This window comes from Chroicocephalus ridibundus, chromosome 2, assembly GCF_963924245.1.
Source record: "Chroicocephalus ridibundus chromosome 2, bChrRid1.1, whole genome shotgun sequence".
Taxonomy (NCBI): domain Eukaryota; kingdom Metazoa; phylum Chordata; class Aves; order Charadriiformes; family Laridae; genus Chroicocephalus; species Chroicocephalus ridibundus.
The window spans coordinates 128,851,378-128,995,556 of record NC_086285.1 but is presented as its reverse complement, the minus strand read 5'-3'; the positions used below and the strand labels follow the sequence as shown (position 1 = coordinate 128,995,556).

General features: G+C 40.2%; 2 protein-coding genes across 2 annotated transcripts; one reads left to right on the top strand and one right to left on the bottom strand.

Annotated features, from left to right (window-relative positions):
- Positions 1-46,413: 46,413 nt before the first annotated feature.
- On the bottom strand, positions 46,414-52,604 carry LOC134510872 (collagen alpha-2(I) chain-like). The gene is made up of 4 exons (XM_063324087.1): positions 52,601-52,604; positions 52,005-52,537; positions 50,939-51,143; positions 46,414-46,531 (listed from the first exon to the last, which is right to left on the bottom strand). The coding sequence occupies exons 1-4, from the start codon at positions 52,602-52,604 to the stop codon at positions 46,515-46,517; spliced, it is 759 nt and encodes a 252-aa protein (XP_063180157.1). The 3' UTR covers positions 46,414-46,514.
- On the top strand, positions 52,296-105,732 carry CA8 (carbonic anhydrase 8). Its single transcript, XM_063326923.1, has 9 exons — positions 52,296-52,681; positions 53,008-53,199; positions 57,363-57,487; positions 78,683-78,778; positions 81,800-81,862; positions 83,234-83,282; positions 85,972-86,084; positions 92,104-92,276; positions 103,452-105,732. The coding sequence occupies exons 1-8, from the start codon at positions 52,603-52,605 to the stop codon at positions 92,236-92,238; spliced, it is 852 nt and encodes a 283-aa protein (XP_063182993.1). The 5' UTR covers positions 52,296-52,602; the 3' UTR covers positions 92,239-92,276; positions 103,452-105,732.
- Positions 105,733-144,179: the final 38,447 nt, after the last annotated feature.

Here is a 144,179-nt window from a genome sequence, read left to right as displayed (position 1 = left end):
CGCATTTTGGCTCTGTACTTTTCCTGGCATGTTAAGTGACGCTGGATCTTTAAAAGAGGAATTATTGAGAGTTTAAATTGCAAGAAACCTATCTGTGAACGTCAAGGGAAAAAAACCCAGCCTTGGCTTTGGATATACGAAACAGTGATGTCTGTCTCACAACTAACAGCCTGTTCTATTTTCAGTTCTATCTGTTTTCAGTTAAATAATTTAAAAAATTTTGTGTACGGAAGCGCACATATACTCTCACAGTTATACTGCCAGGAATTTGAATTAAAAGAGAAGAGAAATAGACGGTTTAGATTTATATAACTAACTCAGGGCTAAGCAGTGCAACTCCAACTCCCTTGAGGAAGCCTAAGTGTTTGAGATGATCGTATGTATGACTAATAGCTACATAAAATCTTTCCAGGCTTTGCTTCTGTAAATAGCAGCTATAGCAACCCCTGTAGTTTAGTCTTCAGTGGAGCTTATTCCTGCTTTGCTGTAATTATTTTATTACCAATGAAAGGGATCTGAATAACATGATTGGCTTTTAAAATCTAAATGCACTGCAGTTGTTTCCAACAGGCTACCGTTTCAGTCTTTGGATGCTCTTCCTAACTGCAGAAAGAAATTCTGAGATAACCGTTAAAACCCTCCACAATACTACTACAGTTAAATAACTATGGTGATCCCATACTTAAGAACATAGAGCTTTTTTCACCAAACCATGATTTACAGTTAACCATTGTATCCAACATTGTCAATACCTCAATACCTCAGATATTAAATCTTAAAACTGAAACTATTGATGTTTCATGTAAAAGAATATTGGCTTTTCTTTGTTTCCATGAGCCAACACTGACTGCTCACTACTGATTTTAAGGAGCTGTATGTTTGTGTCCTCCTCCCCAAACCCACAGAAATCAAGGTTATCTTGGTGCAGTTCCCCCAATAACTACAAAGATTGATATGCATTTCGGAACAACGACATTTAATCTTTGGTTCAGGTTAATTTAATTTAGTCATACATGTTGACAGTTATTCTGAAGTACACTGTTTTGACATTGCGTTTCTTCTAGGTATTTGGAGAGTCTGACTCATTTGGAAGAAACCTTGAGGAAGGTCAGCAGTCATGGCTGAAGCATCATTTTCTTGAGCGACTGTCAAAATAAACAATTTAGGCTAGCATAGGTTATTGAAGTCAGTGTTTCTTTTGCAATATTCTATGTTAATTGAGAGGCCTACATTACAAAATTTACTTTTATGATACACAAGTTTTAGGGTCACTTTTACCATCCCCCGCAGTCACATCTTCCTGGTTAAATAATGCAGAAACAGCAAAGAAGCTTATTGCTGCCAGCTTCTCTGGCTGCAAAACTTCACTTAAAAGTGGAAGTAGAATATTTTTAGGATGTAAACTTTAATTTTACTTAGACCATATCAAGGAAAAATGGCTTAAGAACTGGGACATCAGCTAGTGACTTGAGTTTATCGCTCTACCATAGATGCGCTATTGTCTTGGTGAAAATTCTGGTTATCACTTTCTTGCATTTCGCAAGTATTACCAGGATCAAGAAAGACTGAAGTGCTCAGATATCACAGTAATGGGGGCGATGCAAGCATATTAGATATGTAGCCAACTGGAACTAGATAACTCAGTAGAAAGTGTGCACTTCTGTAACCAGTAGTGTGTGCAGAAGGATAAAGCCACCATCATCTACTGTGATTCCCTAGCTGGAATGACCAAGTCTGTTTATAATTGGGCCAGGTTTGCAATGATGTTTTGACCATGCTTAGATCCCTCCAGATCATTTAGCTCTTCAGTAAGACGTCTTCCTGTACTGTTGTGGAATATTATCCCAGAGACAGATGGATGTTATGTTGCTTATATAGTTTATATAAAGATCCTCAGAGTTTGCGATTGTTTATATAAATATTCCCTAGATATGGGATACAGCTATATTAGCAACTTTTTTTCTGAATTTATTATCAAATGTAACCAGAAATTTTGTAACAGAACTGAATTCAGTCTTTCACTTAAAACAGTGATTAAGTTTATCCTCTCTGAAATTTTATCACTTTTGTACTAAGTAATGAATTCTGAACAACTTAGAAGTAATTCCTAAATATTTTGAGTTATTAAACTTATCTCCACCAAGAAATTTAGTGCACTGTGCCAGCCTTTTATCTAGAAATAACACCTGCGCAAAGTAATTCTTGAGCTGACCGATTGCAGAGGGTAATTTTAAAAGCCATTTTGATAGTATATATCCTTTCCCTCCCTTCCTTCCTTTAGTGTTTTTGTATGTATTGGTGCTTGAAAAAATTTCAAATATACTTCTGAAAGCAGATGAGGAAGTTTAACAACCTGCATCAATACTATGCCAATGAACCTTAAATCCCTTACAGGAGGATGGATTTCAGCTAATTTTAATCAAGCAAGGAGGTTTCTTTGAAGGCTCACCAGCTTCCAGCTGCATTCAATCTGCTTGTGATAGCCGCAACATTTTTCTTACACTCAGCACATAGTCTTCAGTGGTGATATGACAACAATAAGGCTATTCCACATTTTGGATACATATCTAACCTTGAAGTTATACATGATATTTCTATCCACTGTTACAAGCTTCATGTAGATTTGCTCAACCAAATAAGATTTTTGTGCCTACAGCATATATTTTGCTCAACTGTTAACCATTAACAGTAGGGTTTTTCTTGCTCTAAAAGTGAGTAGCAAGATTTACCTGCTGAACGGCCTGGGCTTGAGAGATCAGTTGTATACCAGTATGTTTTTCTCCAGTTTCTCAGAGCCTGAGTGTGGTATACTTTATCATTCTTTTTTGTTTTCCTTTATCATTTGGTATGTTAGGTAAGACATTAGTATGTCTTCTCTACAGGCGACCGGTCATCTTTCTTATTATATACATGCTAACTAGGGATCCAGTCTAAACTTTCAAAGGTGTTTGAACACTCTTCTTTGAGTATTTTGTAAGCTATTTTCCTGTACATCTCCAGTAAGTGGCTTACTGCTGATTCAAAGCAGCTATTCTGTGTTGGCTAATCCAAGACACAAATTCTTTCTTTTTCCAGATAGATTCCACCTATACATGCTGAGTGTCCACTGCAATTTCATATCTGTAAATTTACCAACAGTCTTGTCTTTTTAAAAATAACACCAATATAATTCTTTGAAATAATTAGGTTAGTATGTTTTATTTTCTCGAGTCACTGAGTAGTAGCATTCCTCCAAAATACTGCTGTTATTGAACTGCTGTTCAATAACCAGGTCTGCAAGTCCAACATGCCACATTAGGGACTTTCTCTGGGGAGACAGTTAATTTTCTTTCCTTTTCAGTCTGCCTAAATTATACGAATGTGATGATTTCCACAAGTGCCAACCTGATGAAGAACATATTCCACAGTCTTAGCAAGGCCAATTTTGATACCACACTAGTGAACTGCAGCCATAGTACTTACTATACTGTAGTGCACTATGTTTATAATTTCATGAATGTTGTAGCTATTGATCAAGTGCCCAGTCCAGTTGGGGACAATTAATGACTAACTCAGTGGCCTTTGTGCTTAATTAAAATAAGATTTCCCTCTGTACTTTCTAATATATTTATGTTCACCGACAGTCAAGCATACTGTTTCCTTACTCTCTAAACTTTCTAGGGCATATCCATAGGAAATCATCTGCCCATAGGCTCCAATGTCCCACAAAACCTCATCTTTTACTCTTGTCTTTCCAACTAAATTAGTAATTCTAATCTATTCACAGTATTTTAGGTGCCAGTGTTGTCTGCTTTGTGTCTGTTCACTTGTTATTCTTCTGCATGGCATTTTGGATACTACTCTGTAATCCTGTATCTCAGCCACGGGTCCCAAATACTACCTTTCGCAGAATTAACACTTCTTTTTTTTTAAATTATCCAGGATACCCCGGTCAAATCCCACTTTCATTATGATAAACCAAACTGGTTAAAGCTGACTTATCTGTCCATTTACAGGGAGTTATGATTTTAAACTGTTTTGTGTTAAGTGTTCTGGTTTTGGTTGCTGATGGTTAACAGATTTTCCACTGGCACATAGTTTCCTTTATGCTTTCTTGGAACAGTATGTCAATTTAGGTTTTCATTATATTGTTTCTGAATTTTTCCTTCTTTTTTTTCCCCTTGTTGAAGTTCATTTCCATTTTTCTAGCTCTTCATCTGTAAGTACTTTAATATTTGATTCTGTGAGAATGGATTTTTGCTGTAATTCCATGCCATTTCCCCCCAAATAATACTCAAAGACTTCTCTGAAATATTATTTCTTTAGCTGATGTACGAGTCCTCCTATCCCAATGCAAAAATCTTCTAACTATTCATTGGATTAAACTTGTGAATAACTAAATCTTTCCCAGGAACTTCTGCTACAGCAATCTGCATCAGGTAAGTGAGACTCTTAACAGTTCAGCTTCTCCTGCCAGGCCAGTTAAATGCCACCAGAGGCAGTTTTAAAACTAGAAATCTATTAACTTGAGGCATGTAAAAACCCTCATACCACAGTTTGCATGGGTACCTGTCTTGCCTGTCAATGTCCTGAAAAACAAACAAAACATGACCTCTACAATCCTGTGATTACTCCCTTTTACCTCCTTCTTTGAGTTCCAATCCCAAAAGAAAGAGAATGTTTATAAGTACAATTTGGCTTCCCCTTAAAAGTCCTGTGACTATCCCACTAGCTGCTTACAAGATAGAACTTCTAAAATATAGTTGAATATTGGTCTTTCAAAAAACCTTGTTCTGCACCAGTCAGCACTTCACACTGAGCCCACTGCCTTAGAAACATGTTCCAAAGCCACAGATCTAGAGGGACTTAACCCCAAAGGGCCACATTAAGGACTAATATCTTGCTGAAACTGTAGTTCAGACATTGAAAGTATAAATTAATTAGAAATTGGTCTCCAAATGGCATCCTCCTTTTCCTGCTTGCTGTAATTCCATGTACTATAAAGGCCACGTTTAAAAGGGAAGGACTGAATCAGGCTTTGTGCTAGTTTCTGGAAAGATACCCAAGATTGCCTGAGTTATGTGGGGCAAAGTGACAGCAACAGTGACATCTGCAGAGCTAGTACTGTCACTATCAGCAGCACAAATGTGTTCTTGCATCTTTTATGAGTTTAATTCAGCAGAGGATAGAATGGATCTTTTGACAAATTCTGTGCTACAATTACAAGTCTGTTGCTCAAAGAAAAGACTGTTTCTCAGCTGAGAAATCAGAGACTTTGGTCATCTGTAGGCTGAACTGCTACAGTAATTCAACACAGAAGCAAGGAACATATAATCCAATTATGGGGAGTAATATCTAAATCACTTCTATTCCTTTTTTAATGGTTTGCTTTGGAATCCATTAGGACAAAAGGATCTTTATGTATGTAAAATATTAATAAAGTGAAAAATTGAAGTGATCATACTTAGTTGTAAGTGAACAAAGTGCATTCATTGACGTTCCCTGTAAGTCCTGTCATTCTTGCCCAGAATATGTTGTCATGGTATCCAATATGGCCAACTCAAAAAAGTAGTAATAAAAAATGATGATGGTTAGGGATATGTGGCAGATTTTTTCTCCAGTTTGATATTTAATGTGGGGTTGAATGGGCAAAGACAAGGGTCTGTTTCAGATGCAGAGGTAACAATATTCTGAGGCTGAACTCTGGAAAAGTGAGACCTAACAATGCTGAAAATACATGAAGTAGAACAAATGTTAGATGGGATTTGGAGGTGGGTTTTTTTGAGAAACGTATAGGTCTTAATTTATTATTAAAAAAACCTTGGTTCTCAGCTCCTACAAACCAGTTTAACATCTTCGAATTAATAACAGTTATGTAGCCCAATCATACAAATCAAGATTTGGAGCTCTTCTCAATTAAGAAGTCTTTCAGATAAGACCTTGGTTGTATTTGAGGTCGAAAAAACCCTTTGCAGCCTATGGCCAGAAACAGACTGCTGTCCCAAGTTTTCCAACGTGCAAAAGTACACTGCTTTCATTTCAAATATTACATTAAATTCATTTAGTTAAGACTGATAAAGGAAATGTTTATCAGAGTCTCCCAGCCTTTTCCTGGCCTGGGACTCAAGACCAAATACTCTGGCCAATATTAAGGATGTAGAATTACTTTCATATGAATGACATGAATGGAGAGATTAGTTGTCTCGAAAGAATTATTTTTCTGTCCCAGACCTTTAGAAATGTTTTCTAGGGTGCTGGGAAATCAGTGACTAGTCCAAAAGAAGCACAAAGGAACAGTTATAAATATCCCTCTCCTTCCAAATCCTGCAGAAAAGATGGCAAGATTAACATACATGTGGCTGCATAATTTTTTGCTGCTGTCAGTCACCCTTAATCTCTTCCTATCTTAGGGAGGCAGGAAAACACAAGGATTTGAAGGGCCAATTCAAAGGGCAGGATGGCAATTCATTTTGCTTAACTGTAAGACTGCAACTGTGAACGGAAGGAACATTCAAAAAATCTGCATATCGCAATCTTAATGTCATGACAATAGCAACCACCTCCTTGCCCAGCTAAGCCTTCCATTGCTGCTTTCATAAGGAAGATGATCTCAGCCTTGCAAATAGAAATATTTAGCTGTTGTTGCCCCAATAACAAACTCAGAGCGTAACATAGTTACTTCCTTGAGGCTATCTTAATTTACATCAAAATTTTCCCCAAAACATCTAGGTTTAGCCAACAGCCCTTCCAAGTTCCCTCTCTAGTCAATGGAGAAAGACGGACACCTTCAGAAAGCAATTCGGGGAGCTCCTTCAGATAGTAGTTTGACCTGTCTGGCTCCATGAACCATATACAGAGTCATGATTTTTTCTTTTGGGAGGTATGGAATCAACTTCTTTGTGTTCTGGGCTTTATTTTAGCAGGTAACAAGCAAGTGATGAATCTGTGGTACTACCCAATAAAAGCTGAAAGTTTCAATTTTCTAAAACTTCTCTTGTAAATCTCCAGTCAGGGATCGTGGTACAGATGAGAGGATAAGGACAAGTCATATACACATAAATACAATACATGTCTCCCACAATATCCACAATCATAACTCAGAATATAATCCTTGCCAGCAACCAACGTCCGTCTGTGAAAGACATTTTAGAATTTCTGAAGTACTCAGTAAATGGTCAATTCATAAAAGAACAATGTGACAGATTTTGTGCATGTACTGTAGATAAAAAAGGAACAACAACTACTTAAGATGTTTTACATTTATCATCTTTAGGAAAAAAAAATTGGAATCACTGTCCAATCTCAAGGGATACTTATTCTGCGTCCAGTATGACCCTAATTATAATCATAATATAATGAAGAAATGTTCCCTCTCTTCCTGTAGCTGCACAGTAGCAATCTGCGGAAAATTGCCTTCAGCTGTAGATATATGAATATATGTTTTCTAGCAGTGAGCTGTGTTCTTGTAACAGCACAGGTTTTTTTAAGGGATCCTCTCATGAACTGTGATTAAGAAAGTACCAAGTAGCCCAAAGTCAAAACCAGATGCCAGCTTAATTTAACTGGGGGAAAAAAAAAAAAAGACAAACCCAAAAGGGCACCGGCATTGATAATAGCGTGAATTATAGATAGTTGGGACCTTATTCCAAAGTGAAGTACATAGCAAGCTTGCATACTCTGGTGCAATAGTTGCAAGTCTGACTAGCAGTGCTTAAATTTATCCTTTGTTAGAAATATTTCCATGTATTAATCACTTTTAGAAACTTCCATTTGCCTTAATTACATTTTCTGATTCACAAAGGTTTTTTTTTGCAAAATTTCACAGAAAATATAAAAAATATTTCTTCCTATAGAAATTTATTTTAAAATTTGTTGCAATCCTAGCACCAAAGCAGTAAGTGGTAAGCAAGATGAAATCTGGCAGGGTAAGAGCTCCCAAACTTCGTTTTGATTCCTTCAGTTTGCATTGCTGGCATACTGAAAATGTCAGGCAATACCATACGGGAATTTAAAAAACCCCCAGAGCTGTGCACTTGCATTAGTTCCTACTCTTGAAGCAGTGCCTTGTAGCTACATCCTTATAAATGACTGGCTTCTCAGTATCAAGAGATTACTCAGCAATGCTTGCGTGAACAAGTATAAAAATCAAGGCATACTCCTCGATTAAGGGTATTTTTTCAAATGTCTGAGGATATCTTTTTATCCTTCTGGTTATTTGCATTTTAGAAAGGAATATAAGGTCAGTTTTCATTCAGATAACAACCTAATTTCAGACAGACTACAAAAATTTAGGACTTAGCTGAATATATATGTATAGCACGTGAAATCCCTCCTTTGTGGACAGCAGGATGGAAGAATATTGCAGAGGTTTTCTAGCTCATTACCAGAAACCTTGTTGCCACAATCTCAGTGGAAGGAACCTGGCAAGCAGGGAATGTCATTACCCAGTCTATCTTTCTCCCTCTGAAGGACGGTAATATTTATTGATTTTCAGGAAGAAATAAAGGGAACTTATAAGCAGGAGTAGATCAGATGAGATCAGTAGACTACTGACACTGAAGTAGAAAAACTGAAAAGCCGTATGTTGGTAAAAGGCCAGTGTAGCTACAACTGAAGAGCAGAAGCCACGTTCCCAGGCAGGAGAACAGGGAAGAGGAGTTATGAATTTTGCCCTCCCGCTTCAACCAGATTGCTCATATGGTCTGATTTAGTTACCAAGTCCGGTCTTGTCATTGTGTTTGAGGTATCTGCACCCTGGTATTTGGCAGCCCTTATTAAGCAATATTCTTTGACGTCAACCATGCAAATGACTACTGGAACATGCCAAAGGCCAGGAGGCAGTCTTAGGGTACACACGCTGGCTGAGCGTGCAGTTGGGCACCCCCAGCTCCCTGAGCTGCCCTCTGCAATAAGAGGGGCCACCAAAATTATCCCTTGTGCATTGAAAACCAAGTGAAAGGTTTACAGTGAAGATTGCTGAGAAGGTGAGGACCTTAGCACAGTCATTTAGAGCCTGTTAACTCCACTCCTAGCCTTTGGCATACACTTGTATTACTTACAGGCTCCAGCTGGGGAGGTGATGGTGGGTTCTGCAATTTAACTCATTTCTTTCCAGTCAAGAGCTGCTGGGCTTTTAAAGCCTGCACTCTGATCTCCAGAGATGAGAAAGAATGATTTGCTCTTGGTGATGTATCATGAAGTAGAATCACAGTGAAAAATGGACTGAGGTTGCTGTGAATGTTCCGTGCTTATGGTGGCCAAAATTTGGTGGGATCTCAGGGATCTCAGTAACTTTAAAAAAAAAAAAAAGCAGCTGCACAACTCCACAAGCTACATAGCTCTGTATTTTAGTATTTCTCTAAGGAAGAGTAAATACAAAAAAATTCACATGTTAAGGTTTATGCCACAGTTGAAACTCAGGCACTGTAAAAGGCAGTATTATGTGTATGTCCCATGATCACAAGGAAACTCTCCTGTCTTTTCTTGCTTTGTGTCATACCCTGCAGGATACTGTGTTTAGGTTGCCTAATCTAGCATTAAGGACTCTTTTGTGCTGGATTAAGTACTATTGTCCTGCCTGGAATGATAATGCAGTGTTTTTGATGGCTATGTGTTATTAGCATACAGGAAAAGATTTCAGTTAAGTCTCTTTCCTCCACTGCTGCTTGTTTGCGATTTGTTCAGATAAGACTTAGCCTCCTGCTGTCTCAGTTTCCCCTTGTGTGCAGCAGGGACATCTGCCTGCTGCCGCTGTGCAAGCAGCGTAGCGTGCACGTGGGATGGTGCGCTGGCTGAGAGCTAGGTTACCCAAGGAAGTCTACCTGCATCTGCAAGACTTGGTGCTGTGGCAGAGTCAGCTGGTACAGTAAGAAAGATTAAACTGGAACTTCATCAGCTCGAGGGAATACGATCTCCAATACTGGCAAATTGAGTTCTGGTAAGTGCACTGAACGAGTCGAGGCACCTTTCTGATGCTCATGTTATATGAGATCAAGTTTATAATGTTGATCTGTATCAAGTCAGGACGTGTGACCTCTTTTGTCTGATGTGGGCTCTCTACTACAATCTATACCTTCATTATCTCAAGTGCAGGAAAACTGTAACCCGCTCTTGCTGTCAAGTCGCAACTAAAAACTACTCTGAACTGAAGGTGACTTGAAATGCAGCCATGCAATTATTAAGTAATGTGTCATGCAAGGAGCACAGTGCATTACACCAATTGCTTTGGGAGTGCACTCATCGGCAGCAAGAAGGGAGGTGAAATTCATGTCCTCTGTTTTGACCTTTGTCTCCTGAAGCGGCTCTGGACCAATCTACGTGAAGGGACATTTATTTCTCTGTGCTGTGTGCTACAGTTGTGATTACAGGTGCTGGAGCTGGGGGCCACCTTAAGTTTTGATAGGTATGAGATGTGAACTGTGTATTTTGTCTGAGCACTTCTTGCCTTTGTATTTTTTTTTCCAAGAGGCTGTTCTTCATAAGCATAGGGAGGAATATTATCATGATTCATACTTTTAAGCAGGGTGGATGATTATGTTCATCTGCTTTGACTTGCTGCATGGCAATGCTCCTCCTTTCCCCGGGATTCCTGCATGATGTACGTACATACCTACATACACAGTCAGACCAGAATGCATATTCTGGTCCCAGCCAGCGTCAAAATAAGAACTTCAAGGGATTTGGAATTTACTGTGTCCCATGATTTACTGTGTCCCATAAGTTGTTCAAATTGCTCCTTTTTACTCTGGCACCTGTATGAGTTTTTTCGTTGATGCTATATGAGCAGGTATGTTGCCTTCACTAAAATTTTCTTTAAAATATGATTGTCATTAATATTTGTAAAGCATATAGGATTTTCTAAAAATAGAATTTTGCTCAACTACCAAAACCTAGATGAATAAAATATCTGTTTTGTTCAAATGATTTTGTGGATACAGTTTGATTGTTGTGACTGGGTTTTATTTTATAGTTCTCTTGGCCGTTATGTTTTCCGAAGCTATTATAAATGTTTCAGTCACTGCGCGAAATGAATTTTAATGTTGGAAAAACTTATTGTATAGCTTAAGTATTTATAAAATATTATATAAAGAAACTGTTGCTATTGCTCCTTAAATGAATCAGAAATAAAAATGATGACTCGCAAGGAATCGTGATCCTTTGGAGCATTAAAAATTACTCCACTAGGTGGAGAACTTGCATCAAGTATGCAACTAAAAATGTTCCCACTAACTAAAATCATAGCTGCTGCTGCAAAAATTAAACTCCTAATAACTGAATAGTTTTTGTATCATACTCTTCTTTTATCATTTCTGGTGAAGAGCACTTTTAAATTTGTAGCATAGAAATTCTATGAGATTGTAAAGCACTATATTAATTTATGTTTAAAAATTAATGAAAGGATTAGCATATATTTTTTGATATATTAGCTGAAGTTGATTTCAGTAGTTATCAACTTTTCTGTGAAATGTATTAATGTAAAACATTTTTCTTTACTATCCAGCTCATTCTAATGAGGTGCTGACAATGCAGACTCTCTAGGGGAAGAAACAGTGAAAAATCTTTGCCAAAAAGAGATATTTATTTTTTAAAAATCCTATTTAACTGAATCCTAGTTAATAATAAACTAAGGAAGTGTCATATTTTGTTATTTTCCCTGGTTCTCTCAGCCTGGCCAATGTTAAGTTATCGAGTTCCTCAGAACTAGGAAAAGGGCAAGTGCTGACAAAAGGGAATATTTCAGTGTGTCTTTTTATGTGGGATATAGGTCCCAACCATTAAGTAGAATCAGTACTGGGTTTAGCTTTGGAGTTTCTGCATATTTAGGAGCCATGTGCGTTGCAGTATTCTGTAGGTCCCATATAGATGGGAGGAGAATAAAGACTAATGGGGCCAGTTTTTCTTAATCTGGGAATTTGCAATCTGCACATTTGCCTGCTGGAAATAAATAAAAAGTTGTATAAGGTTTGTGTAAGAGTCAGAGTGTAAAGCTTCTAGGACCCACATGTCCAGAAGGAGACAATTCAGAAAGGGCCATTGCTTATTTAGGTGTGCTAGCTAATGTTAAGCTTCAAGGTACATTTTCAGTTGGGGTTTTGGAGAATAAAAGAGAATTGGATTTTTTTGGTTTTCTCATGGGAGTGAAGAATCAGGAAGACAGCAGAAAGGGGTAAATGCTGTATGTTCTTCTTTGCTATTTACATATGTTTAATTAATGCAAGTGTTAGAGCTGGGGTTTCGGAATTCAAGTCTTCAAGATATTCATGTCTTTATTCTGGTGGCCTGACAGAGTTAGGAAGAGGGCAGGTGATGACAGTGTAGAAGGCTGGATTGTACTCTTTTATTATGCTCTTGACCCTGCAAATAATTAAGGTCAGACATAGGGTTTGGAACTGGATTTTCAAGACTCCAGTTTATAATCTATTCTCTGTGGCTTGCCGAGTTCAGAAGACAAAGTAATAGGTGCTAGTAAAGACAAACGCTGTGTGTTTTATTGTTTGGATGCATACTGAGTTATAACTAAGGTTAGGGCTAGTGGTGGGCTATGTGTTTGGTTATGGCTCTAACTTGCTTTAAATTTAGGACTGAGGTTAGGTTTCAGGTAAGAGGCATTCTCTTTTGTTGACACATTCCTTCCTAAGAGCCCAGATCATTGCTGTGTCTTATTACTAAAGAGTTGGAAGCGGGCAGGTTTTGGAAGAGATCAACTCTCTATGTTATCTTGTAGAAGCTAGATTATACATCTGTACTCACTAGGGTTAGTGTTAGGAACTGGGAATCTAAAGTTTATTGTTCCCAGTTTACGGGTGGATTCTCCAGGGACTAGGGGAATACAAAGATGATGTGTTTCTCTACGGGAATATGCTTTTCATTCGCTTTCATTGCTGTGCTCACTGCTGATGTTGATATTAATGTTAGGATTGGAGTTACAGTTAAAATTTTGGCCTTAATGCTTAGAGGAACTGCTTTATTTTTTGCATTCTAGAGGATCTAGATAACTACAAATAGAGAAAACAGTTGGATGGGTCAGTGCTTTATGTTCTCATTTACTTCTGGTCTTCCTTCAATTCATTCATATAATTAAATTTTACATTAGGATTTGCACTTTGTATGGTTTACAAAGACAAAACAAAATTTATTAATATTTATTTATAGTAATAATTACTATAAAATAATAGCTTTCAAAAAGCATTAAATAATATAGGAGAGAACACTAAAAGGGACTCCTGCTAATAATTAAGTTTAGGTTCAGGGTTGGGAATAAATTTAGAGCTTAGAAATCTAAAGCTTCAATGCTACAGTATATTCTCCTCTTATGTAAGGTCTACCCATGTGTGGAAAGGGCAATTTCTTAAAGATATTACTGGAATTAGAGGCCATATCTAATTAAACATAATTAAGATTGAATTTATGAGTTATCATTTGGAAAACCAATATTTGAAGAGTCAAGTTTGTTACGACATTTTGTGGGGCCCTCCAGGGTATAAAGGGGAATTGAACATTAGGGGTAACGCATTATTTTCTTTTCACTGATGAGGGGGAGCCCCTGCCAGGAATTAAATTCACAGTCAGGGTGAGGGTTTGACAGCCTTAAGACCCCTGTTTATTTCTGGTCTTTATATTGCCCTGAGCACTAGAAGAAGCATTGAAGCTCTGTTATTGTAAGTGGCAGTTTCATTGGTATAATTATGATTAGCGGTAGGGGTATGGCTGGGGTTAGGGTCTGGGAACTGAAACCCTCCAGAGCTCAAGTTATGGCTGATTTTCTCTAATGTTTTGAATTTAGGAAGGGCACCAGTGTCAGCAGTGGCCGATTGTGTTTTTCATTTCCCAAATTTGTCAGCCACCCAGCATTAAAGGTAGGACTTGTTTTCAGGCTGGGGTGTGGGCATCGAAGCTTGCCTGTCTCTGGTGATTGCTGAGGGCTGCAGGGCCACCGCGTAGTCAAAGAGGTGCTGGTGAGCACTAAAGACAAAAACACTTTGTCTTTATTCATAGTACCTGTGTTCACTTTTACAGTAAGAATTTATTCCCTGGCCACAGACGAATGCAGGGTTGAGGTTGAAGTAAGGGTTATATGAAGCTAAATCTTAGATTTGGAATCTCCTTTCCATCCCTGCCTGAAGGCACTGCCAGCACTGTCTGTCCCTGCTCACATTGCCCAGGGCCCAGGATGCCATGTCAGCCCCCTGGGGCCACCAGCCCCTGCCCCAGCAATGCTGAAGCAGGGCTGGTCTCCAGCTCCCCACGGCCCTGCCCTGCCCAGCCCAGCCATGGGCCCTGACAAGCTGGGCCCACCCACAGGCTCATGTCCCGGCCTGGACTTGGCCTGTCCCCAGGGAGGTGGCCACTGCCCAGGGCTGGGGCTGCCCCGCTGCCCCCCGGCTGCTCCTGGATGGGGCGAGATGGGATGAGACGGTCTGCCAGGCCCTGTCCCGCTGCCCCAGGATTTTGTCTTCCTGTAGGAGTGCCGTAAGAACTGATGTGAGGCAGAAGACATGTGACAGTGGTAATTAAGACTTAGGTTTTCTTGTAGTGTATGAATTTGCCTCGTGGGCACGATGAAGGCCTGCATTAGGGCTGGGGAATGTGAAGGTATTCTCACACTGTCTGTCTCCCTTATTCCTTCTTTCCATTTCTGGGCCTCATTTTCCTTGATGAGTCATCATGCCTGCCTCCCTTCGGAAGACGGCAGTTATTTCACCCAACGTAAACCCAGGCCCAGTTGATAATTTGCTTTAGAGTAACTCCCAGACAGTTTAGCAGAGGGCTGCACCATCTGACTTTGTCTGCCAGGACACGTATCCAACATCTGCTCGTGTCCCAAAATCCCATCATATTGCTCTCTAGGACACACTGCATAGCACTAGCATTACACTGGTGGGGAGTGAGTACACTTCAAACTGAAAAAAACCCAAATACAGGAGCCTAGAGAAAAGGAGGCTGAGGAGAGTCCTTACAGCTCTCTACAACTACCTGAGAGGAGGTTGTAGCGAGGTGGGGGTCCGTCTCTTCTCCCAGGTAACAAGCGATAGGACAAGAGGAAATGACCTCAAGTTATGCCAGGGGAGGTTTAGACTGGATATCAGGAAAAATTTCTTCACCAAAAGGTTCATCAAGCATTGGAAGAGGCTGCCGAGGGAAGTGGCTGAGTCCCTGTTGCTGGAGGTATTTAAAAGATGTGTAGATGTGGTGCTTAGGGACATGGTGTAGTGGTGGACTTGGCAGTGCTATGTTAACGATTGGACTCAATGATCTTCAAGGTCCCTTCCAACCGAAGCGGTTCTGTGATTCTATGAATTATGCTCGTGTGTTGAGTAACAGCACACTTGGTCCAAAGGAGATGCAGGCCAAACAGTGCTAAAGAGTAATGAACATAAGGAAAGGTGAAGAAAAAGTCCATCTGCTCCAATTGTGCTGGTGGTCAAAGCTCTCCCGCTGGTGGATCGACAGTCATGGTGCACACACAGCAAAGGCTGCTGACCAAAGGCTTCTCTGTAGAAACCAACAAAACCGTAGATCAACAGGATGGGTGCAAGCATAGACCTTAATGCATATACTGTACAATGGTATGACAGCCTTTTCTTCACTTGACTTGAAATGCTCACAGCATAAAAGATACTGTAAAAACTGGGGAAGGCAGACACCTCTGTCCTTTGGCAGACAAATGAATGGATATCTCCGGACATTTAATACTCTTAGCTTATAACAGCCTTTAGTGATTTTTTTTTTTTAGTCTTTAATCTTATTTCCAGAAATTCTTTTCTGTCATTTTCTTCTACAAGTTGAAAAGTATTGAGAGCAATGGACCATTATGGACAGAATCTGTCTGGTTTGTTTGTTCTCAGCTTGTGCATTGCAAAAAAGGTAAAAGAGTGACCAAGTCAGAGAGGCTTCCTGAAGAAGGAGGAAGACGGTTCCTTCCATGGGAATACCTGGGCATAGCTGGAGAGATGTTCCAGTGACTGAAGCCAGTGGGAGAAGAGCAGAGAGAGGTTTGCAGCATGAGCTGGGAGCTGCTGCTCAGGCTGAGAGCCTTCCAAGGTGGGCAGGGAGCATCAGTGGGTAAGAAAAGAGAAATTTCTTGGGATTCACAGGAGACACTGCAGTTTTCTTTGGTCCAGAAGGCCACTAAGCTGGCTGTCACAAAGCCTGGACACAAGAAGGCCCCTCTTCTTGTGTCCAGAAAGAAAGAAGGTAAACAGAGAGTTGTTTATAACCTTTTAAAAATTTCTATTTTGCCTGATTAAATCACTTTGAGTTTCCTGTGTATAAAAAACAAATGATTAAGTTTTCTAAGGAAAAATGACTTCTTTGATTTAAAAGTCTTTTTGGTCTTTTTTGGGGGGAGGGAGTGGTGGGGTGGTGGGTGGTTCATCACTGCAAGGAAAAGGTCTAGTTCAACCCATCCCAAGATCTGGTAAATGCAGACTGCTTCTCAGAAATCTAGATCACAGAAACTTTTCTGACTTATGCATTGTACCAGTTTTGCACCTTCTGGTTTGGTGATAATGAAACACAGTCTTTCAGTTTTTCCTTCTTGCTTTCTGAGAAAACATATCCTGTTTGTTTTCATAAGTGCTTAAAAGTGTTCATAAGTGTTTAAATGAGGCACATGTCAGTGTACCAAATTGACAAGGTAGGCATAAGGAGTGCTATCGTATTTATATCTTACAAATCACCTCCACCTCATTATCTGATTTTTGAAGGAACGGTCTTTAAAAAGGATTAATTGATCAGGAAAGCAAAGGTCCTCTAATTTCAATATGGTTAAGGAGGGTTTATTAATGTCTTTGCTATGTTGAGAATTTTTGGTCCATCTTCTAGCACTATGTTCCACGTGTGAGAGTATTCTTGACTATTCTTCACCGTAAGTTTTGCTCTGCTAGCTCTGGTAACCGTTGTAACAGTCTGTGTGTGCCAGTACAGGTAACACTATAGGAGGTTGATGTACTCTCAAATACCATGTGATGGACGGAGAACAGAAAATTATTTATCTCAGTTGTGCTTCAAAGCAACAGAAGTGAGAGCCAGACTGAGGAAAAAACATCCTCTTTTCAGATCTCTGTATGGAAACATTCCAGATAGCTGGACAGTCTGAGTAATTGTTTTCCATTTAATTAAGGTAGCAACAAGAGATCAAGAGCCAAGATGTCCACAGTCAGAGATAAAATCGTGGGACACAAAGTCTAGGTGTAACGATGGAGATTTTTGTTTTAAAGTGCAACATCTATAGAACAGGTGACAACTCACAAGGAGGAAGGTTGTGAACTCCTTCCTTTTGCCACACAGCAGCTGTGTAAAAGTGACCTCAACAATACCATTGCACAGCACAATGAAATGTATAAGAAAAATAACTATCTGCTGGAAAAAGAAAGCCTTTGTGTTCAGAAGACAGTAGATGCAAGCATCGTTTACCTTAATCTGTCAGTTCAAACATGTTTTCAAGCTGACATTTTTGGCTTATTTTGCAACCGGTTAAGAGAGTCTGCATGACTTATTCTGTGTAAGGGAAATATTGATTTTCAGTCCAGAAGTACTTCATCAACTCCATGTTTTCATGAATACAAGAACATTTATGCAAGTCCCAGAAGTATTACTTCCCCAGGAAAATATTTTAACAGTCCAGTTTCACACTGGCGTTATTCTATCCCATTTGATCAGTAAGATTAGTAATTTAGACCTAAAGAGTGACAGGAAGAAATTATGTTTTCTTTTATTCTCTGTGCCTGTATCCTCCATCAGTTAAAAAATTTTCAGGGATCATCTTTTCCATGTGGAGAAATCAACAATTAAGCAATCATACTATATATATGGAGAGTTAGGTGTGCACGAGTGGGGTCTATGGCAGTCACTGTGCAACAATAACAAGAAATCCCACGTGAGCATAAGCCTCACTCCAGAAAAAGCTAAGGCTCTCCATCTTCAGTAACTCTCCTGAAGTTAGGTGCCCTTTCTCAGAAATCCCCAAAGCAGGCAAAAGGCAGATCCAACACACTTTATTCACTGCTGTGAAACATTCACTGCTGTATTCAAACTTGGTTTTCTGCCTTTGGAGGTGGCAGCGCAGGGAGAGTTGAGCGTGGGTTCTGTAGCTTCTTCTGATGCGACTTTTGCATACTGTATGAAGTAGTTGAATGGACTTAGACTGTTCAGACCTTTTCGACCTTTGAACTCCTCTCCAATTGCTATGTACAAAGTGGAGACAGTTTAAGAGGACTAATTGAGAGAATTTCACTCTGGTTTATTTGAGACATGGTGATATTTCCTTGGAAAGTGGGGGATGTTGTTCAAGTCATCCCGAGATTTAACTTTGAGTGTCATAAATCCTGGATAAATGATTTGACCTCTAAAATTTTAATAAATGATGAGGACATCAAAAGGTAAGGACAAAAGATGCAGTACTTTTTTTCTTAATTTTGTAGAAGAAACAGCTTTTTTTTTTTGGGTCTAAGAACACCGTCACATATGGCCTCACAAGGGAGAAAGGCAATGGTATTTCTATAATTTGGGAATTCTCTTTGAGGACATAAGCAATTCTGGGTGTGCCCCAGACATTTTACTGGCAACATTTAGGTATTTGGAAACTTCAGGCCTTTCTGGAGCAAGGAGCTGCTGAGTGAAGGCTTCGGGTAGGTGAGGTTTAGATTCAGTATGTAAATCCTGCACCTTCATCTTTTTATGAATCTAGCTTTATATTCCCATTCTCGCTCTCATGCTTCTGATTGCTAAATGAAAAAAGCCCTAAAGAGTGAGAACACCCCCTTTCTGTAATTGCAGGGTGAAATCCCAAACAAATGGCAAGGCACCCATTGACTTCAGTCGTGCCAGGAATTCACATGTGGTTAAAAGATAACTGGTTTTGTTTTTATTGTACGTCTTTCCCCTTTGTTCATGAGCATTGGCAGTGAACGTAACATAATGAGACTTACAGAGCTTCCCTGGACAATATTATTAAAAAAAGAAAAAGGAAGCTGTCTAATGTATCTAATAATAACTGAATGATAGCAAACTACTCACATGGTTGTCTTTGTCAGAAGGGAATGTATTTAGTGACTAAAGGGCGGGGACTTCCAATCTTATATTCCTATGAAATATGCACAGCACTGAGCAAGGAAGGATGGCAGGCAATATGCATAGGCATGTCAAACAATATAAGTAACCTTTCATTAGAAAAAATCTGAAATAGTTAACTACAATTCCAAGTTAATACTTAATAAGCAATTAATGAGTTAGCATACAGACTTTTTTCCAGCCATTACCAATCAGTCTGTTTTTATACACAAATGACATTTTATGACAAAAAAGGTAAATCAGATGCTTTTATGACCTAAGAATATTGTGTTGAATCCAACTTAGTCTAAACTCAGTCTAAATATTTTTTATCCGTAAAAAGATTTGTGTTGCTTGGTCAGAAAAAAATCTTTATGTCAATATTCAGTTTTGTTTTCACTCCCCCAAATATTTAAAAATAAAGTGTTGTGGCTACTATGACGAATACTTTATGTTTCTATTTGTTCTTTTTTAGACTGCAGTGCCATAATTTGTTGTTCTTATGTGCCATTATGTCATTTACACTACCTCCTTTTTTGTTACTAATTAAAATGTAATTGTTATGACTAAATTGTTCCTGCCAGTTAGAACACAGAGCGTACAGCAAAAATTCTAGCACCTACATGTCGCATGGGATATTTTAAACTATCATTTTACTTCAAATTAACTGATTATAAATTGACTCAATATAGTTTTGTGAAATTGTTCTACATATGGCCTGCATGTGTGTTTGGCTACAGACACTTCTCTGCTATTAAACCCAAATTGGTTGTTGTTTTGGGCAAATGTTTGTGTAATGTCCAAAGTGTTCTTCACAACAGTGTTAACCAGTAAGTAATTGATTTACAAATTACCCTAAAATCTGTCTACTTTGGATAGTTCTCTGAGTTTATATTGCAAAATAGCACAAATGTAGTCCTTTATTAGAGAATGCTTTGGCTATTGTGCTGGGCTCTGTGTTGTATTCTTTTTCTCCTGCTTCCTTATTCCCTCATTTAGTAACATGCTTTACAGGAGATACTTATGAAGGAAGCATTTGAGTCTATGCCATCACAATGATCACGAATTTGATGCTGGATTTGGTTACATGCACTGGTTTATTCCAATCCCCATCCTCATGAGAAACTACATGTGCTTAGAAAACTTGGCTAAAAATTTTTTTGCTCTTTGTTATTTGTCTTTTTATGTTTCAGTGAACACAGCATCTGCTTATGTCTTCAACAACATTAATAAATATCTATCTTTCTGATTGCATCCCTCCACTGTTTTTAGTTGAGTGTTCACCCAGGTCTAGTTTTGCTGTGTTTTGCTTTATCATCATTGATTAACACTCACTCCCATGCTACTTGAAATATAACATTTCCTTTTTCTCTGTAATTTCATATATTTTAAATGGATGTGTTAAAATGCCCATCTATTGCAAAGCACTCCATTTTATCTATGTGCCAGTATCTCTTGGAGGCACTACTTTTGGGATCCCATGCATTGGACTCCACCAATGTCACTTCTCTCCCTTCAGCGACAAGAAGGGCTTTCCTGAGGTCAGGGGAGGAAAAGGGTGTGCCTTTAAAGACCCTTTCTGCCTTCCTGAGAAGGTCACCTCCTGTGAGGTGATAAGAGCTTCTGGCTGTTGCTATTGTTATACAGGACAACTCTGCTTCTGAGCAGAAAAGTGTCTCGGCAAGATGTAGGATGCAATGGCCTTTGTGCTGTATTCCCGCCGAGGCACTGCGCGCCAAAGTCTGCTCTCAGCACAGACTGGAATCTTTTGCACGGATCCAATTATATGTAAATGTGTGGGATTCAGTTTCATAAATGGGATGCCAAACTGCTGCTAAAACCTCGCATGTGGAAATGTTAATATTTCATAATTAAGTATATTACACGGAAATTATGTTGTTATGTTATATGTAATTTTTCCCATTCATCAAATTTTAGATTTTATTTTGCACTGTTGTTTGGACTCATTTAAGCATTTTTCATCCAACTTTCTTGAATAATTATTTATCTGTCATCTGTTAACGTCTGCCTGATAGCTAAACAGCCAAGTCCTGGCATCATAGCTAGGGATATTTGCTAGTTTACTGCTGTTGCTTTCATATTCATTGTTTGTTCTGTAATGGCCCTTAAACATTTCCCATGCATATTTGGGCTAGAATGATTCTTCACATAATGCCTTAGAGGAAAACAAGGTTCTTCTAATAGCAATTAAAATTAGCAATGATATTAGGCTAAGAATTTAAAATCACATCTCACTCCTGTGCAAATTCCCTTTCATCATTTAAAAAAAAATAAATTTTCAACAATGCTGTATACCTCATGCATAATACACAGCTTCAGTGATTTACTTCTTGTTTTGGCACGGGCACAGTTGAATGATATAAGAGCTAATTTTGTTTTTCTGCTTTAATAGCTTGTATTGTCTGCATAATGAACCCTGTCTGAGCTTCATCAGGAGAGTTACACTGTTCATACACTTCTGTTAGTAAAAAATTTCCCGTTTGTTCTCTGAGAAGTTTATCTTATCTGCAGTCTGAAAGAAGACAGCCATTCACACAAGTATCTAGAAGAGACATATCTATAGAGGTGGGTTTTCTTGTTCAGGTGGTTGTTACCAAGTGGATACAGGAAACAGAAGTATGGAACAAAGTTGTGGGATTGCTAATGGTATTGAAAGAGGTTCCCAGCCGTGATATACATTTTGATAAATAGTACTGTGATGTTTCCGTTGGATCAGATGAGGAATTATGCCGTACTTGGAGAGACCCTCAAGGAGGAAGCTTTTTGCAGCAAGTAGTAGATTTTTTTTTAATTATTATTATTATTTTTTGAGAGAGAAGAATGGCAAAGAAATAGCAGTGAGGATGACCAGATGGATCAAGAATTTGAGATATCTGGACTTTTGGGATGTTTGACCATTTGGAAGTATTCCTAGAAACTGAGCTCCTTTCCATTTCCTCTATAAAGAAACAGTTCAAATTAAGAAATGAAAGGGAAAGCTGGGAGAAGCTTGTGTAACCTCCACTCTCAACGTTCACCATAAATTAAATAAGGCAAATGAAGGTAAAGCAAGAGTTATGAATATAGCTAAAGGAATACCCAAGATTCTATAAGAAAGAATGAAAAGAACGAATGCAGTTAAGAGTACGTTACAGCTGAAAGGTAATGGAGCCACTGGAAGGCAGCAGAGGTAGGGAAAAGATCCTGTTGAGGAAGAGGCCCTAGGCAGTGAGGGATGATGGAACTGCTTGTATTTAATGCAGGCCAACGTACGTTGCTGATTTATTTTTATGCTGCTGAGAGGGAGACCAGTATGTTTTTGTTTGCCAGTTATCTTAAACTATGTAAGACTTATCAAAAAATGTATATGATAAATCATTATATGTTAAAGGGATAAAATTTAGCTTAAAAATAAATATATATTTTCATAGAAAGTTTGTAAGATTGGTAAGCAGATCAAGGTGTAAGAGAATTATTTTTGTAGTAATAAAAAATGTTTAAGTACTTGCCTCTGCCTGGATTCAAACTGAGTGTTTAGGTCCTAAATTTACATGTGAAACATAGTCACAGAAAATAAACAAAGTCAACGTTGAACACGCTTTGTCTCGTGCATTTGTGCTTTCATAAACCACAGAGGTTTGTCAGCTGGGTTATGTAGGTAGAAAAACAAGTTACTCTCAGTGTAGTCAGTTTACTCTTATAGATGGGATTCCTAGAAGCTAAATTGCAGTGAATACCAGCTGGAAATCAGAGGATGAAAGAAGAGAAAGTGCTCTCTGGGGACTCATGTATGACACAGACATTCAAACAGGGCTTGCAAAAGCTGAAGGCCATCCTCAGTGCTGAGGTAAAGCTAAGCTTCTACCCTTTTATGAGTAACGTCGAGAGAATTGATATAGATTAAGTGATGCCATACAGTGTTTAGACATTTCAGTATATTTGTAACAACTGTATCTGACTAAGCAGATTCCAGCTATGAGATTTGGGAAAATAAAACAACATAAAGAGAAAGGAAAATTAGCTGATGATATTCTTGTTGTTCATACGCTTCTGGTTAGAGTCATTCATGTGTCTTCATCACAAGCACTCTGTGAGAATAAACACCGATCAGATGTGCTTTAGAGAATTTTTGTAGGCACTGAGAGTGATGATATTGCTTTCCGCAGAGACATCTCGATGAGGCCTCTGTCAGAGGGTAGATGAAATACACTGGGGCTAAGTTCCAGCGTGACAAATCCAATACTCTAAGCTTGTGTCCTTTTTACTATCAGTAGGTATTTTTTTTCTGTTTATAATAGCACTGTTTGTCATACAGGTTCTGAAGGTATGTAGCAAAGATGGAGCAGTTCAAGATAAGAGGAGAAAGATTTGTTCCTTTACTTTTATTCAAGCAAAACCTGGATGAGCCAGAGGGATTTTGCTTGCATGGATACTATCTGAAAAGTACTTTTTGCATAAAGCTGAAGTTAAAAAAAACCAAACAGCAATAGGGTACAAATAAATAATGCAAGTAAGTAATATTAAGGCTGTAATACCTTTTCCTTTACAGTTTGCATATTTCTTAGCTTGGTGAGGAATAGAAATATCAGAGAACCCCAATTATTCAGATGACTTGTACAATCAAAACAAACACCACTCCTAAAGAAACATTTGACCTGAAGAAATAAGCATTTTTTGCTTACTCAACACTCAGAGCACTGTACCTCAGTGCCTATCTGTGGAAGAACTGAAATTGCAGCTATACGTATGCAAATTCTGAGAGTGGAGGAAAAGGGTTTTACGAGTGCCCTCCTCAACTTTAGAAATTGCTCCTCACCTTAGTCCTGGATTGTTTTCTTACTCAGGGCATGATGGAAAGCCGCTCTTCTCCTTTACTCCTTTTCAGGAGTTGAAGGAAGGAATGGAAAGAAGGAATGAAGCATAAGTTGGTCTTAATGGGATGATTACTGGGCATGGGATGAAGGGAATGTTAAGGAATATGTTGCTTTGGATATCTGAAGTCATAGACTGGGTTCATATTAATTTCTATAAATAAGAACAAAGTATTCTGAAAATCTGAAAAGAGAACTGAAGCAAACATTTGAAAGGAAAATACACTACTTACTTTGAGGATCTTTCCTTGACTAGTGTTTTCAGTGAAGTTATGGCCAATGCTACTGCCTCACCCTGAATTGCAGTGTGGAAATGTTTTCAGTGTAGAAACCCAACAGCAAAAGGAATCTCTTTACCCAGATCATTCCAGCATTAAACAGAAACCATACATTTTTCTCTGCTTTAGCAAAATAGAGCTTGTCTGTTACATTGTCTGAACCTTTGATTTATGTTAGCTAGAAACAGCGCAACAACCAAACCATGAGTCATGGCAGCCTGTGGTAATAAAGTCATGTTATCTCTGGATGATGTGGAAGAGAAGTGCTGCAACTGGCACTCAGGGCTTCAGTTTACTACTTACTACATCTTAGTTGGCATGCCAAGGCAGTAGGCCATAAAGCAAGCTGCCACTCTTTGATAGAAAGAGAATTAAATTCTAATATTATAGAGTTACTTGTCTGTCCAGGTTTGCAAAAAACAAGCATTCAGCATTGCTGAATATATATTTTGGATGTGTTCCATTCCTCTTCATAATAGCGTCACTGTCATGCCTCTCGATATGACTTAAGAAAGAAGTATGCTTGTAATGTACAATTCGCTAGTATGATGGTTTGGTAAACAGTCTCAGAAAACTTTCCTGTAAATATTTCTGTTCATTTAGTGAAGACATAAATGAACCATATGAACAACCAAGAAAAAAAAAAGTCAAGTATTGTATTAGATATTGTGTATATAATTGAAAGCTCAATGTAAGAAATTGCAATAAATCTAGGACCACCTTCAAACAGCTTAATTTCCAGTTAAATTTTTGAGCAATAGTGCTCTCTATTAACAAGGTGTCTCTGAAGTTTTAGGGTTGGCCAATAGGAGACAACAGGCCCAGGGATTTAGGTAAAATTTAGGTTAAATGAATACATCTATAAAGCACATTTCAGAAAACGTTCTAAAAAGTAAATCCAATTGTAGCACAAGCTACAGCTCAGCAAATTACACACCCTATGCCTCACTATGAGAAAGTCATCTGAAGAGCAAACATTTTTGTTCAGAGGAGAAACTAAATGAATGGGAAATATATATATGTTCTAAGGCTCTTGGGAAGCCCATTTTGGATACCTTTTTTTTTTTTTTTTAAAGATCAAAATGCCGTTTTAAGATTTTGGGCTAAGACTTTTTGATTAACTTATTAAAATAAAAATATAATAATTAAAAGTGGTGATTAAAAACATGATATCAAATGTTTTGTTTAAAAGCTATCATAACAAAATATTTAATGCTTTCAAAATAAGGAATTTCATTAAAAAGGAAAATATAAAACTAAAACATCGTGACCTTTTTGTTCTCCCCAGTCAGCCCCTGTTTCTGGCTGAACTTATTAGCTGATTTTATCCGAAGTTCCATAGTTCCAGTCCCTCAGAGTTCATTTACTTTACACAAAAGCTTATTTGCCCAGCTCTGAAGCCAGCCTTAAATCTCACCTCTTTTGTAACTACTCCTTGGAAACAGACCAAATTTCTAAAGCTTGCAAGATTCAGAGAAGGTAGTTTGGTAAAAGACTGTATTCTCAAGACCTGTACTTTTCTTTTTTTTCAGAGAACAAATGTTAATGCTGTGATGCCTACTCAGAAGTGTACAGCTGGTGATAGTTGGTGGGTACAGTTAATATGTTGTAATAATGTAATATTTCATATCCTGACCTTTGCAAATAGTAATTGCAACTGTTTCACAAAGGTTGGAGGAGTTCCTGAAACATTTTGTTCAATACCAATGTGTGTTTTGCACCAGCAAAACGAAGAGAGAGATTTTATGGAAAAGGATGAGGTTTTCCAGAGAAACTAATTATTTTTTGGCTTTGGTAGTCAAAATACGATGTATGAAAGGGACCTACTTTTTTTTTCCATTTCAGATAGTGAGAAGCATATCTCCTCAAAGTGTTTTCAACTTGAGGCTCAAAAAACCAAGCCAGATTTTACACCAAGATTTTACAGACCGTAGTAAGCCTGGATGTGTTTTTTCCTACAGTCTTACAGAATTTTGATTTAGTCGAATGCACAGCATTTGTGATTATTATACTGATCATCCCTTTATTTGTATGGCGTCAGGCCTGTACATTGTGCTTTACATATGCAGCACAGACGCGGCCTATTACCTATAACCGAGTCTGGAGTGGTTCAGTATAGAAACCAGAGTCTGCTCCCAGGTTAGGGAGGTCTTGGCTCCGTTTCCCTGTACGTACCTGGACATTTCCATGCAGCTGACACATGCAGGTGAAAGCATGGGATCTTACTGACATTCTTTCATCAGGATTCCTGAAAACAGAGAGGAGGCAAAACAAAGCAGTGCTATAGAAATAAGTTTTCAGGGATATGTTCAATCAGTGCATCCCTAACGTGCCTTTGAATCTTCCCCTCCTCTCTGCTTTTGATCAGTGCAGCTGGATTATGAGAGTTATTTTGGCTGTATGTGCAGAACTACAGAATGTATTATATTTGATTATTAAAAAAGTCTTCTACCGTCTTTTTCAGACTGATGAATATAACATTTGATTCTAAACTAAGTCAGTTAGTGGCAGAGGTATTACACTGATATGTCACTGCAGCAATCCTCACAGAAAAGTAATAATTAAATGCCTTTCAAACACCAGGATCCAAGTCCGAAAGCTACATCATTTGAAAGCTGTACTTCAGAAGCCCACTATGAGGTACTTATAACATAGGCAATGGCAATTGTCTAGGCAATGGTAGTCAGACTAAGCACTGACAGTAAAGTAAATTAAAATAATTGAAGGAAGCAGTACAGTGTACCGTACAGTACAATTTATAGATAGTCAGGATGAAAAGAGGTGGGGATTCAACGTATACACTAAATTACATATATTAGTGACTATTTAACATCTTGTGTCTGTCATGTATTTTTTTGATTTGCTGTGAAAGCTAGAGAGGAAAATGATCATAAAATATTTAACAGTCACTGTAAATGGAAAAAATGTTTTCCCAAGATAATGGACTCCTCCAGCTATTAGGCAATGAAGCAAAGCAGGAACATTTATTTTCCAGACAGAAGGCATTGCTTCTGAGATAAATTCCTACGATAATGAACATAAAGCAGGCATACAATATAATTAATCCAAAGGTATCTGCTTTTATACAGTGAACATTGAATGAACAGCGATGGTTGTTCCTTGTGGCCTGATTCTCCACAGCCTGGCTGTCCTGCTCAAGCCCTGTTTCTCACGCAGGGCCTGCTGGTGCTCGGTGTGCTCCACAGAGGTAGCCATCTCCAGCGGCGTATTGGCTCCATGCTGGCTGAAAATGTACGTTTTGTTTTTAACAGAAGTGATGTTTGTTGCATGGGGTGTAGGAGGCAGGCTTTGACAGACTGCTTTTTACTGCGCGTATGTCCTTTATTTGTTTCCTATGAATTAAAGCCTTTGCAATGGAAGAAACTTCTAACCTTCTTTTTCTGGTGATTTTTATAGGTGTCATTGCTTTTCCCACGGATACTTTTTATACAATAGCTGCCCACCTGCCTGTTTCCCTCAGAGCGACGCTTCCCCCAAACCTTCCAAACACAACTGTGGGCAGGATTTTAAATCCTTTCCTCATGCACCTCTTGTGCTTCACTCTGGGCACAATTAGCACTTTGTTTTCCTGCTGATTTCTCACAACTTGGGTCTCAACGTCTTGTAGTCTGAGATTTAATGTATTATTGATGGTGCAGACCACTTGATAATCTCCCTGACTTCCCTACCTTTCTCAGAGATTCCTCTTCCTTTAGTATTTGTTCAACATTTTAAGGTTCCTTTTACAAAGTATCATATTTAAATGTCATCTCTGGAAAGTTTTGTTTTGTTTTGTTTTTTTAAAAAACATCTGAATGTGTATTTCTTTATCAATTTCAGAAATATTTACTTTTGCCTTGGTAGTAATTCATTTCCATTCTTTCAGGAAACAGCCAGTAAACTAAAAATGTAACAACTCGGTAAATGCATTTTTAATTGCTGTATAAAACACTTCATTGGGATATTAGCACTATAAAGTATTCAAAGTCAAATAAATAAGTAAATACAATCTTGTGATACTTGTAAAATATGCAGGATAAACTTCTGGAACTCAGAATTAAATAAAAATCTCTGCCACCCCAAGCACTAGCTCCTTCGCTTGGGGAGATCAGGCTGAACTTGTCACAACTTCCCCGTATGATTTGAAGTACATGTACTTGATGCTTAGACTATTTGATCTTAAAATGTCACTGAGGCTATTTGTGCTGGGTCATATCACTTCAAACAAAGTATTTTAAACTCTTCTCCCTCCTTTCTTCTTATCTGATTGGTGGATGCCTCTGCTGTTGCTTAATGTAAAACCAGCAAACACCACTTTTTCTTTTATCTTAAATCACTGCTTTCCTGAATTGGTCCTATTGTCTACTTCGAAAAATTGATATTCTGGATATATGCATAATTATAGCAGTAATAAACACTGCTAGATTGCCCCAAAGTGCCTTTAACACTTAACATTTTCATTACAGTTGCTCTGTCTTATGGCCACAGTTAGTAAATACAGAAATAGCTGAGGACTCTCGCTACATCTCTGTTCCACATTTCATAGCCGTCACTCAAATTATGTCAAAACATTTCATGACAATAATAGGACTCTGACCATAGCTTATGGAACTTTCGGAGTCAACTTTTCAGTATTTTGTAGCCAGATTTGTTTAACAGATTCAATCTTACTGGCAATGTGAAGATTTATAAGAGTATTCATATGGCAGATGCAGATACCTGACCTGGCTCTGCTTGCCCTAGGGCCAGAGCTGGAGGTTCTGGGATGCTGTGGAAATGCTGGGGTAGCTGCATGCAAGCCAGGTCAAGACCTGAAGAAGTGTGTAGTAATTTTGGTGAGGCTGATCTATACTGTTTACAGGTACTGGATGAGAACTTCTCAGGTCTCCATGAATTTGTGGAGACAGGGCTGTTAGGTGAATCAAAATATTCAGGGGCATAAAACCAAGACAAAAATATCCCCACCTAGCTGAAGGCAATAAAACTGGTTTGGGAAGAGATAAACATTCCAGGAATCTAACGGAGTCTGATAGAAGTCATTTTGCAACGGTAAAGTGCATGCTATGCTTTCCTTAAAAAATCAGGTATTTATATATGATTGTCCAATTTGGACTTTTTATTTAAATTTGAACCTACTTTTGGAGTACTGTCCCCTCCCATCATGCAAGACTCATCCCTTTTAAACACAGCAAGATATCATCTCAGCCCTAGGAGAAACAAACTTTTTCAAGTATAATTAGTGATTTGGCTGAAAATCAGAGGTGTAAGTAAACAAATATTTGTTAAGTTTATGGTTACTGTCTGTAAAACTGACAACTAGGTGAACTGTAAGGGGAAAGAAAAGCTCTCCATATGCATTTTGTCTTCATTTAAGGAAATGAAATCTAAACTGCACTTGAGGCCAGTGGAGATGAACCTTGGAAATCTGAATTCATTTAAAAGAAGCTCAGGAAAACAATTGTGGACTGTAGTAATTGCTTTTACCTGTTGTTTCAGATTTCCCCCCTATTTAGATAGAAAATATGGAAAAATTCACATCAATTCATCTCTTGCAGGCATATTATTTTAACGGCACTCACTGACTATTTTTCAAGAGCTGTGCAGGCTGGTAATATCTACACAAAGGAGAACAAAAGTTTAAAACAGTAATTGTAGTTCCAGGATAAAGCTCCCTTTCCCGAAGGGCACATAGAATGGCCAGCAACACCCCCCTCCATCACCACCAGATAACAGAGAAACACTGCTCTGCAGTTCCTCATGATTTCAAGTCTTTTCTTTCGTATTAGTGTGGTTATGATTATTATTTCCATGGTGCCCAGGAGGCCTAAGCAAGGATGAAAATCCTGTTCTGTACCTCCAAACAGATATTTGGAAAGACAACTCCAGTTCTAGAGAACTTGTTGAAAAGAAATTGTGTTTGAAAGACGAGCAAGGTTGTTTTCAATACTGGCGTGTGAGCGTACTCAAATATGCGCTCACAAATACACTATTCAACTCAAACAGGCAACTAAAGAAACATGTATATTCACATCAATATAGGGAGCCATGGTCTATCTCCTGCTTCTGAAAATTTGGCTCTATGTACATGGAAGTGGAAAACAACAGCTGTGAAGGAGGGAATTTGGAGCACGCATGAACACCAGACCCAGCTGCAGATTTGCATTCTTTGACATCTGGTGCTGAGTAGACACTGGGGAATTCTCTGACAACATGAGATTTTATGCATCTGTCAGCTAAATCTAGCATTTCTCTTTGGGACATTTGCATGGATGAGGTTGATCTCAGAGAGCTTTTTTTAAGCCAAAACAAAATAAAGGAAGAGGATTGTATCTGATTTGGACTCTCAATTTGTATGCAGAGCTGGCAGATTGCATGAAGCTTGCCCTGAATTGGGATTGCACATCTGTTCTGTGAGAATTTGCAAGATAGCTTCCACAAAACACTAATATGTTTGATTTCAGAAGTGCTGTGGCTTGGGCTTCCACTAAAGCGTTTTGATGCATAACGATAAACGTTAAGAGCATGTCTGCATGTGTATGCGTATGACACAGTTCCTTGAACTAAAGTAATTTTGCCCTTACCTTTCTAATTTTACCTTATTCCAGCACAGCTGATTTTTTTTGAGATGAGAATAAGTTTTGTGTCTTATGCCAAGACAGTTTGTACAACCATGGTTTACATGCAAACAAAGGAACAAGAGTTTGAGGACCAAAGACATTAATCATTATATGTTGCAAATCCTCATGTGCTCTCTTTAGGATTATCACTATACCTCGTTGGGCAGTACGCATTGTAAAACATCATTGCAAAACGAAACCAGATCACTCATTCATGGAGTTTTATTTTAATCTGTACTGCACAGCAACAATGTCATTCTGAAGAAGGGAGCTACTTCTTAATTTGATTTTAACCGGATTCTTCTTTACATGCCATCAGGATAAACACAGACTTCACACGAAAGCATTTAACCTCTCTTCCTGATAACCTGGATAATTAAGGGCGGGTGTAGACTGAAGCTGGACAGAGATGCTGTGAAGTCTGTGCCTGTGACCTTTCCACCTCAGACATCTGAGAGCACACGTTGTGCAGCAGACAGAGCTAACGAAGACTGACCTTTCCTGATGTAGTCAAGCTTCACAGTCCCTGCTAGGCTATATTGCATAATCTGGGATGATGTAAAAATGATTGGCAGTGCAGAAGATGAAATAAGTCTTCCTCCTTCCTTCCTCATCTTTCTCTCAGATAGGCTGCTTGAATTGCTTTTGTTTTGGGATGACCCTTTTTCCAAGTGATTCCTGCACCAAAAGGAATGCAAAGAGCTTTTTACAGCTGTTGGTCATAGGCCGTGTATGTGGACTCCTCAAACATCCATCAACAGGACCATTTTCATGGTGTTGCCTAGTCCCCAGAGCAGCATTCCCCCAAGCACACGCTAATCAAGTTTGAGCCATTTTCTGATACCGTGATTTAACAAGGTCTTGTGTTAGGGGTTTTTTTTGTGGTTTTGTTTTGGTTTTTTTTTAATGAGAAGTGCTATCATGCCTTTGCCATGTATATGTGAAGAAATAGCCCGAACTGTTTTGGATGCCAGTTGTCCCTTTGCAAAGTAATCTTTGTGCTACGCATGTGGAGCCAAATGTTTCTGTAATACAACCTCTGACTCCTTTAATTACGCCTTATTACCCTATGAAGGATAAAAAGCAACTAAAGCTCTTAAATATACCCTATTAATGACAGCTATAAATGTACGTATTACTTTAGCAGTGCTGTAATGGAGTCTGGTATGCTAAATAAAGGCCCACAATTTTCTAAAAATACACTCCTGTGACTTTGAAAGTGACACAGGTGGAAGTTTACCAGGAGAAAATAGACTTGGTTGACAACTTGTGGCTGACAAGTGGTAAAACCCAATTTCTGAGAAATTCTCTGTTGGTTATAAATCAGGCATGAGAGAAACCTTGCTGCTTCAAGATGACTGCCAAGCTTTTTGCCCTGGATACAGATGCAGCTTCTTAAAGACAGAATGTATTACAGCCTATAAGATACCTGCTATTTTTAATAATGCCTCTCAACAAGCAAATAATAGAAATTTTTTATTTATATTAGAAAGTGGTGGTATGTCTATGTGTTGTGTGTGTGTGTCCATGCACGCGGATATAGCCCTTGCACATAATGCACAACTTGCATGTGGCCGTGATAGGTGGTATTCTAGTCATGTAATTAGTTAAGTCCAGGCTCACCCTAACACACAAGCTCCAGGGTGTGCACCCATCGGCCTTTCTAAAACTGGAGCGCTCGATTACAACACTGACACGCCTAAGCAAGGGCCTGACATTAACCTCATGCTTAGATGTAAATCATTCCAGGCAGTCTGTTTTGAATTTCCAAATGTGCCGGACTGTTCTAATGAGTTAATTCATTTGGTATCCATTTCCTCCTGTCAGCTGCTTTCGGAAAATAAATCGTGCATTGTTACCGTAGCCTGGTCCATCCTATTAATGGTTTAGGAAATGCAGCTGAAGATTATCAGGAGTTTTCTATGGCAGAGGTTGACCTGCGGCAATGGGACAACGATCAATCACATCTTGAAGGACTCACAAACTGCAAAATGCTTATTCATTTTATTTTCTGTCTGCAGCATAATATTTTAAAAATGTTTTCCACCATTCATGCAGAGGGGTAAAAAAAAAAGTGTAATCTCAAGAATTTTATAAAAAAAGGCCATTCCAGTGCATGAATGTCATCCACCCAATGAGGATGGATACACCAATATACTACAAATTCCACATTTACCAGCAGCACATTGGAAGTCTTCTCTATTCCTTTCTTGTTCGGGTGTAGCAATTAAATTGACAATACCATGACAGTTTGCACGTGCTTTCATAGTCCTGATGTTAGGCTGGGGGTGGTGTGGGGGCGGATGTAGTGCTTCCACCCCACAGCGCCTGCCAGTGCTGGACTCAAAAAGGTACGTTGTCCGGAAGGAGCCTTGGGTTATCCCAAATGCTGCTCTTGCTCAGCTCCATGGCGCAGCCTTCGCCTGTGATTTGTCAAAACCTGTCCCTTGTTTCCCAATAAGATGTTAGAAACGGCAGTACGCATATCCTCTAATTCACTGCAGTGAAAGTCATTACTGTTAACTGGTCCTGACTGAGTTTATAAAACAAAGCTAGCTGGGGTGCCTCTGATTCCTGCTTAAGAGACGGAAAAACTCCCACGAGAGGCAGCTCCTGTCTACTAATCTATTAATTGGCAACAGTAGCCTTTCTTACGCTTTCCAATCCCTCCACCACTTCCAGAAACTACCATTATTTTGCCTTACACGTCTTCCTCGGTTTCCTATCAAGCATTTCATATCTGGTATCTGATGATTATTTGAGCAACTAATTTTTAGAAATGCCTAGACATCTTTGATCCCTGTCGTTCTGGCTGTGTTGTGCGTATCATCTTTTTGCACCGTGCTGTGTGCTAACCCCGCTGCGGCGCACAATATAGAGTTACTCATGCCCATGCTCTCCCTTCTCTCCAACCACAACTAGATCATCTCAAAATATCTGTACGGCTCAGAGGCTCTAAATCTCACGTGAGGGTTCATAGATTAATTTAGCACAACTAGTTTACCTTGGGATTTAAATAAGCTACTAATTTAACAGCCCTGAATCTTTCTGGCTGCCCCTGTGCTGAAGTCCTGTGTTTCCCATAGGATCTGCGGGAATAAAGCGTATAAAAAAAGAAAGAGAAGCATGAAATTCTTAGCCTTTCAGCCCTTTATTTCCCTGTGACTTTCAGACAGTTCTGACTCGCACACTGGAGAGACTCAGAGGTATTTTTTTTTTATGAGAAACAGATTGAATGCACAGGTTTTCATTGATCTCAGTGCAAGTGAAGTTCACCTCTCTGAAGAAATCCCTGAAGAGTCTAACGCACGGTGCCAGGCATAGTCAGGACCTTGTACTTGAGTCTGTTCTCTCCTGCGCTTCCGTTTTCCTCAGCAGGTGGTGGAAAGACCTCTTTATTTTCCCTTATTATGTTTTTAAGTGTTGCAAATTGTTTTGACCATTCTAGCTCTACTTCAACTTAAGCCACTGAAGCAGAGCCCTGAGATGCCCTTTAATCCTGAACTGAGAGCTGAGTGGGAGCAGAAGCTGCTTACACGATACTGGGGAAATCCGTTCTCCGAGAAGGCATTCTCTACAGCCGTGCATGGCGTTGCCTGAACACAGTCCCCACCAGCACTGAAGTAATGCACAAATCTGAACTGGGCGGAACAACTTGCACCCTGTGCACTACAAATTTCCATTTTCCCAGAGTGTTTCACAGAGAGTGTAGAAAACGCCTTCCTTGGAGATGCCACTGACTCTTGGATGGCCTCGCGTGCCTTGGGTGGGCGGCTTTGCTGGTGTCCATGGGTAGCTCATATTTTCCTTGGTGCTGAAGAGCTGCAGCTGCACATCTGCAAGATACTCCAGGGAGAAATGGACCACAGTATGATTTTCATAAATAGCCTCTCAAATCCAAGATTTGTGAAAGAAATCTTAACTTCATTCAAGGCCAGGCTTGGTGAGTCTCTGAGCAATCTGATCTAGTTAAAGATGTCCCTGCATACTGCTGGGGGGTTGGACTAGATGACCTTTAAAGGTCCCTTCCAATCCAACACATTCTATGGTTCTATGAAATGCTGTCAATGCTTCCACTTAAATTCTATCCTTATTTTTATAACTTCAATTTTAACAAAAAAAAAAAACAAATGTCCTGTATTCTCTGTAACATAAATTGGTGCAGTTCCACTGAAGTGTGTGAAATTGCATCAAATATTATAGCAGAGAATTTGGCCCATGAAGGGAAGAGGAGCCTCAATAATGCTATGCACTCCACATGAACATTAATTTTCCTTATTGCCTGTACCAAGAGATCATTTTCTCTAGTCAGAACTCCAACTGCAATTTTTACCATCAAGAATATTGCTTTTAAATAGAAAAATAAAAAGTAAACTATGATAATTTTCAATACTATACTACTATAGCCTTAATTTTCAAGGAAAAACATTACCAAACTCAATTTCGGATAACGTTCTATTATGTGCAAACCACTGTTGATATAATAACCTCTATTTTAGGTTGCTAGTAAAGAGAAGAACAATGTGACCCATTTAAAAACTGGCTCACAGAAAAATATTAGCAAGCCATTTATCATTTCTATTTAATTTTGTTGATAAGAACCATTTGACAGAAACATTCCTTTGTTACAAAACTAACAGTAGCACAGGACGTATTTGAACATAACACATGCACTTTGCAATAGTACTGAGAAATGGACTTCCTGTTTGTTGACAAATGTTTGAAAAAGAAATAAAAAAAGGAAAACACTCACCTTTGAATTCTTCAGTAGGCAGAGCTTAGATTTTTAGAAATCTCTGAATTAATGGGCAAATCACACTCAACGCAACTGGGGTGCTGCAATGGCAGGATACAGGATCTTTGGGAAGGGTAGGATGGGATAGTGAGGAGGGACAGTTGCCCTGTATTTGGGAGAGAAGCAGGGATGCATGCAGCCCTGCCATGAGCCAGCTGAGAGCTGATGGGTCTGGGCGGGCTGGCAGACCAATGTGGGTGACATTGGCATGGGTGTCTGCTAGAGACAGCCTGATCAGGTAGAAGCAGGAGATCAGGCCTCCTTCAGATAACCAGAGGAAATCTCACGTTCACTGGCCCTGGTCCTCCCAGAACAGCCCTGATATCTGTTGGAGGAGCAATGCGGCAAGGCAAAATCAATCCAGGATATTTCTGGAGTGTATTGATGACAACTTCCTGACACAGGTGGTTGAGAAGATGAAGAGGGGGAATGCCATGCAGGACAAGATTTTTGCAAACAAAGAACTGGTTAGGAATGCGGAGGTCAGGGGCAGCCCTGGCCACCTTGACTATGGGATGGTGGAGCTCAGGATCCCAAGAGAAGACAAATATCAGGTTAAAACTCCTGCACATCAGGAGAGCAAACATTGGCCTGGTCAGGGACTTGCTTGGAAGAATCCTATGTGAAACCGTCTTGAAGAAGAGAGGAAGAATCCAGGAGAGCTGGCTGATTTTCAAGGATCCCCTTCTCCAGACTCAAGAGCGGTCCATCCCATATGCAGGAAGTCAAGCAAAGGTGGCAGAAGGCCTGCATGGATGAGCAAGAAGCTCCTGGCAAAATTCAAAGATAAAAAAGAAACATTCAAGAGGTGGAAGTAGGGTTAACTGATAGGAGAAATATAGGGACACTGCCCAAGCGTGCAAAGATCCAGTTAGGAAAGTTAAAGCCTGCCTGGAGCTTAATCTGGGATTCAGCTGAGGGATGTGAACGGCAACAAGACAGGTTTCTATGGGTACATCAGCAGCAAAAGGGAGACTAGGGAAAATGCGTACCCACTGCTGAATGAGGCAGGGGATCTGGTGACAGGACACAGAAAAGGCCAATATAATCAATGCCCTTTTCTCATTGGTCTTTACTGGTAAGATTGAACTTCAGGAATCCTTAGCCCCTGAGACCCATTGGAACATCTGGACCAAGGCAGAATTACCATTGTTAGAAGAGGACCAGGTTAGAGAACACTTAACTTGGACCCGTACAAGTCCATGGGACCTGATGGGATGCAACCACAGTTGCTGAAGGAGATTGATGATGCCACTTCAAGGCCACTCTTGATAATCATTGAAAGGTCATTGCAATCAAGGGAGGTTCCTGAGGACTGGAAGAAAGAAAATGTCACTCCTTTCTTCAAGAAGGAACTACAGGCCAGTCAGCCTCACTGGGGAAGGGAGGGAGCAAATAATCCTGGATACCACCTGCAAACAGATGAAGTACAAGAGGTGATTAGGCGTAGTCAGCATGAGTCTAGGAAGGGAAAATCATTCTTGACCAATCTGGTAGCCTTCTACGACAAAATGACTAGTCTGGTGCATGAGGGGAGTGCAGTGGATGTTGTTTATCTTGAGTTTAGCAAGGTTTCTGACACTGTATGCCTTAACATTCTCTGGCAAACTGATGAAGTACAGACTAGGTAAGAAGACAGTGAGCTGGACTGAAAATTGGCTGAACTGCTGTACTGCAAGTATTGCGATCAGCAACAAAAAGTCCATCTGGAAGCCACTCACCAAAGGTGTACACTGGAGGTGTACACTGGGGACAACACTGTTTAACATCTTCCTAAGTTACCTGGATGGTGGGACAGAGTACACCCTTAGCAGGGAGGAGTGGGTGCTTCAGCAAATGTTTGTGCTGCCATCCACAGGAACCTTGACAGGCTGGAGAAATGGGCTGACAGGAACCTCATGAAGTCCAACAAAGGCAAATGCCATGTCGTGCCCCTGGAGAGGAACAAGCCCAGGTAGCAGTACAAGCTGTGGGGTCAAGCAGCTGGAAAATGGCTTTAACAAAAAGTACCTGGGAGTCCTGGCGGACACCAAGTTGAACATGAGCCAGAAATGCACCCATGCAACAAAGAAGACCAAGAGCCTCCTGGGCTTCACTAAGAAGAGTGTTGTCAGCAGGTCGAGGGACACAATCCTGCTCCTCTACTCAGCACTGGTGAGGCCACACCTGGTATACTGTGTCTAGTTCCAGACTCCCCAGTACAAGAGAGATGTAGAGCTACTGGAGAGAGTCCGGCACAGGGCCAAGAGATGATTAAGGGACTGGAGCATCTCTCATGAGGAAAGGCTGTGAGAGCTGAGGCTGCTCAGCCTGGAGAAGAGAAGGCTCAGGAAGGAGCTCATCAAAGTGAATAAATACCCGATAGAGGTGAGTAAAGAGGATGGAAACAGTGATAGGACAAGAAGCAACAGGGCAACAGAAATACATGAAATTCCACTTAAACATAAGAAAAAACCCTTTTTTTTTTCTGTGGGAGTGTTAAACATTGGCACAGGTTGCCCAGAGGGGTGGTGGAATCTCCATCTTTGGAGATACTCAAGACCCTGGAACATGGCCTTGAGCAATCTGCCTTAGCTGACCCTGCTTTGAGCAGGGGCTTTAGAGTAGATGATTCTAGAGGTGCTTTCCAGCCTCAGCTGTTCCGTGAAATCATTGCTTATGTGATTAAAAAATGCTATCTCGATATGAAGCATTATAGGCATGCATGCAATCATGCTTTTCCGCTGTTAGTAAGTTCTATTAGAAAGAACTCCTGTGTAAATCCACAGGGTGTAGGTGCATGCGGAATACTGACATCCAAACAGAGAGACAGCAGGGACCTTTTGGCACCTGATTCTGGGGTAGATGGGGGATGCTTTGCCCCTCTCACCAGCTGCAGTCCTTAGAGGCTGGTCTGTCCCATCCCCAGGTAAGGAACTCAGTGCGCATCACGACCTTGGTCCGGCAGTGTGCTGGAGAGGAGGAGCAAGCTGCTGGTGGGGGACAGCTGGCTGTGCTGGTGCTGTGGCAGCCGGGGAGCCCTTCTCTCAAGGAGAACCCGCACCTGATTTTTCCAGCCTACTTTCTAGACCTTTTGTGCTGATCCCACAAAGCACAAAGGGAATAGAGCAGGGCTGGGAATATGTGAGAAAAAATATCTCCCCCAGCCTTTTAGGTACTGAACAGAAGGAATATGTAACAGCATGACTTTTGCACCAATTCCACAGAGATAAAACCGCTTCTGAAAGCAATTTTTTTGGTTGCTCAGGAAAACTCATTTTCTTCCCAGGTTTGAATTAGACAAGGTCATTTTATTTTTTTTTTCAGCTTCCTATTATTGTTATGATTATTATCATCAAGGAATTATTTTGAACGTCAAGCACATGGAGCAAACTAGACTTTCTTTTTTTTTTACATCATCCTTTTAATAGTAAGTTTTGTCTGCATTTTAACAAATGGGGGACCACCACTTACACTGTTTAGGATTAATGCATTCATGGGTCTTATTTTCAGTGGCTATGAGGGAAAGACAATATTTTAAAGCAAATCGAGGTAGTTGATATCTTCTCTAATGCATTTTTAATGTATGAGACATGGTAAGGACCAGAAAAGCATTCTGTGCTCTGCAATACAATTTGACAGCAAAAAAATTAAAAACCAAAGAGATAAAAACAAGCTAACAGAACGTATGGAAGAGGGAAAGATACAGCCATGCTATTAGCCTCCAGTTAGATAATTTTATTGGGATTTCCAGCAGATGATGAATGAACATAACTGGGAGGGGGATGAGGATGTTGTGATATTAATAAGAATGTAATTCCATGTGAAACTGTCCTCTGATTTCTAGCTAATAATATTACTGAAATGAGGCTAATGAAGGCAATCAATCCTATATAATCTTTTTTTTGTAAATCTGATTCTCAAAGCATTTCTGATAGAAAAAGGGTAGATTTGTCTTCTCCTCCCAGTAATCCCTGCTGACAGCAAAGTCCCACTGAAATCAATTGACAAGCAGTCTGGGGAGTAAATAAACTCTGTGGATGCACTTCTGTTGTGCCTTGCTTCTGTAGTCCCTCTCTCATGACAATGTCCTTAAAGCCACATTTTCTTTGAGTAAGAAAACTGCTACAGTGCATCTGGAGCACAGTTGCAGATCTTACTGGTGAACTAAGAAACTCTAGCTGTTATGAAAGTTACCTTTGATCTTGCTGACTCGGGTACTGATCACAAAGGCGCTTGCTGTGCTATACCGATCATGCCCGACCTTTGGGTATTTCTGTAATTAGCCAGTCTGCACGGCACCCCACACTGCTTGGTTTCGTTGGTATTAGTGCTGGACTAAACTAAAGTAAGGCGAGCTTCATTGTATTTACCCAGGCTGTAGGAACATCACAGACCGCAGTGTATCTCCACTTCTTACCGTCATCTTTTCCCACTCCAGCCTGCCTTCATCTAAGTAACTGAAAGCCATCTTCAGTGAGATTTGGCAGATCCCTGAGAACTTACAGACGGGCACTTTTCCCCCTCTTTGTTCTCCTTGCCCGATTCCAATACAGTTTCATCACCCATTTTCCTGGGAAGGGAGATTTAGAATATGTATCTTTATAGCATTTGGAAGAATACCTATTTCTTCAGAGAAATGTCATGGGATATATTTAAGAACACAGACATTTAAGAAATAGTGGAAGTAATTTTACTCTGCTTTGCTTCGCTTCGCTTCAAGTACAGAACTCATAGTTCTCCTTATGAGGGAATGTCTACAATGAAATTACTAATCTTGTGAATAATTTTCTAGATGCTAATGTGTGACCACCATTCTTGTCAGAGTGCGAAGAGAAGCTCCCATGCATAATTTGTCTCCTCAAGCCCAACACCTCCCTCTCCGAGGTTCTGGAAATGGGCCGTGTAGCAGAGGTTGCTGTCTCTGTCACCATGCTCATTTAGGTCAATGGCAATAACCTTTTTGAAGTCAGTGAGGCAGGATAAGATCTTGTGTAAACAGCCAGCGCTCACATCTTTCCCCATCTCAAGAACCTTGCCGAAATCTGACTTAACAACTTATATGTCCACATCACCCAAATACATGAGTAGGCACAGATATGTGGCAGCAAGGAGGTACGATGGTGAAGAAAAGGAAGTGAATATAAATTTGAAATAAAAATATGTTGTTATGGACAAGATAATAGCACATGTTTTTCTGGGCCAGGCTTTTTTCTGGATGCCAGTTCCAAGCAGCTGCTGAGGCTAGTGGCATGAAGCACAGGAGATTACGGGCAAAACTATATTTGAAATATCAGATGCTCAGAACAGCTGATGTCTTATCTGAGCTTGGTGAGAACAGGCTGAGATATGACACAGACTGGAGAAACACCAGTGGCACAGCAAACAAGGGAATGGCTACTGGTTTCAAAAGAAAAACAGTTGATTATGTTTTGTCAGAAAACAAAAGATTTTAGTTAGAGTCCTGACTGGTTATTTGTGTTTGAGGTTACTTATGAAAACCACTTACCACAGAGGAGATTAGATCCTAGCACTGTTGTGCTGTCATCGCTGTAAATTCATTAATGCTTCACTGAACTGTTCTAATGCCATTAGACTGCCCCGTGTCACATGTGTGATGTCTATGAATGCTCTCTTTGTCTCCCTGCTTAGCATGGAAGGTGAAAGGCACTGGAATTGAACTGATTTTTCAAGCCAAGAATCTGTGCAATCATAAATAAAATAAGTCCCTTCAGCTCAACATTCATTGCCTCCTTTCTCATGTAGAAACAGATGTCAGCACAAGGAGAAAGCAGGTGCAGAGTGCCTCTTTCAGCTGCTTTTGGAGGAAAGCAGGAAGTGAATAAATCACTGGGAGATGTGTTGTACGTATCTTTAGAAAAGCATTTATAACTTCTAGATACGTTTCTGCTAATGAGGGTGCGAGATGCCAGCTCTTTGGAAGTTACAGCATGCACTGTTGCACTCTCATCAACTCTGATGGATGTGGTTGGTATGGGAATATAATTTAAACACGAGGATATGAGGAATGATTTATTAAATTACCAGAGAAAGTACTTAAGAAAAAAGGCCTAATAGTAGAAAAAATGTCTGCCTTAGTTGAATGCTTTTAGAACTACAAAATTTCTTATAAACTGGAACGCCCCAAACGGATGCTCTCCATACATTGCAGCACTGTCTGAATCTGCATATAAATACCCTGAAGTAGTAGTTGTAAAATATTATCATTTATCACAAACAGTGTCTTAACTCCTGAACCCAATGAAGGCCACAATCTTATGTTGAAGTGAACAGCAACGTAATCTGAGAGCGTGTTATGTTTGGGTGTGTGGTGAGAATTTGAATACTGCCATTTTCCACCGAGGCAATCCAACTCTCACACGTAACGTTGTAATTTTTCAGTGTGGGCAGGATTAGACCCAATATGATCCATAGTCTCTCTGAGATGCCAGACGGAGGTAAGTAGAAAGGAATATAGAGTGCTGTAGCCTCTATTCTCTCTTTTTCCACATCTATCAGCAGAGCTGGTTTGGCGTGGGTGGAAATACACTATTCTTTGTTAAGAGCTGGCACAACTTGCCCTCATTAGCGGAGCATACCCACTTTTATTTGCCACTCTTGCAGTACCTCATTTTAAACACCACGCCACAGGGATTTTGTAGAGTCTCTGGGATTTTAACTATGAGAAGAAGTTTTTTCTTCTAAACTCCTGCAGCTTCCTGGACTCGATGCACTGCATTGCCTGGCATGGATTTAACTTTCCCCGTGACACTGAGAAAGCATTGGCCCTTCTGTCACACAACAACTTGCTTCAATGCCCTATGCTAGCAAAGAAGCTCTGTGATAAACAAGCTTTTAATTTTGTATTTCCACACTTTTAGTTTGTAATTTGCAACTTGACAAAGCTGTGTGTCAGTGACTGTGCCAAAAGCTCAGCCCCAAACACAGACACTAAAAGAAGTGTGAGGGAAGGGGAGAAAGATCTCACGGGAAGCTCACAGAAATATCGTACTTTTAGAAGCTTTGTAGATGCTTTAATTTAGTGCCATCAGTCTTATTGCTGTGGGCCTTCTACTTATTGCTAATGTAGGCAGTCCAGGAAAAGTCCCAAGAAACTATAAATGATGCCTTTCAACCTGAAAAGTATCTTCTGCTTCCCTGAATTCCAAGGAGTGATCTGCCAAAGCCAAAAAGGCGCTAGGACTCATAAGGAGCCTGCCCTTTCATATGCTAAGGTCTCTCTGGAACGAACTGTTGTTTAATCAAAGTGTATAGCTAGCCAAATCTCATGGAACATCAGATTATCAGCAAAAAGCCCCGATGGCTCCTTCAATACGATGCCAGCCCAGGCGTGTCAGGTAGAACTGCTGGAGATGGTCCATCTTCTGTGTGAAGAGAATACTTGACACTTGAATGTATGTTAGCATACCCAAGAAAGAGCTTTTCAGTGCCCAAACGAGATTTTTAAGTGCTAAGCAGGAATAATAGTAGAATTTAGGAGAATTCCAGTTTGCTATGTGAAACACTGACCCACAGCTGGAAGCCAAAAATAAGCTATTTCAGAGAAAGTGGTTACACATAGTTGAGCAGTTTGGGGAGCAGCACAGGCACATAAATAGCAGAGGACCTTTTCTGCTTACCTGACAGGCTTCTTCCCTGACACCTTCACAATAATCCTTAAATGCTGCACTGTCTCCCAGTGCTCTTCCTCTGCCCCTTTTCCAGATGAAGAGAGGCTGAGCTTATCGGCTCTGCTGAATGCAACAAAGCACACTCTGCTACGAACTCACTCCCTTCCTGTGGAACAAACATTAGGAAGCAGCTGAAGAGATATTTAAGACTCACATGTTTCAGTGTAAACCAGAAAATGCCTGTTTTCAGATTCTTAAACAGGAGGGTGGAGACTGTGAAATACAGAATCTTATAGGAAAAAATAAAAAGGCTCATATCAAACTCTGCTTTTTAGTGAAGAAGTCCCCCCTGAGGCCTTTCCAGCCCCCTTTTTTATATAAAAATGCTGCATATGGATGTGTTGCAGGGCATTGATAAAACATTAGAGCCACTGGCTCACTTACTGCATGGAAATGTGGGGTGTTTTGGACAAAGATTTCATATTCAGTGTATGAAAGGGTTTTTATTTTTAATGGCATGTGTTTGCAGTTGTTTAGTGGCTTGGAAAGTTAGCAATCCCTTTGCACTTCTGAAGATGAACATTTCTGTGTCAGTCTAAGATCTCAGTTTTTTGAGGCTGGGAATACAAAGATAAATCCCTTTAGTGATTCTTTTTACAACACATCTAATCTAAGGCTGGTATTACTACATTATTTTTGATGATATTATCACCCTGGAAGAATACAAGATTCAAGAAATCAGCATTCAGTGTTCCTGCTCCAAACGGTTAAATTAGAACAAAATCAGCTGCTTCCTCCTGGTTATCTACATTGAAACATGATTAATGAACAGTAAAATCTAAATCTGAATTGAAACATCTCCTGTTTCTAGGTTCCAGTTGAACCATTTTGAATTGCCAAACTGAGGAAGTGAACTAAAAGTCTTTGTAGCAGCATTACAGTGTTATCTCACACTCTCCTCTGTCATTTACTGCCTGTCTCCCTTTAAATACTTTCTCCTTCATAATTATTATCTGCAGTTGACCATTGGACTTTGAAACTGCAAACTGTTTTCCATATCTTTTGCTTCCTGCTGTATATACTTTGAAATCATATGGTTTGTTTTCTATTGCTAAGATTACAAATGACATGACTCGAGAGGAAATCAGGAGAAAAAAACTGAATGAAAATAGGGAGCTCTTTAATTGCTATAAAATGTGACAAAGTGTTAAAACTGGAAAAAAAAAAAAAGCCACTGTACTCAGGATCCGGTGCTGACTCACCAGCGGTAGATAGAAAAAATAATTAAAAATAAAAACTGTAATAAGTGGTAAAAGGACCAAAAAAATATTGATATGAAGTAGAAATTGTGGACTACAAGGATATTGATGAACACTTCAGGGAAAAATCCATAGCTAGGGTTCACACAAATAAGTAAGCCTTTTCTAACTACGTTAGTAAGAAACGAAACACAAAGTCAATTACTGGCTGAGACTGTGGATTGTTAATGATGACAGAGAAATAAAATATTCATAAATATTTTGGGAGTTCCATGTTTGGAGAGGAGTCTGATCTTCTTACACCATTAACAGCTAAGTGGTATAATACAATATCATAAAACTTAGATTTTTAAAATCTGATTTAAATTTATGTACTCACACCCTACAGGTCTACAAGAATTGGCTGAACAGATCTTCAGTCTTTTCCATCAATTTTTAACAAATCTAGGAAAATGTTACAAGACTTAAAGCATTTTAACATTATGTAAATATTAAAGAAAAAAGAGAGGAATGAGATAACCTCGGTAATTGCTGCCTGGTTAGCCTGGCGACAGTTCCAAGAAAAATATGAAAAGCGCTGATACGGCATTGCAGGAATATAATTAATGCTAGTGACAAGAATTTTACAGAAAGTATGTCTCATCAAACAAACATATATAGTGAGATTACAGATTTTTTATGAGGCATATAATTTACTAGGGTACAAGATTTTGATTAAAAATGAACACTAGGGCTCATTCAGATGAATGGCATTTTAGGTCAACTAAATGTAAAATGATAGTGCAGGCTGTGCCCACATTCTGTAGACTGGCTCCTGGATACCCTGACTCAGAAAGAGGATTTAATATTTATACTACACAGCAGCAGAACAGGAGCTCCAACGTCTGATTCATCAGAAAAAAAACCAGCGACAACCAAAAAAAAACCCAACCAAACAAAACTAATGTGAATGGTCAAGTTTTTCACGTAAAAAAAAGAAATAAATGAGAACACAGAGGTGAAAACAAGAGCTACACAGGAGAATTCTGATGTCTGTATTTTTAATGTGGAACATGGGAAAATGTGCAGAAAAAAACTAAACCCAAGATATCCTGGTTTTAACCCTCTAATAAGTGTTAATGAGCTCCTCTTGTTTGGACCACAGAAAGGTGACCAGACTAAAGTGGGTGAGTACATTAGAGAGAAAACAAGAAGCAATAAAGGCTCTTCAGTTGAGACAAACAAGCATAATATGAACCAGTGGCTGGAAGTTAAAGCCAGATAAATGCAAATTACAATTGGGTACCCATTAGTTAACACTGAAAGGGATCAACTGCTGGAACAAACTGTCAAAGTAATGAATTCTTCCTTTCCTGAAGTCTTCAAGTCATGCATTTCTGGAAAATATACTGTAGCAAAACGCAGGTTATTATTTATTGATAGCCAAATAATTAACTTAATACATGAGTAACTGTGTGAAATGTAATAACTTGTGATATAGGAAGCCAGATCACACTCTGAATGTATGATTTCATAGCTTTACCAGAACGGGGCACATCAGCACTTTGTCGTCTATGGATGTCTACATACTGGTAAGCAAAACTTGGTAGAATGAATGAAGAACTGACTCTTGTTTTGCCATCATTTTACAGAATCAAATGTGTTGTTATCCCCCTGTTTTCCCTTTCTCACAAGCTTCCCAGATGAAAAGCCAGCATCTTTAACCCAACACTTACTTGTGCTCTTCTAGCGAAAAACTGCTCCGGCTCATTATTTAGCTCATTCGCTCATTTTATTTTAAACAGTAGAAGATATTATGTCTTTCTCTGATTTGGTGATTCTTTTTTAAACATTTAATTTGCAGGTAGTGGAATTAACATCAATCAGTTTCACTGACGAAAAGCCACTTCATTTCAATAGGAATTAGATGAAACTCATAATCCTTCAGGATTCTCGCTGAATGTTAAAGATCTGAAATTATTACAGTTAGGTAAATAAATATTTATCATCTCCTTATTGCAGATTTTTCCTCTGAGCTTCCCATCTTCTTCCTTGAATTTGTGTCTGGGTTTATCTTTAGTTCTGCTTCCTTCCTAAAGAAATAAAGAATTATTTACATAGGAGTTTTGCCATCTCAGGGTCCTTGATTATTATTTGCATTCTGTGTTTCAGAGAGATTGTATTTCATCCTTTATCTGTCTTTTCCTTTTAGCCTACTAGGGGAAAAAAACCCACCTCACTTCCCTTCTACCCTGCTATTGTCTGTAGGATTTCACTTTACTCTTGTGCTTATTTTACTTCATCAGCAATTCCTGTTGTCTTCGCCACTTTTTATAATTCTTTACAGATTTTTTCCTGGGCTAGGTCGTGTTAGAGAAAAGAAAAGCTCCAGGAGACCACACCAGATTACTCTCTAATTTTTTTAGTGTGCTCTTAATTACACTGTATTTTTTATTATTTCTTCTTCCCTTCTGACTGTTGTATTTTTAGTCCTTAGAAATGGCTTCCTATTCCTTGCGTCTACTATCCTGCTGCAGTTTTAGTGTCCTCTAGATGTATGTGTGAATTCTCATGGGCAGCCATAATAGTCTTGTTTTACACATTTGAACACGGGGTGAATATATGCCAATTATGCCCAGCGGTTTAGAAATATTAGTCTGTTCCCATTTTCCCTTTATCTCTTGTGCACTTGTACAGATGCAATTTTGCATGTAAGAGTTTTATACCTGTACTGTAGAAAAAGTTGGGTATGCGCTTTCAGATCAATGACTTGATCTTTTAATTCCCCCCCAAACATTTATTTTTAAAGTGAAACGCATGAAGTGTGTGCAGGAGCTGCCTGCAATCCTATTAGCTGGCAAAGTCAAGAAGCACAAATTTACACTTACAGACCGTAAAACACACGAGGCCACTGAAACCACCTTTTGGTGTGGATGTAAGGGGAAATCGGGATCCAGCTGACATATTTTGCAATGTTTGCAAGATGGCATTTGCCAAGGTAAACCTGATTTGCAAACATTCGGAGTCTTTCACTGTAAATGGTTTCTCATTGCGATAAATGCTCCCTTTATTGAAAATGGTCTCTCTTTACCTTCTCATTTTGGACTATTTATACTATCCGACCATCCTTTTCCTTTTTGCAACACATTACTTCAGCTGCAGAAAAAAATGATAGCCAAATAGTATTATTCCAAGAATACTGGAATACTATTCCTTGTAATGAACTAGTTCCTTTCGAAACGTGCAGAGAGATTTTCAGTTTTGTTACATATAAGCTTGTGCTTTAACGGTCAAATGCAGAAACTTTCTGCTTACACTTCTAAGTCTGGAAAAGAATCAAACTTATTTGGGAGACTAAGCTGGCAAGAAATAAAGATAGAAACAAGACTGCATGAGAGGTGCTTGCTGGCCAACCTCATAGTCCAACACAGGAAGCAAAATAGGAAGCCCTATTCACTGAAAAAGCTAGATGTTCCTGGTCCCTTCAGTTGCCTGTGTTGCTGTGTGGACATTGCCTTTTCTTTCAGGACACCTTGGCAAGAACTGAGATCTGGCTTAGAGAAGCCTAAATGGACTAGAAATTGCCACAGATGGACTATAATATTGCACAGAACATTTCTCTCCTTATCATAATATTGAGTCCTGCCTGCCCTCAACTACTCTATGCTGGCAGCAAGGTAATAAAGAAAAAAGTGAATAATAAAGGAAATATGATCATCTCACAGTCTGAATGTCTCATCCCCCACATCAGAGAAATAACCATCAGTTCTGTGGCCCGCACAGAGTCCTGCAGATAGGACTGTACAGTTTAAAATAACTTGTATGTAATTCTGCTTTTCTTTTTCCTACGAATTTCTTGGTAACAGGTACAGTTCTCTACATTGGACTCTCCCTTTTGGAGTGGTGAATGTAATAAGCACAGTTGTTGAAACGTAACCTCTTAAAAAAACATTGCTAGTCATTAATGACAATTTATGCATACAAGTTTCAAAGTGTTTGGATGCAGAATTTTCAGGCCTGGTTTTTCCAGTATATGCATTTTAAAGTCTTTAGGGAAGCTATATTGTCTTCTGAAAAAAATCAGTGACTGTATAACAAATAAGTATATCTAGATAAACGAAATACAAGAATAGTTGTTTGCAATCTCACCAGGATTAACTATTATACCAAACATATTTCAAAATGCCATTTCTCGTTTGACAAACAGGAATGTCAGAGACTCTGTTGCTTCTCAACTGCTGTCCTCTGAGTTCAAAGAGGAACTGTTAAGCCCTGGCTCTGTGCCTGAGCTTTTTTTTTTTCCTGGTACCATCAAAGGGTGTGATCACTAAGCCCAGTTAAACAAGAAGTGAGCACGTTCCACAGAATCAAAGGCTGAACTGGGATTCAGGAGAGAGGCGCCCTGCTCCTGCTTCTGCTGGTGAGGTGCCATGTCACTTACAAAGGTCATGTTGTCTGGGCTTCTCCTACTTTTCGCCCATCAATTTGATAGGAGTTTGAGGGCCATAACTATGCCTCCCTACAGATTTTTCAGTATGCTCAGCCACTGTAGCAAACACCACAAACAATACTTTTTTTACAGAATAAAGAGTGTATTTATGTGTGTTATATATTTAACATGTTTTCATAGTAAAGTCAATTATTAGGAGCTTCTACGCAAACTTAAATTTTAGATTTCTAGTAATAATAAATTTTCTGAAGATTGATGTACGGTTAGTTTAAGAGCGAGATGGAACGCAGATGGCTGCTGTAAACCATGTGATCCCTGCAAAGAGCGCACTTAATTAAAGAGGAAAGAACTGTAAAGTGGAAGTGGATGTCTTCGGACAAGTATATCAGGTAACATAATGCTACAACGGTGAGTGTTTCTAGATGATTGCACAGTACATCAATATGTGGCAAAGGGCACCGCATAGGGCACCATCAGTAAACTACACACAGGAACAAAAATGGACTGAGAGAGCGCAACACTTTCAAGAGTGTCTACATCATTAAAGGAGACCAAATCCCACTGATCTCGAACAAGGCTTAGATCATGCCACTATCTCCACCAAAAGGACTGTCTCAATCCTTTTATTGAAGCTGGGTCCATAAATGAATGAGTTGGTTTGTGCAGAGATTGGTCAGGTCAATACCCGCATTTGTGGTTGGAGTTAAGTGTGAGGGCTCTGTCCCATGCTCCATTTCATTGTGGAGACATACCCTTGAACTCCTTTGTTACTTACACACTTCACCATTAAAGAAGTCGTAGGAATCTTCATCTAATTTCCTGATTAGATCAGGCTATGCCTGACAGATACTGTGGAAGAAATAGGATATTGGCGCAAAAAGCAACACAACAGACATATGGGAATAAAGAAATGCCAATTATTCAGTAAGGAGGCTTTACCTGTTATGCTTGATTTTGCAGAGAGATATGGAAAGAATGGAAAGGTTAAAAGCAAGGGCAACAAATATAAGTAGCTTAGTTCTTAAATTCAGTTATGAATGGAAGCCATGAAAACTATGTAAAGCCGTGAAAACTATTTATTGCAAAACAGGAACTTGCAGGTCTGATAATGTTGCCCCTCATAAGTGTGAAATTCTAGAACAGACGTCCCACAGGAAAGCTACTACAGGAAAGGACTTAATAGAGGGCATGAATGAAGTGCAGTGCTTCAAGGAGCAAGGGAATGAACCCAGACTCCTAGGACTGTTTTTTTCAAAATTTGAGACTCTGGAGGGGAAAATGAATTTCCAGTCAGACGGACCAGAATCAGTGATGATTTAGGGGAATGTTTTTTTTTTCCCCATGTGGTCGAGCAATGATTCAAAGGGACTGACATTAATAGAAAAACTTGTGTGTGTTTAAGAAGTGATTAGGGAATAAAACTTAACAACCAATAAAGCCAGTTTGGTATGGGAGACGGGTATCCATATACAACATGGTATCTTGTGACTAAAATTCATGTTAAAAAATCTGAGTTTTCTGTTTGTTCTGATGTCAGGTGCTCACTATATGAGGCAAAATTTGCCTTTTATCCTCAGTAAGCTGCACCATGGTTGTAGTTTTTTGGGTAGTATATATTCCTTTCAACCATCAATAGTAAGGATAGTAACTAATGATCCTGCAGAGGAAACTTATGTTTCTGTTCTGATCTTGAAAAAAATCCAACCCAATACATTTTACTTCTTTTGTCCTATTTTCTTTTCACCTTGCACACAGCTCATGAACCAGTACTCTCTTGTTCCATTAATGAAGTTCCAGCTTAGTCCTTCTTCCATCTCACTTTCACACTGATGATAATTTCTGCTCCCATGCCAGCCCTGCACAGGAATCACAGGTACCACTGATGAGTTGGGGAACACTGAAGCACAATGAGATCCACACCTAGATCAGACCTTGTGAATCAACGGCACAGGATCAGGATGCTATCCTCTTGAGACACCAGAATGCAGGGGAGGTGCGTTCACTGTATTTAAGTGGCCAAGGATGGTAAGCAAAGGGCACTTCCACTTACCATTATAGAAACTCAATTTGACTGCCTGTGTCACCTTTTCTGGTTGCTGCCAGGGATTGCAGACTCTCGGTGTTGGGTTCCCATTCCCCTTGCTGTCACTGATGCAAGTATTTGGGGCAAGTATTTGGGGGAGATCTCTATTACAGAGGTCCTTTCTGTCCTTTTTTCCCTTGACAGAATGAAGGTTCTCTAGGTCCACATATAGCTGTTGGCAAAGCAGAAAGAAGAGTCTTTTCATATCCTTGAATTGGGGAGAGACTTTCCTCAAACCCTACAACCTGTATACTCTGCAGGAGGAGTTGAAGCCACACTCCTGGATGTGGCTTAAATGAAGGGGTCACTGTAAAGAGTATGGAGGCCTCAACCCTTTTTCAGAACAGAAGGAACAGAGCTGGGCTCCCTTGCGTATTCAGTGGCTCCCATATCCTCACTGAGGGCCTCTGTCCCTCCACGAGAGGGGCACAGTGCTGTGGGGTGAGGAGGAAACACAACATCGTGGAATGGCTGAGATTGGAAGGGGCTGCTGGAGATTACGTTCTCCAAATCCCCTGCCCAAGCAGGGCCACCCAGAGCAAGTTCCCCAGAACCGTGTTCAGATGACTGTCTCCCAGATATGGAGATTCCACAACCTCCCTGGGCAACCTGTGCCAGGGCTTTGTCACTTTCAAAGTAAAAAAGTTTCCTGATGTTCAGGAGGAACCTCCCGTTGTTTCAGTTTGTGCCCATTGCCTCTGGTCTTGTCACTGGGCACCTCTGAAAAGAGCCTGGCTCTGTCCTCTTTGCATCTTCCCTTCAGGTATTTGTACGCATTGATGAGATCCCCTGAGCCTCAACAGTCCCAGCTCTCTCAGCCTTTCTCACAGAAGAGATGCTCCAGTCCCTTAACCACCTTCATGCCCCTTCACTGGCCTTTCTTCGATATGACGATGTCTCTCTTGTACTGGGGAGCCCGGAACTGGACCCAGCACCCCAGGTGTGGCCTCACCAGCACTGAGGAGAGGGGCAGGATCACCTCCCTCCACCCACCGGCATCGCTTTGCCTAACGCAGCCCAAGGCATCGTTCACCTTCTTTGCGGCAAGGGCACACGTCCAACCTGGTGCCCACCAGGACCTCCAGCTCCTTCCCTGCCGAGCTGCTTTCCAGCCGGCTGGCCCCCAGCTTCTGCCGGAGCCGGGGCTGTTCCTCCCCTGGGGCAGGGCTTTGCCCTTCCCCGCCCCGTTGAAGTTGCTGTCCCCGGGCGTCCCCGGGCGCACGCACCGCCTGTGCCCAGCCCAGCGGGGCAGCGGCAGCTGCGGGGACACCCCCACACCCCCCCAGGCGCGGGGAGCAGCCTGCGCAGGAGGGCGAGGAAGACGCAGGGAGGACAGGGGAGCAGCGGCCCAGAGGGGACGCCAGCTTGGACGTCCCCTGCTCCCCTTCTCCCCGCTCCGCCGGCCGCCACTTTCCCGCCCCCTTCGCCCGCCCCGCCGCGACACCGGGACGGCCACCGGCTGCCGGGCCCGCTCGCCGGCCGCGCCCCCTGCCCCTGCCCCGCCGGGGGACGACACCCGCCGGCGGGGGCGGGCCGAGGCGGGGTGCGCAGCGGCCGCCAGCCCGCCTCAACCGCCTCGCACGCACCTCCCGGCCGAGGGGAGCCGGGGCCGGTGGCAGGGGCGCGCGCCCATGGCTGACAGGAACCTGATCGAGGGCGCCGAGCCCTCCCCGCCCCGGGAGGAGGCTCCGGAGTGGGGCTACGAGGAAGGTGAGGAAACTTCGGCCGTCGCCGGGGTCGGGCGGGGAGGGTTTCAGCGGCGGAGCGGAGGGAAAATCGTCCCCCGGCCGCCGCCGGGAGCGGGGAGCGGGGAAGCGGCGGCCCGCAGCGGGAGAGCAGCGCGGGGCGGCGGCGGCTGCGGAGCCGCCCGTCAGCGGCGTCCGGGGCCGGGGTGCCGGGGAGCAGCTTCCCCCCGTCCTCCCCTTCCCGCGGCGGTGGCGGTGGGTGATGGCGGGGAGGGTCTGTCCGGCCCGGGAAGCCGCCGTGCAGCGCTCGGTGCCGGCTCTGCCCGTAACGGCTTCTCCCTTGTGCCTCAGGAGTGGAGTGGGGGCTGATTTTCCCCGATGCTAACGGGGAGTACCAGTCGCCCATTAACTTGAACTCCAGAGAAGCCAAATACGACCCCTCGCTCCTAGAAGTGCGTCTGTCGCCAAACTACGTCGTGTGTCGTGACTGCGAAGTGATCAACGACGGGCATTCCATTCAGATTGCCCTGAAGTCCAAGTCAGGTATGCTGAAAACGTGGCCTTTGCTGTCCCCGCTGAAGTTTGTCTTTACCTTAATTCCGGCTGTGGGTGAATCCTGGAGCATGGGAAGGGTAGCTGCGCCCAGCAGCGAGCGGTTGTCCTCCTTCGGCGTGGACGGCGGCCGGTCAGAGCATTGCCGTTGGCTCCAATAGGAAAAGGAGCTTTGCAATGAGAGCTGCAGGTTGCGATGCCAAACTGGACCATCAGTCAGGTCGCCTCAGAGCGCGTTGAGAGTTTCCTCATGTGGCAGTGTCATCTAATTTGGTGGCATTTGCAGTTATCTGCATTCAACAGCAGTCTAGGCTATCGCTAACACAGTGTGATGCCAAACTGTTTTGTACAGCTGGCAAAATTTGCCCTTGGTCCAAAGACTGTGTAAGTTAAATGAGCTTTTTCCATTAGCTTGAGTGGGCTGTGAATACCAACTACAGACTCGAGCAGCTTAAGGTAGATACTCCAGTTATGCATGTGTACAATATTGATGCAGAGCAGGTAGCAAAGCAGTCCTTATTTCTTAAAGTTTTTTTTTTTTTTTGGTGTTGTTCATCGAATAAGAATTAGAAGCAAGTAATGAAAGAAACAATTCCAACTTAAGTGAAATAGCAGTTTTTCATTCAGACCTTTCACCTGGATAAACTATTCTGTATGAAGGAGACAACTGTCAAGAAAGTAGGAAGAAAAAAAGTTGTTTGTGCTTTCCACCACTGTGGTAGTCCTTACCATGTGTTTGGAAGAGCATCCAAGTTATTCTAACCAGTCTTAGCTAGTTACAGCCTTTTGGGGGTATTTAAACGGCTGAACATTGTCAAAACATGAGACATTCCAACTTTTGTTTCCTTCTGAGATCCCAGTAGTTCTGGGAGCTACAGCTGTGCTGGGAGTGAGGGAGTCAGTTCAGTTTTACACTGATTTTTTTTAAAAAGGAAGGGTTTGTTATTTTAATAACGATGCTTTCCTTTATAATTTCTTTTCCATGATAAATTCCATGTATTATTGCGACACAGAACATTTCTTTCCACAGAATTTTGCAGATTTCCAATAGAATATAAATTTTGTGCTTCCAGTCGGTTTTACTGCCTTCATCGTCAGCAGAGCTCTTTTCCCAAGAAGTAAGGTTCTCTCTGCAGGATCAGGAAGGTTCTTGAATTCTCCTGTGGAGGAAGGGAGAGTGAGGGCAAACGACATCATGCCTTGCATGCCAAAATGCAACTCCTTCAACCCTACCTTTCCCAAGGGCAGTTTGTAACTTAGTAGCAATTATTAATAAGATGGGACCAACACACCTAAATACACGTGCAAGACCATTGGAGACTTAGGAGAAGGAAAGACTTATTTTTAAACTTCAATGCAGTCTGATGCCAGACTGATGAGTCTTGAAACGTGAGAAAATGTGAAATAGAATAAAAGTTTATGACTGAGGTATGGAATTATGAATTAGGAAATCTTGTTTCAGTGTCGGCTTTTCCTTAGATTTCATGTTACATAATTTCCCGTTCTCCATTTGTAAACTGAGGCTAATTTTTCCATTTTTGGGTGGCAGAAGACAACATTTGTTATCCCTACCAAGAGGAGAAAAGAGTTAATAAGCTGTGTTTGACCTAGTATTCTGGCCAGTTTTCAGGGATTGCGGAAACTCCTGCAGCTTCTTTTCCTCACAGGGGATCTCTGATGACAAATCCATTTAGCCAGATTATTTTAATGGGAACTGTTGAGCACTAAATGCTTTTGAAACTCTGTCCAATTAATGTGCAAGAGATCTCATCTACTGTAATGTTAACAGTCAAAGAAAAACTTCTTTGTGGAAAAAATGAAACTAATTAATACACTTATTAAAAATCAATTTGTCACTACTGGTGATTGATTTTATCCTTTAATTCAAGACATGCAGTCCATCTGGAATTCCCAAATCTTTCTTATTATTTAATTGCAAACATTTTCACAGGCTGGTTCCAGTTCGGTCATCGTACATGTGTTATGCATTAGGTGGAAGAAGCATGACCAACTGTGTAATGGAACTGTATATTGAAAAACGCTTTAGAGGATATCCTACTAACAGAGAAACTTCTCTTAAGCCAGAAGTGGATTGCACAGGGGATGATGGTTTCAGAATCATTTTCTAATGAGGATCAAAAATTGCTGAAAGGCAGAGCGAAGTTGCACGTGTTTCATGCATTGACAAGGATTAAGATTTGATCAGTGTTATAACTTAAGCTTTAGAAATATACTCTTTGAAGCTCCTGCAGATCCAGAACTACATCATATAGAGAACATTTGTTCTAGTTATGCTTTCTGTAGGAGCAATATTGTAAAACAGAGAAAATGCACCATTTTCCTAAGAAATAGCACTAATTAAGTATCATGTTTCTTTAATTTAAAAATTCTTTACTGTGAGGGTGGTGAGGCACTGGAACAGGTTGCCCAGGGAAGCTGTGGATGCCCCATCCCTGGAAGTGTTCAAGGCCAGGCTGGATGGGGCTTTGAGCAGCCTGGTCTAGTGACAGACATCCCTGCCCATAGCAGGGGGGTCAGAACTAGATGGTCTTTAAGGTCCCTTCCAACCCAAACCATTCTGTGATTCTGTGATTCTGTGATTTATATTTGTCCAGATTTCCCTAAATACTTTAATTGGTTGTTTCCCCAAATATTCACTAGATTTATAGATTTTCCCATTAGGATATAGGTATAGATAGAATATAGCTAAAGCAGGTTTAAGAAGCAAATCTGAATCTGTAACTACATTTAGGACATTTCATTTTAGAAACCCTAATTGCTCTTAGATTAGTTATGAAGAATTATTAAAGGAGGATTAATCAGAATATTTTACTTTTTTCTTCAAAAAAACGTGACTGATCAGTTTTCTTTGTTTTTTTTTATAGTTCTATACTTTTATTTTTGTGTTTATACAGTTGCAATATGATTCAATTGCTAAATTACATTTTAGTTTTACACTATGTCTTGTGCTCCAAGCTAAGGCCATTTAGTTTGTGTGTCAAAATAACTTTATATTATGGGACTTTAATTCTCTAAAGCTGGAGGTTATGCAATTAAATAATCCTTATCAATTATCAGAGACTGTAAAAGATTCATTCAAAGTCTATGAAATGTAAGTTAGAATTTAATGGATTCTGGGGAAGACTGTGAATGCCCTTAAGTAAAATCCATCCCTGCCTGGAAGCCAACATTCAATGATTTCAATGGGAAGTTACCTACAGCTTGTGGAGTAATACTTGATCTGAAGCAGGTTCATGAATACCTGGGCAAAATGTTTCCATTGATTACTTACACAATAGATTGAGCCTCACAAGGTACAGTTGCTTGCATTTACTATTTATGGTGGAAGTCTCTGTCAATGCAAAAGTTTCGAGATGTAATATAATATAATATAATATAATATAATATAATATAATATAATATAATATAATATAATATAATATTTTTTGTGTGTCTGTGTTGCAATTGTGGATAGATGCTTTTAAGAAATGCTGGGTGTTTAAAAAACTGAAGTAAAAAAAAGCCATGGCTGCCTAGAAACTGTTTTTAAGTAAATGAGGTGTGTTGTTTCTCCTCTGTGTAGGTTTTGATTATATTTGGATATGGAGACATTCTGTATCTCAGAAGCCTGGCAGGTGGTATATGGCTGAACACCTTTACCCAGCAAAATATTGGCAATCAAAAGTTTTCTATCAGTTTCTGTGACTCATAGCAAATATAGCTGATGGAGAGTAAGCATTTGGGCAAGCTGGAGGTAGTTACCGGTTCAATTCAGCCCCCCCCCGCCCCCGCCATCTGTTTAAAGCACACTGCTACTGTCTTGATAAGAGCAATAAACATATGAACTCTTGGGGCTGGTAAAGAAAGGTACAATGTTTTTATTTTGTGTTATGACCAGCTGTTCTGCCTCCTAAAACAAAGGGTGCAGCTCAACAGCAATTTCACTGTTGTTCCTAACTGCCTGAATTCGCCTTCTGTACCCGCACGACACTTCAAAAGTAAAGATGTCAAGTCTGTCAACTTTACTCTTCTCCTCTCTAGTACCACTGATAATAAAGAAGCTTGCAACAATCTCCCCATTGTATTTGGAGATTATATTCAGTGGCTTGTCTGCTTCGAAAGCCAAGTTCCTTACCATTTGTTTTCTTTCCCAGTGTTAATAGGGGGGCCATTACCTCGAGGACACGAGTTTGAACTACACGACGTTCGATTTCACTGGGGGAGAGAAAATCAGCGTGGTTCTGAACACACGGTTAATTTTAAGGCCTTTCCCATGGAGGTAAGAGTGACACTGCATTGCATAACACTCGCTAAATGCAAAAGACTTTATTTCATAGCCTGAATTCCTGGTAGTTCAAAAGAGAGTTTCTTTTAGCTCAGCATTTTATTGCTTTATATTTCAGCCACAAAGCTGTCTTACTGAGGTGTGCTTTAGTGCAGGTAAATTAGGATATGCATCTGGAACAGAATGCCTCCAGCACTCATCACATTCTGTGATTAATTGGTCATAAAGTTAGCTTGCAGAATTATTAACTTCTGTCTTAATAATATTAGTGTTCTAACAAGATCTGCCGTTTCAACACTTCCTATGTCACCTTGACTAATAGCTATAGATGGGGAGAACTAGCCACGGGAAATACTTCCATGGTGAATAATAACACCTTAGGTAAATTTGGAGTAAGGGTAGAGCAGTGTGTTTGTGAAATAGCTTTATATACCTGAAAATTGAAGATTATGTGATATTCTTGTGTATGTTCTGTAATATCTCAATGAATTACAAAATTTTGAAACACAAAGTGATAATGCAGTCTGAAAAAATGCAGCTGTTCCTGGGGTGTCAAGTCGGGGCTCCTAGGCAACCCAAAATGCTGGGGTCTATTTCTCCTGCCCTAGAGCAGCCGTTCATCGTATTAGTTCACTCCCCACTGTCCCGTTGCTTACACTTGTCAAGGAGTGGCTTGGAGTATCCCTTAGACTAGTTTTAACAGATGCCAGCCCTGATGTTTAGTGTCTTCAGCTTTGCGTCTTTTATTTTGTTTGTTGTGCACTATTGGTTTTAAAGAAACTCAATATTTTTTCAGAGTTCTTTGAGCTATTTTTGCCTTATTTATCTAACATAATCCCTCACAAGCCTGAAACTCTGCTTCTTTTTTCTCTGTGTTGTTCATTGCTAGGAAATTTTTTTTATTGTAGCATTATATTCATGAGTGCCAGACTACTGGAACAGAACCGCTTTACAGAAAAGGATATAATAAGTATTAGAGTACCTACTGCAGAACTAAGAACTTACACCGCCAGTCTAATTCTTAGCATTGTTCAGGTACTTTCTTTACTTTAAAAGTACTTTTTTTCACGTACTTTAAAAGCAGCACGGCAGCTGCACAAACAGAATTGTGGCGCAGTTGAAGAACATCACCTGGAGGTGAGCAAGCCAGTGTTATCCTGTCTCTTGCATCTAAGCAGCTTTCAGCTAGACTCCGATCTCCCAAGGAATAACTACTAATGCAAAAATTCTGTAGCAGAACAAAAATACTTATAATAACACTTTAAATGCAGCGTGAATGTTTAATTTTGCAAATGGATCCTTATGCAGATTAGTTCTTCTGGCAGAAAATGACAGCATAGCTCCAAGTCAGTTGCACACAGGTGTATTGGCTGAGCCAGTTCATCATCTTCTGCCCCATGTTGCAAGAAAGCAGAGCAATTTGTTCAACAGATGAGCTGCATTTCCTTCTGCTACGTGCACAAAGAGCTGCTATATTAAATCCATCTCAGATTGTCCAAATCAAAGATTATATTCGAGCAATAATAAAACAGGTGCTTGTGACCACTAAATATGTTTATGAAGTAGTACACCTGAGACTCCAGAATGAAAGATTTTCAGTTTCCATCCCAGGGATTGCCCCATCTTTTTTTTTTTTTTTTTGTGGAGAACAATGATTTTGATGAGGGGACCAGGAAATCTTATTTTCTTAACTTTTAACATTAGCATTGGTTTATACAGTCGTTGGAAATCACCATAATTCTGAATGCATATTGGGGTTGATTTTCACTGGGTTTGTTAGTTACTGAACACAAACAGTGGTGGGTGTCTATTTCAGCTATATACAAGCGGAAAGGTGTAGTTTATGCTTTTGTCCTGTACTAAATGTAAAATAAGCAGGCACAAATGCATGCCTAGAAGTAGGTTGCGCACCAAGTGCCTAAGTTTGTATCTTCTTCCAGTGAGCAAATCTAGTAGGACATTTTCTGAATAAACTAGAAATGATTTACAAAGCAAATGGTAAGGATTTTAAATTATCCTATCTTTGTGGGAGGAAGACAAGTCAAGGGGATAAGCAGTAGTATGAAAACATAAGTGCTTGGTTTAAATGGGTACATTAACAACACAACAAACTAGACTCAGATTATATTACACTATTATAAAACGTGAGCAGTTCTACAGAAATGAACTTTGAGTTTGAAGAGATCTATCTGAGATGAATATCTAAGACAATTTATTGACTGGAGCAGCAGTCTGTTTTTTTAGGACTAAAGACTGTAAGGCTTCATTTTATTACATTGGACCAAATGGTTGTGGAACAGCTTCAGATTATCAGTGTAATGATCTTTGTGAAGTATGACTTTAAAAAAGAGTGTTATTTTTCAAAGTTTGGGAGAGCACTCTTCAGTTAGTTCCTTAGTCTCTTCGCCTTTGATACCATAACTGCTTTTATAGAAATTAGGCAATATCCTGTATTAGCTGGGTAATATCCTGTGTCTCTTAGGTCAAAAATCTATTATTTCTTACTAGACAGCTGGGACCTTTGCGCATGGTTAGGATATATAGGTTCATGGTGAAACAGGCTAGACTACTAAGCTTATGTAACCTCTGGAACAGCTTCTTGAAATAATTCACACTGTTGAAAAACGATGTTCATGTGGCTTGGAGGCTGAGTTCATTGTTCTTTTTATTATTATATGAAGTTCATCAAAGATATGTTTTCCACCTTCCTTGACTGAAGAAACCAGAATGTTGACAGTAATACACCAGTGTTATACTTTTCACTGAAACATCTGTGTTTGCAATCACTCAGGAAAGCAGGACAAAACAACAAATAGTTGTCAAACGTAAACCGTAACTCGTCTTTTTAAACAAAGGAAAAGCAGAGGGCTGTACGTATCAGTACAATACTCCTCTCTCTGTTCCATGAAAACAAGAGCATGAGGGCAGTTCTTCCCTTTTGGCCAGAAACTGGAAGGAGGCTTTTATGCAACCTTCTCCAGAAATCTTTCTCACCGAGTACTTTTACTGCACATAAACAGTGTTACTTTGCCTTTTGGCCAAAGTTACTTTGGCCACTGCTTGTGTGAAATATTTAGTAATAGTCTTAACATTGAGAGTCTGTTTCTTGCCAGCAAATGGAACAAGGTGCCAAAGCTTAGATTGTGCTTTACAGTACGCATTTGCAGAGAGCAGTAAAATCCACACTTATACCCACATGTGAGTTACCTGAACCTGATTTAGGTGTAAGAAAGAGAGGAGCTATTTGACATCTGTATTCCTTTCCTTTATGCCAGAAGTATGAATTGGAGAAGGAAGAAGAACAAATGAAGATCTAATGAAACTCTGACTCTCTCCCTTACCTTTGATGCATAACGGAGATAGAAGGGGACAGGAACAGCAAATTACTGCTATTTATTTTTGTTGTTAGCAAAGTTAAAATAGGGGCAGCTAAAAATGGAGACCCATTGTACCCAATTGCTGTATAAGCACATATAGTGCCAGGCCAAACCAGCTTACAGTCAAAAAAGACAGGAAAGACAGCAGAAGAAAGTGAACCATATGATGCCATCAATGCTGTTTTATGGAAAAAAAATAATAAAATGTTTTCACTGCTTCTGAAGTGAAGGGAAACAGGGAAAATTATGCCTTAAAGGTACCTCTTACTTACTCAAGTGGTGGTGTGACCAAAGGCACAGTCTGACCATAAGGGAACAGTTGTTTCCAGGCCGCTGTTCTGAAATAAAATGATCTGAGAAAATAAAAAGGTTCCTTTCACCACTTGTAATATGACCAGGAGGATAATTCTCTGTAATCCATCCTCTTTAAAATGTAGGATTATATTAGCTGTGAACCATGTGAAAGCTCTCAGTAGAAGAGGATTGTCAGAAAATCATTTTAAAAAAGTTTCCAAGATGTGCACAAAGATTAAAAATTGTCTGTCCTACAGTTTTTGAGTAGAATAGAAAAAAATCCAGTTGTCTGAAGGACCAGAGTCAATTCTCTACAGGAAAAAAGATATTCCTTTCTGTTGTGTAATGAAGAACAGACTAATTCATTCTGTAGACTCTTTCAGAGTTACTGAAATACCTGCTGCAATGAAGTTAAATATAATGCAAAAAACATTCCTACAAACCATCTGATTTAAACCATTAAGTTTTCCTTTGTTCACGTGAAATGATGCCTGCCTAAGGATCATCAAACAGAGTTACAGCTTTAGGGCTTCAGGTTAGGCTGTATCTCCCAAACACTTTACAGTCTTTGGTGTGGGGATTTCCCTGTGCCTGGCTCTGAAATCAGATACCTGCACACTGTGCATCCCCTTCCTGGCATTTCTTGAGAGGAGATGTCATGCTTTCAACACGGAAATTTATTCTTTGCCAACTTTTAATATTCTTTGTGAGCATTATTTAATCTTGCTCTCTGTTTTAATCAGTTTCTTATTAGCTTGTTAGCAAATTATTTGGGTTAAAAAAATAAAACAGAATATTTGTAATTATAATAGAAGGCCTGGGAGATAGTGTGCATGCAAGCATGACTCTTCCTCTTTATGCAGAGACTTACAAACTGCAGTGGGACTGGGTAGATATGGATTTAATCCATAATGACAGTAGTTTCTAATATGTAAACCCAGTTCTGATATCTGTGGATTTTTGCCAGTAGCTTTAATGGGACTGTGATCCCAGTCATAAGCCCTAAAAGAAAAGGTTTTAAATCAAGGAGTAAATCCTGTTGCCTTAGCTGATTGATTGCATTGATTACCTGCTTGTGAAAAAAATATAATTCATTCTGCTTGCTTTGGCAGCACACAAGCTATGAATGAAGAATATTTTGCTTAGGCAGTCATGAATTTAACAGGAGGCAAAAAGAACAGATTCCAGAAGGGTTTACTTAGCTTCATGCTGAGGTCTGGAACTCTGCTCAGAAATTGTCCAAGTTTTCTGGTGGACAATTAACTTGTTACTCAAAGGCTTGGCTGGTTTTCTAAATTCATTGCAGATGAATACTGTGAGCTGTGGTTAAAACAGTGCATCTTAGAAGAAAATGATGACATTCATGTAATAGCTCTATCCTTGACAAGTTATGAATAACAAATTAATAATAGTTTAAAGTAGATATGCCCATTGGACATTATCTAATTTTTGAGGACAGAAATGTGGAAAAACAGAGGAAAATGAGGCCAATGTCTAAGCAGATGTTTTCAGTTTTGTTTTCCAAATCTGCGCTGATTTATACAGAAACAGAATCTTTTACACATTATGTAAATGACATTTACGAACATAACAATAATACTTAGTTTTTCACAGCACTCCATGGGCAAAAATGGTCCTAGCACCAATTTTAGGGCAGTCGTTGAATTGTATTATGTGGGATCCTAGCCCCATATGTGCAGGTGTTTAAGTATTTTTCTCCATTTTTCTACATACCGTACACTCAGCGGTCCCTAAGTGATGTGACTTCTGTTTGGTTTTTTTGGTAGTGGTACAAAGCTGGGAGTTCTCCGTCCCCTCACAGTATACTGTGAAACAGAAAACCAACAACAAGATAAAAATAAAATTACCATCGTTGTAAAAGCACACATGAGCAGCTTACGGCTCTTGAGATTGTTAGTTGCTAAGCTCATTCAGTATTATATTTTTATTGTGGGTGAAGGTTAATTTGACCTAAACAGGTGTATGCAGTCTCTGAAGTACTTTGTTTCTAGGTAATTTGTCAATATGAGCTTGGGTTGGCCCTTGTTTTTCTCAGTCACATATAGCTTGAATTTTTCAGGAAATACATCTATGTGCTTTGTATTGTGGATTCATGAAAAAAACAGGTGCAAAAATGGGCTGATGTGCTAGCACAAACATAATTTTAGCTTGGCTAGTGCCTGAGAAATGCTCAGTTAAGCTCTGTGGAAGAACTGTGCACGTCTACAGAGGTAGCAAATGTGATTTTCCTTCTGTGCAAAATCTGCAATTTATTTGTTGGATTGTGGAAGACGTACAAGCTGCCAGACAGCAGGTCAAGGAATAGTGGCATTAAAAGTCTATACTGAAGCTTCTTTATCCTTTTGTCTCTCTTTTAAGAGTTCCCCTATTTACAGCCAGTCATATGTAGAGAAGTGTCGTGGCTCATATGCACCTAAAACTCTTTTGAGGTGCCAGCTGCAATAGCCTGTGATTTGTAACTTCTACCACGATGGAGTATTTTAAGAAATAAATGGTCCAAACTACAAATGACTGAGCAGAATAGGAAAAACTCATCTAAGGAGAAATGTCGCTGGGGGGAGAGAAGTCGGGTGAAGAAAATGAGAAGAAAATGAGGAGTGATTCAAGAAGGAAGCCCTCCTAGGGCTCCCCATTCCATCTTACCTCAGCTTATTGGTTTATTTCTACCAGAAGTTGAGGACAGTCTTTGCGCTTCGCCTGCAATAGACATTTTGCGCCAAATTTTCTTGCAGCCGTGCTGGGGTAAAATGCAACGTTCAGTCGCAGCCTGTACTAACAGGTGTCTCTGCGTCCTCGCAGAGTAAGTAACCTTGAACAAAATAGCTCTTAGCTCTTTCACCCTGTCTACAGTGGAAACAATATAACCTCTGATGCTTTCTAAAAAGATGTGAATCTTTTCCGCTCCTTGAGCAGAAATATGGCTTTGCTTTCTCCTTACTCTACTTTCTCACATAATTGCCTTGGTGGCAGTCTTTGTACTCATGAATGTTGAGGCTGATATCATGACATCCCTTATTGCAAACCCCATTCCCAGCTCTATCAAGGTGGCTACTGATGTTTTCATTCTGCTGTGAGAGAAGAGCTTATGTAGTCACTTAGAAGATGGGATGTCTGAAGAGGATTTTAGCCCAAGTTTGGCTGCTCAAGTCTCTTCCTTGCCATTTTTCTTTGCTGGGTGTCCTTGATGTGATTTGCTTCAGTTGTACATAATTTTCTAATTTCTGCCATGGTCGTTGCTGGCACTCTGCTTGCATCTTGCCTCAGTTTCCTGGTGCCTTGGTTTTCCTGTTTGGTTTGCCTTGGCACTTTGCCCTAACCACTAGGCCTAACTGTTTTTCTGTCACTTGTGGAAGAAGCTGGGAAAGGAGATTCCTTATTTCCTTCCATGCTGCATGCTTGTGTCAGGACCAGTTCCTAGGTTGGCCCCAGTGCATGAGTGAATACTTTAAGAGGGAGATAATAGTTTTCTGATGCTAACCCCAAAATTCTGCATTATTTGTACTAATGGTGCACACATGGCTTTCAAGAGGTAAAGGATAAAATTTATAGATCATCTAAGAGCTGAAAACCTTTGAAGGCTTCCACAAGTATTTGCTGTTGCTTCTGAGTGCTTCATAAGCACAAATAATGTAATCCTTAAGACATCAGTGTCAGGGAGACAAGTTCTGCTATTGCCAATGAACTGGCAGAAAACAAGTTCAAAGGGATTAAATTGTTTGGCCATGGTCACACCTGATGCCTTTTTGAGAACTGACAAAGAACTGACTCATGATTCCTAGATGCTTGAATTCCAGTAATACTTTCAGACAGTGGAGTACTGACATACCTAACTTAGGTTGTAAATTGGGTTCAGCAATTGGGCCACAGGGCTATCTGATGCCCTAGTCCATAGATCACACAGTTGCCGATGAGATGATAGTCTTACTGGTTATTCCTGCCTTCTTGCTGTACCAGCATTAAGCCACGTAGTGAACTGGACTGGGGAACAGTTGAAGTTTAAGAAAATTGGGGGAGTTTATGGAACTATGGGAGGGGAGAAAAGTGTAATACAATTAGGCAATCTGCAAACTTGCAATTCAAGAGAAGACTGTTGTAGATGCATAATGAAGTTTATTATTTCAATGGACGCTTAGCCAACATTACAGGAAAAAAAACCTGACTGAATTTCCTAGAGGAGTGTAGTATGGAAGAGCAACTGCTCACTGGAGAACAGTCAAGATTATGACTTAAGAAGATAATATGCAGCTGCAGATTCTCATGTCTTTAGAGAGAGACCCTTAGCTTTGAAACACAGAACTGTGGGATTCAAATCAGTTATTAATAAAACTTAGTAAATGAGCAGGGAAGGAGTGTTTTTTATTCTGCCTTCATTAAAGAATCTATTGTTGAAAATTAAATCAGTGATTTAAATCCCTCTACATATGAACAGTCTGGTTTTAAATCCAGGACAACAGATTGCAGCCAACACTTTGCGAAATTGGACATGCTTATATTAAATGCTTAGTCATATAAATAACACTTCCAGGATTAAATACTTAACCCATAGCACTTTGTGTTTTCTGTCTTCTTGATGGCATTGCTAGCCTGTAATATCATCAACTATTCATCAAGAGCCAGTCCTTTTTCCAGGCTTCGCTCTTTCTAACTGTATAATTTTATTACAGTTGGAAAAATGTTCATTTTTGATTAATTCCTGTTTTCTTTTATCTTCTGTGTGTGCCAGTAGAAATAAGCAGTGCTTGTGCTTTCAAATGGGAAGAAAAAATAAATACACACAAATTACAAATTACAGCATTCTCAGTTTCCCCTATACCCTTTGATGTTTTGCCAATGGTTTTCCTAAGAAGCAGACAGGCTACTGTCACATGTCAGCCACCTCTGTGAGCAAGTGGGGAGAAATTTTGATTTTTCTGTTCAAGGCCTGGACAAGAGAGGTCTACGTGGGGTTTGCAAAGCTTTCTGCAGATTGGTGTCCTTCACAAAAACTAAGATGCCATCACGGAAATGTGGTGGGATGACTGTCACGACTGGAATGCTGCGATGAATGGCTGTAAGCTCTTCAGAAGGGATAGGCAAGGAAGGAGAGGCGGGGATGTGGCTCTGTACATTAGGGAACGTTTTGATTGTATAGAGCTAGATTCCAGTGATGATAAAGTCGAGTGTTTATGGGCAAGGTTGAAGGGGAAGGAATATAAGGGAGATGTTGTGCTGGGAGTATGCTATAGACCACCCAACGAGGATGAGGAGACAGATGAAGTATTCTGTAAGCGGCCGGCTGAAGTCTCGCAATCGCCAGCCCTTGTTCTGATTGGGGACTTCAACCTGCTGGGTATCTGCTGGAAATATAATACAGCAGAGAGCAGGCAGGCTAGGAGGTTCCTCGAGTGCATGGAAGATAACTTCCTGACACAACTGGTAGAGGAGCCTACCAGGGGAAGTGCCTTGCTAGACCTACTGTTCACAAACAGAGAAGGAGTAGTGGGAGATGTGCTGGTCAGAGGTTGTCTTGGGTTTAGTGATCATGAAATGGTCAAGCTTTCAATTCGTAGTGATGTAAGGAGGGGGGGTAGCAAAACCTCCACCTTGGATTTCCGGAGGGCGGACTTTGGCTTGTTCAGGACACTGGTTGAGAGAGTCCCTTGGGAGATAGTCCTGAAGGGCAAAGGGGTCCAGGAAGGCTGGACGCTCTTCAAGAAGGAAATCTTAAAGGCCCAAGAGCAGGCTGTCCCCAAGTGTCGCAAGTCTAAAGGGTGGGGAAAATGGCCAGTCTGGATGAATAAGGAACTTCTGATGGGACTTAGGAATAAAAGGAGGGTTTACCACCTTTGGAAGAAGGGACAGACAACTCAGGAGGAGTACAGAGATCTCGTTAGGTTATACAGAGAGAAAATTAGAAAAGCAAAAGCCCAGCTGGAGCTCAACTTGGCCACTAACATTACAGACAACAAAAAAAGTTTTTACAAATACATCAACAAAAAGAGAGCCAGGGAGAATCTCCATCCCTTACTGGATGCAGGGAGGGAAAGTTGCAACCAGTGACGAGGAGAAGGCTGAGATACTTAATGCCTACTTTGCTTCAGTCTTCAATAGTCAGACAAGCTATCCCCAGGGTGCTCAGCCACCTGAGCTGGAAGATAAGGATGGAGAGCAGAACAGCGCACCCATAATCCAGGAGGAAGTAGTCAATGATCTGCTTCTGCACCTAGACGCACATAAGTCTATGGGGCCAGATGGGATTCACCCAAGAGGACTTGGGGAGCTGGCGGGAGAGCTCACCAAGCCTCTCTCCATCATTTATCAACAGTCTTGGTCAACGGGGCAGGTGCCAGATGACTGGAGGGTGGCTAATGTGACACCCATCTACAAGAAGGGTGGGAAGGAGGATCCGGGGAACTACAGGCCTGTCAGCCTGACCTTGGTACCACGAAAGATCATGGAGAGGATCATCCTGAGTGAGCTCTCACGGCAAGTGCAGGGCAGCCAAGGGATCAGGGCCAGCCAGCATGGGTTTAGGAAAGGGAGGTCCTCCTTAACCAACCTGATCTCTTTCTATGACCATGTGACCTGCCTTCTGGATGCGGGGAAGGCTGTGGATGTTGTCTATCTGGACTTTGGTAAGGCCTTTGACACCATCCCCCACAGCATTCTCCTGGAGAAGCTGGCGAATCATGGCATAGACAAGTGTACTCTTCGCTGGGTTAAAAACTGGCTGGATGGCCGTGCCCACAGAGTTGTGATTAATGGGGTGAACTCCTCTTGGCGGCCGGTCACCAGTGGTGTCCCTCAGGGCTCAGATTTGGGGCTGGTTTTTTTAAATATCTTTATCAATCTGGATCTATTTATCTGGATGAGGAGACTGAGTGCACCCTCAGTAAGTCTGCAGATGACACCAAACCAGGTGGGAGTGTTGATCTTCTTGAGGGTAGGAAGGCTTTACAGAGGGACCTGGACAGGCTGGATCGATGGGCCAAGGCCAATTGTATGAGGTCTAATGAGGCCAAGTGCCGGGTCCTGCATTTCGGTCACAACAACCCCAAGCAACGCTACAGGCTTGGGGCAGAGTGGCTGGAAAGCTGCCCATCAGAAAAGGACCTGGGGGTGCTGGTGGACGGCCAGCTTAACATGAGCCAGCAGTGTGCCCAGGTGGCCAAGAAGGCCAACAGCATTCTGGCTTGTATCAGGAATAGCGTGGCCAGCAGGAGCAGGGAAGTGATGGTGCCTCTGTACTCGGCACTGGTGAGGCCTCACCTCGAGTACTGTGTTCAGTTCTGGGCCCCTCCGTACAAGAGGGACATTGAAGTGCTGGAGCGTGTCCAGAGGAGAGCTACCAGGCTGGTGAGGGGTCTGGAGACCAGGTCATATGAGGAGAGGCTGAGGGAGCTGGGCATGTTTAGCTTGGAGAAGAGGAGGCTGAGGGGAGACCTCATTGCCCTCTACAACTACCTGAAAGGAGGTTGGAGAGAGGTGGGTGTTGGCCTCTTCTCCCAGGTGAATAATGACAGGACCAGAGGAAATGGTCTGAAGTTGTGGCAGGGGAGGTTTGGATTAGATATTAGGAAGAATTACTTTACTGAAAGAGTGGTCAGGCACTGGAACAGCCTGCCCAGGGAGGTGGTTGAGTCACCATCCCTAGAGGTATTTAAGAAACGTCTAGATTTAGCACTTCAGGGCATGCTCTAGTGGCAGAGATTGTAGGTTGTTTTTTTGTGGTGGTTTGTGGTTTTTTTTTTTTTTTGCGTGTGTGTGTCTGGTTGGACTTGATGATCTCAAAGGTCCTTTCCAACTGTGAAGATTCTATGATTCTATGATTCTAAGATGAGTACAGACATAGGCGTTGTGGTTGCATTAACCATAAGATAGTTTATGCCCATGTCTTGCTTCCCAGTGAGTGCTGAGAGAACTGTCGTGCTGTTTGGCTTTGTGTCAGCCCCCTTGTGACCCCTTCCTGTTTCCTAACCTCGTATACAGCGGAAAGGAAGCCCCTCTCTGAAGAGTTAGTCCATCTCTGGCTGGAGGAGGGACACAAGACCCATTTTTCCCTTTTTTTCTTAAGTTTATTTTCTTTTTTTATCCTTTTATCTTCTTTTGCCAGAAAAGAAAGAACATTCAATTGGATTTTTTACAGTTCCCGTTTACTTTTCTTTGTAGCTTACTGTTCGTAGCTGTAGTCTTTTGAATGTCTCCATATATATATGTACTTCCTGCTGTTAATTTAATTTCTTCAATGGACCAACAGTTTTTTGTTCAAAGGGAACACGGGTCCCTGATTAATACTAGATGCTGCAATGTTTTTATTATTCTTTTTCAGTATGTCTTACCAATGTTGATACTTTTTTGGCACAAGTTATTTGCCACAGCAACTGCGAGAGTGTTTCCTGAGATGCTGCAAATAATTCAGTAGTCCCACTATTTCTTAACTTCTCATATGCCACACAATCGCCTAGGCTATTTTTGCTGTCACTTGGCTGGCTTTTTGGAAAGAGAATAGATTTTGGAAGGTGTCTTTGCAGCCCTTCTTTTCATGCTTGAACTAAAATAATTTTATTTACAGCCACGTTACAGTTCAGCTCTCTTTCAAAGATGTTCACAGAGAGGAGAGCGCCTCTCAGCAAGGGTTCTGGACTACCCTGATGCCCCAGTCGAGCATTTGTTCTGCATGTTTTAGCTGTGAATGTAGCTTTTGACCTGAGACATATAGTATCTCACGCTGTGACTGCCAACTTGTTTAAACAATATCTCCAAGATACCTTGTACTCTGCTCCAATTTGATTTGTTTGCACCTAATTTCTCTGATTTTAGATTACAGGCTTCTTTGTTCAGGGCATGTCATCTTGTTCTGTACTTACTTGGAGCCTGACGGCTAACCCACAGACTAGACCTGCTAGATCTTTAACACTTTCAATAAATTCTAACAAGCAGAAGTTCAGCAGAAGCTGTGCTTTCCCATCTCCAACTTATATTAATCAGGAGGGTTTTAATGCGAACAGTGTTGTCATCTGTGTTTCTTGGCGCTGCTTTCAGCTTGTCCCTCTTGGCGCTGAAATTAGCATTGCTTTCAAAGATAGGCACACTGTTCCCTTTATGTAATTTTTTATGACCATGATCTATGTATGAAATTTTAAAGAAGATTTAATTTCTACTGAAATTCAGGGGCATTTTGGCACCTATCCACAATAGAAGCATTGAAAAATTCAAGTCTATAAGTATAAATCAAGTACACTGATTAATAACCTAACTCCCTTAGCTACTTCATTGTCCGCTTCTCGATTTTGCCCGGAGTTCATGATCTACTAATTTTCTTTTGTTTGCATTTGCATTTTCAAAGGAAGCATACTTACTTTGACTTCACTGTAATGTTTAACAGTGCAGGCTTTGTTACTTTATGGGGTTTTGTTTCTTTTTTCGTGGCATGGAGTATGTACACATACTCCTGCTTCTCCTAAGATATTTTCAAACAGCGCCTGTATCAATTCCATTAACTTTAATTTCCTAAACCTCTCCTTCAGGCTGTTAATAACTAACTTTCTATTTTTTTAATCACTTTTCTTGAAGCTGTGTGCCCACGTCATATCCTTGGTTTGGTCCCCTTGCGAGGATTTGGAACTTAATTACTGTATGTTATGGTCACTGCCAGCAACTTAGTCAATTGCTTCCTGAAACAATTCAGTGCCAAGTCAAGTATCAACTCATAAATTCTTGTGCACATGTATAATGGCAAGACACAATTTTTCCACATTTTGTCCTCCTGTGATGTTGTTTACGCCGTATTTGTGTTCGTGAAATTACACATCGTTATTGTACGACTAGGCTGTGTTGCCTTCCATCACTACTAGCTGAAATCCTCAACTTCATTTCATCCCTCTCAAACCAGGACAAAGACTTTATGCTGGCCCTAGTTAGTTTGCCAGAGTTTCCCATTAGTATTTTTCCCTCATGAGCTTTTATGGCATATTGTGAATGAAACAGGAATATACTGATCTCTAACAATCTTGGGCGAGTCCAGGAGAAAAGTTCTTAGCTCTACAGTCTTTAGCAGAGCAGCTCTAAAGCTGCTTTAATTTCCCTTAGGGATATAGATTCATTGCTGAGATGGCATGTATGTGGAATCAAAACAGAGGTTCAGCTCCACTCTTTTTCTCAGCACTGACAGAAATATGACAAAAAGCAATATGCTCAAAATTTCCAGGCTAACATGTTTTAGGTGCAGCTCTGGTTAAGATTTGGTGATGCAATATTCACCTAACTATTAATCTTTTGAGGTACAGCCTATATGAATTGAAATAGAAGCTGGGAAGATACAAGAGCAATAACATATCTCTCATCCTTAGATGCCTTCTTGTCCTGTAATATTACCAGACTAAGCAGACTTTTCTGGAGCTTGTAATTGCTAGTTGCACAGTTAACAAGAAACAGATGTATAACCTAGTTCTGACCAAGGAACAAAGCTTTCCAGAAGATTAATTTACACATGATGCAGCTTGGACTAAAGAAAGAAGCTTTTGTAATAATTAGCTCCTTAGTAAAGAGTAAGAGTGTAGAAAGTGGAAAAAGTACAATGGGTGACTGCAACAGCGGCATAGATTCAAGCAAGCCTAGTGACGATAATGTCAAAATCTGATGTTCTAATAGTTTAATGTGCAGATCTGAAGAGGAATTATTTAAAAATGATGGTGTTCTACTGCGTGTAGGGCACAAACAGGAGTCTGTTGAACAGAAAGTTCCCCCATGTCACAACCTCTTGCAATCTGGGCTATGGTTGCCAATTAGCTTGAGGCAGGACCTACACCCAAGCTGGGCAGATTTTTCATGTTGCCCCCTGCTGCCTCAGGTGCTGGTGGTTTTATCAGGCATAAGTCCCCTGTAGGGCCTGGTTCTGGTGCTAGGGAGGTCAGGAGGAGTTTTGCTGTTGACACCTTTCCCCTTGACTCCAATGGAGCTTGGTGCTTTTTTCCAAACGGCCTGGCTCAGCCAGTGGAAACACTGCACATTGAACAGTGTTTTATTAGGGATCCCAATAACAAATTAGGGTTTCAGTAGTTTAGCAATAAGTATTCATAAAGAAAGCAGTTATAGTACATGCACTCCTTTTTATGGTAGCAAGTCATTCCAGATTGTGCAGGTTTATAGCAAATTTGTAATATTAAGATCATATAAAAGTGCAGAAATGTTGCAGCAGAGTCCTCCTTCTCCCCTTACCATCAGTGAGATATGTCATAACAAAAGACGAGCTGTGATTTATTTCAGAGTGTATTTTCCTATAAGGAATGAGCCTGTCTCCTGTTTGGTGTGGCACTTGGGTGACAGAGGCACAGTGGCATGTCACAGTAAGGGATGGAACTAGTAGCAACTTCCCTGACATTGCAAAAGCCTATCAGATAAGTTTAGGTGAAAGTAAGCTTAGATGAAACATGGTCATTCACATAGGTGGATGACTGAGATAGTCTGAGAAAGAGACGTCATTCAGGCATCAGTCAAGAGGCATCACTCTTGGTGGTCACGGGCAATTCATGCCAGGGCTCCTGAACAGAGACTCCTGGGGACTATGAAAGGGCAAGGGACAGGGACACAGGTTACAAGAGAGACTCTGATTAGGTACAAGGAGAAAAAATTCTTCACTATGAAGGAGGTCAGACACAGAACAGGTTACCCAGAGAGGTTGTGGGATCTCCATCACTGGGGATATGCAAAACTTAGTTGGGCAAGGCCCTGAGCAACCTGATCTGACTTTGAATTAGTAGCTGACTTTGAAGTTGGTGCTGCTGGGAATGGGGGAGGCAGGTGGTTGAACTTCAGAGGCCACTTCCGGCATAAATTATCCTGTCGTTACATGTTTTTATGTGTGAGCTGGGAATAAAGTAAGGTCAGCGACAGAGTTTAAAAGATCACTTTTGTTCTCAGTGAACTTAGGATCCTGCAGATTTCCACGGAGCAGCCAGTGCTGCAGAATCTCAGGTCCTTACTCAGTTTTGAGAAAGTCTTGATTTGAGACAGGTCCCTTGTTAATATCAGTGTCCTAAACAAGGACATTAGGACTAGGATCAGTAGTCTTTCGGTTGAGTGGAGACTGGATGAAAATTGAGAAGATTCTCCGAATTTGTTCCACAGAGAATAATCTTTCTGCGGGGTTTGCTGTGCTGCCTGGAATACTTTCTTAATCTTTCCCATGAAGGAGAGTTTTTCCAGCTGTTCACAGAACAAATCAACTTTATCAGCACTTTAATATCATTTGCCTTCATGAGTTTTCAGTTTATCTGATTTTAAAGTAGTCACTGCTACAATTCTTTAATTTACAGCTGGAATGTTAAAAGGCTCCAAATGATTTTTTTTTTTATCTGAGAGAAAAATGTGTTTTTTGAGTGCTAAGGAGTTTCTCACAGCTTTCTGATTATTTTTTAAAAATACACTGTCTGTCATGCTGAGCCAGCCACCGATAATCGGTAACAGCATAGCTGGCTCATTTTGGTTGTATACAACCATCATAACTAACGAGTATCAAAACATTAGCTAACAAATTGAGCAGAGTCTCTCCTGCCATACTGACATGTGCAGCTTGTTTGTACTCTGAATGAAAACCACACAGTGGTAAACTGCCAATACACTGCAGCTGATTATTTACAAAAACCCACATGGTTGTCCTCATATTGGAGGCTGGCACCCCTTGTGAGTATGCACTTTTTATATAGCTGTCTCAAATCAACGCAAAGCTGAAGGTTACTGAAATACAGAGTGTTAATCTAATAGGCCTCTCTGGCTATCGCTACTTGTAACACGGAGATGCATGGATATGAAGTTGTCAATGTAGACGGGCATTATATTATATTGACAGTTTCAAGATTTGTAAAAGCACTGGGATCTTTCCTCTGTGCACATCTGATTCCCGTAAATATTAACAGGAGTTACAGGCCATGTTGTTTGTGGACTGTACTCTCTAGAGTTCAAATTTTGTAATGTTTGTAGACTTTTTGCCATCCTTTTTTTTTTAAACTGTTATCTGATGTTTTCATCTGATGTTGTATTACAAATGAAAAAAGAGCAAACAAAAGGCAGAACGGCTCCAGAGAACCACACGAACACACAGGATAAACCATGATTTGAAAGCAACACTTTGCTACAAATGCTCAGGCCTTATTACTTCCTTACGAATATTTCCATTTCTGAATCCCTATTTCGTTTATTTACCCAGCTCCCATCTGAGCTACATTTTTCCTGCTCTGTAGAAGAATTCATTTGATTTGACTTCCATTTATTTAAGTGCGTGTTGACATCCATTTATTTATTTAAATGTGCATGCATGGGCTTATCAGAGTTAGAGCAAAAGACATCGGGCCTGTTGTTAGAAAATATTATGGTATTAATTATTATTTTCCCTTAGGTTGCTTGTCTAATTTCAGTTTGTAAATCCCTAATGACAGAACCTTTTCTGTGAATAGCTATTCCGAATATCACCTTGATTCAGAACATGGGAAGATAATGAATATGGCCAGTGGTCCACCCAGTACTCTGTCTATAGCAATGTCATTAAGGGATGCTGCACAGGGAGAGCACACGAGCCTGACCACTTTTTCGTGTACTCCCCAGTCATATACAGTCGTAGGACTAGGCGTGCTCGAAGCTACATCTCTGCCGGCTCTCTTTAGTGTCCATTTTTGGACTTCTTGTCCATAATTTGTCTAATCCATTAATGAACCTGCTGATAATATTTTATCACCACAGTGCTTATGACAGCAAGTTTACAACCTGCTGTGCAAAAATTAGATTACTAATGTGCTGTAATTGTCGCCACCTCTAAGGAAGTAACACAGGAGCATCTTAAACACTGATCAGAAATCTGTTCTACCTTGGGCTTTAGAAACCCAGTAGAAAATGATGATTCTTGTTCCAAGGAGCCTACTGTGTATTTAAAGCATCCTTGAGCAGAACCTTAAAGTTGCAGAAACCTTTGGACCATAAAGTGCTGAGTGCCCATTTCAGTACCTTTAGTAATGTTGATTCCTGAACCTGAGCCTAGTCAAGGGGTGTCTACATTAGCCTGAAGTACATCCCTTTTTTCTCTTTGTGTTATGTTTTTTTTTTAGTAGGCCACCTTGACCTCTGTTGAGCTAGTGGAAAGGAAGGAGGCCTGGAGGAGATGCAGAGACCCAGAGATACTCTTAAAATGGGTAGCTAATACTTAACTTACTCTCCCCATGTCCATGAGAGATGAGGGAAGAGGTGCTGGCCAGTAGGTATGTTCCTTGGAAAACAGTTCCAGCTGCAGGGCATTTTTCACGGTGGTCCACCTTCCATGCAGCAGCTAAGGGTTTTGCAGCATGTCTTCCTGTCAGGCTGCTTATGCTGCTGCACAGACTAATTCTAGTCATTTTATAGTTTTATAATTACATTTTATAGTGTTACACAGAGGTTTTGGTGTAATTTTTTCTAGCTGATACACAGTCTTATCATCTGAAAGTCTGAAATGTACTGTAATTGTCGCCACCTCTAAGGAAGTAGCACAGGAGCATCTTAAACACTGATCAGAAGTCTGTTCTACCTTGGGCTTTAGAAACCCAGTAGAAAATGATGATTCTTGTTCCAAAATGAGCCTGCTGCTTAAGACAGGACAACAACCTGTTTCTGGTTAAACTGGGGTTGTTGCTGGTACAGTCTGAAGCACTTGCTCATTTTCCTCTTGCTGAAGCTCAGCATTTTCCTTTCAAATCTTCAGAAAAAAAACCACAGTATTGTCAGAATGCAGACAAATGTCAGATTACAGACTCCACCTCCAAAGGAGCATAACACGCTGCTGAATGCCACGGCAGCTTTAGCCAAGACCAACTTGTTGACACAGTCGAAGTCATGGTCTCTTTACATTTGGTGATTGCCCTCCGCGCTATTGTTCCAGCCACCAAAAGACAAGCTTGCTGTGACATTTCCAACCAACTGAGTCGCGGTGCCATGTGCCGCTGCTCTCGCCCCACCAAGGACATTGCCATCCCGACTGCAGTCACCCCAACCTCATTCTTTCGCCTTTCCAGTTGAAAGTCAGGATTTTGGTGAAGCTCGTGGGACTCCCTGAGCCCCCTCTGGTGGATAGCTGATGTAAACGCCAGGCTCGTCTCTGGGAAAATGAAAGGCTTTATCTTCTTAGGTGGTGGTAGCTCCGTGTCTGTTAAAGTGGGTGTTGGAGACTGAAACCCCATTATTTGATCCTCTGATTTTGTTACTTTAAAAGCCAAAGGAAAATCAAATGTGTAACGAAGCTGTTTATAGATGATAAAATACATGGCATCCATCGGTGATAGTGAGATGATAGCTTAGTTCTGACAGGGAGCATTTGTATGTCTAAAAGTTTTGTAGCCATGGGCAAGTACATTTGTGTTAGTGTTCTCATGTGCAAATTAATTACTATATTTTTTAAGAAAAATGTTTCATGGTTTTAGCACAGAAGATGCCTTTGATCAGCATTAATAGAATTATTTGTATGATAATTTGGAATTTAATTAAATTTACAAAATGTTCATTTAAAATTTTGTATTGACTTTTGAAATGACGATCATCAAGAGACGTGCTTAAATTGTCATCAGAGATTAAATAAGGGGAAAGTGATTCCTTGAGGAACTGGTCTTCTGAAATGCTGAGATGCCCGAGTGAACTCCTGTTGTCTAAGGGGCAATAAGCATTTCACGGAGGCTGCTCCTGTGCAGAAATAAAACACAAAATAGGAAGACACACTATCTGTTTTCAAAACTAATTTTGCTGGAGGTGGTAATGATGTTAGATAACAGGGTGACATTTTAACTTCTTAGACACATGACTGAGCAAAACATTGATCATGATTTTACAATGGGAATTAAATCTGAGAGTTTGTATTTTTTTAGCTGTTTTATCTATGTGGAACATGCAAAAGTTGTTGACAGATAAACTTCAAAGCAGCTGTGCTTAGGATGTTGAAGCTCTGCAATGTTATGATCAGACCTAGCCACTGTGATTACCTTTTAGCATTAGTGCTAGAAAAACTCGTGTTTGAAATGCATATTACTTCTCAGTAGATAGTGCTGTCCCTCCCTTCCTTCCTTCCTCCCTTCCTCCCTTCCCCCCTTCCCTCCTTCCTTCCTTCCTTCCTTCCTCCCTTCCTCCCTTCCTCCCTTCCTCCCTTCCTTCCTCCCTTCCCTCCTTCCTCCCTCCCTCCCTCCCTCCCTTCCCTCCTCCCTCCCTCCTTTCCCTCCTTCCTTCCTTCCTTCCTTCCTTCCTTCCTTCCTTCCTTCCTTCCTTCCTTCCTTCCTTCCTTCCTTCCTTCCTTCCTTCCTTCCTTCCTTCCTTCCTTCCTTCCTTCCTTCCTTCCTTCCTTCCTTCCCTCCTTCCCTCCTTCCTTCCTCCCTTCCTCCCTTCCTCCCTTCCTCCCTTCCTTCCTCCCTTCCCTCCTTCCTCCCTCCCTCCCTCCCTCCCTTCCCTCCTCCCTCCCTCCTTTCCCTCCTTCCTTCCTTCCTTCCTTCCTTCCTTCCTTCCTTCCTTCCTTCCTTCCTTCCTTCCTTCCTTCCTTCCTTCCTTCCTTCCTTCCTTCCTTCCTTCCTTCCTTCCTTCCTTCCTTCCTTCCTTCCTTCCTTCCTTCCTCCTTCCCTCCCTCTCTCCTCTTTCTCTCCCCCTCTCTCTTTCTCTCTTTCCAACTGTCAGTCTGTTTTCCAGCACTTTTCTTTTTCCCCTCTTCCCCTCTCCTCCTTCCCCTCCCTCCTCTCCCTTCCTTTTCCCTTTCCAGCCGCCTGCTAGTCTGTCTTCCAGCACTTTTCTCAAACAGCGCTTCCCAAATCACGCTGTGACAACTCACCAGAACAAACTTAGTGCTTACCATCCAGTGTCTGCTGCCTGACCTGTATTCATGCATTAACTCCTACAGGCCCTGCTACCTTGTGGAAGAAGGCAGTTGAAGGCTCATATTTTATGTTTTAGCATCCCTTTCACTGCTGTCCCTAAGGTGGTCCTCCAGCCATTTTTCTCCACTTAACTTTCTCTATGTTTAACCTTTCCTGAAATCACTTTTGCTACTATTACTATTACTCCTGACATTTGAGTGACTCAGCTTAGGAGGTGCGAGACAAGTGACATTAAGACAGTACAGTCAGCCACTCAAACGTGTGTTTGTACAGCCTGCGTCCATAATCATACTTCTGCCTTGGAAGAGAAGTAGCTGGCTGAGAGGCAACACTGGTTGGTTTCATTAGCTGACGTTATTTCAGTATTTGAAGTGAGGGAGTTGGTAAATCATCTTTAGCATCATTAGCATAGTTATTCACACCTTTGTTGTAGATCTTTGGTAACTGGCTATACATCACTTTCTCTGCATTCCTGATGTTTATAATAGGAATCCAGTTATATATACATGCACAGCCATAGGCACGCACATATGTATATTCATGCATGCACACACACATGCTGAAGCTTTGTTAATTGACGTTAACTGCTGTTGTTTTTTTTACTACAAAACATATTTCTCTACTGGTCTGTTTGCACTGCTTTGTTTTAGCTTCATCTAATGCACTGGAACTCCACACTGTACAGCAGCATTGATGAGGCAGTAGGGAAGAAGCACGGCATAGCTATTATTGCTTTATTTGTGCAGGTAAGTTTCCTGTGTTGCACTTGTTATCATGCACTATCTATCATTTGTCTGAGGAAAAAGAGTTCCTTTCCATTTCCTTTCATTTTTAATGATTTCATAACATAAAATAATGTATGACTGCTAGTATTCTATTCAAAAGGTACTTCTCAGTCATGTCTTCAGTGTAAGTGCTAAATAAGTAATTCATGTTTAAACAGGATATTAAAAGTATGTTAATTAAAGAAGGCATAATATGTAGTCAGCCATCTCTCTCTGTGACTCCAGCTATAGGCAGAAATCCACTTTCCATTCCTCTGAGGGCAGAGTGAGGGCTCTAAGGAGGTAGAGGTGCTTCACTACCCCTGTACTGTGTTTTTATCCAGTCCTGGGCAGGCCTGCTATTTGGGGATTGAGGAAATACACAGAGGAGGGGAGGAAAGAGGGAAAAAACCCTCTACTAACCCATTGGCACAGACGAAAACTGGTAGTGGCACTGTGCTTTTCTGAACACAGGGCCAAGCGTGTTTCTTCACGAAGGAGAACTGTGAGGTGGGGTGATGCTACTTCTTCAGAGACGCCAGACTGAGGGTGCCACGAGTCTTGCCACAGACCCTCAGAAAAGCCTGCGATGAGGAGGCTTAAAGCTTGCTGGGAAGAGGGTGTAATGCAAGTTACAAGTTAGCCCCATAATCTGATTGCTGTTGAAGGTTTTTCAAGGGCTGCACCCTATAAAGATTTTCAATTTTAGTCCTCAAACACTAGATTCTCATCCTCCTCATGAGAAGTGGCAAACTGTTTTATTTAAATGGGTTTGGAGGAAGAGGTTTAGAGTTCATGCTTAGATCAAATGAATTTTCTTTCACAGTGATATTATTAATTTGTCGTATTTCATAACGAGTTTATGAATGCCTTTGAGCTTTACCTCTGTTCGTATTTAAAGGTACATTGGTTACAGCTCCAACACTCAGATAGAACTGCTAAAAATGGAAGTTAGAAAGTCTTCAGTTTTGTATCCTAGAGGGCTGTGTGATAATTGCTTATGTAAGTCACCTTCTAGTTCCAGCAGAGGTAACGTTTGAGTTAGTTAGGAAGTTATATATAAGTTCTTAAATAAATCTGAAACTTCGATGATACATTTTCCATTTCTGGTCTCTCACCTTCATCGGAGTTTTTAAGCATTCTGAAGGGCTTTTTCATTAGCCAAGAAAGGCATCATATAATTAGAATTGACCGAGGAAAATAGTATTTATGCTGTTTATTAAAAGAACAGGGAGAGGAAATTCAGTGACCATTTTTCCTGTTAAAGGTATGGAAATATAATAGTTTTGCACCACAGTTCTCAAACATGTCATTTTAAGATCAGTGAAAATATTTTAACTGATTTACATGACAGCCCTTGGTGATTATTAATTTAGAAACAGCGTCTTTGGAGTGACTTCAATATCTTTTACACACTTCGAAGGTTTTAAATTGAAATCCCATTCTGAAACAAAAGAAAATCCTCTTAAATTCCTAGAAATAACAAAGTACCTTTTGTTGACATTCAATTGTTTCCTTCCAGTGATTACTGTGCCCTTCTATTCCAAGAGGAACAAAAAGCAAACAAATTTTTCAGGGTCTAGCTCTCCCGTTCTCACTCATGCCTGCTTTATGCCTCGCCTTGTATGTGTACACGTTGGCAAAGAAATCAAGTGGAAGGCCATTCTGACTCTTCCTATTTTGACAATGTTGTTCTGAAGGTAAAAGCTGGGGTCCTAGAATGGGTGATTTACAGAATCACAGAATTACAGAATGGTAGGGGTTGGAAGGGACCTCTGGAGATCATCTAGTCCAACCCCCCTGCCAGAGCAGGGTCACCTACAGCAGGTTGCACAGGAACGCGTCCAGGTGGGTTTTGAATGTCTCCAGAGATGGAGACTCCACCACCTCTCTGGGCAGCCTGTGCCAGTGCTCTGCCACCCTCAGGGTAAAGAAGTTCCTCCTCATGTTTAGGTGGAACTTCCTATGCTCAAGTTCATGCTTGTTACCTCTTGTCCTGTCACTGGGCATCACTGAAAAGAGCCTGGCCCCATCCTCCTGACACCCACCCTTTAAGTATTTATAAGCGTTAATAAGATCCCCCTTCAGTCTTCTTTTTTCCAGACTGAAAAAGACCCAAATCCCTCAGCCTTTCTTCATAAGAGAGATGTTCTAGTCCGCCAATCATCTTCGTAGCCCTTGGCTGCACCCTCTCCAACAGTTCCCTGTCCTTCTTGAACCAGGGAGCCCAGAACTGGACAGAGTGTTCCAGATGTGGCCTCACCAGGGCAGAGTAGAGGGGGAGGATGACCTCCCTCCATCTTTAGATCAGAAGCAGCTGAAATCAGTGTTCAGAGTGAACAATGTTCATGGAAAATAAGAACCTCTTATTTCAACAACAGGTTTCTTTTGAAAGCTCCATCTTCTGTGCCTTAAAGGCATTCAGTAAAGGCAGTACTGCAGGCTGCCAGGAGGCCGGCTTTTGCCAGCAGAATCCCAGAGATGCCGTGAGAGAGGCGATCTGCCATTTTGTGCTCTGCAGGCAGAAGAAAATCCCCTGAGCCTCAGAGATACCTAGGGCCAGATTTGCAACGCTGTATGAACAAATTCAAAAAGCGTCTGTCGTACTTGTTCACTCTGTTCTCTCCCGTGTACGATTCTGACAAAAACTGGTAAGGACAAACTGCATCCTTGGCATTTATATGCCATAATGCTGCATGATTTTGACTCCAGCAGTACATGCTGCAAAACAGGGTTAGTCAAAACTTACCAGACTTAACTGTGTCTCTTTCTCTTGTTCTGTGAGTTTCTGTCTCTGCTTTAAAGTTATTTACTTTTGACTAATGGCTTTATAGTGATTTAATTGTTTGGAGTTGCCATGTATGGGTGTATTTGGTTAACACAAGGTTGTGTAGCTTAACTAAAAACAAGTACAGAACTTACTGTTCTGGTTGACCTCTGTCTTGCCTCACAGTTTCTGAAACAGCGAGATACTGAAAATCATCTTTGCTTGCTGTATTTCAGATAGGAAAAGAGCATGTAGGCCTAAAGGCTGTAACTGAAATTCTCCAGGACATCCAGTACAAGGTAAGGCATTGTCTGCAGAAATGCTTCCTTCACTGACCAGACAGAAAGTGAGCAAAGGGTCTATATGAAGCCAAGAGAAGGGTTTCAGATGTGCCTGTAGTAAAACTGTGTGTGAAAGCCATCATTTGGTGTCCTGTATCGGAATGTCAGCATTTTACAGTATTCAGATAATATACAGTCTCTGTACTTACTTCCTTTTCTGGTGGCCGGAAAGCTTGATCTCCTATACCAGTAACTGATTGCAAATACTACCTTTTTAGTGGTTATCATGGAGTCGGTGTGAATTCAAGCACTGCAATATACTTGGTGAACACCAGCAGCAGTATCTCCAAGTTTATCTGGTTTTAATTTGTAGAGGAAAAGAATAGATGAACTGAGCACCTATATTAACTTGCAGTGGGAAATCAGCAAAAGCACAATGCCGTCTTGTCAGGTGTATTATGTGTGGGGATCCTGAAGGACAGATAATAAGCTTAGCAGGACTGAGGAGATATGAGTGCTTTCCAGAATGTTGATGCTATCTTAAATGACCTTGGGCAAGTTACTTACATCTCTCTGCTTCATGGTGTTTGTCTGTAACATAGAAATAATCATACTTACTTTTGATTTTAAAGGATTTTGAGATGTATTAATGAGCGGTTCTGTATTGGCCTGCAGAGATTAGCCATTCACTTCAGTGGATGCTGAAGTGCAGAAAAATTAGAAGCTGTTATTAGAAGGGAATTGAAAATCTTCTTGTAGTCAAATAATATATGGTAAACTTCAGTCATGATGTTTAATATTACAAACTCATTGTTTATGAATGTGTCAAAGAAAACAATAGTGTACGGAACTCTGTAGTTTCGTTACTGAGAGAACAACCAAGTAGAGGAAGGTCATGAAAGGCCTGGTCATTGTGAGCGTGTTATACTAATGACTTTCAGAGGGTCAGCATCAAACATACTTTTGGCATGCATAAATTTTTTTTGCATTAAGTATGTGGAACCAGTTTACTTTGTTAAGTGTTATCCACATCAGTCAAGGAAAAGCTCACCTTGGCCCTTGTTTTTTAAACTCATTTTGTGTGGAACCCCTGAATTTCATGTGGAGAATTTCAAGGCTGGGACCTGGAAAGAGCCCAGGTACTCAAGGCAGAAAGTTAACAAATTACTGAGATAACCGTAGAAGTAAAATATAAAATAGAATAAAAAAATGTGTTTGTGTAGCTGCAAGGACAAATGCAACAATGATCAAATGGGGCTATTAATGAGGTTGCTTTGCACAGGAATTCAAGGCTTAATGTTACAAGAACACACAGTGTGTTTTACCTCTCTATTCATCACCATTTTCAAAGAAACTAGAGATGAGATTGATTTGTATTCATTTTTTCAGGGAAAGTCCAAAACAATACCCTGTTTTAATCCCAACTCTTTATTGCCAGGTAGGTGCCTTTGCTTACTTTTGTGTGTGTGGATTACTAGCTAATTGCAGAGACAATCTTGATCTAAAGCATAGCCTAACTGCAAGCCCAAGAGAGTGTCCCACGAGGTAGTAATGCATTTTGCACCTAGTGGTGCTAACAGGGATAGGGATGAAGTCCCTTTGGAATTCACGATGAATCTGCACCTTCGTCGGTGAGTGGGATGTGATACTGTAGTCCATGCTCTGCTGGCAATGCTATGGCTAGCTTTCTTGGTGATTTATCATCCCACCTAGAGAGGGAGCTATGTGTAGACCTTCCTCTACTTCGGCATAAAAATAGGAAGCTGGTATTCCTTAAACAGAGGCCTGTTTTCACTCAAGAAAGCATAAGGTTACCCACTTATCAAGGTAGCTTTTTGGCAGCATCAAAAGACAATGCCATAATGCAATGACAGTTGTATAGCATACAAAGAGACAACGGGAGATAAATTCAAATTCATATATCTAAAAGTTAAAGAGGAATAGTAAGAAACACCCAATTCCTCTACCGTGTTTTGAAAAAAATGGCGACTTTTTAAAAAATGGATTTCTACAAGACACATGTTTCTGCAAGGAATCCTTCTGAGCTAAATTCCGTGTCATAGTGGCAAGAACTTTAATTTTGCAAAGTAATCCAGGTCTACACTAAACTATATTAATTATATTAAAAGAATATTGTTTAGGTTGCAAAGTCAAGTGCTCAGCAATTAGGAATTGCAGGAATTAAGACTGCCCATGCCCCTTCATGCATATGTGTTATAAAAGATCTTTTAATTGCGTGACCCTGAGTTATTTTTACAGGACCCCTGCCTCAGAGTTCCTGTTTGATGCTGATCAAGTCACATAAACCAAAATTTTCAAAAGTCATCTCTAACTATGTGTTCCTCATTTTCTAGGTGCCCGACTTGAGATCATGGGGTCTGATTTGCAGAAGTGCTGAGTGCTTACACCTCCAACTGAAGTCAATGGGAGCAGTGCTCTGACTACATTAAGTGCTATAGAAAGTTAACTACTCTGAGAAATCAGGTTCCAAGCATCTCATACGTAACACCTCAAAGGAATAGATGCATTTGACCTTAACTTCTCTGTGCCTCAGATCCCCAGCTTTAAAGTGCGGGGGTAATCTGTCCTTCCTCACCACTCTGGGGTGTTGGAAGGATAAATTCGTTCATGTTTGTGAAGCACTCAGACACTGAAGAAATGAGTGCGTTAGAAATAGTAAAAATGAGAAAATGTGGTCCTTCTAATGAGCAGAATTTGAATAGCATTGGAAAAAGAAGACCAAGGACCACATATTGTACTGAGAAAGCCAAATGTTAGTAGATGCTTTTCAAAAGAAAATCATCTGTCTATACAAGTAAATGATGAAAGGTTCTCTAGAAAAGAAATACGTGATCATGTAACAAGATGCTGTCACAATGCATGCACAGGATGGGCTGAATTAATTCTTGCAGTTCTTAACTTTTGAGTGTTTGATCATGCAACTTGCTTTCAATGGATTTGCTATGTAATTCCCTAACTGAGAAAGAAAATTACACCTACAAAACAAAATCCATTCACTGACAGTCACAGGGTTCATTAGCAAGATTTAATTCTACTGATACTCCTCTGAGCTAGTAGTGAAATGGCAGTAACAGGTTGGTTAGGTCAACCAAGCGAGTTTATTTGTTTCCAGTCTCCCATTCTGGCCTTGTCAAGCTAGTGACAACCTTCCCCCTAGCTCTCCATGCCATGATTAACCAGCCTTTGTCTGCACTTCCTCTCTAGGTTTGTTTCTTGTCCCCTCTTTTACAGTCAGGCAGTTTCCTCTCTGTGCTTCTTAAGCTGCGTCAGGGAATTATTTGTGAGTGTGGCCTACAGCAGCAAAGGAAAGCCCTGTGTAGTCTCACTTACAAAGTGCAGTGTGACTGGAATCTTTGAGGTCTTAAAATTGAGATAATTAAAATCAAACGTATTGCATGTAGAGTTAAAAACTCTGCTTGGAGAAACCAAGCATTGTTGTACATTTTCTTGAGAGACAACTGTTCATTCTAGCAGTTATTTATGAACCTATTAGTAAGTTTATAAACTTACTAAAGTAAGTTTATTCTTAAGTAAACCTTAATTTTTCTTCTCCTGTGAAATTCAACTGACTTTTGTAAAGCTAGGAGGCACCACTGCATCTCATAAAATACGAATTGTGAACTGAAAAGTTTGTCTTGAGCTGTTTTCACTGACTTTTTCTAAAGAAGGAGATAAATTAATCCTTGAGACACATCCTAAATGTAGAAGTCAGTTAAAATTTGATCACCACCGCCCCTCTGCCTTCAAAACGGGATGTTTCTTGTAGCTTTTGACACTAACAGGAGTTCTTTCCCACCATATTATTCATTTGCTGTGTTAGTTTAAGGAGTTGTGCACGTTATTTTTCACATCTATGACGTGGCATTTTCATCTTTAAAATACTCATCTGCAGAGGGAAGTTATGGTAATACAATGACCACAAGCTCATGTACATTCACATGAGAAAGTATTGGACAGTGCTTGGCAGGTTATAAATTCACACGTTAGCTTACTGCATACTGGTGTCGTCATATGAGAAAGCCCATGGCTACCATAAGCTGTCATAATTGAAAGACACAATTATCTTCCTTAATGTCATTAAAATTCCACATTTCTTTTAATTTCAGATCCGCTTCTGCGTGACTACTGGGTATACGAGGGCTCTCTAACCATTCCACCCTGCAGTGAAGGTGTCACCTGGATATTATTTCGCTATCCTTTGACTGTGTCCCAAGTGCAGGTAACGGCTGTGCTTAAAGTGACCTTGGAATATGGTTATGAGCTAAAGGTTATAGCGTGCAAATATATATATCAGGACATTATATCTGTTCTCCTTGAAGATCCCATTAGATCAGTACATGGCTTTTCAAGTAAAGGTTAAGCCTTTTGAGTCACTGAAAGCAATGCAAAGGTCAGAGATGAAAAACCTTGTTATCGTTTATCATCTGCATTTAAAATAATTCTTTATTTAAGTAAAAGAAAAAGAAAGAAAGAAGTCAATGGGCAAAAGAAATTCAGTTCTTTGTAATTGTAAGCTTTCAAATATCACTGCTTTTTGATGTTAAAGGAACAAAAAAGCACAGGGAGACACTATGTGCCAGAGAATGAAAATTGTTAACATAGTACAGGCTAGCTATATTGCATTGAACTATATGTAACTTATCTTGCTCTTTTTTAATTCTGTTTTATAATAAATGTCAAATAGAAACTACCTATTTAAATTTGATTTCACATGTATGCATTTTAAAGTGGTTTTTTTTTAATTGTGTCCAACAGTCATTTGAGACTTTGTGTAGAAAACATTTCAAATCTGTCTACAACTAATCCCAGTAAACACAATGAAAACTCCTGATGAATATTCTCCCCAAGTCTGTGAGTCCCAGCTGGAGGAATGTGGGTTTTATCTAGAATCCCTGCAGCTGAACGTGTTAATTTTCATTGTCTGCTCTGAAGCATGTGCAAACAGAAAGGAAAAAAGTATAAAAGATGATAAATTCAGATTTAATTTTTTTCAGTTTTAATAATCTAACATTTTGCTAGTAATCCCAGCATAATATTTTAACAATTTTAACAATTTGAAATTGGCAATGTTTCTTTTCATATGAAAACTGAATTCTGGTTCTAATTATAGAATAAAAGCTATAGCTCCCAATAAACTTATTTGTTGAATCTAATATTTATTTGTTTATGAAAGGAACAGTCTTATGGCTGCTTACTACTGAGTAAATTGAAAGAGAACTCTGTTGTCATTATTAGATTCAGAATAACTTTCAGAGTGCATTTTGTAACTTGGCAGCTAATTCACCAGATACGATATGGGTGAGTAGGAGGACTTAATCAGAAGTATAAAGACCATACCTATAACACTGAGACATTGTATGGTATTTTATTTCATGCTAGTTGCAGATTCTGTTGTCTCTATTCCCTTTTAATCCACACAATGCACGGAGGAGAGCACAGTTCAAGCCATCCGTGTGTGGTGGGAGATGGCAGGGGGGGTGAATGAAAGAGGAATTAAGCAGAGAAATGCAACTTCAGTTAATATTATTTTCTGCTCATATACGACAAGAAAACAAGATGTTGGAACATGGTGTGAAGGGGATAAGTCTTCCAAAGAGAATATTGTGCCACTGGTGTAAATCCCAATGATGATGGCTTGATGGGTGTACGCTTCACTGGGTGAAAAACTGGCTGGATGTCCAGGCCCAAAGAGTTGTGGTGAATGGAGTTAAATCCAGTTGGTGGCCAGTCACAAGATGATGCCAAGATGATCCACAATACTTTTCACTCATTGTAGATCAGCATCAATTAGGAAAAAAATCCTCACTGCTACTTGTGAGTGCAGCAGCATTAAAGTCCAGGTTGTGCAGAAAAGACTTACTAAGAACATGAAAGACTTTTGCCAAGGTGGGATAAAAATTTTACTTGCATCAGATACGGCTTTCAGATGACAACTGAAAATAAATACAGGGACAAGTAAGTGAGAGGCAGTGATTCTGGGATTCTAAAGTCAAGAGGGACTGAGAGTTTTCCAGGATGCCCAAAATAAGATTTTGGGGGTGCCAGAATATTTTGCTATAGCCTAGACATCCAAGATTTTAACTTGTAATTAGCATTTTGGCTGCAATTAAGTATCTGGCCTCTTTTGTGCGTGTGGGCATGAGTGCCTACGAGAGATTCCGTTTAAGGAGAGATTAGAAATGCAAGGGCTTTTGTCTGTGGAAAATAAGAGGATGTAGTATAGCATATACCATTTTGAATCATCCTTGGAAGGTTGGTAAAGGCATTTGGTTTTATTAAGCTTGCTGTTGTATTAAAGCATAGATATCAGTGCAAATGCATTGCTAATGAATTTAAATACATTATTTTTACATGTCATTAACTTGTAGAACTTTCTTCTGTGGAATAACAATGAACACAGCTTATGAAACTTCAAGTGATTTATATAAATAATAGTAGCATCTGTGGTTATAGCTGGTAAGAAACAAATTTAGGGCTTGCTATTTTCATTTGTCAGGCCATAAAGCAATCAACTTCTGAGTGTCAATAACAAGAAACAATAAAGAATGACACAGTCTGATATGGAATAGGTTCTATTGCCTTCCTCTGATGAAGTTAGTTAATACATTGGAGACAAGATATTCATTCACATTCTCATTTGCTGTAATTAACATAGCAATATTGATTAGCTTAACAAACTGTGGGTCATAAGGGGAAAAAATGAATGAAATTGCAAGTCTAGTTCATGGTCACATCTGTGTATTTTCACATGTGCTTATTTTGAAACAATAGAGAAGTAACTATTTTGTCATAGGCATAATAGACTGACCATTGCAAAGTAGAGAACCTTGTTCTGTTTCTCCTGAAAACATTTATAGATAGCAAAGTTCAACTGATGAGTTGATTTGCTGCTGATCTAAGTCAATGTTAAGTGAAAAGAGATTAATCTCCATATGCACCTCACTTCAGCAGCTGAGATCTGGGTGTGTTGGTTATACGAATGGCAAAAGAGCAAGCCAGGACTGCAGCATCAGGATGTGCTTTCCTGGAGTCCGATGCTGTTTCCTCACTGCAAGTCATTTTCTTTGACATGAAGCTTCACTTCCATCAGAGGGCCGTTTCCTTCACGGGTGGTTCTGTGAGGTCTGGATAAAGTGGGCCGGCGACATGTCTCCCCTGGAGAATAAGGGCTTTGCAGATCTGGTTCTTGGAGTTTTAGTACTGACCTCAGTGGAAAGGACCTTATCTGGAAAGCTGTACCCTGCAGTGCTCTTCTTCAATATTCCTGCCTTCCTTTTGTGGTTTTTATCATCCTCATTTGTCTTATGTTGAAATACACAACCCAGAAAGAATGGAGCTGACTCCTTTTGTGAGACACCTCGCCCATGCATGCACACTGCTGAAATGCAATGGGAGAAAATAGAAAAATCCCTACTATTAGGCCAGTAAAGAGCAGGAGATAATTCAAAAAGACTTGCTTGTGCTTCTCTCCACTATATTTTTAAAAAAAATGGACATTTGTGAATAATGTGCTTTGTGGTTCCCTGAAACCAGAACAAGTGCGTTGTCTAAGCCACTCAGAGCAGGGATTTTAAACAACGGTGCATAAAGGAGCTGTTGTTCTGCTGTACTCATTCTCGGAGTTAACTGGTCTTGTATTGAATGGCGAGGTCTCAAGTCCTTTTGTCTACCTCATTCAAAATGAAGACATCGTAAAGAACATAAATAGTAAGTAGCATATGGAGCTGGAGTGGGAATTGTGCAAAATTTATGTAGTCTGTGAAATAAAGCACTCTGAGAGGTTCACGGTATTCTGTTCCCTAGGACGCAGGTCTGTGTTCTTGGAAGGTGATGTGAGGTATTTGAAATTTTTAATCAGGATAATACTTCTGTTCCTCAAACCAAAGAAATATTTGTAGAGATAACATGCATGTTCCATTCTTCAGCAAATATTTAAGCGAAACGGAAAAACGCAGTGTTCAGGATCTGAATACAGAGAAGTGGTAAAAACATTTTTGCAAAATTCTACAAAATATAGACTAAATGTATTTACTTAGTAGAAAGGTGACTGTTAACATTGTGGATTTACCCCTTCCCTGGTTAGAATTGATCCTGAATTTTGGCGTGAACAGGCCTACGTCATCCTTAGTGTCTTCTGGGCATGAGAAAAACTTTTCTAAATGGCTATACCTGTTGAAAGTGGGTGAATATCCAAGGTTGCTTAGCCGTGTGTCTCTCAAATATCTATTTCTGCAACAGTCCTACAGGGTGTACAGCATTGACTTGTGAGGGGTTGTATGGAGATAGTAAGTGGTCCCATACGAGACGAAGCAGGATGAGTGGGGCACACATATTGCCTCATCATGTGGAAATTTAATAGGGAAAGCAGTGGCAGCACAGCTAGCGTCCTTTTCTGACAGAAACACTTTTCAAGATTGAGGCAGACCACGTGTAAAGAGGGTCACTTGTCATGGGGCTCTGAACCACAATATGAAGGACTAAACAAGGAGGCTGGAGATCTCAGAAGCAATTCCCCCTTGGAGCAGGGCTGGAATTCTTGACTTTCCTGACGACTGAAGAGCAGGCATGGGGATCAGATTAGTCCCGCTTTCCTGACTGAAAAAACTGGAAGCTGCTTTGTGAGGAGTGCCTCCTAGAGAAAGACTTCACTGTGGGGATTGGGGCAGAGCATTTGTAGTTATAGTAGGAGACAGCTTGCAAATGCCAGCTTTGCAGAGAGTCTGCTCTTCCCTCTCCTTCATCTGTGTTTGTTTGAAGTCTCTCATTTTCAAAAGATCAAACAAAAGCCACATTCTTGTAAAATGCTCCTTCCTAAACTACAATTATTTCAGACTTTCCAGAGTTGATTCAGATGGTGAAAGTGATTCACCCATTCAGTGATTTACCAGCACTTGACTCCTGAAGACTTTTTCAGTTCCAAGCCTGTAGTGGTATTGTTTACTGTAAACAAACAAACAAACAAACAAACCACATCTTCCAAAGCAGGGTTTTGCCTCTAAAAGCACCTTCAAGGAGCCTTACAGTTCCTTCTGCTTTTTGTCTTTTGAGTCTAAGCTGTTGCCTTATATCTCAGCTGCAAGAACCTGAGTGTTGATTTCTAAGCACGCTGTTTTTTGAGGAAAATAAAGCAGAGCAGGGCTAACCTCTATATCATGTAAATAAGTCTGTATCAATTCTGCTGTAGAGTGAAAAACAGCAATGAAGGCTTTCAGGTTGCAGTAAGAAAGTATTCTCTGCAGGCAGTATAAGAATAAAAATGCCACTACCTGCTGTTTAGTACCTCATTTATTTTAATTCTGGAATCACACTTGCATTCTCAGCATAGGCTGTTTTTCATGGAGAAATTAACTCTCTATAATCTCTTAGATGATAAAATGATTAAATACTTAATTTTGCTTTCTGTGTATCTTCAGTTTCAAGTTGCAGCTGAGCTGGATAGTGAGGCATCACAAGGTCAGTACAAGTACAAAGGTTAAGGCTAGCGGAGTCAGCCCTCAAGTAGGCTTGCTGTATCCAGCTAAGATAGCTTGTCAATATGCCAAAGCAAAAACAAACCCAGTTTTTTTAGTAGTTGTAACTACTTATTTAAAATACCAGACTCTTAAAAACAGCATTGTTGAACAATAAGGTCTAATATTGCTGAGATATGCACTGATTTTCTTAGTTTTTTATCACACAGAGCTTGATGCTGATATCAGGGATGGAGATGGAAGCAGCTCACATTCTTCCCTACACCAGATTAGATTTAGAAAAGTCTACACAGAGTCTATAAACCGGAAACATATTTGACTTGGACCAATTGAAATGTTTTATATTGATTTTTGGCTGTATTTGATTTTCGAAGTGCACTTAGCACCTACATCTACAGAACTTTTGAAGTGGTATTTTGTTTTGATTGTAAAAACCATATTTTTCCGTATAAAATGTCAACAGACTTCCTCTAAAGTTGAGAGTCTGTTCAGATTCTCCTGGTTAAGAAAATAGAAGCTATGAAAAAGCAATGGATAAGTTTGCCAAACCGTGTTCATAAAAGTTCTTATTTTTCTCTATAAATGTTTTGACAGTGCTGACAACTATTTTAAAATGTTATTAATGGTGTATATGGACCTTATTATATAGTACCTGAACACTCCAAGTTTCAAAGCTGCAAAAGTTGCTGGACAAAGTTGATTTTGATCATTAGTCCCATAGTGAAGAATGTATCTCAGGTTCTTCATGTCTGTTTTTCTGCCTTTCAGATAGAGGAATTTCGTAGACTGAGGACACATGTTAAAGGTGCTGAACTTTTAGAGGGATGTGATGGAATCCTGGGAGATAACTTCAGACCAACTCAGCCACTTAGCGACAGAGTCATCAGGGCTGCATTTCAGTAGCAGAAGAGGAAGAACAACAAAAATAAATCTTTATTCAGGTAAGATAAAGCTTAGAAAAATCAAAACATCGAAATAATTTTCATAAGGGAGATCTAGCTAAAGGAGAAAACGCACTGAGTTCATTTTAGCTAATGTCACAATTGTAAATTTTGACACTGTACTGTTTTGTTTATCCTGTGGTATAATAGTTTGGTTACTATTGGTTCTTTAGTGGCCTGGAATCTAATACATGATTTAGTGAATTGAAATATTTCTATTGACTTCAGTAGGCAGTGGATCATGCAGTGTTAGATCACTGTTACTTCTTGTAGCTTTAAATTTCTCCTACTGCAGTGAGCAACAGCACAGCACGCCTAGGTTATGTGGTAGATTTCCCCAGTTGATGAGGTTCACTGGTTGATTTCTTACTGTGTTTTCAGAAGACCAGTCGTTGGCGAATCTTTCTAGTGTTATCTGTTAAAATCCAGGGTAGGGGGTTAAAACTCAGGAAGGAGGCCTTTAATTCTCGAAGGAGGCCTATTTTTTTGCATCCCTTCTCCTTGCTTTGCAATGCTGTTCTTTCCCAACAAGACTGCATCTTGGGCAAAACTAGTGCAGATAGAAGAGGAAAGTAATTAACTTCTGTCATGGCTAATTTTTCATATTTCATTCATCAAAGTAGTTGCTGCTTCTTGTCCTCAGTGATGTTTTCAGCCTTCATTGGCTCACAGAGCAAGAATTTAAGGATGGCGTTGGATTCTATACATAAGAGCTGATACACATGTGAACCTGGACTATCCCCAATTTAGTTATTAAAATCTCCCATGTAATGTTCCCCTAGCCATTATCAGTTACAAGATAAATTCCCTCAATGCTCAACAGTTACTCCTAAACCTCATTATACTTAGTTAATAAATGTTTTACTATAATGAAAAACCTGGTAATGAAATTCTTAGAGAGTTGAAGAAAATTTGCTATCGAGACAACTAGTAACCTTGAAAGTTGTGAGTCAAGACACCAACATTTATGGTTGATTTTATAATGAAGTGGCCCCACCTTGATACAAAGAGTAAGACAGTTAATCTGGGAAGTCTTCAAGAAAAGAATTAATCTGTTCACTTGCTTTCTTTAATAAGTCCTACTACTTCTTAACATAATAAAAAAAATTGGGTACTCCCTATTACCCTATTTTACTGGTAGAATCCATTATATACAAGCATCAGTTTTTCTGTCTGCACATTTCTTCAAAGCCATATACTCAGAAGAGAACCAATTCATTCAGAGTTTCACCTGGAAGCAAGCTGCTGAAAGTTTTTTGATAAACACTTTTGGGTACGGACATTTATTTGCACATTAAATTCTTGCCCTATCTAGGTCAATGGTGTAACTCCTTAGTTCACGTCAGGCTTGGTTGTGGAGTTAAGCCTCTTCAGAGCATGCTCTGGGTCCAGCCCCCAACTTCATATGAAGTTAAAAGTTTATCAGTCAGTAGATAACCCCTAAAAGAGATTGATAGTTCAATGCTTCCAAAAACGGATCCATTAAAACTGAGTGGGAAGATTATCTTTCCTGATGCATGTGACAGAAATTATTAAATGGGCTGGGACAGTGGCCAATAATTTCATAGTCTTTCCATATAGTGTAAGCACTCAATATAGTATATGTATCTAAACATTTTTGAAGTAAGGGTTTATTTGTATTTTATAACCTTATTTAATACCCACATCCCAGAAGTTAAGCAAAGAAAGCAAAACAGTGGTCCTTTTATTAATATTGTTTTCTCATTCCCATATTTAATTTTGGGCACATTCCTAAGTCCAGTTCTCAATTACATGGTTCTCTGCAGTCACCAAATGTCATCACTTTAATCTTGAAATGGATGTTTCAAATTCATCCCAGCTTCTGCATAAAAATTACTTGGGAAAATCGTAGCAATATTAAAGTACAATTTTTCTCAGAGAGTGAATAATGCCCTCGGGCCAGTGCAGGTAATTCAAGTCTGTAACAGTGAAATTACTTGACACGCTGAGTTTGAATTTTAAGCATGAAAGAGTTTCCTTTACAATGCTGGAATTGAAATGTAAAAATTTCCCTTTTGCTTTCATATTTGAAATTTTATTACATTTGTCAATACCTGTAAAGATTTGTTTTAAATAATAAGATTTATCTTGGCCATGCTTCACAAAATAATCTGCAGTTTTAATTCCCAAATGATGGAATTTTTAATGTAAAATGATAGTAGACACTGTAGGGTTATGCTAATTATGGACTTTCAAGCAATGAGAAAGAGCTGTGGCATTGTGTAACCCACAGAAGAAATAGCACTTGGCTCTCTACACCTGATTGAATTATTTATCAGAAATTCATTTGGCTGGGTCTTCTTTTTAGTTTTGGATGCATCGGTCCAAAGAGCACTGAACCAATCAAGGGTTCACAATATATTCTTGCTATTGAGTTTGTCTCTGGAGGGCTGGGAACTAGATATATAAAGTGTAAATAGAAATCATGTGGCTTTGATCATCTTTCTTCTATGCAAAGGGGGAGAAAGAGAAGAAAACAATCCTACCTACTTTGTAGTGCTTTTCTCACAGAGTTCTCTCCAGGAGGAAGGCGTTGAGGAACAGTAGCTCCTCACACAGACCTCAGACATCCTCAGAAAAGACACCTTCCCTCTTTCATAGGAATGGGCCTTAAGCTGGGACTGCTGGCATTGGCTGAATATTGCTATGAAGACTCAGTAGCAGATGGGGAGGTAATAGTTTGCAGGGTGGCATCTACAGAGTGATCCAAGAGGGAGCATTTCTTCCTTTCGAAGAGGAAATGACTTTTTATTTTAAAACTCAACTATGTCTTGAATAGTACAATTACAAACACACTGGTTGACTTCTTTCCTGCATGACACCTCACTGCCAAGGCTGCTGGAACTCCTGTCAGTAGAGTTTTTAATATTTTCTTTTATTCCAAGCCAGTGTGGTGCAGCCACTTGAAGAACCTTGAGGAACTTTGGTTTTCCATGACCTTGTCACTCTGTCAGGGGAAGAAGGGGACAAATGTTTCCATAAGCATTGCATACACAGGAGTAGAAAGAGGTTGCATGAAAGGTCTAAGTAGTTTTGACTGAATCAGAATGCAGGCTCTATGCATGCCACACTCACAAATCTTTAGAACATCTTCTCTTCAGCCTTGATTGAAACCTTGACAGAACTGAACCCTTTGTGGCTTATGATCAAATGGCATATGTTGATCTTTGATGCAAGTTGTGGTAGTTTGTTGAATTGAAGGCAGAGATGACACAAACATGATACATCATGGTGTGTAATTTCAGGTAAAGAACTGGTGGGTTTTGGGTGGTTTTAGTTTGGTGTTTTTTTTTTTTTTTTTTTTTTTTGGTGAAAGACCAGATCTCAAAATATCTCCCTCCAGTTCTAGAACAAAGTTTGGCCAGGCTCTAAAGAGAGCCTTCAGCAGGACATAACAGGTAGAACTTTGTAGTTGTACTTCTCTCTTTAACTCAGTGGGCTTTAGAATAAATTTGTTGCTATATAATTGGCCTCCTTTGGCTCTGCTTTTCTGCTAAAAATGCATTTCTCTCCTATAGCCTGGTGTTAATGAGTCTTTGGACTCTGTTGTGTGGGTGTTTCTGAAGTACGTCCTTTAGAGAACAGCCTTTATATCCTTTCTCTCCTGCAGTTGCCAAAGTTTGCACATGTGTTTCCTTTGAAAAAGCTATTTTTTATCTTATTTCTAACCTCTTTCAATCAATCCGGTAGTGATAGAACCGGGCAGGTGTTAAGGAATTTGGGGGGGAAGTTCAGTACAGATTTGCTTTCAAGCATGAAAGGTGAAAAAATTGAGTTCAGTTTTAGGCAGTGAAGAACAACAGAATCACAGAATAGTTGTGGCTGGAAGGTACCTCTGGAGATCTACTTGTCCAGTCCTCTGCTCAAACCAGCGTTAACTGCAGCGAGTTGCTCAGGGCCCTGTCCAGTTGGGTTTTGAATATCTGTAAGGATGACAACTCCACAACCTCTTTGAGCGACCTTTTTCCTGTGTTTGACCACTCGTGTGAGAAAAAAGGTTCTTCTTAACTTTAAATGAAATTTCCTGTATTACCCATTTTCCTGTATTACCCATTGCCTCTTCTCCTTTCACTGGAGTACCATTGAAGAGTCTGGCGCCATCTTCTATACTGCTTCTCACAAAGTACGTATATACATGGATAAGATCCCTCTTGAAACATCTCTTCTTGAGGCCAAACAGTCCAGCTCTCTCAGCCTGTCCTTCTATGACAGGTGCTCCAATCCCTTAATTGCCTATTGCTGGACTCACTACAGTACGCCCATGTTCCTTTTGAATTGGGGAACCCATAACTGGACCCAGTACTCCAAATGTTTCATCAGTGCTGAGAAGTGAAGGGTCATCTCCCTCAACCTGCTGGCAGCGCTCTTCCTAGTGCAAGCCAGGAGGCTGTTGTCTGCCTTTGTTGCATGGGTGCATTACTGGCTCATGTTCAACTTGTCTACCAGGATGCCCAGATCCTCTTCTGAAAGAAAAGATGGAAAGGATAACATTTTGACTTCCTCAGTGTTACCACTAGTTCTTTTGATACTTCATACATGACTCGGAGCCCTTGCTATGGACATCAGGCTATTTCTTGATAATCTCGGGTGATCTTGGAAAAGATTTCTGGTTCTTATTATCATACGGCAAAGCTTAACAATGGGTTCAACAAACGTTACCACTGCTAGAAATAAAATAAGAAAAACATTAAATCTTCCATTTTAACTTTTAATCTGTGAATTAACAGGATGTCTGATTTCAAACATTTGAATATCAACTTGAATTGATGATACTGAATTCAGTATGGCATGCGTACATGTCTTCATCCCTTTATAAATCAGGGTGTATAAGCACAATTCCATGCATAGGATAGTTAAATGACATTGCTCCCATTTACTAAGAGGAAGTCAAATAAGTGCCTGGTACAGAAGTCATCGACATCAATGAGATTCTTTTAATACTCAGCAAGACCTGGTTCTAAAAAATAACTTGCTAAAATAATATTGAAAGAATATTTTCTTTTGAAGGTGATAAACTTTAATTTACTTTCCACTGAGCGTAATCAATAAACCAAAGAATTTGAACTCCAATGTGTTGTCTCAAGAGCGTATGTCCCCAGCCCAACTTTATTTATTTATTATCTGTAAAAGATGAATGATGCTTCCAAGTATGATGGTTTATACCTACTCCATCTACCTATCTGCATTACTCCAGTTGTCTTCAACATGTTTTTTGTGACTGATTCAGAAACTCCTGAAAAAGCATCAGTTTTTATATACACAAATGCATGTACACATTCATACATACGCATACATTTTTAGTAGACCTCAGATTGTCAGTAGCTGCAAGTTTATCCAATGTCCTGTAAATTATGATAGCAGAAATTAATTTGGATTAAAACACATTCTTAATATAATTACCATTTTCCTAGTTGTACATTCAACATTAGAGGAAAAAGAAATAAATGACGTCATTAAAATACCAAGGTTTTGCTAGGCCTGAGGAACAGGAAGGAATAATTAGGGTGGGAGGAACAGAGACTGCATGCCTGGTGCTGCAGAGGCTGTCTGCGTGATACTGAGAGGTCTGAGCGGGCAAGCAGAAGTTGCCAAAGCATTAATTTTGCAGTGTAGGCTAAGGAGAGAGGGGAATGTGGTGACTGCATCCCGTGCATTTAGTGAGTTGATAGTGCAAATGCTTTTGAAGCTACCGAGCTGCTCTTGCGGCAGCAAAACTATGCTGCCCCTTCTGGAGGGCACTGAACATCGGCGTTGCCAGTGGGAACGAGCTATGACTAAACAGGTAGTGGCGCCATCCCCTCTTTGTGGCATTGCACATTGTATGGTAACAGCAGATTATGGAATATGAAGGGACATTCAAATACAGAGTGAGCTGTGGAGCTGCGCCTATCAGAAATGGAGGTAAGAATGGCCCCATGCTGTAGTCAGTGTTTCTTGGCCTAAGCAGAGCTCAGTGATCTTTGCATTTGAATGGAGGTTTACATTACCAATCAATATGTGTCTTTACTCTCAGTTGCTAGCAGTCTTTGTCATTCCTGAAGTTCACAAACAAGTTGCTCTGCTGAAGTTGCAGCACTCGGGGAACTTTCCTGTTGTGTAGGTCGGAGCTGGAGTGAGCTTTCAGCAGCTATGCATCATTAGGCTACTGTGACCATTCTTCTCTTATGCCTGGTTTAAAAAAAACAACCCAAAGATTATCATCACTAGTTCTTTAGAAATACAAATAAAGATTTCCTAGTGTGATGAAATACCAGTATTTCATCCGATTTTTCATCAGTCATTGTTTGTCTCTATGAGTTTAGGTTTTGTTTTTAAAAGGGCGTTGGTTTAATTGTTACGTTTCAGTCTTTGAAAGAAACTAAACTTCATGTTATCAACAAAACCGACTATTGTTCTCCTGTTTTTAAGAGCTTGTGTATAGTGCCCAACACTCTGCCGCCACTTCATAGTACTTGAAAATGTGCTTACATGTGAGTGCATGACTACCGGACAGAGGGCCAAACACCTTTGGCTTGTGAGCTACGCACCATAATCAGAGACCTACCGGAAACATACCAAAACTTTCAGAGCATTAAGGGGACTGAGAACTTCAGGAACAGCTGAAGGATGGTGCCTTTTCAGATTGCTTCCCACTGCTTAGTTCTAATAGCAAGGAGTGGAGCGTGCACTGTGATTGTAAGTTAACCCTGTAATGTCAGCCTAACTTGTTTTCCCACTGCTGAGGATTCAAATTTGTGAGTAGCAAAACACTTCTCTCGCTTGTGTGACATACCTTTGACACAGGAGCCACAATTTAGGGATTTGATAGCCACAGGCAGCCCAAGAGTCATAGACCGGTCACTGCTGTAGTAGGAATTTATGCTGTGTCCAGGCCAGAGCATCAGTATAGGGATCAAGCTCTAAGTGAGGAAGAAAACCGTTTTAAGTTGTAGCTGTTTCCAGAATGAGTATCATATTGGAATTCTCCTTGTTCAGTCCTTTACTTCTTAGAAATACACAAATATTGGTGGAGGAATGGAAAACAGTCGAAATCCCTTAGCAGGTAAAGAAGCAACAAAGTAGAAACAAAATATTGTGCTTCCTTTTCAAAGCAGAAAACCCTGTAAGGTAGCCTAGGAATCAGACCCGTGCTTATGCTTCAAATAAGATACTTCCTGCTGACCAGGGCTCCCAAATTTCTTGACCTGTGACTCTCTATCAGCATATCAGCATCACACATTCTTTGCTATCCACAATGCACTGCTATCATCAGCTTTTTTTAATGAAAAGCATTTTGAGAGTATGATTTGCAGCTGCTTACTGTGTATGGTTTGTACACTGCTACTTGGGAAGTGATAATGTAGCTGGGAGTGCGTCATAAAAAACACCCTCACAGCATGTTTATTGGCAATTTCAACACAAAAGCTAGAGTCTGAACACAGGCTGAAACTCTGCCATGTTATTTTCATTTATTGGGAGAATGCTGCAAATTAGTGGTAAGGCAGAATGGTAGGAAGCTTAAATCATCTTTGGTAAAACTACACCTGTTTTTTAAAATATAGAGACTCCCAATTAGTACATGTAAAACCTAGTAAAGTAACAGTTCTCAGATGTCAAGGGAATTAGGACATACACGTACCATGTGCCTGACCACAGACAGAGAAGAAAGCCTACGATATGCATTCCTCCTTCATCACTGTTACACATTTTAGGCAGTGGGAGTGTGCTCTGTTTTACCTAGGTGAAGAGGTTTAAGGAGAACATTATTACTCCATTGAAACTGAAGATCCATGTAGTCACAGGCCTTTACTCTTATTGGAATTTGTAATTCTAATTATTTCGTATGCATGAAAGCAATGCAGTGAAAGTCTGCAAACAAACTCTTGCTAAGCAGACAGCAATGTTTGTAAAACAAATAGAAAACGAAACCCACCAAGTTATTTGGGTTACTGAAAATGTTTTTGCAGCTGATAATTGTCTCTCAAGGAAGAAAATACTGGCAGTGGTTGTTGTTTCCAACATTTTGACTAACATCACAGTTTATGACAGAGCAAAGCTGCAAAGCAGAACTTAGTGTAATTTTTAAAAGATTTTTATGCATCCCCAGAGCTCAAGAGAGACAAAGGTACGCTTTAGTTAGCTAGATGTGGTTAAATGCCTACAGAACTAGATATAGACTAAATAAATAGTGACCTTTCCACAGAAGGAATGCAAACTGTTTCAGCAAAGATAAGGATTTGTAAAGTAGTCAGTTCTCTTTTCTGAGACACTCTGAATTGCCCGACCATACTGTCAGGTGATGTTTTTAGGAAGGTGTAAGATAATGGTAATGTGTAGTCAATGTTAAAGTGTTTTTTCCACCCATGTCCTTTGATTATCTTTTAAACTCTTAAACTTTTTGATTTAAACTAGTGTTAAGGAGGAGCAGGCCAGTTGCTTCTACGAGGTAAAAAATGGAGACTTTGTGTAAAACAATAATGGTAAGGAACATGGTAGGACAAAAGAGGCAGAAAAGCTTTCCAGAAAGCAGATTGACTACATCTAAATAGCAGAAGAAAGTTTTTGATCTTGTGTAGTGATCTTGACCTAAGGCTGCTGCAGTGGGCTATCTTATTTCCTCCCTGTCAGACGGAAAGGCATATTATCGTGACCATCCTCTTCTCCATAGTCTGTTTATTTGCACTTTCTCAACATTTTTGGAAGACTTTGAAAAATAATCCTTTTCATTGAAGTTTTCGTATATCTTCTCTTTTAGATATGTTGTATCTTTTACTATGGGAACATTGGGACCCTTAGTTCTTAAAAATATACCAGCTTGGCCATATCTTTGCTCTTGCCGCTGCTCCTCATTTCTGAGATAAAGTTATAGTCTTGCATTTATCCCAATCTTGCACAAGAAAATTTATTCTATGTGAGTAATCTAAGTATAAAATTATTATATGGAAGAATGAGAAATAAATATTCTCGGAAACATAATGATTTTTTTTTTGCATTCTGAGGATGATTTCCAAATTTTAATTGACCTTATTAATACTTATTTTTTTAAAAAAAGCATAGGTATTGTGATAATACCTCATAGATTTCCCAGGTATTTACACTGTATGGCACTGATTCTGAAAGTTTTTCTTTGAGGATGGTTGTCTGATCTGTAGAGGACTCCAGCAGAAGCAGTGGGACTTTATTTATATGTAGAACTCCACCCAAGCAAAGGGAATTTCGGAGGCAGAAATACAATCTGTAAGCAAGCAAGTCATTTAGGCAATTTTCTGATTATAGTACACATGCCCATTTCTGCAACTTTAGCTCAAATATTACATTTCCAAAAACTTTTCAGAAGAGTAAGAGAAGCAGGTGTCTTCATATCTACATAAACCTTGAGCCTGATATGGGCATATATAATGGAACAGCGCTATTAATTTCGCATGGTAGAAAAATTACTCTTAAACAAGAATAAAGGGTAAACATGAATAACAACACTACCAATATATACAATCAGTCTTTTGTCTGTTAAGTATTTCTATAACAAACACAAATGAAATGTTCAGACTGGCTCATAATTAGGCTCCTTTCCAAAAGTAATCCGTTAATGCAATAGCTGCCCAAATCCCAATTCAACTTAATTTCACTGACTTTGATTTTTGGACCAAAAGCATTAAGCTTGAACTAGTGAAAAATGTACAAAATGTGCATTCAATTAAGGAGTAATTAGATACTCAATCACCCTTACATCACACCAGGGATTATCCAAGAAAGAAGAGAGATACTGCTCACTGCACTGTATAAAACACTTTTGTTAATTAGTTTAGCACTAATTGAGATTGAGAAAGTGTCACTGTGTCACAGCATTAGTTTGCCTATGCAGAACTTTAAGAACATAAAGTTTTTGGCTTCCTTTGACCTTCCTCACTCAGATTTTTCAGTCTAATTCCCTGATCCAGTATCTTATGTCCACACAAGAGGAACCTTTCTGTTCACTTCAGGTAGGGGGTTGGTCCCTGCACCCTCATTTCCATATCCCACTGAAAAACATGACAAGAGTTTTTCCAGAGGTGGAGAACAAGATTTTGTTTTAAAGTTACACCTTTATACCAAACCCCAGGAAGAACTGGAAATCCTCTGTACCGTTACGTAAAGTATAACTGTGGCTAAACCCAGCATCCCTGTGAAGGGCTTACAGCCTCCCTTAGAAGGGAGCTGGTAGAAAGTTCTTCAAATTGACCATCAAATGTTCTGCTGTCAGACACCATGACTTTGAGGGGCATTGGATGATAACTAGGGATAACATAGAAATTGTGGCACAGATGATTGTATATGCTGACTTCTTGACATCGCTGCTGATGAGTGGCAGCCTCTACAAACCCTCTTTAAGAAAAAGAGGGGGGACTCTCTAGATGTGTTGACTCTTCCTGCAAGCAGTTGTAGCCCCAGGTGACTATTTGCACCCAAGCACTTATGGATTTCTTTTTTTTGGTACATACTAAGCTATAGTTGGCACTAAAATAACCTCAGGAAAAATGAGATTATTAGTACAACAGAATGAAATGATTTGTCAGTCACCTACCTACCACTTCTGAACTGAGAAGCACTGGGGTGACCAGAGCAGCTGATTTCCTAAGGTTATGCTAAAGCATGTCAATATATGTTCACATGAAAACACTTATTGATTTATCTCTGCTGATAATGAATAACCATTATTAGGAGGGACAAATTGAGTGATTGCTTTCTATCTCCTGAGCCCACCTGACTCCCATGAGAGCTGCGTACTCAGCACTTCACTTGGTACAGCCCCTAAAAAGGCAACCAGTAAAAAATTCTCAGTGACCAGTATATTTTCCTTTCTAGTTTACAACTGTGCTCTCCACATTAGAATCAATTACCTGACTGATTCAGAAAGCCAACTGTAAAGCTTTCTTTCAAGTTAGTAATTTTACCACTGCATTTAACTTTGCATTTTTATTGCCATTTCCTCCTTTAAATCTTCCAGCACTGGCTTTACCCTAAAAGAGAAGAATCAGGACCATTATGGCACTGAAGTATATACCCTGAGACTGCCCCCACCTGCTGTCACGAAATCCCTGCTTTTAGTTTTCCCTGTCTCCCTAGCTGGACATAAACAGTCTTTCAGACCCACTGCGGAGGAATTTCAGTAACATAATTGTTCCATTCTCTTTTCAGAGAGGGGGAAGACAATGCTCCCACAGTGCCCTCAGATGAGAAATGGAAACTTTTGAGGCTGCTGCTTCAGTTGAACCACAAAGCCTGTATTGTTTGTCTTCATCTAATTCAGCCTTGATAGACAGCTGTGACAGTTGGTCTGTCCGCACGGTCCAGTGAAATTCTGGGAATGGGGCTGTACATTAAAAGAAGAAAACACATTAAATCTTCCAGTTCACACTGTTAACTATTTTTAAATGGTAATTATCATTGCTTATATAATTTCTTTGCCATAGTGTTCAATAGTGGTCTGTCATCCAAATAGTACTAATTTTAAGCTTGGTATGAATGTTAATATGTAGAAATACTCATTATTGTTTTGAACGTTAGCTTTAATTTTGTTCCATATCGTCTCTTGTGTTGTCAGTAACCATCTTTTCCGTAAAGGGGCAGTGCATTCTATAAAGCTAATAAAAACATTGTTTGTTCACAGAGAGTATTATACAAATTCAGAATTAATTTTTGGGCAGAAAGGAACACTTCTCTGCCAAACCCATGCACTTAACAGGGTTTGTCTGAATAAGGATGAATGACATTTGCATTACTAGAAACATAACTGAAATAAAGGAAAAATTTGAAATAAGGAAAATTAACTGATAAAACAATAAACAGAATCATCTGGATTATTTTCTACTTGGCGAGTCATGGAACTTTGCAAAGAAATGTTCGGTTCAGGCAGAAAATGATCGGCCTTTGTTCTCCTGTGAATTACGACAGTTCCATTTGTTCCTGTACATTGCTGAGGATGGTGGTCTGGGGACCTGCTCTGCATGTCCTGAGCTCCCTGCACAGAATGGCGATTGCCACGCTGGGCCACACATGACACATCTGACAGAACAGATAAGGGGATGGTAGTCTAAGCCAGCTAGTCAAGCTCATAGCTTTGCATTCCTGCAAAACGGCCAAGATATGAAGTACAGAGTCAAAAATGTGGTGGGCAGTAACTTTGATCACCATAGCTATCAGTGAGGTCCACTTTACTAGCATGAGGAGGGCAGGTTTATGCAGAGACCTATGTGAGTGGAAGGCGGCACAGACGGCAAGCTCCAGGCCGGGCCATGGTGGAGGTGCAAACCAAGGGTTCACAAAGGGGAGGTTACTCCCTTTGAGCAGGTCCGTGAGTCATCAGTCACAAAGTTGTCACCAGGCAATGGTGAATGCAGTGTTAGAAGGCATGCGTAATCCTCCTCGTCAAGGGCTACGGGGAGAGCTGCTGCTGAATCATGAGTTATGAATTCTGCGGGTCATTTATGTGCGTATTAGGGACAGCAGAATAATAGTACAAATCCACACACCACACGTGAGCTGGGTGAGGGGGAGTGGATACCGCTGACTACTTCATGTTTTCATAACTGTGTGTACTGCAGAAACGCGTGCGTCCTTTGGAGAGGCACCCAGCTGCCCTTGACAGCATGCATTGCAATAAATGTACAGCAAGCAGCCCACCACGAAGTCATCTCTTTATTTTGGGTTTAGCAGAGTAGCAATTGGCAAATTGCTCCTTGGGTCTATAGAAACTTGTATTTCTTAGGGTTATGTTTAAGGAGGTCCTTCTCTACCTTCTGCCCAAATTTAATGAAGTATAACACCATTATCTAATCCAGAGGTTCAAGATTTCAGTGCTGGCCAAAACCACGCTTTCCATCTGCTATGTCCCCAGCACTTCCAGAATGTCCATGTAGCCGCTTCACTGGCCCCTCTACCCTTCAGCAATGGCTCCTCAAGCAGCTGCAGCCAGAGCTCAACCCCAACACGCTGGTCACCAGAGCGTGACCTCCGGCTGGCCCATATCTTGCCGTAGGGCAGGGAGGAGTCTCTGTGTGAAGTCTGCTGCAATGGCCTAGAGGGACTAGGCTGGACTGTCCACGGTTTTTGACAGGAGTCTTGATAATTTGTCCTAATGGTCAGGTTTGGCACTAAAATCTTGAAAAAAACCCACCCCAAAACAAAGCCCTACAAGGTGGAAGTCAACTGGTTTCTGCCAGTTGAAGACCTGTTCCTATCTTCTTGCACCCACCAATGAAGGAACCGTCCAAAAGCGGAGTGAATCACGTTCCGAACCTGGCAATTCCCACATTACATGCACAGCTCCTTCGGAAGATCTGTTCCCTTTGCACACAACATATTATTAACTGCTGAGTATTAACTGAGAGGAACTGCAATATTAATACAGCAAATATTGACATTATGATGAAATCTAAACTAGATTTATTCTCTAAATAAACGTGTTCCTTATCTTGGAGCTGGCTGATATTATTCTGGCTGTGAAATACAGATACATTGCAAAGCAAATGATGTAATGTCTCCACCAAAAAACTGAAGTCCATTATTTCTCTTTCCTGTGCTCGCTTCCTGTGTTTGCTGTTCTTTCCTGCATTGCCTTGTGCAGTGAACTTCGAGTCATATAAATACTACTACTGAGGAGCTGAGCTTAGTAAATTTTTCTCAACATTTGTCAGACTTTTTTTTTGGTAGGTTTGGCTTTGAAAGAGGAAAAAAAAACACTGGTAAAAATACTTATAACTGTATTTTGTCTTTAGAACCAGATCTAACTATAACAACAAATTCATTCACAAACTGCACCCATTCTAATTACAGGTTGGTCAACCCACATTCATGGTATGCTGGGAAAAGTTAAATTAGTCTTTCTGGTTTTGGTAGGAATCTGCAGGAAGGGCTCTCTGTGTATTACTTCAGTTACACTGCATCCATGAGAGGTTTTATTGAGTGTGGTGAGGCTCTGCTACTCTCCAGTTGGAGTTCGACTTGCTTGCCTTTGTATTAACATTTTTAAGAAATCATAAAAACTGATAAATGAGTTGTGAGGGTAGCATAAGGCCCCAAATTAGTAATTTCCTCTTCAAGCCTACAGCTGCTAAAATTCTTCTGAATCAGATTGCTATCTGCACTGCAAGTATTTCTAAAGGTAAGCATTAATGTGTGTGATGCTCCACATAATTTTAAAGATTTATTAGAAATGTGAATTATAAATTTCCAAGAGGTGTTGAGCAGTTAGGCACTTGTTGATGGATAAATTAATGACTTAGTGCTTAAAAACAGCTACATGCCTCATGAGACAAAATCTGGCTCTGCAGCCTTCTGGGAAACTTTAGGAAGGTGTTGGGAATGAGAAGAAATCCAGCACTTGGGAGAAGGCAGGTGAGTTGGGGCAGGACGTCTGCTGTTGATGATCTTCTCTCTGTAGGTGTTCTTTGGGTTCCTCTGTAGTTTTCTGGAGCTCCCAGGAAAACGTAAAGACTGTAAGCTCTTAGTTTGACTTCAGACTATGGTCTCCAGACTAGGCCTGTCCCCAGAGTATCTCTGGGAGGTGACCGGGCATAAACTAGTGTGTGTTAAAGGATAGACTCGATCCCAGATATTACAGCAGCAAGCACGGTGTGGTAGCTGTGTGTAGAAACAGATGTAAACTAGGACACTGGGTCTAAGAGGACATAAGGGTGGTCCCTGGCCAGCATCCCTATCTGTCTCCTGAAGGTTGATCCAAATGTGTTCATGAATCCCAGAGGATAATTGAAGGCTATTGTTGCTGAAGAGTTAGAAGTGCTTAACAACAAGGTAACATAAAGAAAAAATAATTTTACTGAGACTTTTCAGCTGAATTTTGCTGATACTGCAGAAGCAACAAGGAGGGGGAGATCCATGCACAGGCAGCTTCACAAGAAGTCGTACACATCAGCATTCTCCAGAACCTGCCAGGGTGCAGCTGCCATATCCTCAAACTCGTCTTCATTGAGTTTGACTAGTGGGCGCAGCACTGGTGTAGTAATAGCCTTGTGCAAATTAATCCTTTCATGGTTGTCACATTAGCTCTAGTGAGAATGAAGAGACGCATCCTTCCTTGGAGAAATGGGGGAACCCCATGGTGAATGATGGCTACAGAGGAAAAGGGGAAAATCCTCTCTTAGGGCTGAGTACCCTGGAAAGAGGACAAATTTTGGCTTGCCTTTTCCTCCTTGTATGGGTTTCATGGTGGCATCAACAGCTATGGAGTAAAACTTTGAGATGTGTTCTTCCTGTACATCAGTCCTGCCTGCTGAAATGTCAGGCAGATGGAGAACCATCCACCACACCTCCTGAGGCTGGACCATGTAGGATGTATTTGGAAGTGTTTATGTGCACATTTATTTATGAAACTATAACTGTCATTGTAAGAACATATCAGTGTGTATATTCATATCTTTAGAATGCTACACATAAACAAACTGTTTTTAAAACAAGGACAATTTAAAATGAATTTTAGAACTTCTAATTAAAGCTAAGAAAGTCCAGTACAAAGACTGTGTGCCTAAGCATCAGTTCACCAGCACTGTGCATACAATACACTGTTTGCATTTATATGATTGGATAATTTTCCCTGTGTTTAGTGGTTATATGTGTTAAAGTCCTGTTCCCTTCTCTTTCCCCCATTATTCATTATTCAGTCCTAGGTCCTTTATACTGAATGCTGTTTGAGACTTGCTCTGAAGACATCATCATTCATTTTGTCTTGAGACTTTTCTCTCTTACAGTATTTATTTGAATGCTTCAAATGTATTAATGAATTTAACACTCACTTTGCAAATGCCTTCTTCCCTGGATCACCTGAGGGATATTTCTCTCTGATCATAGACTGGCTATCCATATGATGCCTGGAATAAGAAAAAGACTCAGCAGTCGGCCATGTTAGAGAGAGACTCTTCATATTGCCCTGCAACACAAGTGGTCCTTGTCCAGAACTTGTTACGGCCTTATCTGCAAAGTTAAGCGTTGCTCAGTAGTCAGGTCACCTCTTCAGACTTCTTCCTTCATCTCCTGCTGAGATGATGACTTCTGTTGCAAGGTTTGTTTTTCGTTGCTGCATCATTTTTGTGACCCTTCTGTCCAGTATCTTCACATCCTTCTCACCAGCATTCTTACCGTGCTGTGTACAGTGGCAGTGGCAGCTCTTTATTTCTCCTTGGTCTTCTCAGAGCTTGACCCCATATTCATCCAAAGAGGCCTTTCTCCTCCCCAGATATCAGGCAAACAACTGAAGATGGGGCCTGAGAATGAGAAATATTAGATAAACTTGAAAATAACTTGCCCTATAAAGTACACAATGAGCTATTTAAGCCTTGAATAAAAAAGAAAAAAGAAGGCATAAAGATAGTATAGAGCAAAAACAGCATGAAGAAACTTCCGTAAGTGTCTTTTTCTCTACCAGAGATGTGGTTGGAAATATTCCTTCTCTGTTTCCATCTCAACTCAGTTGTGTTGGAAGTGGTCCATTCTGGGTTGGGTGAAACCAGCTGACTAACAGCCAGCTCCCAAATCAGTGATTAGAAACCACGTCTAGCAAACGTTTTTCCTAAATCTGCTGCTCTCCTGCCCCTCTCCCACCAGTGCCAGGGAACTGGCTGCTCATCCTTGGGCAACACACACCCATCCTTATCCTAAATCCGGACTCTTTGCTCCATTCCCTGTGTTGGGTTACCCCTCCGCTCCCAGAAGACAGTAAAAAAAATAAAGTCATAACACAAACTCCATTCTTTTTAAAAGTGAAGCACTTGAGAAGGCTGGAGCTTCAAGCGCATAAACAACTCTTGTGCTTATTATTTAAGGTGGTGTTTGTGTCTGAGATGGAGACAAGACCACCTTGATCTTACATAGACATAAACTCCATGCATCCCTTAGGCTTTAATACAAATATACACTACAAACCGTGCTTTCTGAAGTGCCTTCCATGTAAACATCTGGCAGTGGTGAGCATGAAACAGATGAAAGCTATGATAAGTCAGTGAAACGCGTACAACTGCGTATGATACACTATGTCAGCAGTATTTTAAATAGCAGGTATAAAGCAATTCTGGAAAATGTGTGTTTAACCTCATGTTATGAAGATACCAGATTTTTTTAATGCCCTATAGGTCAGTTGGAAGTGAATTTCATTATCTTTATTCATAATTAGAAAAAAAGCTCGGTCTCTGTAGTTGAATAATTGTATGTGTGGCTGAGCAAGAAGAGAAAAATACAAACCAAAGGTAGCAGAAAGATTTATTCATGGCTTAGAAACATGTAGTAATTCACATAGATAAGGAGATGTTTACTCAAAAGGCAAATCAAAAACAAACACAAAAAACCCTGGGAGCTGTGTGCTGTTGGCAGGGAAGCCAGTAATGATTATCAAGTGCATGAGTCTCAGTGTGAAATTATAGGCTGTGATTTAGCAGATGTGCTGCAGCAATTTGAACCTTCCCAATTTCTTGGCATTTTATATTTTGACCACCCCAGTTCCACACAATTTAAAATGAAATTCTAGAAACACACAAAGCCAGAGCATCTCAAAATACCCGTGACTAGGGCTGTAATGAATGAAAAAAGGACTTGCAGAGCCAAAGAATCTGTTTCCAACAGGACCCAAGGTATCTGGCCTTCAGATGATGATGTGACTGCGCAAAATTTTTACAGGTGTCCTGTAAAGATGTTTAATTGCACTATGTTATCCAGCCACTAGATGTCTGCATACTATAGAGCTTCAGGCAGAGTTTGTTCCCCAGCATAAAAGGCAAACAAAGAAAATTCATATCTGCAGATGTCTCTCTCTGTATCATAATCTGGTATCTCTTTTTTCTGACCTGTGGCCCGTCTTCAAGGAGGGATCTGTGGGCAAAGAGACACTCTGCAAGAAAAATTACATGTATGAAAATTGAAGCTGGTTTCTATTAAAAATGGAAAGAAAACTGTAGATTAAGCCATTTGTTGAGATCACATCTGCTCAGATAATATTCATAAATAAATGCCGGAAATCAAATCCAAATTGCTGCTACCTAAGTTGGCACAAATGCCACATTAAGCAGGTCATGCGGCGCCGTGAAGCAGCAGTAACCCGCAACAAAGACAGCGGCAAGTCAGGCTGCGGTAGCCACGTCCCCATAGCAAGGGTGGCTATGAAATCATTCCTGCGGCCCCAGCGGGTGCTGGGCACACTGGTGGCTCAGGACACCACTCTCCTGGCATCACCCTGTTCGCTCCGAGATCTCTGTGGTGTTGGGGCTGGTGGCAGCAGGGCCACCAGTGGCTTTGAGGAGCACCGTGAGTCCTGGTGCTGGTTTGCCTCCAACTCTTCAGGGGAGTCCCGCTGGTTTTGGATGCTTCTTATTTGTGAAGTGGAACTCATTTGATTTTAACACAATCAGTGCCGTTAGGAAACACAAAGCTGAGAGCTGTGAGCACTGTGAGTCCAGGTGTAGTCCCCAGGGGCTTCCTTCTTAATAATAAAATAAGGTAATTTATTACTTTAAAGCAATGAACACATCTTTCCTGAACAATAGGAGAGCCCAGCCTAAGTGCGTGCTGCATGGGCAGATGTTTACATACCTTTTTGGCATAACCTCTTTTCCTCACAGGATTTCCGCAAGGCACAACGATCATCAGCCATTCCTAGGTGCTCGCTCTGCTAAAATGCCAAGAATGGGATGGCAAAAGAATTCCTCTTCTTTCAGGGCTTTGGCACCACCTCTAAAGCAAGTACTGCTTGAGTTCAGCCAGCCAGCTTCAGAGGTCCCTGTTATCTGCGTTCGTAGTCTGGGAATGAGTGAACTTTGTGAAGTTTTGTGAAAATGACTGGTTTACGCAAAGGCAGTGCCTTAAACGAACGCCACTATAGAGGCAGATTAACCATGTCCTATAACCCTTAAATCTGAACCCTGCCTCCTCCCTCTAAGGCATCTTGACACCTGTAGCACGTTGCTTTTGTTTGCTTGCTCCAAGATAGAACCTCGTCTTGCTTCTCTTGATCGGACGCCTTCCCTTGCCGGCATGGCTTCTTTCCCAAATGCATTTAGTAGCAGGTGGCTGCAGAGCACAGCTGCCGTTTGTGTGCTACTAGATATTATAGTATTTACTCTTTCCCCAAAGGATTGGAGTGCTGTATTACGTTCAGGCTTTCCCTGCTTCTTTACATCTCTTGGTTAGTTAATCAAGTAACAGTTCCTAAATCCAGTTTCTCATTAACAAAATTGAATCTAATATTAAGGATTCATTCTCATTTTAGAATTGATTACCATAATTGTGGTTAGTGTTCCATCACAATTAACTTTGTTTTTAATCACTAAAAGGCTAACAAGCTAATTTCACACCCTTTTCATTTGGTAAATGCAGAGAAGGAAGAAACGTTTGGTGGCTTGCAGTTACGAGCTGCAGAAACTTTCTTTCACTGTTCACAACAGTAAGTGACAAATTCATGAAGCCGAGGGAGAGAGTGACGAGGGCATTTTTCTGGTTTTAAGAAGTGAAGGTGGGTTGCCATTGCCACTTCTTTTTGAACTAAAGCAGAATTCTGTGTCCATTTCTGTGAGTGCTAAACTGTGGTGTTCATTGCATTTCTGCACAGTAACACCTTTTTTTACTTGTAAAAAAATCCTGAAATTATTTTGGGTGGATGATTTGTCTCGAGAGAAGTGCCTACAGTGTGCATAATCTTGGAGCCTCAAAAGTAAGGAGCCACTGAAGCCCTTGGAAGGTGGGTCTTTGTTTAACCTGTAAGGGAAGTGCCCTCTTTGGTATTTCTAGTGTTTTTCTGAACCAGAATAAAATTTTATTTTATCTCAGTATATATCCTAAATTATCAAGATTTCAAATTTCAATGAGGCTTAGTCACACTCTGTAGCATTTTTGTGGTATCAGCTAAATTTCTCTTTTCATTTAGCCTCCAGCTCCTTTCTAGACCAACCTGCGTTCTACCTTTGTTTTGTTAAATAATTGTTTTTATTTCTCAAAGAGAGAAAGAGAAATATGTTTTTTGAGACAGTATCTGGCAGTTGTCCTGTAAATTAAGAGTAATAATGCGTGGTTACATTACCATGTCTAAATGGGAGAGACTTTGTGATCTCGAATAGATACCTCATCTTGCTAATGAGCCAGTTAGAAAAGAGCAATCTGGTATTACTTTGGTAATCTTTTTATATAGAAATACATCTATATAAAGGATGAATTGCTTTTACAGTTTTTTAATAGTGCTGCTGTCACACCAAGTTCTTAGAAGGAAGAACCCAAATATCTTCAATTTTGGCAAGCTCGTTAGGCAACAAGAGACCAGGTGATGAGATACCCCTGTTCCCCTCACTTCCCTTATGCCTGTCCCTTTCACTAGCAGACAGAAGAAGAAGAGAAAGAAATCAAAACATGGTCTTCTCACCAGCGAGTTCCAGCTGACGTTTTAGCTGTGATGGACATCTACATGCAGGGGTAGAGCTGTTGTCACCCAAAACAAAGCAGTTGCACCTGTAAGCGGAGGACATTTAGCTAGAGGAAGGAAAGGAGTTAGAAATCTGTCAGGTCTAAATCTGCTCTCAAGAGTTTTTCAATTACTAATTTAATGAGATCATGTGGTATTTTTTATCTCCGTAGTCTCTTAAATTGTCTTTCATTAGATTTTAATGAGATTTTCTTCATCTCCTCCAGATAGAGTCCTCCCATTTTATAGGTGCATTCTTCCCGTTTGTTTCCAGCTGTACAGCCTTACGTTCAGAGCTGGAGTAAAAATATATTCAAGTCCATATGCGCAATGCAGACTGCTTCACCAAAGCGGTTTGCAATTACTTACGATCAACCAACATTCAAGCGGAAAGGTTCACTCTGTTTGGCCCGGTCTTCATGAAATAGACCACAGATTTTCACCCACTAATTCCTTCATCAAGTTGAGAAGCTCGCACTGACCTTCTGCCTAGTCTCGAATTGCCTTTATCCGTATTCTCAATGCTTTACATCTGGTACTGTGTGTAACTGTATTTGCATTACACCCAGTTTTGCATGTGGTTTTCACATCTTTTGTTGCACGTGCATTTTTTCTTTTTAAGTAAGATCTCATTCTTTTTTGCTCATCGCTTTCCTCCAGCTTTTATGCTTTTTACTTTTTTTCCTAGATTATTTCTGTCATATACCATTTCTGTCAACAGGGCGCACGCGGGCTGTGCTTCCACAGCGTAAGATCTGTGTGCTCCTGGATCATCCCATGGTACAAATCTGACCTGAATGAGGCACGGGCTTATTTCTGATGAAGTAGCCAGAGTACAGGGTATGGATATGTGCCAGGCTTTATCCCAACTATGGGTAAACAGATGATGTGTATTCGGCATAAAATTAGAGTGGGCAGGATGAGCTAAAAACTGATCTGTCAAGACAGATTGAAGTTGTACTAAGAACTCAAAATATTTGGAACAAATTTGAACTGACAGACTGAAGTTGTTTTAGTGTTTTGTGTCATATGGCCACAGGGTTTTTGATCTTGTAATAAGCATCTTAAAAGAGGTTTACCGTCTTGTCTAACTACAGCCTCAGTAGCACCAGCGTCAGCAAAGTAATAAACTTCCTGATATTAAGACCAGAAAGAATCCTTCTGGTAATTTCACCTGATCCCTGAATGACACAGAGTGTAGAATTTCCTTCATTAATCCACATTGTGTTCAATAACCTCCCATTGTTCTTTAATATTAAGGCCCCATGATAGAAAATATGTGAAGCACACAGTAATGCTATGCTGTTTGGCCAACACAGCCAACGCATCATTTGGGCAGCAGGTGTCTGGGATTTGTACCTTGAGTCACTCTTTCACTCTGCACCTTGGCAAACCTCTCAGCTTAGAAACAGCCAACCTCAACCTGACTCTTGGCACTCCCTGAACCCTCTCCTTTCAGAGGTTATTTAGCCCAGCACACTGATCCGTACTGTGCTGTTGGGAGAGGCTGGTGAGACACACTTGCCCTAGGATGTTGCTCCCAGTTGCCTTTCGGTTGCTACTTGCAACTCGCCCCTGGAGCATTCTGCTGCTCTTTCCCTTCTGGGAAACTGCTTTCTCAGAGAGAGGGGTGGGGGCACTCTCCTATAGACTGAGGAGGAGAAGTCGCTCATTCGGACCTTGCCAGGAGACAGTACCGCCTGTTCCCTTCTGCCAGCAGAGATGGGACAGAGCGCGAGTGTGATGCTTGGCTTGGCTGAGCAGCCCTCTGCTCCCCTGATGCTGGCAGCCAAATAGCCACTAGCAGAATAGAAAGAGGAGCTTAGGTAAGCGCTGGTCTTATCAGGGAGAGGCAGGCATCAGCTGCCCGCGCTCAACCTGTCTGCGAGAGGGCTCCTCTGCCATTGCTGTGCAGCAGGGCGAGTGGTGTGGCTGCCAGTGTCAGCCTGGCTGGGAGATGGGGGCTGCCAGAGCTGCCTGCCACATCTGCCTGGTGTCTGTAGCTTAGGATAAGGCACCAGCTGGGGATAAGAGGCAGCTGTGGCTGATGGTTGCCACACCGGGTAACTCCATTGCCTGCTGCTTACCAGCTCAGATCTGCATTTGGCCGTTGGAGGCAGACCACTCTTGCAAGGGGTTAACAGGTTTGGCACATCCAGGGCTCACATCTCAGCCAGGCACAGGATGGAGATGCAGTCTAAGAGAGCACCACCAGCCCCGGAGACTGCAAAAGAGAGCAACCTAAGGAAAACCTTCTCCAGCCTTACCAGGGGAAAGCCAGAACTGACATTGAACTCTGAATTTTATGAGATATAAGTTGTCCCTGCTCATTCGTATACCTGCAGATTAGGTATACAATTAGGGGGGCAGTTGAGTGAGAAGATGAGAAGGAAAACAGTCAGGACACAAATCAATCAAAACGGCATCTTTCCTGTTACTGCAATCAGGTGATGGGTCTTAAGAGCTAAAAATGGGTGCTGACCACTTCCCACAGGGACACAGGAATCTCTTTGTGGGTGCACCAGGAGTGACAAAGATCTTTACTTTTAAAAGTTTTTAATAAAATTATTAAATAGGAGATTATTGACATATAGTCTTCTTGGGAAGAACGTTTATCCCTTTCTACCCACTTCAGTGCATAAGACCCCTTGATCTGATGGTATAAGGATTGGATTTGGCCAAAGTGTAACCATTTTGTCTGAAAGTGACTGAGTCACCTTTGTAATCCAGTAAATAGTCTACCTCTGTGCATGTTCAGGCTTTCCCTGACAGAAGTAAGTTTTCACTCTTTCTTGCTCCTTTTAGCTCTTCAGCTCCAGCTGCAGGATGAATGGGTCTGTTCTTTTTCTCTAACTCACAGATCTCCAGGATATGTGTTTTTAAACAAGAATTATTTTTTATTTCCTGTTTTCCAGATTCTGGAGAATCAGTAGGGATGGTCCAAATGCTACACTTCTTCAAAGCCCTGTTCAGGACCTGTCTCTTACATGGTGCCTCAGGCAAATTATCAGTAATAGATGGTCTGGAAGCTGTTTGTTGTCTGTTTATCATGTTTGTTATATACTTGCCCAAGTTTTCCTCTTGCCAGGGCTGTAGCAAGACATTCTAGTACCCAGAGTTTGTCCTTCTAATAATGCATTTTGAATAAATATTTGTTCAAATACTTAAACACTCAAATAAATAAATAAATACTAGGGTTGCAGGAACTACTTATTGATTCTTCACAGCAAGTTACTACAAAATTGGTTCTGTCTAACCATGTAGTCAGTCTCTTGAAAATGGGATTTCTGGTATGGCTGGGAGTGGATGGACTCGATGGTACCTGCAGTCAGATCACCTCTGCTTTGGGAAAGAAGGGCAGAGTGGCCCTGACGGGCCTTTTGTAGGTCTGAAGTTTCACTGCTGGAAGGACTTAATGAAAGTGCTTGGTCCTTCCTGGATCACTGAAGGAGGGTTGTAAAGGAGTAGCCAGAATAACAATTCATTCTCCCTCCGTGGGCCCTACTTTAGTGAAGTCCATTGAGGCACCTTCAGGCAGGCTAGACAGCAGTATTTGCTCCCAGAGGAGATCTCCCCTTACCATACACGAGCCTGTTCCTGCTCTGAAAACACAAGAATGTTGAGCTGCACTGTCTAGTCCTGTCCCAGCACTGAGGCAAGGGTAGCTGATGGGTGTTTGTCCAACCTGCTTTAGAGACCTTCCCATGAGAGCCTTCCCTGTCTCTGTAGAAAGTTCTCCTCCAGACTAACCACACTCAGCTTCAGTGACCATGTACCCTACATAAGCTGCAACAGGGTAGGTTTAGACTGGACATTAGGAAAAAACTCTTCACAGAAAGAGTGGTTAGACACTGGAATAGGCTGCTGAGGGAGGTGGTGGAATCACCATCCCTGAATGTGTTTAAGAGTCGTTTAGATGTGGTGTTAAGGGATATGGTGTAGGGGAGAACTTTGTAGAGTGGGGTTGATGGTTGGACTTGATGATCCCAAGGGCCTTTTCCAGCCTAAATGATTCTATGATTCTATGATTCTACCTTGCCCCCATCCCTCTTGGGTCCTTCAGGGTGTGGACATGGTAGTGCAGCAGGGCACCATGAGGACTGGGGACTCCCCGGGGTGGCAGGGCAGGGCCTGGCAGCCCATCCTGTCCCACCACCTCAGCCAGGAGCAGCAAAGGCCAGCCCCTGTCCTCGCATCAGGCACCTTCCTGGGGACAGGGACAGGCCTGGCAGTGCTCTCAGGCAGAGACCCAAAAATTTGTCCTGTTCCTAACACCATTACCCACCTCAAGGCTGTGATCTCATCTGCCAACAGTCCTCTCTGAAGAAAGCCTGGTGCCCACCTTTGCTATTTTCTGCATGGGGCATTTTTCTGTGTTTTGTTTAGTCTGTAATCTCTGTGGTACAGAGAAGCCACCATCCCACCTGAAGACTGCGGTGCAAGTGATGACCAGATGACACTGATCCCACCTGTCACCATCTCCCCATGGTTCCTGATGCCCCTCTTTCCTGTCCTCTCAGCCTCCCTCCTGGGGCTCACCCTTGAGGACAGAAATTCTCCCTCAGCACAATCCACTCTCTGGGACTGAAAAATCTGCACAGCGTAATTTCATGGGCCTTGTCAATGCGTCTTGGAAAGAAAGCAGCTGATCAAGCAGTACCTAATCTCCCTTTGTTGTTAGAGTGAAAACTAGTGCATTAAAACATTTTGTATGTTGCCCATCTCTGAAGTGTAAAAGGGTAAAAAAGAAGAAAATCAAATAACTATGTTTTAGGTAAAACAGAAAACTTCCTGATTAGAAAAGGAGCTATTTACACATGCTCCTCAGACGATCATGTGCTAGCCAATTTTAAATTAGTATCATTTCACACATATTTCGTAGCTCTTTCTTTGTTCCTTGTGCATGTTATTAATTTGTAAGTGACACCGTCCTGCTTGCTGGCTTCCAGCAGTGAGGAAGAGCAGTGCATGGGATGCTTGGGAAGAAGAAACAGAGAGAGGTGACGGGACCTCATGCTGCTGCTTCTCAACAGCCAGGCTGTCACCTTCTGCTCAGTCAGGCTCGTCCATCTTAGTGGAAAACTGCTTCAATAATCCTTACTTGGTCCCGTTTGCATTAAATACAGAGAGCCGGGAGTATTTTCCCATCTGCATTACCTACCTCCCTGGTGTGGTGTGGGGCTTTGCCACCTGTGCCTGCCCTGAGTGCCAGCACTTCAGAAGGGCTGCTGTGGCTTTCTCTGGCATGAGGGTCACTCCGGGGAAAACGAACCACAACCAAGACTTACACAACTTTGCTTCTGTTCCATAAAAACACAATGGTCTGATGCGGCAGGATGGCATGGAGGGGTGCAAATAGAGAGTTGCGGTGTGGTTGTGCCATCAGCCCTCCGAACTCATGTGGCGTATGACCCCGTGGCTGTCAGCCCGTACCAGGGCAGCTCAGCCTGGGATGGTGATAGTCTTCTGCTCTCCAATGGCTCCTTCTGGACACTCTTGCCCAGCAGGTCTCCTCTGCTTAAGCAGGGAAAAGGCGGCTCTAATACACGAAGACAGAAACTGGAGTTTGTTCTTTGCACGCCCAACTGATGTTTCCATGTGTTGCCACCAGAGGATGTACCAAGCACATTTTTGCTGTATCAACACATAAACAGATTAAAATAGCCAGATTTACCAGCAGAGGTAGCATAACTTCTGTATAGACACAGGAAATTTCAGTGTAAACAACAGTTCACAAAAAAGAGAATACATAGAGAGAGGCAAGGAAGTTACGCACTGTATTTTCTCATGCCTTTATCCCACCAGCTCTTGAATCATTAACATATTAAACAGTAAATGCATTTCTGATTTCTTTAATACGTCGCTAATACGGGGAATATCTAGGCTAGGCCACTTACAGTCTTTAATGCAGTTTCTTGCAAAGACAGCAGCCATTTTGATGGTTGGATATTTTTCATTGCAGTAATTCATCTTCAAGATCTGGGGTAGTCAGCAATTTAGGCACCAGGCAGAATAAAGAGTGTTCAAAGAGACAATGGCTACCAGACTGAAGCACTGACTCAAAAGCCATTTGAAAAATGGTTGCTATAAAAAGGAATGGTAAGAGCTTCAACTGTAGATAACAAGACAGCATTTAAAATTAGTGTTTTAGAGAAAGATCTGCAATCTCAAAGAAAAATGTCAAAGATTACTTAACAGTTCCATCCTGCATCAACAAGAAAGTGTACACTTTTTACTGAAAAAACTAATCAGTCTTCTCCCAGTATTTTTCCCCCTTTTTACAGGTGCAGAATATTTCTAGGAATCCACAGGTACACTTCAAAATGTGCATTCTGAAAGAGTATAGTGTAGTGAAACATTCAGGAATACACGTTCTCATTAATTGCTTTCAGACTTCATGAATGGTCTGACTCTGACGATTCAATATCTAGTTCAGTGGCAAACCACCCCATTCAGTGGGACAGGATCAAGCCTTTAAAACTATATATTTAAATTAATTATTTGCCATTGTAGCCTGAAATGAAAATGACTCTTTACAGGAGTTTTATCTTCCATGGACAAACTGAGTTATGTGGTTGTGATCGCTTCCTAGAACTGACTATGACTAGTTAACTCTTTTATGTCTCTGTGTTTGTTTAGGTACAAAGTCTCATTTAATAACTCAGGAGTTATTAACTTTCTAAAACAAGCTGTTTACTCAAGTACATGTCCTCTTTGTATTATGATAAACAAGCATGAAATCAGATGGATTAAGGAAAGACTCACTGGTCTATGTTGAAGTCTGCAGAGAAGAGTTATTATGGATATATGGTAAATTGCAGTTATCATTTATTTGAATGGGCTTGTCAGTATAAAAATTAACAGAATCATTTTCCTTCAGTTACCGTGCTCAAAACATCTGCAATTGCTGCAGTAGAAAGCAGTGGATGAACAGATTCATCTTCCATATTGTAAAAACAATCAGGTTCTTTCAGCTGGCAGCGTACTAGGGTTCATTTTTTAACCATCATACACTTTTTCAGTTATTGGTACCATCACTAGCCACTTAATCCTCTCAATTTGAACTCAGCATGCAAATGGTAGAAAGCTTGAATGTTGCAGTAAATTTGTTTATTGATCAGCCAATTATAAAATGAGTATTTTTATTACTTCTTCCTAATGGCAAAAGAACAAATGCCGAGTACTTTTTCATACTCTTGTCTTCTTATGGCCAGTGTTAGGTATCTGTCCATGACCACTGGGGCCCCTGGCAGACCTGTAACACATCAGGTGCCTTGATCACTTCCTCTGAAAGTGATAAGTCGCTCTTTGCCCTATGTCTCTGTGAGAGCAGATAGAGAGGGAATTTGGAGTCCTTGGCAGTCCAAGTCCCTGCTCACACTTTGGCCCATGCAGTTCACAAGTCGTCATTGGAAGCTTCTCATAATATGTTCTTGGGAACCCCTTATCTCTGAGAAGTTAGGATATAACATCCCTACTCTTGGCTGCTTTTGAATCTTCTCTGTTTCCTTTATTTGAATAATACAAAAGGAAATCAAACACATCATAGGAGTCTTATACCTAAGTATACACAACTGAGCAAGGAAAACTCAATCAACATTCAAGGCATAGAGGAAGAGCACAGTTCAAATATTACTATTTTTTTGTTGTTAGAGCCTGACCATATCAGTCCTGATTTATGCACAGATGCCAACACACTGGCATAGCGGGGAAGGTATCCTCTGGATACACAGGACCCTCTGTGCCCAGCTGTATCCCAAACAAGTCCATTACAGCCAGAAACACTAGGTAAGCAGACACCAGAGGCTCCGCAGGTCAGCTTGGTGAAGTGATTGCTTCTGAGATCCCTGTTTATGAAGACACAGGAGAGCCAGGCACATCTAGTCTTGTCCAGCCATTCCTTGCGATGAAGCCATTGCTGTTTGCTGTCACCATGGACCCAGCCTGCAATCCTGCATCTCTTGAGTCTGCACCTGAGCCTCAAAGCAGCACAACCTCCAGAGAAGCCTTCGAGCAGCGCTCGGGAAACCTGCAGCCCCCTCCTCTCTCCTGCTGAACCACACATACACCTGAACCAGGATGCAATTCACTGTCCTCAGGGGCACCTGGAGCAGTCCTACCAAAAGAGGTATTGTCACTTGCGCAAAAGTAACAAGAAGGGTAGTCAACCCCCCCACAGGATGCACTAGGTAGGACAATGCCTAAGAAACTCCATCACTCAGATAAACGGTGCCAGACAGAGCTGGTTAGAGCAGCCTTTCATCCTGGAAAAGCTTTTAGCTCTGGAGTTTAGATATATGCCTCTAAATCTGAATTTCTCTCATGACTGTGATGTCAGAAACCTCTAAAGTGTTTTACGTTAGCTTGTTGTGGGAGATTTCAGTTCTACTTCACATGGTCTTCTCCTCTGTAGTGGACAAATCTGGAGCCAATTTCTGGTGTGTATCTTCATCCAAAACCTCATTGCAATCACTAGCACTTCTGAGGCTTCTCAGATGGGTGGCTGACAGGAAGCTGCCTGGTTACATGAGTTTTAACACATCTTTCAGCTAACTCTGAGACCCAAATGCAAAATCTGCTACAACATGCAAGGACATCATGCAGATTTATGGTATTTGCTTGAGGACTCTGGAGCCATAAACCAATGAATGGATTACAATGAGATAAATAGAGTATTTTCTTCTGCCAAATGTGATTCTGTTCCGATACTTTTCATTGAATTATTTAATTGAAAGCAGCTCCCATTTTGCTCAACCCAGCAATTTGGAAGTTTAAAAGATAAGCCACATTTCTTTGTTTGAATATACTGTCAAATGTATTTGAAAATAAAATGCTCAATCACAATAATGTTAAGTCTGCTCCTTATGTTTGTGGGTTTAAAATGTTAAACTTAATAATACTGCTTCTTTGAAACTGGGCCAATCCTGCTTCACTTGAAGTCAATGGGAATTTTGCCAATGACTTAAATGAAAGCAAGGTTGGGGCCTATATATTAGCTTCAGGCTTTAGGCCTCCACAGGAGCCCAGAATTTCTACTTTCTGGAAATTGAATATTTCCAACTGCACTGAGCTGCCTGATTGCAAATTGCTGCCACATCTCCAAAAAAGCATTAAAACGAACACTGACAAAGGGTGAAATATTTTGTCCGTATAGTTTCCAGATTATGAAGTTTTAAAGCAACAGTGAGAAACTGGAAAAATACCTAAGGAGAATTGCAAGGCACAGGTACCATCTGCTTGCCTTCAACAAGCCTGTGCACCGCCGGGGAGCCCATCTACACAAAGTGACTGGGTAGCAGTAGCTGCTGTAGCTACTTTAAAGATTGTTTGAAGAACAGTGTCTTTTAACAGATTATTCAAAAATTAAGGATACATTTTTATAGTAGTGATCTTTTCTTTATTTTGACAGAATGGTTCAAAAGGAAGGGTAAGTGCTTTAAACACTTTTGTTGCCAATTCTAATTAAATTAATTTAATAAACTCTTCCTCAGTTATTATGAAATCCTAATAAACTCAGTATGCAGATGAAAGATGAAGGCTTAACCTGACATAGAGCATGAATAGTTCTTTCAGCATTCAGCCCTTGTGAATGAACAGTCAAAACAGCTCATGGAAAATAGTTTCTGTGTTTGGACCAGCTCTCTATGAAACTCCAAGTTATTTCAACCAATGCTTTAATTATGGCCTGAGAATGCAAGCAAACATGAAGGAAAGCAAAACACACTACCTTACTTATTCATCAAATTTAAGTTGTCAGTATCCCCAACACCGAATTACTGGTTTTGGGGAGGCTTCCTCCCTCTCTTCATTTAGGGAACAGAGAGCTCAGAGATGAGCTCTGCAGCTCAGGGACAAATCAGGTGCCTCAGTGACACAGTGTGACTGTCCCTGTGTTCCTAGTTTCCTAGAACCAGCACACCTACAGGGCTCAAGCTCAGGGTTTATCTGCAATGGAATTCAGAAAAATAGTGAAGACGCTTCAGAAATCGTAGAATCACAGAATGGTTTGGGTTGGAAGGGACCTCTAAAGATCATCTAGTCCACCCCCACCTGCCGTGGATTGGTACATGTCATAAAAATATTATTATTTTACCCATGTTTTCTATTTTGTGCATTATTTCAGCGCAGAGGAACACTAAAACTCATGTTCTGATTGCTGTGACATACCACAAGTCGTGGCCTGTCTACCTCTGCCCAGCAATCCTGAGGAACTTGGATTGTCTATCCACCACTTGAAAAAACCCCCAACGTTTTACAAATAACTGAGTAGCTCTGCACCCTTTGCAGGGGAATTTAGGGAATTCATCCTCGCTTTCCTTTACTGGTATCACAGTAAGTGGGGCCTGATTGAGAGACTCAGAATATCTACAGATCCAACAGACTTTGAGTACTTTTGAACAGCAGTACCTCCTGAAAACTGTCATAAAATGTCTTTGTGGAATTCTTTCCACAGCAGGATGCACATTGCAAGTTCAACTTGAAGCATATTAAAAGTGCATTATTATGTCTTTCCATGAATTATATGTATGCCATAATAATTCCAGCTTACTTTGGACAGATAATGATGGATTTGTTTTATTTATCTGGGAAAGGTGGAGTTTGGGGTACAATGTGGTGGTTAAATAATTGCCAAGTCACCATAAAGACATTACTCTATTTAACGTGCACAATCGTACATTCAGTCAACTGACGATACAAGCCAAGCAGAACTAATAAAAACATTGAAGGTTGGTGCTTGCTGCCAGCATCTCTCCCGCATTTACCAGACAAGCTATTTACAAACCTAGAATGTGAGCTACTTCACTGTGAGTGGATTGAGTTTTAAAAATAAAATGCAGCTAAAATTAAATAAAAATGTTCACCAAGAAGAGTTAGAGTTACAGGCCGGCTACAGATTGGATTTTCAGTAGGCATATCCTTCACCAGTGATAATATCTTCCCTTTTAGGCTGTTTGATGCCCTTCTAAAGCTCAAATGTCCATTGTTAGTGAGAGATGGATGTTATCACTAGATTTCCCAAAATCTTAGAACACACAGCTGAAAATAACTTCCAGAGTTCATCTGCCCACCTCCTCAGTAGGATCAGCTATACCTAAACTTTTCCTAAGGGGTGTTTACCCAGACTGCTGTCATTTGTCGCATGTTGTAGCCTGGGACCCTGTGAGCCGACACAGATCTCTTCAGCTGATTCCTCCCCTTGGCCCGCAGCTTTCCTCTGCCAAGTCTTCCCAGGGTCAACTTCACTCCCAGCTCTTCTACCTCTTCTCCCTTGCGCGGCATAGAAGGATGGGGAATGGGGGCTGTAATCAGTTCATAACACTTCTTCTCTGCTGCTCCTTCCTTCTCTCACTCTTCCCCTGCTTCAGCATGGGGCCCCTCCCATGTGATACAGTCCTTCACCAATGGGATACAGTCATTCACCAACTGCTCCAATATGGATCCTTCCCATGGGCTGCAGTCCTTCAAGAAGAGACTGCTCCAGCATGGGTCCCTCAGGGGCCATAGGTCTTACCAGAAGACCTGGTCCTGCATGGGCTCCTTTTCATGGGCTGCAGCTCCTGCTGAGAGCCTGCCCTGGTGTGGGTTCTCCTCAGGCTGCATCTTCCTTTAGGGCACGTCCACCTGCTCCAGTGTGGGGTTCTCCATGGGCTGCAGGTTGGATATCTGCTCCACTGTGGTCCTCCATGGTCTCCAAGCGGACAACCTGGCTCACCATGGTCTTCACCACGGGCTGCAGAGGAATCTCTTCTTGGGTGCTTGGAGATCCTCTTCTTTCTCCTTCTTCACTTATGTTGGTGTCTGCAGAGTTGCTTCTCTCACGCTTTCTATTTCCTCTCTCACAGCTGCCGCGCAGTGGTTTTTACCCTTTCGTAAATATGTTATCACAGAGCTACCATCAGCATGGCCAGTGGGACTCAGCTTTCAGCAGTAGTGGGTCTGTCTTAGAGATGGCTGGAACTGCCTCTGTGTAACATGGGGGTAGGTCCTGGTGTGTTTTCATGGAATCCACCCTGCAGCCCCCCTGCTACCAAAACTTTGCAACACAAACCTAATGCAATACCTAGTACTTTCGGTACAAGATGGCAACTTGTCACCTTTTTTTACAGCTGCTGCACATTAAATCAAGAAGTGAGATATCAATTAGCAATATGCCCTTTTCATCTTCCCTTAAATTTTTGGTTTCACCCACTCTCATGTTTCCTGCATTCTTTCTGCCTTGAGCTAGATAGTCTGAAATTTTTCACTTTCCATTCTCTGTGCAGTTTAACACAGACGTTGGTCAGGTTTCTGCATAATCAGTAATCACCAGTCAGTGGTAATGTGCTTGTTTAGCTAAAGGCTCCTCCAGAAATGTTCACTACTTTGTCCTGAGCTACTTAGTGACCTTCTGCTACTGCTTTGCAGCCCTGCTGGAGTACCTATGCCATAGCTGAGGTACCAGGGCAGCACTCTCTCCACGAATCCCTCAGCCAGAACAACTGCTCCATTACTTTTTTTCGTAACAAATACTGTATAGTGTTGAAACAACGATAGCTCTGACTTTTGGAATACACTGTATTACTAAACCCTGAGTCTTCACCATAAGCAAAACTTAAGCGTGCATGCAGTTTATCTGTATTAACTCTGTAGTAGTTGTTTACAGTCTTTTCTGCACAGGTATGGAGACACCAACCTTTTCTTAAGAAACCTTAGCAAGTATTAGATCATTTGTTAGTCTCTTCAGTGATACAGTTCCCAAGAACTTAGGGAGAAAAACCTGGCTGGTAGACCCTATTACATTTGTTATGCTAAATAAAAACCTTGATCACTCTAAAATAATTTTGCACTTTATACCATTATAGTACTTAAAGCTGCATGTCATAAAAATGGGGGATATGTAAAGTAGTACAAGATACAACATAGCTTACCAAAGGACCTTGATTCTGAAATATCCATTATCCAGTAACATTTATAAAAATAGGGTTGTTCTCTATACCAACTTATTGTGAATGTTAATATTTTACTTATAATGTGCATGTACATCATACACATTAAAACCAATGTTTTTAAATTGAATATTATGTACTTAAGTGGTTAACTGTAATTCATGGACTTAGGACCACTACCTAAGTAGTAGGCTTCATTTCAGAATGTCCTAATTTCTGGGTGCTTAAATATGGAATTTAGTATTCCATTGTCATATTTTTATCCAGAAATCTCTCTCTACTAACAGTCAATATTTAAGTATGCTTTTGGTGCTAAGAGTCAGAAACAGGGTTTTATCTATCTGAAAAAAATGTCAAGGAAATAGATGGTGGAATGGAAATACAGCAATATTCCAATATCACCACATATGTAGGCTTCATAGAGCTGCTTACGATTTATGTATAAATCTTGACATTTGGTTTCATTATTTGTTTGTTGTTTATTTATATTCCTCAGCAGGCTTATGGATGTTCTCTAGTGTATATTTTCATCAGCTATCTTTCTTCTTAACCTGTAAAAGCTCATTTTGATTCTCCTAGACAAAGCATCTTCATCTCATATCAGCCTTCTCATATCAGTAATTCTATTTCCTTCTGTGAAGGGTCTGATGATCTGCCTGCCTGGTAGCTACCACGATTATCTGACACACGCTATATCTATACTACTTCTTCATTGCTTTCCACCATTAAACTGGAGGGGAAAGTGATGTCAGGAGACAAGAGGATGAGAGAATTATTTTGCATTAATAATGCCGCAGTCACGACTGACTGATAAGGAACTAAGTGGTGATCGCAGAAGTGTAGTTTCACTCTGGATGGATGAAAGAGTGAAGGTATGTCTAAAATTCATTGCAGCAACTGCAATTGGTCTTAATCAGACATATCAGTACATGATAAGGAAGTGGCTTAGTGAAATGCTGAGTGATGAATCAAAATAGTCAACATGTGCCTTGTACGTTTCATTGCTCAGATACATGCAATTGAGAAAGACTGCCATTGAAGATCCTGTCCATCTCTTCAGTTAGGATGTTCCTATCTCCTTAACCAGAGACTAAGCTGAAAATCATAGGCAAAAGTCTCTTTTTTTTTTTTTTAACAGAAATAAATAAGCCAAACATTGGTAACGAGACAAGGAAGTGTAGGATTCTTCAGGTTTCTGATAGACAATAGAAGACTTTTTGGCTAACTGCTGCAAAGAGCGGCCACATACCCTTTTTGTTTCACATCAGCTATAGCAAGATTAACTTTACACAGGAACAGAAAGCTGTCTGATGATAAAATAATAATAGGTTATTTTTCTTCATATTACAACCAGAAATGTGCTCCATATAATAGGAATTTTGACCACATTGGCTATTTCTTGTGATCATGATGGGGTTTGACATTCACATGGTCTACGCCTAAGCTGGGGAAACCAGGACTGTTTGCAGGCTCAAGGACAGGTGTGTGAACCTGGGCTGTGTTCTACATTCAGCTAAGTCAGCAAAGATGGAGACAAGGGCACATGGACTACCAGCAACTCGTGCTCTGGTTAGGTTGCCAAACTGAGACCCAACTGCATGTGTGCCCTTCTGACTCTAGATACAGCCACTGGGGCAAACTCATCAACACTTATGATTTTATTCAGATTAAAATTTAAGTAATTATGATTTTATTCAAATTAAAAAAGTTAAGTAATTTTGGCTGTATGAGCGAGCCAAAAATATCTTATTGTAGTATGTCAGCTTTCTGTAAGTTTTATTTGTAACAAGCGTTTAAAGCAATACCCGCAATAGTTTCTGATCTATTCCCTTGAAGACTTATGTTTATATTTACCACCTACTCAATTAATTTCTGTTTCTTTAGGGCTAGCAATAGATATTGCATTACTTATAGGATGACCTGTAATGAATATTGAACTGATGATTTGGGCAGTCTCTGCTGAGAGTCTTGGTGAGAAAAGATGAAGTCTCACCAGGAAAGGACATAAAGTCATGAATAAGTCTTTACCTAAGAATAATATCTAGCATGTAGATTTTAGGTGAGAAAAGCAAAGAAGGAATCCAAAATATGTTGTCACAATAAATCTATTCTTCGCATCTGCTCCTGGTTTAGCGTTTTCACTTGACAGATTAACAGAGATGTGTAGCATATGAATTGCTCTGCTAAGAATTATTGCATGTGGTATTCAGGCCTAAAGTACATAACTCTCTTAAAATGATCGACAATGGAAAATTGTTAATAAAATTGTTAATACATTTTTCCTGCTCAGATCGATGCTAGTATTGGTGACAGGAAAATCGATTTAAGATTCAGCTAGACCCAAAGTTTCTTGAAATTCACAAGCACACGGCTAATTTTTTCATTTAATTCTTCTGCTTTCTCATTTCTGGTGTTCCAGGTTACAGCTCACACCAAAGCCAAAAAGTTCCAAAACCCATCCCCCAGTTCTCCAAGAAAGGCTTTTCACACACCGTTTATGGCCAAAACTGCAATGAAATGTATTTTCAATTAGACACAGATGCACGTTGACAACACTATGATGACAGTTCAATTACTGTAATACATTCAACACAGAGTGCACTTGTGAATTTGTGACATGTTTTTTTTAAAATGGCCCTACTGAGAGTTTCCATAATTTTAAAATTTTAAGCAATGTTTACCCAAGGTCCTGATTAGCTTTTGCTAGTGGCTTTTTGACACAGTGGGTGAAATCCAGGCCTTCTGAAGGAAATGCAACTTTTACTGTGTAGACAGTGGGTCCGACATCCGCATATTCTGATTCTCTCTCCCCAACAGACTATAAAGAAAGAGGCTAAAAGATTAAGGGACAATCCAGGAATGTTCCTGACACAATTCAGAGAGTCCTTCACACACTTGATAATGGTATTTTAGTTCTTTGTCTCAAGAATCTGATTGCCAGGGCTGTGGTCTTGTGTCCATATCATACTATCTTTAATGACTGCAAAAAAATATTAGGTTATGTCTTTATTTGAACTCTCAGGGGCATCTTGTCTTTCAGCATTACCCTTTCATTTTACTAATTTCAGAATTTTGTTTCAGAATGTTTATTTTAAGCTCAAAACCAATAAAATCTATCGAGTGGGTGGTCAAAGCTGTGTTACAAGAATTTTCCAAGCAAAGCCCATATTTAAAATGAAGTATCTATAATTCAATTGAAGAGAATGAATTTCACATCTTTGAAAAAAAATCCTTTTTGATATGGCTCATGGCCGTGATGACAATCACAGTCATCAGATTTACTTGCAATCAATATGAGTATATACCTAAAAACACTGTCAGTTTAGTTTGCTGAATAAAAGAAATTTATAATAAAGATTAATAGCTGTGAAAAATACCATACTTCCCATATGTATCTGTGGGTTTTTAATGTTTTTAAACCAAATACATGACAATGCTATTATATTGATATAGACTATGTTTTAAAACATGTTTAAATAGCAGGGTGGGTCTTAGGGTATATGTTGCTGGACCACATACTTTTTGACCTGGCTAGTCCACATTGGCCTATTTTCAGACACGGAATCTATAAAAACTCATGCATGTAAGACATCTGACTATTGAGAAGAACTTGGTCTCAGTGAAAAAGTGAAGTACATAACAGCTACTCCTGAGTGTCCAAGCCAGATGCAAGAGAACACAGGGATGCATGCATGGATTTTTGGTTTAATACAGGTTGAAAAGGCATGTAGAATGATTTTGAAAAGCCTTAGATACATTAATACCTCTATCCAAGTTAAGGTGAGTATGTTATGTAAATAAGAATTGTTTAAACAGTAAAAAAATTATATGGTTAAGTTCACATGCCAACAATTCCAGTATTTTATTCATTCAGTACTTTCTCATGAACATTTAAATTTAACATCTGTCTCTTAAGCATAATATCTTTCTAGAAAAATAGATTTTGGAGTATATAACAAAAAGAAATGTAGCATAAGTCAACCCTAGCTATTTGAAGTGCTGCTTGAACTGGAATATCATATGCCAATATTGTGTTCATCTGAAGTGTGTTACAAACTTTGGAAATCGCGTCTCCTCAACGATACAAAGTGTTTACTTTTCCTTCCCCCAGAATAAATAACTCAGCTCAAGTGGCTTCTTTTAGTCACGTATTTCTTCCTTAAGGAAGGGATATTTGGTATATTTCCTACCAGTGCTGATATTTGCCATCCATGAAAACAATTTTGCCTGGCTTTTTACAAATTCTTTTCACAGGCCTCATTGCTCTTCTATGGATAGACATATTGCCCATTTCTGCCATCAACAGATGCAGTGCTTTCAGACTCTACAGAAAGTAATGGTGCCTGACATTTCTAGGGTGAAAGCCTCTCTTTGGTTTTAGTGCTAATGGAAACAGACTTTTAGTCTTCTTGAAAATCCAAAGCCAGAATGTAAATGGCTATGTAGTAAACAGAACAGATTATTTTTTAATCCCAGAAAATAAAGGATAAACATAAAAAAAGCCCTCTCTTATTGCAAAGTTCTAGCAGAGCTTTGAAAAAAAACACACTTTGTCTCCAGAGCTTGCTCTCTTTAATATCTATTAGATATCCATTCATACTGAATGACTACCAATATTTACACTTTATACATAAGGGAATTTGACAATGGTATGCATTACATCGGTGGCAAAGTATTTACGAAGGAGAACAAACCTCAGACAGATTGGCTATTGAGATTCACAGAACCATTTTATGCTAGGATGGTATGTTCAGGCGGCTTATACTAAATGAAAATCTCAGTTACTTTGAATTAGTCCTACAGCAGCTCTGAAGGCTGGATTCTCTGCGTAGTGAAAGACATGTCATAAGTAACATTTTATTTCTGTTCATAGGAGCTAAGGATCCAGCGCAAAGAATTCTGTGTGGTCCAAAACAGGAAAAGAAAAATATGAAGTATTTTAGAGCACAGTTTGAAGTGCAGGGCGGTTTCGTAATGCAAGGTTTCCTATCAATGGTAAATGTCTGTGCCGGCTTAGCATCTGGAAAGCGATATTTCTTGCAAAATAAGTACTGAACAATGATCCTTGGATATAATCTAATTCCTATAATAACATATTTCCAGTGTGTAGGATATCTTCTTTTGAATTCTTGCTTCAGGACAGAAAATCTATGATATTCTCAGTGTTTGACTGCCATCATATCTACGTTAGACTGAAAGAGGTTACTAAAAGAGTGCTATTCCTCAAGGCACATCCAACATCCCAACATACATATCCATTCTGCTGCATCTGTGTAAGGCATATGCAACTATCTCTAATGGGGACGCATCCACTTCAGTCCTTGTCAGACAGTGGCCTAAGTCCATAAAAGTCATCGATGGTCAAAATTTGAAGCTGACCAGAAAGTATCAAGTTTTATAGAGGTACTAGATTTTGCATGATGCACTCAGCATTATGTCACTGGGCTATTGCCCATCTTTGTCAGCTTTGTCATATTGTCTTATGGAAAAAATAGTTCTGCAGAGACCAGAGGATTCCAATGTTCCAAAGAAATCAGGCCAATTTTAAAAAGTTTTTCAAATGAAATATTTTAGGTTCCTCAGTTTAATGAAAAATTTCAATCTGGGCAAAGCAATCTGAAACAATTCACAGTGGGATTGGAAGACATAAAATCCAATTGAAATATTCCATGGAACGCATGGAACAAAAACTGCATGTTCCATTAGAAAATGGTTCTGATGGAAAAAAATTGTGCAAGCCTGCTTGAAACTTTACTTCAGGTAGTATGCAAGATATTTCCTTCCAGGTTTTTCCCTCCTAAGAAAACATGTATTGACACCTTAAATGGGAATGCCACTGATGTCAGGGGAATAGTTTGGTACTATAAGTAACTGTTCAGAGATATGATTTTATAGACTTAAAAGAAGCAGTCCCTGAACAATTAATTTCTTTTTGGTTGCACTCTCTTGGAAGTTCTAAAACCACATGAGACCATTAAGTATTCTTTTGAAAGCTAGCAGTCAAAACACCTGATTTTCATTTTTTCACTTAAGTTTTCTCTGTTCTTGTTTCTTCTAGCCTGTTTTCTCCTGGCCTCCACAGTGACAAGAGTCTCTTATGATGACTTCAAAACACCGAGTCCATGATCATCTCCTTGCTCTGCGCAATGACTCTTTTAAATTCTGGATCTCTCAGATGTTAATGCCATGCCTGATACTATTTGGAGGGATTTTTAGAAGACCATAGACCAGCTGTCTAGATATTGAAAGAACTGCCCTAGTTATTAGACCATCTGCTTAGCCTCTCTCCTGCCTTTACCTTCCCTGTTCATTTGGCTGTAGGAACCAATTTTTCAGGTAACCTTGATTGTGTCAACAAAACAAGGAGCTAAGCTCAGCTGAGTAAATTCTTATATGGACGGACACACACACTTCTTTTGCACACACACAAAGTGTGCAGTAGAACAAGAACAGGAAGGTTACATACACAGAAAGACATCAAACTCCCGAACACATTCTTTAATGCAGAATTTTGTCACTCACAAAAGTCTTGATTTTAATCTGAATTACGTTGGCCATTTCAGCTCTCAGTCTTTTCAGTCTGATCACCTTGCATGTGGCAATTTATTAGTTTCCACTGACTTGGAAAATTTGCATTTAAGAGTTTTGCATTATATTTTTGTTTGCCTTTTATTTCCTTTTTTTTTTTTTTTTTTTTTAATGCTCTGATGAAATGCCACCAAGGAATTTCATACTTCAGTTTTCTGTTATCATCTGAGTACAGACCTCTTCAAAGTCAACAACCATCAGCTGGACATAGTCACTTCAGAGCTCAGCAGGAACAGTGACTCCAGAAGGTGTCACGTTCTTTCTATAAAATGAAGACTCAAAGCCAAAATGAAAGGTTACAACTAGGAAAGAACTCACAACATAAAAATGGGATATATACACTTACACATATGTATTCCCCAAATGGTCACACCACCCTTGTGCAACCTGGATTGATGGAAGTTGTAACATTAATGCAAACCTATGTTTTATGTGAAAAGGTCATCTTCTCCAACACTTGACAAGATTTGCTTTTGTACGAAATGACATTCAGTGGTCCCAGAGTGATGTGAGTACTAAACACTCAAGCATTTCAATACTCTCAGAAGAACAGAAAGATAATCAGGGTCTTCACTCTGGCAAAGCACTGCAAAATATAATGTCTAGGAGTTAAAAGAGTTAAAGTTAAATTAGAGAAGGGCAATCATTTTTTACAGTGAGGTAACTAATTTCTGATACAGACTACCAAGAGAAATATGAAGATTTTGAAGGGAAAGTTTGTTCCTTTCTAATCAAGATTTAGAATCTACCTCTGGAAACACCTTCACTCAAGCACAGGAATGTGGCAAGCATCCCGTGCGTGATTCAGGAGCCAAAACAGGGGTGTCTAACGCCATCCGAGATGTTCTAGAAGATGTGATCTGGTCTCCTGATGCTGTGCAAGTTCAGGTCTCTCTTCACAGTGGTGTCACAGCTGCTTGTCCTGGGTGTGTGTCTCATACCCTGGGGCATTCGAACTGGCACTAGGTGCTTACGTCTGAGCACCTTATACAATAGGAAATGAACCTGATCTGTTAATTGTTGGTCTTCCTGTATTAATTCTGACCATTTTCAGAAGGAAATGAAAACAGATTGCCACTTCATTTTTCTGTTCAGTAATATCGACCTGGCAAATCCATGGAGAGAAACCAGTAATCTTATTCTTGAAAATTTGCAGGAAAGCATATGAGTTTGTTTGCTTCTTCTGAAACACTTTTAATGGGTTTATTCTGTGCTGCCTCATAACAAAGGTAGGTTCATGTCAACAGCAAGCAATCACTTAAAGCTTTGCAGAACTGATACTCTCATAAATTTAAAAAGGACATGCATACGAAACTTTGAATCCAGCCTTCATTTTTGTCTCCCAGGCCAAATCAGAAATCCTTAACTAACTAGCTATCTAACAAAATAACTAACTGACTAAAGATCAGCTAATGGACACATTATTTTCCTGTTACAATTCTTGTCTGGGTTTTTTATTCATTTCTGAGTAATGCTATTCATCTGAAGTGTAAGCGCTACTTATTGTGAGCCAGGAACAAAGAGGGAAGCAGCAGATTCAAGGCTTTTTCGCTATAATGTGCTACTTTCTAGATAATGGGCTCTTCTGGCGTTATAATGAAAAACAAATATATCATTAAGAAAGAGCTCCACAAAAACTGTCTGTCATATATCTTAAGCTTCATTAGTTTAGATTAATGACTTACTTGATATACATGACAATAGGTGAAGCAAATCTTTGTTTATTTATTGACAATTCAATGTAACTGTGACATGCATAAACAGGCTTCCTCCTGATTAGTTCCATGTTTTAAAGTAACTTTGTGTTATAAAACTTGTTAACTACAGTATCATTTTATTGAACTCTGCTCTGTGAATGATGTGATCTACATTGAAAGGCGTCAATATTGCAGCCATTCCTGGCAGGCATTGGAGCATTATGCACACAGATTGGAGTAGATATCTCATTGTACAAATCCACGGACCCAGAAAATGTCCAGTTATTGAGACTGCATGGAGAGGACAATGTTCTATTCATAGGATCTGCAGTGCAAGGTCAGAGAATGAAACTTGAACTAAGTGTAAGGTTCAGATTAGTTTCACGGTTTTGGAGAGGACCTCCCTGAAAGTTAGGACTCTGAAAGCACGAATCCTTTCCCAGAGATCCCTGGCAAGGGTTCATAGCATGCATTCGTATAAGTAAGTAGTTGGGGAGTGATTTCCAATGATGTGAAGCTTCTGTAAAGCTCAGCAAGACAGAGAAAGAGAGTGGTAAAAGGGAAGTTACATGAGCCTTTTCCAGAAAATGCTTGCAGAGTGATGGTACAAAGATGTTGAATTTTTAGATGTTTTTTGCTTGGATGAAATAATTTGTATTTAGATTCCGTGACAGTTTTGAAGCTGTAACCCTATTGACATCCTCTGATTATCCCCCTACTAACGCTCCTGAAAGCACATAGCTAGAAATGGGTTTCTTTAAGAGTGGCAATTTTAGGCAGAACTTGTGGCTTGTCTCTTATTATACCAGTTTCACACTTTCCATTATAGAGATTTGTTTCCAGTGACTTCTGAATTTTCCAACTTGTCTGGGATGAAATTTTACACATCAAACATTGACTTCAGGGTGCAATTCTTGTAAAAAGCCAACAAAAATAATTCAAATGAACTAACATAAGGATCAAAGGTCAAGGTCAAAGAAAGGGTCAAAGAAGGGAGGAATGGGAAAAAGAGTCTTTGCCCAATATGCACACTGCTGGGTGAACACAAGTGTCCTGAATCTCACTATTGTTCTGCTGCTAGTAAAAATGACAATGCGATGGCAAACTGTTATCTCAGGGGTCCATAGCTGACCTGCAAGAACTACATTGCTGCTACCTACTCTCTGCTAAAAACTCCAGAGTTCTTCTGCAGTTCTGTCATTTGTTGCCACAGGACAGAATTTCCTTCAGCTTCTTCTTTTTAAAAAACCCAAGAGGTCACACATAAAAACACACAGGTGGAAAGCTAACAAGATAACAAAATTAAAACAATAATTTCTCCTAAAATTGGAACAAAAAGCCTTCAAAAAAATACGTGGGTTCAATAGTTGATCAAGTTTTAAAAGGAACATTCACTAAGGTGCTGTTATTGGAGAAAAAAAATCTCAAAATCAATTCTTTGTGCCAACATTTATTCCAGAAAAGGCCAGAGAGACTCCTACTCCAGAGCTATTCTTTTCCAGAGGATAAGCCCACATGATTGTTTCCCTCAGGAATTTTTAAGCAGCTGACATAAGAAACTGCTGAACTATTAACTGCGAATTTAAATTTTTAATTTAATCTGTCATTTGAAAGAGTTGTGTTACCTGAAGAATGGAAAGCGGTAAACATGGCATCAATATTTTATAAGATTTTCTCTAACTCAGACAATTAGAAACTGATAAATTATATTTGTATAAGAGCAAACGTGTAGGAAGATTCTATTCTGTAAGAATGGAATGAGTAATAAAATAGCAAAATATCATATACTAGGGAAAAGCCAACATAGCCTTTGCATAGAGAAGTATCAGTTGATGAACTGATACTCATGTATCAGTTAGACATCTTTAGAAGAGCCACTGAGCATATGGTTCAGGTGATGTAATATAAATTTTTCAAAAAACTTTTGAGAAGGTCTAATTGCAAAATCACTGAAAGACCCTAAGCTGTCATGGGGTGAAAGAGAAAGTCCCATGGTGGATTAAGAATTGGTTAAAACATAAAAAACAGATGGTGGGAGTGGGTAGCTGGTTTTCAGAAAGAAGGATCTCAAACATATTCTACATATGAAAAATGTGCCATTCAGCACATTCATAAGTGGATATTGCTTGAATGATAAGGAGGCAAAATCTGAAAATGATACAGAATTATTTGAGATAGCCTAAAGCTGATTGTGAGAAGTTACCAAGGAACCCAAACTTATAAGTAAGTGATAAAAAAGTAGATGAAATTAAGTGTTAGAAAGTGGAATACGAAGACTAGGAAAAGAAATAACCTACATGTATTAACATATGATTGCCTTCACTTTAGTTACCATCATTCAGGAAAGAGATCTGAAGCTACTGCAAACTGTTGTTCAGAACAAAAGCTCAGAGTTCAGTGGTGTCTATAAATGTAACTAGAATTTGAAGAATAATTAGGAAAATAAATAGGAGCCTAACAGAATGCATAGTCATGTCCCAATGTGTACTAATCATCTATTAATATTTCAAGATTTCATTATTCTAAATTTATGAAATGGAACTTGTGGTCCTGGGCATGCCATAGCAAAATAGATAAGTAAAATAGAATTACCAAGTATCCAGACAACAAAGACAACAAAAATACGTAGAGATGTGGATTGTCTTTCATAGAGCTACAGAGCAAATAAAAAAAATCTGAATTTGGAAAAAAAGGTGACAAAAATACTCTTATCACAGTACAAGTAATGCCACCAAATGAAGTTGTCAGAGTGGACTCTGAAACCCAAAAGGTATGCTTTTCTAAGCGAAGAGGATCAGAGAAATTCATACAGGCTAGCTCACTGTTGGCTAATACATATTAGCTGTAACCTCTAGAATAAGAAGTGAGTCAGCTATTGCTGGAGGTCGGCTCGCTCTCTACGCATGCTGACCAATGGAGGCACGGGCCTAGGCTCGCCTTCGGTGTCATCTCTTCTGGCAACATTTGCATTCAACATTCAGAAGTGAGGAAACCGGAAAATTAAGGTTCTCTGCGCAACTTTAATTAAAAATTCCTTTTTGAATAAGTATTGTGACATCTATTACATACTGTTTTGTCCCTTTTATCTCCTGCAGTGCCCTTTCATTCCTGGGACAAGTCCAGGAACAGTTTGGGAATGGTGCAATGCTGTGTACAAAGGTGGCTCCGGCAGGACTCACTTTCACCTGTTGCAGTTGTCTGGTGACCGATGCAGGGAACTGCAAAAAAATACTGAATCAAATAAGGTCAAAGGCCCTTGAATACAATCTGAACACTTTCCCACAGTTCCTTGACTCGTGTGTTCATGCTCCAGGCAGGCAGATAAATACAAACCTCCTCCTGCCTTTGAACAGCGTAGCATCAGCAGCATAATTGCAGCCAACCTATGGTTGTTAGATGGCAGCACGGTTTCCATACGCTCCTACCTGTTTGTGAGTTCAACCCCTTTTCTTAAAGAGGGACTTAAATCTAGACCACTTGGACAAATTTAGGCTCCCGACCAAGAGGACATACAGCTGTAAAATGACAGGAAGTCACATCAAATTGGAGTTTTCACAGCTCATCCCTAATTTTTACTGCAGTACCAAGAGATCTGATTTAGAAAAGCACCATGAACCCACAACCCCAGCTAAAGTCAATAGGATTATGCAGGCTTCTATATGGTGTTAAGTGCTCTGAGGACTCTGATCTTCCTGTATCTCAAATTCTGCCTGCTAATCAGTGGAGATACTTGCTTTCACGTACCTGTTCAGGCACTCTGGCTATAAAATAACATTCACGCCACTCTTCAGCTCACAAAGATGTGAAAATAATTTAATTAATATTTATGTGTCACTCTCTTGTGGAAGTGATGAGTGTCACTGAAAAGAAAAATTCAGTTTTCGGCCTAAAGTCTACATTTTAGCAACAAATATGGCCTGAGGTTGCAGACTGAACAATAAGGAAAAACACAGAATATTGATTAGATAATTCTTAAGACCATTTTGCATGCTAAATGAGGTAGGTGGTGTGCAAGGAATTATTTTGTAATTGTATAATTAAAGACAATAATGGAAAAATTTGCACACAATCTTACAATGGCAACATTATTTCTGACATTTCCTAACCATTGAGGGCTTGTTTTGAAAACCTCTTTTTTTGAAAGTATGATTTGTGTGTGTGCAATATAAACCATGAGTTTTATATCAGCATTGATTGTTAGAAATTTTATATATATCCATCCCACACTTTTACTGTAATATTTTTATATAAATTGAAAATAAACATATTCTAAGGCCATTTTAGAAACATTCACATTTTATGGTTTAGCCAGTGCAAAGTAGTGCTAGATTTCTGCATAATAATGTCATCACATTCAAAGGAAATAGAGAGTTCCATGGTGGATGGGCTATTGCAGATCAGTGAAAACAGAAAGATTGGTTTTCCCCTTCATATAAGGTCTATATTTAGTAGAGTGTGACCATGCCATCACACCATACAGAAAAAATGATAAAAGCAAGGCTCTACATCCAAGCCACTTATCTTAAAAATAATTTACTTTCTATTATACCAAAGTGGTGAGAATAATGTTGTCTGGGGATTTTTAATATTTGTAGACTATACTTCCATTTCAAGTCTCTTGGGCAGCAAGAGCATATACTCTGTTCCAACTGGTATAGTCTGAATAATAGTATTTGTAATTAAAAAAACCCCAAACAAACAGGTACTAAACCAATCACAGTAGCCCAGGGCAGAAACCACAAAATCTTCTTATAATTCACCATTATCCACAAGAAATTGGCTTCCTTCTATGACATCCTAGCAGGCTGTGGCCCTAAGTTTCAAGAGAAGATTAGGACAGAAAGATTTAAAAAAATTCTTCAGCTCCAAGATGCAGTGAGAAGAGTATTGTCTACTGCCTTTACTCCTTTCATGTCACACTGATCTGAAGGAACTCAAGTTCTTAACACTTCTAAAGTTTCTCAGGCAGCATAGAAAAAAAATTAAAAATCCATATTCCTCTGTCCTTCAGATGACAGTCCTGGAGGAAATTGGCTTATCCCTGTAGGAGATTGTTAATGAACTTGATGGAGGGGCAGTGAACATGAATTTTATGTATTGTGTGTAGGGTTTTTTTCGTAAATTAATAACTGCAATTTATCCTTTCTCCGACCACCTTTTATGTGGTTGCTAGCTATTTTGTATCACAGGAATCTGGAAGATAAATGTTCAGAGCATGAAATATTACCTTCATCCCCTATCCATGCCGCAGATCATACATCCAGGTTAATGTTAACAAAATAATCTGTAGGTCGACTCAGGGAAGCAATCAGAAGGAACTATGTTCAGGTCAGGAACTGATATATGCAATTTCCCCTGAAATTTTTGTATGGTGAAACACTTCAGCTGTGCAGGATGGACACAGAGGCTTGGCCCCAGGATTCTTGGCTCTTCTGAGTCACACTGATTACTGCCCAAATCTGATAGGGTGTGCTCTTTGCCATATAGCCGTCCTTCTTTGAGGCAAAATCTGAACCAAGGCCCTTCACAGAGCTGCTGGTACTGTCTTCAGCAGATACCAGCACCAGCAGGAAGGCGCAGAGCTCCCCACATGCAGCGGCACAATATCCCTGTTCAGAGGAAAACAACTCTTTCTACCTCCAGCAGCTACAAATTCACTGAAGCAGTAAGATTTATATCCCTTTCTAACTTGAAACAGATCCTGTTTAACTGAATTTAAAGCACACTTACTGACAGTATAAATGCATGATCCTCTTCAAATCCTACTAAATCACTGGTCTCAGTGATTTCCCTGGCATGGGAAGAGCCAAGGGAAGCTCAGTGCAGATTAGGTTGTGGATCCCTGAATGTGAAAGAATGATCTTGGGGACCAGACGACTGAGACAGGAGCGTGTTACAAGGTCCAGTTCCTCTCCCTATCTGGTTTGGGAATGTTCCTGTTCCAGGGTGGCACAGGAGAAGAGATTTAAGTAAGACTTACTTGTTGAGATGTCTATAAGATATTTTGCCCTACATAGCCCAATTCCAGACAAGTGAAATGATTTTCCTTCAACTCAACGCCATATGACAGGACGTTTGGGAATATCCTTTACTCTAAAAGGGAAGTGAGGGTTGGAAAGTTCAGCCACATGTGGGTGTAGGTGTACAGTGAAACTTCGAAAGGCCAGCTCTTCACTGGTTTAAATCAGCATAGCATCAGTTCCTTCAAGAAAACTGAGAATTAGCTGAGGATTCAATATCTAGTGACATATTGAAATAAAGGGAGGGTTTTTTTCCCATCACTAGGTGCCTAAATGAACTAGCAAACTGGGAGAAAGGAAAGTCTTCCTCTTAAAGGGTGACTCTGAACCTGAACCTGACCTTGCTGTGCCAAACTGCTGCCCAAAGGAACCCATTCCCATCCCTTTTTCAGATCCCAGGGAAACCGGTCAACTGCATGGGATACAGTAGGTACCTGAAGCTGAGGGGATTGATTTATCCCGTAAGAAAAGTTTTTAACTAGAAATTATGTTAGAGCATCTCCTTGGTCAAAGAGGATAAAAATACACATCTGCCAAAGAGAGAGCAAGTCTTGCAGCCTCTAATCACATGAATAATCATGATGAAACCTACAGAGTCCTGAAAAATAGCTTACTGAATAGAGACCATCATGTTTAATATATTTGATATAATTTTTTTTCCCATTGAGAAAGAACAATAGAACACATCTAATTCATTTCAGTTTGGAAATGAAAGAATGACTCAGAAGCCACAAATTGATTAACAAACAGGAAATGGAGAAAGACCTCTAAGTTGTAATTTTGAAGCAATATTCTACAGTTAACCTCTGAAAAATAATGGAACCAGACTTTAATATTAACCTGTCATTGCACTGCAAAAGGATCTAGAGAGAACAGTAAGCAGTATCAATGAAATTAATCTAATGACATTTTATTGTTGTCACAGACTAGAAATCCAGAGATCCAACAGACAAAAGGAAAATATTCTAGATTTTCTGACTAAATTATGCAGTTGCAACACTTTTATAGATTATAGGGTAAGGTAAAAATTGTGTCATTTCAAATTTAAAAGCCCAATTTTCATAAAAGCCCTGTTTAGCTTGGTTATGTGATCCTTCCTTGCTGACAGAATGAATTTTAGCAGTGCTCTTGTCAAACAGGAAGCTCAGTACTTTTCACTATGCTGTTAAAACTCCCTGCCACTAGAACACAGACACGTAAGAAGTGTGAGACTCTCAGAACTTAATCCAAAGCTTTTTAAACCCTCCTTATATTTGCTCGAGTTTGTCTTTATTAAAAATGTAACATTTATTTTATAAAACAGCAATTAGTGGTCTGATACAATTTAAATTACTGCCTCCAAATAGGATGCTAAAAGAAAAATGCATCATTCCATTGAGATGGTGAATAAAAACAGATCTCAAAATAAGAACAAATGGGGATATTATTCCATGAGAAAGAGCCTTCTGAATCGATCTATTATTTCGCAGCTTGAAATGTGCCACTATTGTACTTCCACTTGATTATGAGTCTTGTTATCACTTCCTCCAGTTGATCCAAATTGAGTGCTTCTGACATTTGCAAAGTTACTCACATATTCCGCTGCGCAGCAGGGAAAGCCTTGTTAATGAAGAAATAACAAGCAGAAGAATTGAATAAATATTTAGTTGATTGTAAAGAGGTACAGTTGCTGGTATTTAAATGCTGAAAATGCAAAAAAACCCAACCCAAGCCACAGTAACAGGCTTGCTCATGTCCTCTCAAAAGGGGTGCTCGTGGTGTTTCTCTCCGTGCCACAGGGCACTTTCATTTCCTGATTCTATTATATACTAAGTGGCCACCTGAACCTGCCAATGAACTTGTACTATTGTGTTTTTCTATTTTTAATCCAAAAGGAGTAAACACATTTCTCATCAGATGTGTCACACACTGCTCTACATTGGTGAGATTTATGAAGGTGTCACTGAGTTATTACAGGGCCATTCATTTATAAATAGGTGTCCATTCCTCAGGAAATCATAAATGATAGGAGTATTCCCACCATTTCGCAAAATCTGTATTGTAAGAAGGATGCCCATTTGTGTTTCTTTTTGACTGCACTACACTGGTGTAATTTGTTTTTTTGTCCTTCCCCCCTCACGCATTACTTCAAGGATTTCTCTCTACTTTATGATTATGTTCAGCCAGACTCATGCATTGGATGGCTAACCGTAGTACAGCAAGGAACATAACAACTATTTCAATACTCATTTTCAGACACAAAAGAACCCCCTCAAAAAAATCTTCTCTTTAAGCAGCCAGGCTTGCAAACTCTGAGTCAGCTGTACTGCTCTGTATAGTTTTTTTTTTCATGATCTGTAGAAGTTGATGTAGGGGTACTCTTAGTTGATATTATTCATTAAACACCTACCAAGTCTGCCCAGGAGTGGATATGAATGCAGCTGCAGCCATTTGACAATGACATCTCTTATGATCTCCAGTTGCATTTCTTACTTGGGAAGAATCTTTCTCTAATGTATCATTGGTGGCACTTTAAAGTAACGTGAGAAAAAAACTTTTCTTGCCACTCATGAGGAAAACTGGTCTGATAAGATTGCTCCAGAGACATGAGAAGCAAAGGCACATTGTGGAGGACAATATACATGTTTTAAAGAGTTCAGGAAAAGCGAAAAAGGAGAAAGAAAAACAAAGTATCAGCATCCTCTAGATTTACCGTTCTTCTAAATGTCATATGGGATATTATGGCAAGGTAATTAGGTTGCATTGAAAAAGACTGGGGTACTATTTCCTGACTTATTAATCTTTCTTTAACATTCATTTGGCACATTACACATCCTGTCGTATTTTTCACTATTCAAACTTTATTTTGACAATCACTAACACCACAACCCAGAAGAAAAATGTTTGCCTAGAGTGTTGGGTGTCACCAGGTGTTGGGTATGTCACCTAACCATCTAAGCCAAAATGGAGAGTCACTTTCTTTACCGTGGGTTTTTTGTTATGGTTTGGTTTGGTTTGGGTTTTTTTTTGGGTGCTTCATTTTCAGTGAAAGGGTCAGGGAAAAACCCAGAAGAAAACCACTTACCTTTGCAGATGTGATCTAATTTCTGTTTAAAAATAGCTTAATGGGATGGTTTGAAGCCTTTCAACTCTCCAAATTTGATTTTCATTTCATATAGAGGAGTAACAATGGTACCTTTTAGCAACTGATGTCTGTCATCCTCAGCTATGTCCTCAGCAAAGTTATGATTTTGTTCCAACAACAGGAGCTTTGTTCTACTTTTGAAGTCCTCTTTCACAGATATAGAACATTGTGTTAGAAAAACAAATGCCTTCACTCTGGCACCAACTTTAACAGCCAAGAAATAACATGAAAATCCATGTACAGGCTCCAAACAGCAAATGGGATTGATTGACGGATGTTTAAAATAGATCCCTTTCTGCACTGTGACTGATTTCCATGCTCAATCTTTGAAGTCTAAGAAGCCCTTACGAGTGTAAAGTCTGTCTGGGCTCCAAAAGGAGGATTGTGCCTGCATGTATGGTATGTTAGGAGAGAACTTCGTACTCACCTTTGCAACGCACTGACCTTAGATGCTTGCTCCTTATGCTGGGCTGCATTTACAAACCACTGCAGAAATTTATGTTGGCAAATAACTTCCAAAAACATAAAAAAGCTCTGTGGATCTTCTGTGAGAATATGGGGCGACAGAGGTTCTGATAGCACAACGAAAAGCACAAAAACCTCACTTAGTCAAACAGCCAAACTTAGTAACAGGCAAGAAGGGAATTTTTTTCTGATTCATCCATCCTCCATCATAAAGCCACTCTCCTCTTCAAGTCTTCCCACTGGCTCCCATTCATTGCAGAAAGTGTAGGGCTCTGTTCCACTGCTGCACCGCTGTGTCCCTGTGCCTCCAATTTCTCTGCTTCCCTCAGTCTCCATCTTCACATTTAGCTCTATTCACGCATTTCTATTCTTCTCCCTTTTGTGCATTTTTTTTTCATGCTGACCACTAATAAAGGGGTTCCTTCTCAACCTAATGCATGAAAATACTACCTTTTCTCTGCTCATGTCCCTCTTAAAACGCTCATCTCCTGCGCTGTCTAGCAGAGCTGTCATTCATCAGTTAAAACAAATCAGCCAATTCCAATGGAAAGGTGCACTGGCACAACTCGCTCTCAGCTGTTGGTCAGCATTAAAGAGAGAAATCCCACCACACTCGTCTCTCTTTTTCTGTGTCTTTCTTATTCTACTTTAAAGA

Excerpts from the sequence above, each read along its gene's own strand:
- CA8 (XM_063326923.1), top strand. The coding sequence starts at position 52,603 with ATGGCTGACAGGAACCTGATCGAGGGCGCCGAGCCCTCCCCGCCCCGG. Across the intron at positions 53,200-57,362 it reads TGCCCTGAAGTCCAAGTCAG|TGTTAATAGGGGGGCCATTA; the intron begins GTATGCTGAAAA and ends TTTCTTTCCCAG. Across the intron at positions 86,085-92,103 it reads TGACTGTGTCCCAAGTGCAG|ATAGAGGAATTTCGTAGACT; the intron begins GTAACGGCTGTG and ends TCTGCCTTTCAG.
- LOC134510872 (XM_063324087.1), bottom strand. Across the intron at positions 51,144-52,004 it reads GTGCCCTTGCCGCAAAGAAG|CTATATGTGGACCTAGAGAA; the intron begins GTGAACGATGCC and ends CTTTGCCAACAG.